At 46.5% G+C, this 143,099-nt stretch overlaps 4 protein-coding genes across 7 annotated transcripts; 3 read left to right on the top strand and 1 right to left on the bottom strand.

The window, feature by feature from the left end:
* The first annotated feature begins 41,231 nt into the window (after positions 1 to 41,231).
* On the top strand, positions 41,232 to 44,608 carry LOC101558072 (nucleoporin p58/p45-like). Its single transcript, XM_012933508.2, is given in 4 exon segments — positions 41,232 to 41,673; positions 41,676 to 42,375; positions 43,671 to 43,831; positions 43,834 to 44,608. Coding segments are annotated over 4 exon segments (1,782 nt in total). The 3' UTR covers positions 44,313 to 44,608.
* Positions 44,609 to 47,858: 3,250 nt separating this feature from the next.
* On the top strand, positions 47,859 to 97,194 carry LOC129403676 (zinc finger protein 260-like). 3 transcript variants are annotated; one of them, XM_055133833.1, is made up of 10 exons: positions 47,868 to 47,921; positions 50,201 to 50,370; positions 53,636 to 53,728; positions 54,497 to 54,668; positions 79,345 to 79,434; positions 81,521 to 81,610; positions 82,872 to 82,930; positions 83,969 to 84,058; positions 86,184 to 86,273; positions 94,096 to 97,194. In XM_055133833.1, exons 6-10 carry the CDS (start codon positions 81,576 to 81,578, stop codon positions 96,231 to 96,233), a joined length of 2,412 nt encoding a protein of 803 aa, XP_054989808.1. In that variant the 5' UTR covers positions 47,868 to 47,921; positions 50,201 to 50,370; positions 53,636 to 53,728; positions 54,497 to 54,668; positions 79,345 to 79,434; positions 81,521 to 81,575; the 3' UTR covers positions 96,234 to 97,194. The 3 variants fall into 3 exon arrangements, with proteins under 3 accessions (XP_054989807.1, XP_054989809.1, XP_054989808.1); XM_055133832.1 differs by lacking the exon at positions 50,201 to 50,370 and having other exon boundaries at positions 47,859 to 47,921; XM_055133834.1 differs by lacking the exons at positions 50,201 to 50,370; positions 79,345 to 79,434 and having other exon boundaries at positions 47,859 to 47,921; positions 81,521 to 84,058.
* Positions 97,195 to 108,101: 10,907 nt separating this feature from the next.
* Positions 108,102 to 113,735, top strand: LOC101542680 (peptidyl-prolyl cis-trans isomerase B-like). The gene is given in 4 exon segments (XM_055133842.1): positions 108,102 to 108,665; positions 110,737 to 110,830; positions 113,093 to 113,277; positions 113,596 to 113,735. Coding segments are annotated over 4 exon segments (681 nt in total). The 5' UTR covers positions 108,102 to 108,386; the 3' UTR covers positions 113,719 to 113,735.
* Positions 113,736 to 114,909: 1,174 nt separating this feature from the next.
* SNX22 (sorting nexin 22) lies at positions 114,910 to 117,332 on the bottom strand. Of its 2 annotated transcripts, XM_004611820.2 has the most exons (6): positions 117,178 to 117,329; positions 116,952 to 117,035; positions 116,648 to 116,752; positions 115,963 to 116,057; positions 115,487 to 115,554; positions 114,910 to 115,049 (listed from the first exon to the last, which is right to left on the bottom strand). In XM_004611820.2, exons 1-6 carry the CDS (start codon positions 117,250 to 117,252, stop codon positions 114,961 to 114,963), a joined length of 516 nt encoding a protein of 171 aa, XP_004611877.2. In that variant the 5' UTR covers positions 117,253 to 117,329; the 3' UTR covers positions 114,910 to 114,960. The 2 variants fall into 2 exon arrangements, with proteins under 2 accessions (XP_004611877.2, XP_054989818.1); XM_055133843.1 differs by lacking the exon at positions 115,487 to 115,554 and having other exon boundaries at positions 117,178 to 117,332.
* Positions 117,333 to 143,099: the final 25,767 nt, after the last annotated feature.

The raw sequence follows: 143,099 nt of genomic DNA, 5'->3' as shown, positions 1-143,099 counted from the left end.
TAAGATCATCCCAACACAGTTTGGTTTTTTTGCCTTTTTCTCCACTGCAGAAATCAGTGTCATTATATTGCTCCCAGGCACTTAAGTCCGAGTTATCTAATTGTATATTCATCCTGCTCTGTCCTGGGCTTCTTTATTGGGACACCACACTCAGGACCATTGCCCTAATGATCTAAAACACTTAACCTGTTTTCATGGCCTCCTTCCACGTCTAATTGATTAGAACTTTTCTTGGCTCTCATCTCTTCAAAATACTTAACTGTCTTTCACTTGTCTTCCATTGTCCGTATCAAACTTAATTTAAATTATTTAGTAAGTAGCCACTGGTTACTGGATTTTTTAAATAAAAGATTCCTCATTAGCCTCCTAAAATATTCAGTAGCTAATACAGGCTCACCCCCTTGAATCCAGCCAGTCAGAGAGTCCAATAATCGTGTAAATTAAAGGAAAAGGGAGCTCAGACAAATACCGCAAGGACAGTAGGTAATATGTAATTAATGAATGGCATCAAGTAAGCAAAGGAAGTGAGGGATGAGAAGCTGACTGGGAGGAACACAGGGATATTGGTGAAGGGCATTGAGCTCTTTGGTGGTTGTGAGGACCTGAAACTGCATCAAAACGGTAAACATTAGCACTATTACAAAATGCTACAGTAACTACACCAACAAGTCATCTAATGAGGAAAGAGAATATGGCATATTTTGGGGGTACTTGAAGTGAAGTAGGATAGTAGTGGACCATCTGGGAACTTTGGTGGTGGTGAATATACAGCAGGTTTGTAGGTTAAAACTACAACATTTAGCACTATTGTCAACATTTCACCTCAACCACCATAAAAATTTAAAAATTATAATGAAAAACTTGTTAAGGGAATGCAATGCCTCATTTAAAGTGTAACTTTCACAATTTATTAAATTTTATTCTATGAGTATCTTTACTATGAATGGAAATTTAAGAAATTCATTATGAATCTGATATTTTTTCATTATTGAAAAAATTTTCAGGAAAACTTGGCAGGGACAGAAATGGTTAATAAGAGTTGAAAATATTAAAGCATGGATTCCAATGTTCCCATGTGGAGGCTGCTCAGGAGCAAGCTTTGGTGGTCTGAGCACATCTCCTTGCTGCCTAGCATCTCCTCAGCTGTTGTCTGCAGGTCAAGAGAGCAGGAGACTCTCGACACACAGACAACTGTTCTTGCAACCACATCCAGTGTGGACATCTGCAGATTTTCCCATGGTCAGATGGCTTTGTTGAATGCTACAGTAGATGGCAGGGGACTGGTATAAAATAAAATTTTGTCACTTATAAGGTCTTTTATGAACCAGTGTATAGTAGAAAATTAGTAATTGCTCCAGATAAGCATTTTCCAATTATTAGGCAGAATTCTCTATATTTTGTAAACCAATTTTTTCAAGTGCTCTATCAAACACCACACACACACACACACACACACACACACCCCACACCTATGGAGCTATGCTCACACCTGTGTAGGAAGATGCTGTTATGTTTCTGAAAACACCCACATCAATGGAATGCAAGGTCCAGCACTAGGCACATAGTACCATGTATCCTTTTAGATATGCACTCTCACTCTTATTCGGGTGTTCAGTTGTTAATCACAGGGTGAAACTGTTACTTTTCTTTGATTTTAGCTTAGAGTTTAGCAAAAGAGGTAGAAAAAGGGGTGACATAATAAATTCTAAGCGTTGAGGAATGACCTGTAATTGGTTATAAACAACTGCAATGTAGGGTTGTTAGAATCCTCAGGTGAGTCAAATGTTAAGTTTTAACATCCCAAAGATGTTTTTAAATATCCCAAAGAAAATAAATTTGACAGTCGAATGAAAATTTGTTTCGCAAGGAACAAAAAATGCTGAGAAATGTATGTAAACACACACACACACATACACACACATACGCTATTTCAGCACAATTCCATGAATATCAATAGCTCTTTTCCCTCTATTGCTTATGTACTGAAAATATTTTCCTTTTTATATAACTGCATACATTATAAAATATGACAATGTTGAGTAAATAAATTAACTCATGACAATAAGTGAGTAAAGTAAGTAAGTATTCTTCTTGGTTTTGGCCACAACCAGTGGTGCACATTCTTCCTCACATCATACATCTTCACCATGTCTTAATCATCCTCTCATCTGGCATTGGACACCTGGTTTAATTCCTTACCTTAGCTATGAGGACCAGACCAGAACCTTTAGTAGAGACAGTTTAGAGAACAGAGCTGGTGTCTAATCAGTGTTGGACATTAGACAGAGTCCAGATCTTTGCAGTAGTTTTATGTTCTCTCCTTTTTTAAATCATTTTGAAAAGTATGAGTATTATATACTTCTCAAGGTAGGATTAACAAATAAAGCAAATTTAATAACAATGTTCCTACTGGAAACACTGAATTGCTTCATCAGAAAAAAAACTACAAATTTGGGGTTATGAGCCATTTCTAAATTCCATATATATATGTGTGTGTAAAGAAGCATTTGCTTTCCCACTTTTTTATCCCAACTTCACTGCCATTTTTTACAACTTGTAATCATAGTAATAAATAATAACGGGGCATTTGAGTGGGCTCAGCTTCACATCTCTTGAACTGACAGGGACTTCAAATTTCACACTGCTCTGTTAGGCTTTCTGCCAGGGTGAAGAGCAAGAAAGGAAAAGATCAATTGCTTAACTGCCTTCTTTGAAAGGCAAAATAAACTTCTTATAATTTAACACTGAGTATAGCATTGATCATGTCACTTAGGTTGCTCTTTTTGGGACTCAGAAAGCTTTAATTTACTCCTGCTTACTAAAGGATGTTAGAATCTTTACTAATGGATATATTCCAATAACAAATTGGCGTTTCATTTATATTAAATGTTGTATATTTGAAAAGGATAATTTGTTTAAATACATAAAGTTCTTTTACAATACCTTACTTTTTGATATACAAATTGAGGTAATATCTACAATATAATATTTTATGGCATAAAGTCAAGGTTTCCTTTATCAGGATGAAGCATGATTTTGTACTTTTTTAGTCCTATTCAGATTTCCTCTGCACATCTTGCTTCATTCTCTTCATTTATATTAAATTTATTAAATTTTGAAATTTCAAAAGATATTTCAAAATTTAATAAATTTGTAATTGTTGAGTATTAAAATGGTTGACCCAGGTTCGATTCCTCTGTCCCTCGTGGAGAGCCCGGCAAACTACTGAGAGTATCCCGCCCACACAGCAGAGCCACGGCAAGCTCCCTGTGGCATATTCGATATGCCAAAAACAGTAACAACAAGTCAAACAATGGAGACGTTACTGGTGCCTGCTCGAGCAAATTGATGAATGACGGGAGGGAGGACAGTACTACAGTGCTATTAAATTTTACATTTGTACAGTTACATTCATGTAAATTTTTAAATATATAAGTACAGATTAGTCATAAAAATAACTTTCAAATATATAACTTGAATATAATTTTTTTGAATTTTTAGTCACTTAAAATTTTTTGGATTACTGAAAATTATCTCCATTTTTAAGAGTGGCGTCTATAAGTTGTTCACTCATGTCATCCTGTAGGATGACATTACTTTGTCCTCTCCCCCCTTGCCACAAGTAGCTTGTCCCGGTTTTCCCCGGAGTTTAGGCTTACCCAGTCTCACCCACCAAGGTGTTCCCAAATCTCTCCCTGCTCTCTTCCCCAAAACAGTTAATCCGCGGCTTTCCCTTAATCTGACTCTGCTAATTTATAAGGTCAGAACTTCCTAGGATACTGAATTTATATTATATAAGTTAATATTGCCTTTCTCCTCTTCTTGTGCCTTTTGAATAATTTACTTTAAAGCAATGTCCTTTTTGTATAGACACAAGAAGACAATATTATGCTTTTGTAACTTGGGACTTAATTGGCCTCGAATATTATTCCCTCCCGGGCATCTGCTTTCTCCACTTAAGCCTCAGTTGCCCTCAGTTCCTAGCACCCCAAAAGCAGGGTCCCGATGAGGGACGGAAAGGATCCAAGGCAAGCGGTGAGTTATGTGCTACCCTGGCATCGAGATGGGCCTGGCCAAAGTGCCTAATTCTTAACTACAAGTTAAGAGCTTGATCATAGACAAATGCTGTCATGATCCAAAAGTAATGATGAGACTAGGACCCTGCCAGGGATAGGAAAGACTGATCTGGACTGAGCACTGTAGTCTGAGATTGAGATGGCCCCAGGAGAGCAATTCCATAAGCTTTAATGCATCTCTTATTGTGTCCATACAAAATGATTAATATTATGAATTCTTATATGTTTGCTGGCTGAGGAGAAGAGAAACACACTCATGGGACTCCGCCCTTGGGTGGATCCTCCTGCTGAAAGAGAATTAAGTCCTAGGAGAAGCATCCCCTGGGGGAAAGGACCTTACCCTATTGATTGTGACCACACCTAGGTGCAGGCCCCAACCCCCTCATGCTGTGGAGATTTAACTAGGCTGTAAGAGTGGGTTGGGGGGCCAGATCCACAGGGGCCAGATCCACAGATCCAGAGAGAGACCGAGAGCCGGGAGAGAAATGGAGAGAGAGAATGAAATAAACTGATCGAGCAACCAGTCTGGCCTTCTTCCTTCCGTCGCCTGCCCTTGACCGACAGCACACACAGCGGTTCCGGGGCAGCGAACGTGGGCGGTGAGACAGAGCCGCCCGGAGAGCATACGAATGCTCGAGCCCTTCAGCGAGCCTTAGTTTTTTACATCATCCTGAATAGAATAGGCAGAACACTAGACGAAGGACAACCATGCGAGCAAGCCGGGTTCCGAAAAGGATTCAGCACAATCGACCATATCCACACAGTGACAAAACTCATTGAAGTTTCGTGAGAGTTCAAGATGCCGCTCTGTCTAACGTTCAGAATGTTAAAGAAGGCCTTAGATTCTGTTGAGACTGAAGTGGTCATCAAAGCCCTAGCCAAACAGGGCGTTCAAATTCAGTACATCAAGATCCTCCGCGAGCTGTATTACGGATTCACCACCAGGATATCACCATTCCACAAGGAAGTGATTATTGACGTAAAGAGAGGGATTCGGCAGGGTGATTCCATTTCACGGAAACTCTTCAGTGCCACCCTCAAGAATGTCATGTGACAACTGGAATGGGAAGGAATGGGGAGGAGATAGACGGTCGCCAATTACACCACCTCCACTTTGCTGATGACATCATTCTCATAATGCCAAACATTAGCTAAGCAGAACAAATGCTGGCCAACTTCGACCTCAAGTGTGGAAAGGTCGACTGAGATTCACCGTCTTGAATCTCAACAAGACGATGCTCATGAAAAACGAACTAGTTCCTGATGCTTCATTTGCTTTCAATGGAACAAACATCTCCGAATGCAGCAGCTATGTGTACCTGGGTCGAGAAATCAACATGAGAAACAACTTGGCGCCAGAACCGCGCAGGAGGAAGAGAGCAGCATGGAACGCCTTCAAGAGCATAGAAGAAGTGTTAAGAGGATGAAGGACCTCCGACTCTGCGCACATATTTTTGATTCCACCGTTCTTCCTGCACTAACATATGTCTCAGACACCCAGGCCCTACGCAAACAGGATGAGAACACTATTAGGGTATCCCAAAGAGGAATCGAAAGAGCTATGCTTGGAGTATCACGCTTCACTCAAGTGAGAGAAGGAACCTGGAGTTCCAACCTCCATCAACAGTCAAGAATCAGGGACTCTGTTTCGTTTGCCAAGGCATCAAAAATCAAATGGGCGATTCAGAGATGACCTCTGGACTAAAGCTGTTACCAACTGGATTCCACGAGATGTCAAAAGACCGCTTGGCTGCCCACCAATGAGATGGTCAGACTTCTTCGTTAAAACCCTGAATAAACGGTTTGAGGCTCTTCCTGTTCCTGGAGCGAGCAGATATCATTGTGCTACACTAGCATATGACAGGGAAAAATGGAGACGTTACTGGCATCCACTTGAGCAAATCAAAGATCAATGGGATGACAAGTGGTACATATTTGTGTATATACTACCACCAAAAAAGAGAAATATCCACCTTCCCCCTAAGAACTATGGAGGCCACCAGCACCCAGAACAAAATGAGAAGTGAAGGTACATGGGTTAGTGACCACAAACTCCAGGTCTTTGAGGAATCGAGGATGGGCTGGTCCTTCTCATCATGACCCTGGAGGCCATGCCCACAAACTGCCTCTGGCTGCTATTTAAGCTCCTTAACGGCCCTGATCCAGAGACACACAAAAGAATCTCAGATGGAACAGCTCAAGGCAGAGATTTCTCCAGACCCTAAATATTTAAAATTTCAGAATTGTGGAGAGTGCGGCCACAACATCTTATGCTATTCATAATAAGCAATACAAAAGAGAGTATGGGGGAGATTGTCTGCCATAGAGGCAGGGGGAGGCGTGGGAAGGGGGGCATACTGGGGACCTTGGTGGTGGAAGATGTGCACTGGTGGAGAGTTGGGTGATCAATTATTGTATGACTGAACTCAAACAGAAAAGCTTTATAACTGTACCTCATGGGGGGGATAATAATAAAAATTAATCACGATCATAATCACGAAATCCCGTTAATCATCGATTTCTCGAGTGGGCTCAGTAACTTCTCCATTCGTCCTTTCCCTGAGATCTTAAAAGTCTCTCTTGACTTGGCCCTCCCAACGATGTCACACTGAAGGCTCTTTCAGGGTCAGGGGAATGAGATCCAGCTTGTTACTGGATTTAGCATATGAATACACCATGGGAAGCTTGCAAGGCTGTCCCATGTGGGCAGGAAACTCTCAGAAGCTTGCCAGTTTCTCCCAGAGGGAGAAGTAGGCTACAAGATATCGCTTCTGGGAGCTTGCTTTTAAGTCTCTGGATGTTGGCTCTTGATGGGATTACACACACCTGGTTCTCCTGCTGGTACCTTCATGTGTGAGACCTGTCCGAAAGTGTGGAGAGGGGCCTCGAGCATGGCTGTAGCTAGGTTCCAGTGGTCTTATGCTGTGGCCTTCGGCTGCCAGGAGCTCTGCTCGGGGTGGGGAGGGAAGCTGGAGCCCATCCCCTCCAAGGGGCCCCAGGGAAGACAGCCAGGTGTGAAGGCAATAAAATTAAATTAAATTAAATTAACATTCTGAATAAAAAAATATAATGTGGAGTTCATGCCCAATTCAACAGCTTAATCACTTAAGTACTGAATAAATAGCAGTACTCCCATATTATAAAATAAAAGCTCTGTAGCATTGTCACTGTCATCCCGTTGTTCATCGATTTGCTCGAACGGGCACCAGTAATGTCTCCATTGTGAGACTTGCTGTTACTGTTTTTGGCATATTGAACACACCATGGGTAGCCTGCCAGGCTCTGCCGTGTGGGTAGGATACTCTCGGTAGCTTGCTGAGCTCTCTAAGAGGAACAGAGGAATTGAACCCAGGTATTGCATGAACGTTCTTGTGGTTGGAGGCTCTGAGACAAGGAATGTGGAAGAAATGTATTTCATGGAGGGTCTAGGTTCTCTCTGACTCTTAGACAAAGGTAGAGAGCCCCATAATCTCCTTTTATTGATCATGGAAACTGTTAAGGGCACAATACAGTCACCAAGGGAGTTATGGGAAGATCATGCAAAGTTCTGCATATGGGAAAACAATGTAGGATCTACATACTGACAATAAACAGGCTTAGTACTTAGGATCTGCATACTGACAACAAACAAGCTAAGTACTTAGGATCTGCATACTGACAACAAACAGGCTTAAGCAGAACCGGGAATCTGTGAGAAAAGGAAGACTGACAATTGTTATAATTTAGGAAATTATTTACTAAGGCAGCCAAGAGAATATGTTCAACCTCATCCAAACCACTGGGCTCCTCCTGGTAGCTCAGTCCAGCCCCAACGTGCAGGCCGGAAGGTAAGGACCAGTACAGAAGAAACCAAGAGAGAAAACGTTGCACTGAGCTTGCATAGCCTCTCAGAGACTTGAAAAAAAGGGTGATGGGCAATGGGCAGTTCCGTAACTTTGCAGAGGGAGGTTTATTTTGATATCTTGAATTCTGACAAAAGCAGCTGGTCTGCCTTTGAAGGAGCAAGTAGTGCGACGCCTCCGTGAGAGGGTACATAAGTATTGTTATTGGTTTGAGCCCAGAAATAGAGATCAGTTAAATTTAGAACTGTGGAAAAGAGGAGAAAAAGAAATGTCTCATGCCCATCAGAAAGGGGACTTGATCCCTGCAGAGGAATTCGACACCTACAGTGTAATCACCATGGCCCTGATTCCTTTCCAGTCTGACTCCTAGTCGGAAGAGGCTCCTCAGACTGAGCCTGGTCCTTTGTTCCCTTAGTGAATGGTGAGTGTGTATGCAAAATGCACGGCCTGCTGGAGGGTAGCAGGTTGGGGAGTATGGGAGACGTCCCCACTGCCCCCAGGACATCCCAGGAATGGGGCACTGTTTGGTAGGACATCTTGCCCTGGCAGGAGTTAGCTGAACTCCTAGTTTTTTACAGGCCTAGTTAAAAACAAGAGCTTTTGTGAAACAGTGCTGAGACAAAATTCTGGTGTTTTCTTATATTGCTATTTAAAAGTTTAGTGTGTCAATGACTGTGTGTGTGTGTGTGTGTGTGTGTGAAAGTATGTTTGTAGTGTGAAATTGTTAGTGTCCAGGTCTGGTTTGAAGATTTTATGATTTGAAGTAATTAAGAACTTTTTTAAGTCAAAGTAAAAAATGGTCAACATTTTACCAACTTTGGTTTACAGTAACTGTCATAATTGCCAGCTTCATAGTAACAAAAGTGCTTTTTGACCCAATTTTAATAAGCAGGAGACAGGCTAGAGAAATGATAGACTGAGAAATGGGGAACAATCCCATAGGCCGATAGGGAATTTTACCCTGGGGACTGCCCTTCCTTTCTCAGTCTATCAGTTTTTTTCCCTACCATTCTTGAAGGGCCAGATCGATCGATCAAGTATATATGTGTGCACATGTACGTGTGATGTTTGTTGTCTTTCTGTCTGTGTTGAGTACTCAAGTGTTGAAGTCAGGTTAAAATCAGAAGTAGCCACTTGCCGCTGAGATGTGATCCTGGGGGCGCACGTGTGCAGCCTCTCCGCAGCTGCACGAGCATGACTCCAGAGCCCAGCTAAACTACTTTTGGTATGGACAGTGGGGAACTCCTAACAATAATAGTGAGGTTTTTGTTGAAATATTGAATGTAACCAAAGTAAAGAGAAAGTAAAGTGAAATTTATCAGTTGGGGGGAGGGGTGGGATGGATGGTATACTGGGTTTTTGGTGGGTTTTTTTTTGGTGGTGGAATATGGGCACTGGTGAAGGGATGGTTGTTTCAGCATTGTATAACTGAGACTTAAACCTGAAAGCATTGTAATTTTCCACATGGTGATTCAATAAAATAAAATTTGAAAATAAGATAAAATAAAATCAGAAGTAGAAATCCTTAAACCATCCAGCAATTCAAAAAGCTTAGGCGTTTTTGGAAATTGTTAGTCAAAGATTTAAACAATGATTACTAATCAGATTGTGGTGTCTACAGAGAAATTGAAATTCTCAATCTAAAATCTCTTATTGGAGAAACATTATGGTTATTAATAGTTGAATTCTTTTTAACTTAAGAATCTAGGAAGAGCTGCAGAATTAGAGCCTGAAACTAAAGTCAAATAAGAATTCAGGGAATCTAAGGCTTTATATTAGAAGTATCAGCCAATTTTAATGAAGAATTTGGGATGTTTTACAAACAATAGAGGTATAGAAGCCATCAAAATAAACCAAGAACATTTTCTTATGTTTCCATAAACATTGGCAGTTCAAGATTTCAGCACGTTTATAAAGCTCATGATTTGAAGTAATTAAAGTATAAGAAGGTATAAGAATAATTAAGCCAAGAGATTTTCCTCATGCTTCGTAAAAATTGGTTCCAAGTTCTTATGGTGGTATGTCTATATGTATGTTTTGTTTGCTTGTTTGCATATGCATTGCATTGGATTGTTAAAATGAGAGTTGAAATAACTGTGTTCTCTAAAAAAAAATGTTTAAAAGTTACTGATTTGACAATCACATGCAAAAAAATGGGCTTAGAACTCGACCTGACACCATGCACAAAAGTCAGATCAAAATGGATTAAAGACCTCAACATCAGACCACAAACCATAAGGTACATTGAAGACAAGGTCGGCAAAACCCTCCAGGATATTGAAGATAAAGGTATCTTCAAAGATGACACGGAACTAAGCAATCTAGTAAAAACAGAGATCAACAAATGGGACTACATTAAACTAAAAAGCTTCTGCACCGCAAAAGATACAGTGACCAGAATACAAAGACTATCTACAGAATGGGAAAGGATATTTACACAATACCCATCAGATAAGGGGTTGATATCAAGGGTATATAAAGCACTGGTTGAACTCTACAAGAAGAAAACATCCAACCCCATCAAAAAATGGGGCGAAGAAATGAACAGAAACTTTACCAAGGAAGAGATACGAATGGCCAAAAGGCACATGAAAAAGTGCTCTACATCACTAGTCGTCAGAGAGATGCAGATCAAAACAACCATGAGATACCACCTCACACCACAGAGACTAGCACACATCCAAAAGAACAAAAGCAACCGCTGTTGGAGAGGATGTGGGGAGAAAGGGACCCTTCTACACTGCTGGTGGGAATGCCGGCTAGTTCAGCCCTTTTGGAAAACAGTATGGACGATTCTCAAAAAACTAGAGGTTGAGCTCCCATTTGACCTAGCAATACCACTGCTGGGAATATATCCCAGAAAAGCCAAAAAGTATAGTCGAAGTGACATCTGCACTTATATGTTCACCGCAGCACTGTTTACAATAGCCAGAATCTGGAAAAAACCCGAGTGCCCTAGAACAGATGACTGGTTGAAGAAACTCTGGTACATCTATACAATGGAATACTATGCAGCTGTTAGAAAAAATGAGGTCATGACGTTTGCATATAAGTGGATCAACATGGAAAGTATCATGCTAAGTGAAATGAGTCAGAAAGAGAGAGACAGACATAGAAAGATTGCACTCATCTGTGGACTATAGAATAATAGACTATAAGACTAACGCCCAAGAATAGTAGAAATAAGTACCAGGAGATAGTTTCCATGGCTTGGAGGCTGGTCTCTCATTCTGGGTAACTCAGGGAAGGGACCACCAAGTAAAATGTGGTTGGAGGTCATGTGGGGGAAGGGTGAGGCGGGCGGAATACAGACTAGAGACTGAACACAATGGCCACTCAACATCTTTATTGCAAACCACAACACCTAATCAGAGAGAGAGAACAAAAGGGAATTCCCTGCTATAGTGGCAGGGTGGGGTGGGGGGAGACGGGACTGGGGAGGGGGGGAGGGATGTTGGGTTTACAGGTGGTGGAGAATGGGCACTGGTGAAGGGATGGGTTATCGAACTTTGTATGGGGGAAGCATGAGCACAAAGATGTATGGATCTGTAACTGTACCCTCACGATGACTCTCTAATTAAAAATAAACTAATAAAAAAAAAAGTTACTGATTTGGTAAAACATAAGTTTCTAGGTTATAAAATTGGTTGCAAAAATTATTCTGCAGTGTTTTATTTGATCTGAGGTTTTTGTTAGCTAAAATTTCTAGAGCTAAATAGCAAAGAGTTAAATTGGATTAATCTCAGATGTCAGCCTGACAGCCTGAAGTGGCTTAGAACAGCCCTTTTTGGGCTTTAGTGATCTTGCAGGGGAAGAGAGGAAGTTGTCTCCTCCCACCTTCTTTTTTTCTTCTGTCCCTCCACCCTTTCTCAGCCTTCTGATTTCAGTTTTGAAGTTAGGAAGTTAATATCTAAAGTGTTAAAAGTTTTGAATGCCTTTCAAGTTGAGCATATCCAGAAAACAAAATAAGCATTTGTGGTAAAAGAGAATTAAAATTTAAAAGTATTCTGGCAGAAGAGTTTCATCTCAAGAATTATGGAAAGAAATAGGAAATAAAAAAGGAATTTGGAAGGAATATTTGGCTTTCATACTAAGATAGATTCCTCCGCCCCTCTCAGAGAGCCTGGCAAGCTACCGAGAGTATCGAGCCCGCGTGGCAGAGCCTGGCAAGCTACCCGTGTGTATTGGATATGCCAAAAACAGTAACAATAAGTCTCTCAATGAGAGACGTTGCTGGTGCCCGCTCCAACAAATCGATGAGCAACGGGATGACAGTGACAGTGACAGTGATACTAAGATAGATATAAACATTCTAAAACTTTGCTCCCATTCTCAATATTATGTGATTTTTCAAGGATTGTTTAAAATACAAGCCTAAACTGCATAAATGATCATTTGCGCTGTATAGTGAGAAGAGAATAAAAATTGAGTTTAAAGTCATTTGATAGAATAAAACATAAAATGCAGTCCTTTGGAGGTGATAAAGTGAACATGTATATGGATTAAAATATGAATCTTTAACCTTCTTTTATCTGTGTTCTACAATCTGGAATTCTTTGATTATGAGCACTGTAATAACCCTTTTGAAGATATATAGGACTAATGTAATGCTTTTGAAAGAGTACTTCAGAGTACAGCTTAGTCGTGGTAAATGAGAATGATTAGCAATCTTAAGAACTCTAAATTATATCTGCAGAATTGTTTTAGTATCAGACTCATTACAGGGCTCCTAGATACCCAATCTAGATACCCTAGATACCCAATAGCCTGGAAAAAGGTTCAGCCTGTTTGAGTCGAGCAGTGGCCCTTGATAAAAGAAAAACTTTGCAAGAATTGGTTACAGAGCAGCTTTATTTGGGACATATCGTTACTATCTCTAGTCCTTGGAATTCACCTACATTTGTTATTAAGAAAAAGACTGGTAAATGGAACCCATGGGTCCTTTACAGCCGGGCCTGCCTAGTTTGGCTATCATTCCAAAGCAGTGGAATATTATTATAATTGATTTAAAAGATTGTTTCTATAACATCTCTTTAAGGGAAGCGGATAGAAAGAAATTTGCTTTTACTGTGCCTTCTTTAAATCTTCTTTAAATGAGCATCCTACTAAAAGATATTAGTGGATTGTTTTGCCAAAAGGTGTAATGAACAGACCAACAATGTGCCAATGTTTTCTTAATTCAACCACTGGATGTAATAAGGACACGGTACCCTGAGATTAAAATTATCCATTATATGGATGATATTCTAATCACTGATGCACCTCAGAAAAATTTGCAGGTTTATGAAACTGCAATTTATAAATTAGAGTCATGGATATAAAAATTGCACAGGATAAAATTCAATGCCAGTTTCCTTGGGAATTTTAGGACAAATAATATGGGAGAGTAAAATTACACATCAAAAGGTCCAAATTTGGAAAGATGAATTAAAAACTTTAAATGATTTTCAAAAACTATTGGGAAATATAAATTGACTATGGCCTTCTCTAGGCATTCCAACCTATGCCTTAAAAAGCTTGTTCCATACATTGGAAGGTGATTCTTCTCTTAAGAGCCCGAGGCAACTCAGCCCTGCAGCTGAATGTGAATTGGAATTAATTGAGGAAATTGTAAATAAGGCTCAACTAGATAGAATTGATTTTTCAGAAAATTTAAATCTGATAGTGTTGCAAATTTAAATCTGATAGTGTTGTGCACTTCACATTCTCCCACTGGGATTCTGATACAAGGAACTGATATTGTGGAACGGAGATTTTTTTAACATAATAAGCCTACTAAAAAATTGGCCACTTATGTGTATAAAATATTTCATATATATATATTTTTTGCTTTTTTGGGTCACACCCGGCGATGCACAGGGGTCACTCTTGGCTCATGCACTCAGGAATTACTCCTGGCGGTGCTCGGGGGACCATATGGGATGCTGGGAATTGAACCCGGGTCGGCTGTGTGCAAGGCAAATGCCCTACCCACTGTGCTATCACTCCAGCCCCCATATAATTCTTGAAGAAAAAGAACTAGACAATTAATAGGGAGTGATCTGCTGAAATTATGTCATTGACCAATGAACAAATCCAAGCACTATGGGAACTTGATGAGGATTAGCAAATTGCCTGCCCTGATGATTTGGGAAAAATTCATAACAGCCTTTCCAAAGCAAAAGATGTTTAAATTTCTTAAATTTACTAATTGAATTTGGCCTAGCATTATAAAAGCTGAACCTATTGAATCAGCAGTTACATTCTTCACAGATGCTAGCGAAGAAGGAAAGGCTACTTATACTGATGCAAAATAATAGTTAAAAAAAAAACTCCATGTAATTACAGGAATTCCTTGTAATAGTACAAGACAAGCTATTATTGGAAGGGCAAATCGCTCACTTAAAGAAATGTTGCTTAAACAAAAAGGGGGAATATGTACAGATTATCCCATATAGCAGTTATCCAGAGCACTGTTTACTTTAAAATTTTTGAAATGCTTTGATAAAATAACACCTGCAGAAAAACATTGGGAAGTTCAAAATGGCTTGGAAGAAACAAGTTCTAATGCAAAGAGAAATAACTCAGAAAAAACTATTCATAAATGTAAAGTTCTTTATAGGGACCCAGTCTCTGGAAATTGGATACTAGGCTGGGCAGAAAGATGGGGGCGAGGTTTTGCTCTTATTTCCACAGACGTTTCTGATGTCCCACCAAAAGACTTAAATTTATCCATGAATCTGATCATTAAGAAACAGATGAAATGGCTATGAAAAAACTCTGGATCAATGATCTGAATCTGGACCAGAATGCACTCCTTCAAGGTAAATCCTATCTCTAATGAAACAATAAATAAGTGCCTCTATTCAAAATCTAACCTACTGGGTTTGCCTTCCTAATTTAACTTTACTAAGGGATGTGTCTTTATAGGACAAAGTGTTACCTATTTAAAATAAGGAAATATTTTGGCTGCAAATATCTATCTGGAGAGTTATATTATTGGATTTGTTGGAAAAATTGTAGAGGATTAGTTGCAAACTTTTAAATTAATGATATTCTTAAAATTATTGATTGGAACCCTAAAAGTTATGTTATTCAAACAGACAACAGATGAATAGAAATAAGCTTGGTATGGCAATTTAAAAATAATCAATATATGGATGCAGTATTGGAAGAATGAGGGGTTTTCCCTTCCTGCATCATTTAAACTTTGATTTTCATAACGAACTTGCTTGCAGAAAACTGGCCCTGCTCTTTATGAAGGCCAAACTAAGAATGGATATGATTGGGTTGACTTTTCCCCCTTGCCACAAGGAGCTTAGGTTTTTCCGGGTCACACCCGTCAAGGAGTTCCCGAGTCACTCCCATTCCTTTGTTGATCTGTAAACTCTTCTCTATGCTCTTTTCCCCAAACAGTTAATTAGCTTTCCCCTACTCAGATTTTGTTAATTTGTAAGGTCAGATCTTTCTAGGACACTGAACTTATATTGTAAGTTAATACTACCTTTTTCTTCTCCTTATGTCTTTTGAATAGTTTACTTTTTGTATGGACAAAGGAAGACAGCTGTTAATATGCTTTTATAATTCTGAATTTAATTGGCTTTGAATATTATTCATTCCCAGGCATCTGCTTTCTCCACTAAAGCCTCAGTTGCCCTCAGTTCCTAGCACCCCAAAATCAGGGTCCCAACGAGGGACGGGATGAATCCAGGGCAAGCAGTGAGTTATGTTCTACCCTGTCATCGAGATGGGCCTGGCCAAAGTGCCTAATTCATAACTATAAGTTAAGAGCTTGATCATGGACAAATTCTGTCATGATCCAAAAGTAATGATGAGACAAGGACCCTGCTAGGGATAGGAAAGACTATATTCTGGCCTGAGAACTGTAGTCTGAGACCGAGATGGCCCCAGGAGATCAATTCTATAAGCTTAATGCATCTCTTACTGTGTTCATACAAAATGATTAATATTATGAATGCTTATATGTTTGCTGGACAAAGAGAGGAGAAACATACTCATGTGATTCTGCCCTTGGGTGGGTTGTCCTGCTGAAAGAGAATCTGTTCTAGAAGCAGCATCCTCTGAGGAAAAGAACTTTACCCCTATTGATTGTAACCACATTTATGTGTAAGCCCAAACCCCCTCATGCTTGGTAGTTAACTAGGCTGTAAGAGTGGGCTGGGAGTTCCAGTGCCGGATCCAGACCCAGATTCAGAGTGAGAAGGAATGATTTCCTGTAGACAGTATCCCATGTATGCTTGTATTAACCCATCTATGAGACGCCTCGAGGGAGGAAGTTTTTATTTTTTCAGAGCCCGGGTAGGTGTTTGAATGCTGGTGACTTGTCACAGAGCATGGGAGGAGAATCCAATGATGGGAGCATTTTGTCAACTGACCATCAAGAGATTCCTTGGCCTGTACATTGCTACTATCAATGGGGGAATCATTGCAATGACATCGACAATGGCCGTGGCAGACATAGTTCCAAAGCAAGGAACATAGACTGTGGAATTCGTCCAGAAATAGCATGAGAACTCTGGAAAGTTATGGACTACTCAAAGACAAATTGACCCTGAACTGCAGTATGAATTGGCTGATGTTCCTTGAACTGTTACTTTGCTTGGTGAATAGTCAGCAAGTCTCCCCTTCAGGTGTTTTTAAAATGTGATTGGAATACTGCATTTTTCTATAACACATGTGCTGTATAATGTGATTGAATTTTCATGGGATAGGGTAAAAACATCTGTAAATACATAAGAAAATAATAGAATATTGACGTTAATACATAAGAAAATAATAGTTAGAATATTGACTTATAAATTCATGGTAACTGCAAGAACTATTTTTCTGGTATTGGATTTTCAGAATTATGGCAAAATATTTCTGATGATTTAACTTTTTTTAATTCTAAGAGACTGCTGGGAAGATCTGTGAGAATAGGTGTTCTGTCCTTGTTATTGGCCATTCTTGTGCCTAGCATTTTACTTTAAGGATAAGGGATTGGAAGTTAAAATCCAAAAAGGAAAGGCAGCCTAAATTGTTACGATGGTTAAAACCCATCATAAACTGTTGGGGATGGGCCTGGACACCCCCCCTCTGTCCATGTAAACAGGGACTGGGTGCAGGGGAGGCCTAGGCACTCCCTACCTTAGTTCCTGTAAACAGGAATGAGTATGGCGTGAGGGCGAGTCATCTCCTGACAGCTGGCCTTAACAGGCGGCCGAAGGGCCACCATGCTCTGGTGGCCAGCCTGGAAAGGGGTTGGAGGGGCCACCATGCTCTGGCGACCTGCCTCAAGATGGATGTGTTCCAGGGGGAGGAAGTGGGTTCTATGGGGGAGGGGCGCCGGCCCGCTGGCCTAGGCCGGGAGTTGTTCCTGCTCTAACAACCTGGCAGCCTGTAATTTTTCAATGGGAAGGGGCCCCTGGTCTACCCACACAGGTTTATTGAACTAGCTGTGCTAGCCGTGCACCACCGTCCAGGACTGAAAATGGGGAGGTTGCTCAACTACTACTCCAATCTGCCCTTGAAAATCAGCATCTACAATCCCGGGGAGTACTTGCACACCCTGAGTGGGCATATTGCCCCATCCAATAATTAGGCCAAAAGTTCCAGGTGGCAAATGGCCACAGGCGTTGACATACACTATCTGGGGACCCTGTTCTTTAACTAATATTGTGCGGGAGGTGGCACAGAGGTCCAATCCGGCTGAGTAGGGGATGGCTTTGCAAAGGGATTGGACGCCGATAGGTTGAAGGGCCCATGATTTTGAGGTGCCCCAGTCACGGGAGAGGGAGTGGATTGGGGGCCCTGGGGCTGGCCCCGAATCAAGTTTCCCAGCTTGGCCTTCTGGCAGCACTCTGACGCCCAGTGGAGACCCTGTTTGCACACAGGGCAAAGAGTTTTAGGTCTGGGCCACGGTTTTTTATTGGGACAGTTTTTTTTAAAATGTCCGGGCTGCCGACTGCCAAAGCACAGCTTGTTCTGGCTGTTCGCTGGTTGATTGGCAATCTGTTTGAAGGCAACCCCTATAGCAAGCCCTATTTTTTGGGTGGTGGGATCGACATCGGAGCATAGCCAGATGTATTCTGAGAGGGTCTTCCCACGCTTATAGGGGCGGGTTACGGCCTGGCAGATGGAATTATCATTCTCATAGACCAAGTGGCAGATCAACTCATTATCCATCTCTTCGCTTCCCATAAGTTTTTCAGCCACCTCTGTGAAGCGCCCTATGAACTCACTATAGGGCTCATTAGCTCCCTGACAAACCTTGACTAAGGATGTTACTACCGACCCTTTAGAAGGAAGTCCCCTCCAGGCCCGGAGGGCAGCCGTTTGTATTTGGGTAAGTAGCCTTAGGGGAAATTGAGCCTGCACCTCATTAGAATTGAATGGTGCATGGCCCTGAAATTTAGCAAAGACCCAGGATGAGGAAGAGCCTCCTGCCGTGACTTTGTGGCATTCCATGTCTTGGCATTGATTAGAATAATCTGTTTTCCACAAGAGATAGTCTCCACTACTCAGGACAGCCTTAGCGACTGAGAACCAGTCATTCGGCATGAGCCATCCCTCACTAAGGGAGTCCAAGAGGCCAAGCATAAAAGGAGTAGTGGGGCCGCAAGAAGAGAGAGCAGTCTTTAAATCTTTCAGGTCCCTGGATTTTAATCTGTGGTAGCTTTGGCGGGTTGGTGCCTGAGGAACTATGTGCTAAGGGGAATTTTCCTCTTCAGGGTGTGCCCCTTCCTCAGGCTGATTGGCCTCCTCAGCTTCTCTGTCTGAGGAATCATCATCAGGTGGAGCTGTGGCAGAGATGGGGTAATTGGGGGCCCAAGAATGGGACCTGGTAACTGGGAAGGCAGTCACGGGTTTTAAAGCTAGAGTGCGGCGGGGTGGAGGAGAGTCCGAGTTTTTCTTACTAGGTCCTTGAGAGACACTAGGTCCTTGAGAGAGGGTAGAAGGCTGCAGGGCACTCACTAGTTCCTTATCCAATTGCCTTATTTGAGTCAAAAGTTGGACATATTCCTGCTTCTGTTGGAGGACTGCGCACAAGGCGGCAGTGTCCTGGGTGAGCTGGCGGACTGCCTCACTGGCGTCATATGGGAAATTGAAAAAGACAGTGGCATGGGACAAATAAGGGGGTGGCTGTTTTCCCAACGGAGGCAAAGGAGCTGAGGGCTGACATCTTGATATCTTCCTGGATAGCCCCTACTCCCGGGGCAGGGGTTCAGGTTCCGGAGGAAAGGGATCGGGGACACCAGAAATCACAGGATAAAGTCTCAGAGGCGTCTCTAAGAGGGAGGGCTCAGGTAGGGGAGCAGGATGGTCAGAGTCTATAGTAGTATATTTTGAGGAGTCAGCCCCCTGCATGGGGGTGGCCTCATCCCCACAGACTGAGGGAGCCTTGGAACTCTTATATTTCTTCCTCAAAAAGGTCTCAAATTCTGAAAAAAGGTGCTGAGTAAATTGCACTAGGTCTTTTTTCTTTACTTTTACTCCACGGTGTTTAAGGGAGTCTTTCAGGCCATTGACAAAGAGCTCCTTTTTAGAAAGTGTTTGTCCCATGATTTTAGGGAGTAAGGGAGTGGAATTTATCTTTATCAGCGGGAAAAGCACCGTTCGAAAATGCAAATAACAAGAAGATAAGGATAAGCAGGCCATAACGCAAGAAGAGAAAGGAAAGGGTCACTGGTAGGCTGTTTCTGCCAACTCGACAGAAATGAAAACACAGGACAAGGGGATTCAAGCCTTCCACCAGTGACTGTCTTCACTGGTAGGCTGCTTCTGCCAACTCGACAGAAATGAAAACACAGGACAAGGGGATTCAAGTCTCACAAGAAGGGGAAGACGGGGGCACTCATGACGGACCACTCAGATGCATGTCTGGCCAGTGAGGAACTTAGCCATAGTGTATCAGCCTGAGAGGTGACTTGTAGCCGGTGTCTAAACCAGCACCACCCTAGACCATATGTTCCTCATGGAATCGCAGACAGCCCAATCGGACTCCGTAACCTTAAAGGGATCTTAAGGATGCCAAGTCGTGGAGCCACAGCCTCAGTACAAGGACGAGGACGTCCAAGACTGCACAATCACTCACACGTACACACAAGACAAAGGAATTCAAGCCTTCCACCAGTGACCGTCTCATCCTTAACACTAGACTGTATTCAAGTCTGGTCCCATACCAGGGTGTGACGAGACTGTATTCGAGCCCGGTCTCATACCAAGGTGTGCGCCAAGAGAGAGGCGACCCTCAGGGTGTGCACCCAGAGAGAGGCGACACTCAGAGATACTCACTTTTCTGTGAATTTGTCAGTCGACATGAACCTGACCGGGCGTTTGGTGGTCCCCTATTGCCCCACGCTGGGCGCCAGGTGTGGGGGTCCCATACTGTCCAGCAGAGAGGACCCTTCTGGGCTAAGGAGGGGACGCAGCCAAATGAACAGACACAGAGTCAGAAGGAGGAGGAGGAGAGAGAGAAAGTTTATTGGCAGTTACAGTATTTATGCCTTTCTGCTGGGAGGAGGTGGTATGGTATGCATGCCCAGACCCCCAATACAAACAGTAGCAAAATGCAGGGTGTGGCATGGGCGTCAGCTAGTGATAAACAAATGGCCATAAGATAAGATCAGTAAGATCAGGAGTGGCAACCTGTTACAGGAATTTAAGTAAGCCTCTGTTTGATCAGAAGATAAGAGCCAAGCTCTGTAAAATGGCTCCCTACAGACTCACATCCGCCTTGGCCATGCTCAAGGCCATATCTGCTTTCCCATCTTTCTCAGGGCTGAGATAAGGAACTGAAATAGTAAGAAGGAACCAAAAACAAAGTAATATTGGCAAAAATAAAGTTGCTTGCAACTCTTGATTAATAATGTTTATGCCACTTATGTAACCTGCTGATTATTGCTAAAGTAAGACTATAAAATCCTGCTTGGATTTTAATATACTTGCTCTATGCTGCATATTGCCTGCTGTCCTCCCTAGCCCACTCAACTCTCATTCCCTCTCTCCAGCTGAGGTTCAACAATAAACAAAAAGGGGGAGATGTTGGGGCTGAACTGAGCTACCAGGATGAGCCCAGTGGTTTAGATGAGGTTGAACATATTCCTTTGGCTGCCTTAGTAAATAATTTCCTAAATTATAATTGTCAGTCTTCCTTTTCTCACAGATTCCCGGTTCTGCTTAAGCCTGTTTGTTGTCAGTATGTAGATCCTAAGTACTAAGCCTGTTTGTTGTCAGTATGCAGATCCTAGGTACTAAGCCTGTTTATCGTCAGTATGTAGATCCTACATTGTTTTCCCATATGCAGAACTTTGCATGATCTTCCCATAACTCCTTTGGTGACTCTACTGTGCCCTTAAGAGTTTCCATGATCAATAAAAGGAGATTATGGGGCTCTCTACCTTTGTCTAAGAGTCAGAGAGAACCTAGACCCTCCATGAAATACATTTCTTCCACATTCCTTGTCTCAGAGCCTCCGACCGCATGAATGGTCACGGTCACACAACACCCAGGTCGGCCACATGCAAGGCAAACTTTCTACCCACTGTGCTAAACAAATAACAATTAAAAAAGAAACATAGTAGCAGCAACAAATGGTCAAAGTCACCAAACCTGAAGAATTTATCTATAGAAATGGGCATATGGGGTGGGGCAAGGTCAGGAGAGTCATATATATGGTTAGGGAAGAGGCTTGCTGATGGTGGGTGTGGCATTGGGATGACAGATACATGAAATGTGTGAATTAACAGTATTGAAAGCACTGGTACCAATAAAATGATTTAAAAAACAAAAATAATGCATGGGGGAATAATAATATTATTATAATTATTATTTTTAGATTTGGGGCCTAGGATTTTTCAGGGCTTAACTCCTGGCAATGCCTGTGGATCTATATATGGTGCTGGAGATCAAACCAAACTCTGTTGCCTTTAGCCTTCAGTCTGCTTCTTCATATCACAAATGGCCAAAGGCAACCAAAGCTGAGAATGGCTGTACAGGACTGAGCCCCCATGATGGGGTACAGTGATGGGACACCATTGGGTTACATGCTGGTGGGGCATTGATATTGCAGTGTTGTTTGCATGAACACTGTTATTAAGAGTATTGTGCATCCTAGTGCCTTAAATTAAAAATCATATTAAAATTGTTATACTTATTCTGATTAATGCTCAGATTTATTATGTCAGCTGCAAGGGAAGCACCTTAATCCCTTTACTAATTCTCTGACGCTTGCCCTCTTAGAAATTAAATTTCACTAGTGACTTGTTTTGTGCACTAATAAATATTTTGTTATTTATTTTTTAAAAGTTTGACTGGAAAAATACAAATGCCTAAAACTTTTATATATTATAGTTTAAAATTTATTTTAATATTATACATGTATCACTGTATCATGAAATTTAGCTTTTGATTCTTGTATTCCTGGAATCAAAATTAATACAATAGAAGATAAATGTTTTATGAATAAAGAAGGGATTCAGGATGCAGTTCCTAAAAATGTGAGTAGTTTGTATACAGAGGTAGTGCTCACAGTGATTGCAAGCACAGGCTTTGGAGACCCAGAGATGGTTCACTGGCAAAATGCCTCCCTTTGCATGAGATTGAAACATCTACGTCTAGGGCCACTCTTCTGTAGGAAGTAGGGTTTATGTATTTTTGTCTCCCTGAGTCCTCAAAATATGCTATGGTCACCTTGACTTGCTGGTCGGTTCCAATCAGAAAAGAGTATTTTTGGACGCAGGCCTCTTTGGTCACGTTGGTGCAGCAGGGGATTCCAACCCCCTCCTGTCCTGCTGCACCTGCACCATCTGCAACCTGTTGGGTCCCCCGATAAGAAACCCCTGTGGCTCGCCTCTCAAACCCAGAACCACGGGTTACAGCTTGATGAAGAATAATGAGTAGGATCAGATCTCAGACATTTGGGGATCTGAAGCTCAAGGCACAACACCCATAAACCTTTAGGAACAATGGTAGCACAAAGGATTTCAACTCCTCTGACAGACAGGGGCAGAAGTCATCAAGCTCAAATAAGCCCTCAAGCCTCATTGATAAGGAGATCAAATCATTCTCCATGCAATGGCCATGAAATAAAGCAATCACTGGAAGAAAAATTCCACCACCTCCAAGACGAACTAATTTAGGGTATCAAAGATTTCATATAAATGAAATTGAAGGAGTTACAAAATACAGTATCTAACCACAGCAACAGAAGTCAACATGTAGGTGATTGTATCAGTGATACTGAAGACAAAATAGTAGCCATCACCAATAGTGAAGTGAAAAAAATGCAAAGTAAACAAATGGAAAATAATATATGATCTGTGATAGGTAATGGCAAAAGGAATAATCTTTAAATCATAGAAATATCAGGAGAGGAAAATGGGAAAGGGCAAGAATGGCTGTTGAAGGAAATCAAAACCAAGATCACAACTTACCTGATCTCAAGAGAGAGGCTCCTCCATAGATTTGGCAGGCCCCAAAAGTATCGAACAAAACACGCTTTAATAAAAGCAGTGCCAAGACACATAGTAATCAACATGGTGAAATCAAAATGCAAAGACAGGCTACTTAAAGCAGCAATATAGAAGAAAACCCTCAAATACAAGAAAAGCAACATAAGTGTCACAACAGACCTTCCACATGACATCTTACATGCCAGGAAAGAGTGGGCAGCAAAATTCTCAGCAACTAACAGAACTAAGGAGAAACATCAAGAGCAACACAAAAGCAGTAGGAAATTTTAACTCCCACTCTCATCACTGGACAGAGCAACTAGAATGAAAATCAATAAGGAAATGAAGAGTTTAAAAGGAAGACCAGGACGAAAATGGGTTTAACAGATATGTAGTCCCCAAAAGCAGAACATATACTTTTCATGGGACATTCTCTAAGAAAGACCTCATGTTGGGTGAGGACAAAATCCGCATGTCCATAAAGCTAAGAAAACAGAAATCATTTCAAGTCTCTTCTTTCATCACAAGACCATAAAGGCAGAAATCAACCATAAAAGGAAAGTCAGAAAAAGTTCAAACAATTGGAAGCTAAATAGTATGCTGTTGGGTCAAAGAAAAAAATCAAAGGAGAAATAAAACATTCCCTTACAATAAGACACACAGTATTAGAAACTTGGGGACACAGCAAGAGCAGTATGAGGGGGAAGTTGATATCAGCACAGGCTCACATCAGGAAACAGGAGAAAGCTCAAATAAATAACCTAATCACACTGCTTGAGATACTAGAGAATGACAACAAATGAAACCCAAAGCTAGGAGAAGAAATGGAGTGGTAAAAATAAATTCAATGATAAAGAAATCAAGAAAGTAATCAGAGTCACTGAAAAGCTGAGTATATATAAATTAAATTTGAGTCATATATGATATAATAAAATTTAGTAGGGTGCATAATAAATCAAAATCATATATCTGGGTTACTGCCAAAAGAACATATTTTGTGGAGAAGTTGCAGGTAAAAACACAGGGCATCCTGAGGGAACATGCCCCTCAGAATTTAAAAGAAAAAAACGAGGGTCAACTCCAGATTTTCCAGAGCATGGAATGGGTATACCTCAGATATGACTGCAAGTAAACTGGGAAATAACATTACTTCCAAGTGAAATTAAGAGGAAATGGCCTTAGGTCTTCCTGGCAGTGAGAGGTCGTGCAAAAGGACAGGGAGGGTTCGGGGGCTGAGGGAGGGGCTGTGACTCTCCACCTCCTCTTCCTGCAGCCACTGTTGCTGGCAGGTGTCCTTTGTGACAAGGTCACAGAGCAGTGACGAGGACCTGAGGCTTAAGTCCCCAAACTGAGTGTCAGAGCTCATTTGCTTACTAACAGCCATGCAATTCAGATGGAGAGTTTTTTCTCTACTCTGAAAAGCCACCTTCTTGCTTGGTTAAACTGGAAGCCCACTAACTGGGTGACCAACACAACCTTTCCCATCTTTTGTGCAGTGAGCATCTTCTTTTTCATATGGCCCTTTATCCAGAAAAATCAATCTGCACCACCACTTGGAACTTCTAGAAACATCCATGAGGTAAGAAACCATAGACAACCCAAGAAAAAAAAGCTTCATTGTCTTTTGCTATGATTTCTGCTTTTCTAAACCAAGTGGAGACATTCTTGGGATGAGAAAGATGAGAACAGCTGTTCTTAGGGAAGAATAAGCTGGATCCTTCTGGGGATAAGCCAGCCTAGGCAGAGTTGGGGAGAGCTCTGGAATTTCTATCCAAAGATACCACAGTGGGTGTCCTGAGACACCCCTGGGAATGACCCCAAATTTAGTCAGCAGCAACCAAAGCTTAGAGTCAGGTTCTCTGTGGCAGGTCAGGCCCCCAAACCCATGGCAGGAGTCACCCCAGAACTTCCCCAGTGGTAGTCAGCAGAGGACATTGGTGAGAGTCCCTGAGCACTGGCACTGAAGTAGGCCTTACCTGACAGGTCTGAGCACCCAGAGGCCTGAGAACATACGTGTTTCTTGAGCAGCTGAGCAGGGAGGGGAGGACTCCATGGGGACCTCATAGAGAGCCTCCCCTGCTGTCTCTTCCCTAGAAATAAGTGAAGGGAAGAAAACCACAGAGCTCCTGAGTTAGTGAAGATCCACGTTGTTCATGAGCACTGAGGGTCTGTAGCGACTCTAGAGAGGGAGCAGTGAGAAATGAGTCCCAGACTCTGTCTTCTCTGCCTTCTCAGGGTCCAAGAAAGTCCTGTAGGAGGAGCAAGACAAAGTCCCACGGAATGGTGAAAATTAAGCTGCTGCCTCAGCTAGCACCTAGAGTCATCCCTCCCCTCCTTCCCCTGGGGTTTGGCCTCCGATCCACACAGGTGGTCAATGGCAGAGTCCTCCTACTGGAAATAGAGCCCTAGAAAGGTTCCTGGGGGAAAAAATGAAACTTGACACATCCCTGATGTCCAGGCTCAGAACCAGGCCCAGAGCAGCCTGGAAGTGGGGCTGCCCAGAGGGACATGTGACTGGAGTGGAACTGCAGTGCCTGGCCATGGACTTGGAACTCAGTCCTAGTGGGAACAAGTTCCTGAGCTTTCCTCATACTCTTTAGGTGGGGGGTTGGTGACGGCAGCCCTGCCCACTGTCCCTGCCTCCCCAGGATAACGCCCTCAGTGAAAATGAATGTGGAAACAGTTCTTACATTACAAGGCAACCTTATGATAAAACCCCACACACCATGAGGCCATGTGGCTGTGGATACTGACACTGGGTCTCGAGTCAGATCCCACAAAATTCTCCCCTGTAGAGACACGTTAGGGGCCTCTTGGGAAGCCCCAGTGCCTCTCTCCCCCTGTGACCCAGTGTCTTGATGTGCAGTTTGCAGGGACTGTCCGAAAGAACTAGAAGAGGTTTGGGACCTGCTTTTAACTATGCGAAAGTAAGGAATCATTCTCCACCCCTGTGTGCTCTCAGAGGTTATGGGGAGGGGTAGGGGTCACATGATCCCGGGACAAAGGCAGCCTGCAGCTGACCTGGAGGGGGGACAGGGGGACTTGGCACTGGGGTGAGGACATCAGGCGCATTGTGAAGTTGTGAGGTCAGTGTGGGCTCTGGAGGGCCGTGGGCTGTAGGCGGGCACCCCCATAGCCTGTCCACACTCCAGGGCCAACTAGGCCCTCTCTGACACTAGTGCCTTCAATCTCCCACAGGCACTTAAGGAAGCACGCAAAAATAAAAAACTTCTCAGGTCATGACCCGCCCTGGCCAGACCCAGACTCTGACGAAGATGCTGCAACTATGGACTCTCCACCGCCTCCCCATCCTCCCCCAGCCCAGTTCCCACCACCTCAGACCTTCACTCCCTGCCCCAGCTCCGCATCCTTCTCTACTCCCGTCCGTGTGCTCCAGAGCAACTCTAGGTCAACCTTTCCCCGGAAATGCCTCTCTCCTTCACCACCACCAGCTCTCTCCTCTCCCTTCTCAGAGCCCGGGGAGCCAGACAGCTTCCCTCCCTCTCCCACAGCCTCCTCTGTCCACTGCACCTGGGTCTCCACCATTACCCAGTGGGAATCTCAGGCCCTCCCACTGGCCAGCACCCCAAATGGCTGCTCCCCCAGCTCTCTGAAGTGCCCTCTGGCCAGATTCTTCCATCAACACCATCTCAGGCTAGGCCCATTCAGAGAGTCCTGGGCCAACTCTGTTCTGGTGGGAGATGAGGACCAAGACCCTGAGCCTCCGGTATTCATCACCTTCCAAGTCCCAGGAGAAGCAGATTTCCTGTACATCAGGAGGATTCCTGATCTGCAGAGAGTCCATGAACCAATAGGTAAAGACAGCCGACCTGTCTTCAATAGGTGGTGAAGATGCTCATCAACAAGAGAGTGGAGTGGAGGGTCTGGAAGAGGGGAAGGAGGGAAGAGTTTCTGATGGCCTTTTGAACGCTTTGGGAAAGGTCTTTGCATTACTGGGTTTTCGAGCAAGACTCTACAGGTCCCCAGTCCTGGAACACGAGATGCAGATCATTCCGACTGTTGGATCCTGAGAAGTCCACACATGCTGATGACTGGAGAGTGTGCTTCTCACAGACATTCAGGCAGCTCTACTGGGGTCTCCCCTTTTTGCACAATGAACCCTTAGTGGCCCCTTTCAAGTTTGCTGACCCTATCATAAGAAGTACATCTACTGTTTTTAACCCTCGCATCCGTGTCACAGAAAAATGGATTCAGAAAGCAGAGCCTTCCCGTGTGGTAGCCCTACATCAGCCTTTGCCTGCTGCTGCAGCCCCACCTCAGCCTGAGAATGCAATCAGGCCACTGTGCCAGAGTCAGAGTCCCATGGACACTGATGTCTGTCACATATTCACACCACCCTCCTCAGCGCCAGGAGAGTTAAACAAATCTTTCTTTACAGCACAGAGTAATACAGGATCTTCTTTGTCAAGTGCCCTACAAAATACAGAATGTCACCTGTCAAAGAAAAAATCAGAAAGTGGGAGGATCTTCCCACCTAAGGTTACATCTCAACAGACCCTTAATAAAGACCCTCCTGACCTCCAGCAGCACTCTGCAGATTCCCAGGTCCACTCGCCAGTGTCTGTCCTTCCTAAGGTTCTGGACAGTCCTGAGGTACAGGAGAAATTGGAAGGAAAATTGGAAGGACAGTTTCAGAAAACTGTCTTGAATCACCACGAAGACAGGAATGGCCACGTAGCCCTAAAACCGAGGCAAACTTCTCGGAGACTCCCAGTGGTGTAGAAGGCACAGGACAGACACAGGCTCTCAAAACCACTTACTCGTATGGGCCAAAGCAACCAATGGGGAAAAAAAATTATGCCTTTAAGTGCCCACAAGAAATTTCATTAGAAAATAAGTTGAGAATAAGTTGAGACAGAATCTAGGGCATGGTTGGGTCAGATCCTAAAGGATGTCTTTACAGCTCAGCCAACTTCCCAGTAGAGATCATGGACTCAAAACCTGTAATATCGAGACGTGTTGGGGATGGATTGAGCTATGGGGGCGAGCCCATATATACAGTACCTTACAACAGGCAGGAACATTTTCTCCCTTCAAGCTGCCTTCAGAAAATAATTTCAGCATATTGAAAGGGGCAGTTTTCCTTTTCTCACAGAAGCCTGGCTGGTCTTTGACATGCAGATCTCAGGTGTTTGCCAGGCCTGATCTCTGACATTGTAAATTACAGGCTCTGCTCCAGCCTAGTCATTGGGATGTAGATTCCATGTGTGGGCCCACTTTTCATTTCAAGTGTAGATTTCAGATGCCAGCCCACCCTTGTCCTTGGGATGTAAATCCAAGTGCTTCAAGCCCAAGAAAGGTTTCATTTTGGTTTTGTATCTTCTTTCCAGAGGCCAAAATTACTGGCCTGCAGATGCAAGGAAACAATGCATGTTCTACTGCCTCAGTGTTTTTCCTGTAACTTCTTTTGATGCCTTTGGTGATGTCACTGTATTGCGCCCTTAAGGGGTACCATGATCAACAAAAGGAGATTACGGGGCTCTCTACCTTTGTCTCAGAGTCAGAGAGAACCTGGACCCTCCATAACATATATTTCTTCTGCGTTCCTTGTCTCAGAACCTCTGACCACACGAATATTCACGCAACAGATAAGGGAGTTTCTGAATCTCCTCACAATGGGCCAACACAAGAGGGATCCAGAAAAATCTTTTTTTTTCTTTTTATTGAATCACCATGTGGAAAGTTACAAACTTCTCAGGCTTATGTCTCAGTTATACAATATTCAAACACCCATCCCTTCACCAGTGCCCATATTCCACCACCAAAAACCCCAGTATACCTCCCGCCCCCGCCCCCCACCCCCAACTGCATAACTGATGAATTTCACTTCATTTTCTCTTTACCTTGATTACATTCCATATTTCAACACAAAACTCCCTATTGTTGTTGGAGTTTCCCCCCAAGAAGGACAGCCTTACTACCAAGGAAGCATTTGATAATAAGTTTTCCATTGCTTAGAATGAAGAGATATGTAGTCCCACTGCTCCAAGTACATAACTCTTTTTTTTTCCTTTTTCCTTTTCCTTTTTTTCCCCCCTCATCCCCCTTCCCGTGCCTCATAGTACGGTGGACTCCATGCCCTGTTTCTCCCCGAAAATTGGAAACAACCGGGAAAGAGGGATATTTATTCTTCTCAGCTGGCGTGATGCTGTTGCTTAGTTCAGTCTAGAGAAATGGCTGCTACTTTGACTACCTTCAATATTTCGACAAAAAAAACTCACTGCTATTACTTGGAGTTTCCCCCCAAAGTCAGACCTGCTAAAAAGGAACCGTTTCACATTGCTGACAATTAAAAGATGTTAAGTCTTTTTTTGGATTTCTGTATAAAGTCCAGGGAAAATTCTGCCAGAAACTGCATAGCCCATCTCACAGTCCCAGTGCATTGCTGTAAGAAGCTGTGCTGGATGCCAAAACGTGTCAGAAGATCTCTGGAATCAAAGTCTTTAGGCGCAGAGGGTCTGTTTCACTCTCAGCAACTCTGGATTTATCTGGGCCTAGGGCGTGCCAGTTACACCCACTTCCCATGATTTCCTAGGAGGCCTAAGTGTAAAAACCGTATACCTCTGGGTTAGGAGTCTTAGAAGATAGCTCTTACCACTTGGATATTGCTGCCGCTGCCATTTTCCGTGCAGAAAATAGGGTGGAGAGGAAAGATCCATCCCTGGGCAGCACGGAGTTGTAGCCCAGCTCACAGTCCCAGTGCATTGCTGTAAGAAGCTGTGCTGGATGCCAAAATGTGTTAGAAGGTCTCCGGAATCAAAGTCTTTAGGCTCAGAGAGTCCCCAGAAAAATCTTGAAAGCAAGTTCAGGCAGGAAATGAGAGGAAATAAAGGCAGGTGAAATCCCTAAAGATGCTCATAGCTGTAAACTTCTTGCCTATAATAGTCAACCAAAAGCTGATTAAAAAAAAAAATGTAAATCTCATCTCCTCCGAGGGCTTGGTGCTCAACATAGACAACAACCAGAGACTATCGGTTTATCCCACACTGTATGAAGGTGCTGGAGGGCCATGTTATAAAGCTTCAGGTGAGACACAGGTGGCTCTTACCCCTCAGACTCCGCAGGTCCACAAATATCTTAAAGATAAAACAGTTTAACCTTCTCCTCAATCGACAGACTGTCTGTGCGCCCACCCAGCCGTGCAGTGGAGCCTGCTTGGGAAAGTGAAGTCAGCCAGAGTCTCTGAGAATCCCCCTCTGGCTGGCCTGGAAGACAGGGCAATCAGAAAAGAATCCGTGTCCACTCCAGTGAGTTCTCTGCCAGTCCCAACAAGGGCTCTTTTTGTGCATAAGGGCCCACAGAATGAGAGGACACAGCACCTGGGACAGAGCCCAGAGCACGATGTCCATAGGCCCTCAGCAGCCACTTAGCCTGGACAGAGGAGCAAGTCCCCTCCTCCGACGTCACAGATAGCTTGGTGAGTCAAATATGGAACCATGAAGTGGCCCTGAATGATGGCCCTGCAGGGAAGAACTGAATGCAGTAACAGCAATTCCCGAGCGAAAGAAGACAAGCAGGGCTCAACCCTCACAAGACTCTTAACAGTGAGCAGGACCACCGGAGGCCACTTTAGGCTCCCAGGTGGTGGGGGTGGTGGGGACGTAAAAATGGTCGAAACTCAGTGGTTCTTGTCTCAAGAAGTCTCTCTGGAATGGGATTCGGTTCCAGACATTCAAATTTATTTTCCAACTTGCTCTTACACATCTTGTCAACGCCTCATAAAACATACAAACCCCATGGCTGCACCAGCAGAAAAGACCTGTCACCGTGTGTTGGCACACCCGAGTGTCCTGAGACTCAGAAGAAGGCTACAGAGCCTGCCAAGGACATCCTACTTCAGGACTGTGAGATGGTGCCCTCCTGCATGACAGTGCTACAGAAGCACTTCTCCACAAGTGCCAGGCAAAGGCATATCTGGCTCAGATATTTTCATGTATGAAGGAGCAAAGGCTGACCTCCACGGTGCCTCCAGAGAGGACTCACCAATCTCCCAGGCACTGCATGATATCATCTCTAGGAGGAGCAGCATCCAGGGCTATCAGGAGTCCCCAAAGTCCGCCAGGAGAATACCTCCATCTCTCATGAGAAAAAGGATTCCAAGCATCCCTAAATTGTAGAAGTAGGAAAACAGTGTTCAGGAAAGTGGATTCATCATGTATGAGCAGGCATGATCCAGATAAGAAAGTGGAGGCCTCCATGACTGAGTCCCGTGATCTGCAAGAGGAACAAGAACCTCCAGAAAATACCTTGAAAAATAAATTCAGAGAGGGGGCTGAAGCGATAGCTCAGCGAGCAGGGTGTTTGCCTTGCACGCGGCCGACCCAGGTTCGATTCCCAGCATCCCATATGGTCCCCAGAGCACCGCCAGGAGTAATTCCCGAGCACACAAGCCAGGAGAAACCCCCCCAAAATAAATAAATAAATAAATAAATAAATAAATAAATAAATAAATAAATTCAGAGAATCTCTGCGGTGGTTTTTCCCCACAAGGACAAAAGACCTGAGGACCTGCTGCCCCAGTGCAAGCTCACATCATCCACTACCCAGAAACATGGGAGACTGGAGAAAAGCAGGTCACTCATTTCTGAAGCAGAGGCACATAAGGCTGCTGCTGGCAACAATTCCCGTGGAAATAATCACCCTTCAGAGACCACAGCCGGCCTCCAGTCAAGCAGGTATAAAGTCAAACACAGAGGTAGTCGCTTCCACTCCAGAGGGCCCCTTGCTGAGACCTCAGGGGTAGGGTGATGGATAGCTACCACACTACAAAGACATCCCCTAAAACCAGCTTTACTTTCCCTCTCAAAAACCTGCGTTCTCACTAGCATTTCTCTCTGTCTTCCTCACATGCTCTCCTCCCTCACATTTCTCCACAGAAATCTTTCTCTTTCTCTTTCTTTCCCTCCTGCAGGGAGTGACCGGGGGTACAAGTGGGGTCCAGGATGTGCCCCTGAGCCTTGTCCCTCCCCTGCCAGGGCCCCTTTGGATTCGGCAGTGACTCCTCCCTCCCCCTCAGACAGCCAGATGCAGCACCACCTGCCAGTGTCTGACATCAGGGACCATGGAGCAAGCTCACTGCAGGCCAGCCAGGGAGAGAGGAACCAGAGACTGTTCGACCATTTGTGGGCTTGTGAACTCCCAGGTGTTCAGCCGTTGTTCATCTACTGTCTCCCCCTTTTCTCTGAAGATTTATAAACCGAAGCCTGATTGCAACTAAGTGAGTCTACACCCTGCGAGACCCCCAGTGCCTAGTCTTTGCTTAAGGCGCCGCATGCTCACTCTCCCTCTAGGGCCTGACTCCTTTCCTGATCGGTGCACAACTGCTGGGGTTGGGTGGACAGCCATAGCCAGCTCTTCCTGTGGACACAGCATGTCAGAGCAACTCTCCTTTTCATCTCTCTCTCTCTCTCTCTCTCTCTCTCTCTCTCTCTCTCTCTCTCTCTCTCTCTCTCTCTCTCTTCTTTGTTTACTTTTGGGGCTACACCTGGCAGTACTCAGGGTTACTCCTGGCTCTGCACTCAGGAATTGCTCCTGGCAGGGCTCAGCGAATCATTTTGGGTGCTGAATATTGAACCTGGGTTGGATGTGTGCATGCAAACACCCTACCCACTGGACTATCACTCTGGTCTATTGCTCTCCCTTTAGATATATGGTTGTCACTTATCTTGCTCTCCTTATATTTCATTAGGGGGGTGGAAAGTTGCTTTGTTTTGATATAGACATCAGTACAAATTGTTGTTAACCTTGCAAGACTTTAATTGACAATTTTGAATGTAGTTTTGGATTATAAATGCAACCTTGGTTTTCGAATCCGTTGTCAAATGGGTTAGAGTTCCAGGATCCATTGCAATCCCTGGGCACATCATGAGAAAACAAACTTATCCTACTCCCCTTGTGTCTCAGCTATTTCACTGTGTTATGATAAACTTGGACAGAACAAGACAATATTTATAAAGAAGACTTAAGTACAAATATATGCAATTGTGTGCATAAACTGTTTCGGGTTGAAAAAAAGAAAAACCAAATAGAAGATGAGGCTGGAAAGATAGCACGGAGGGTGCTATATTCCAAAATTTTTTATACTTGCATTGCATGAGGCTGACCCAGGTCTTATGCCTGGCACTCTATACGGCCTCTGGTGCCCACCAGGAGTGATTCCTGAGTGCAGAGCCAGGAGATATCCTTGAGCTTTGAGGCATAATGCAAAAAAGAAAAAAAAAAGAAAACTAAAAAGTTAACTAAGAACCAGAAGGAAGAAGAGTTAGAATACAAACAGCTAGCAAAATTCTGCATAAGAATAGATGAAAGGGAAAATCGATTTTGTGGTGGGGTGGTTGTTCTGGATCTATTCCAGGCTCCTCAATACTGAAGGTCCGTTCTGGTAGGGACCCTGCAGTGCCAGGGATCGATCTAGCATCCTGCACGAAAAGCATGTTCCAGCCCAAGGGCTCTCCTCTGGCCTCTCACATAAACCCTGAGGCAGATGAACCTGAAATTAAAATGATGAGTACTGAATAGTAATGTCTCTATTCAGAGGAACAGGAGAATGAATTAGAAAAGATGACCCCAAAATGTGCTCAAGACATTTGAAAACCATCCCAAACCAAAAATGCATGAAAACAAGACATGCACACACAACCATGACAGGTTTCTGTGTCCAACACAAGTTCCAGACACAGGTGCAGAGTGAACACAGACAACCAGCACTCAGAAAATGGACAGCGAGAACAGAAAGGAGACTCTTCCTATCCTAATGGGATACAGCTGATGGCCCCTAGATGCTGGTTCACAGCTGTGACACCAGAAGGAATCCAGTCTGTAAGCTAATACAGGACAGAGACTGAGATTAAGAAGTGAAATTCAGTGCCAGAGAGAGAGCACGGAAGGTAGGGCCCTTGCTTTGCATGCAGCCAGCTCAGGTTCTATCCCTGGTATTCGATATGGTCCCCAGTCATCTGCAGGAGTGATCCCTGAGCTCAGAGGAACCCAGACACAAGAGCCAAGGCCTGGATGAAACACAAATCAGGAAGGTTTTCATCAAGAGTAAATGTCTTGATATTCCTGATGATTAGTGATGGAGAGCATGTTTTATGTGCTTTGGGGCCATTCGAATTTCTTCTTTGAGAAATGTTCTGATCATTTCATCACCCCGCTATCTGATGTGATTGGATGTTTGCTTCTTTTAGAGTTCTACCAGTACCTTGTATATCCTTGATATTAACCCCTTATCAGAAGGATGTTGGTTGAATATCCTTTCCCATTCCATAGACTGTCTTTGTATCCTCATCACTGTTTCTTTTGAGGTGTAGAAGTTTCTTAGTTGTAGTCCCATTTGTTTATTCCACTTGCTTAGTCAGTGGTGTTTCATCTTTGAAGATACCTTTACCTTCAATGTTGTGGAGGCTACCTTCAAGTTGCCGACCTTTCCTTCAATGTAACTTAGAATTCTGGTCTGATGTTGAGTCTTTAAACCATTTTGATCTGACTTTTGTGCATGGTGTTAGGTAGAGGTCTGAGCCCATTACTTTTGCATGTAGCTGTCCAGTTTTTCCAGCACCATTCATTAAAGAGGCTTTTTTTGCTCCACTTTATAATTCTTGCTCCCTTATCAAAGATTAGATGATCATATATTTGAGGGTGTGTGTAAGGATATTCAACCCTATTCTATTATTCTCTGGATCTTTTTTCCAATACCATACCGTTTTATTTATTACTGCTTTATAGGATGGGTTGAAGTTGGGGAGGGTGATGCACCCATCATTTTTTTCCCAAGAATTCCTTTAGCAGGGGTGAAGGTGCCACCAGCAGGTCAACCTGTACCTGCGGGGCAAGTGCATCAGCAGCCTGATGGTGCCTTAAGACTTCCAGATACCCTAAAATTTCTGCCATGCCTTTTGCTAGACACCAGCAACTTGGGACCAAGTTTACCAAGAAATTAAATGGCAAAAAGTTATGTATGTGGGAAAGACATCCACAAACTACCTCTGGCTCAGCTCTATTAGCTCAGTTACTTACCTTATTTCAGAGACCCACAAATCTAGGAAGAGAACAAAAGACACAGTTACGGCCTGTAGTGCGGAGGTAGGTGGTAGCCCATGACTGAGATCTCCAGGCAGGCTTGAATCGGGACTGAACCTCCTCCCCCCAGGTCCCCATTTTTCCAGTAACTTGGCAGTTACACCCAAAAACTTCCCCTGGTCACATGTAATTTCATCAACAGCCAAGACACAAGACCCTATAAACTAAAGTTTCCAGAAGAGAGCACCACAGAATGTCCTGATCCTGTGTCAGGCTGTCTTAACCAGGGTACCTCGGAGGGGGGCGTGTTGAGTTTCCCTCCCTGCCCCAAGCAGAACCACAGCAGCTGAAAACCTCCAGAACCCAGAACCCTTCCATGCCCAAGGCCACTTTCCACTAGCTCAGACAAGCATCACCCAAAAGGGGATGAGCCTCACCCAAGATGAACCTCACCCAAGAAAGGACCGGCAGGAAAACCCAGTATGCAGTAGCCCGTGACTAAGATCTCCAAGCCCACTTGGATCTGGAATGGTCCTTCTACTCCCAAGTCCCCAGTTTTCCAGAAGCCTGGCAGTCACCCACAAACTGCTCCCGAGCCATGTAATCTCATCAACAGCCAAGAGACTATAAACTAAAGCTCCTGGAAGAAGATGAACAACACAGAATTTCTGGACGTTATATTCTATAACAAGCAATGTAAAACAAGTCGTCTAGCAATGCCTTTTTGGCAGGTTTGAATGATGGTGGGACTCGTGTTGAAAGATCAAATGTAACCAAAGTAGAGAGAGAGTATGGGGAAAATTGTCTGCCACACAGGCAGGGGAAGGATTGGAACAGGGGTGGGGGTGGAGAATACTGGGGATTTGGGTGGTGGAAAATGTGCACTCGTGAAGGGATGGGTGTTTGATGATTGTATGACCTAAGATCAAACATGGAAGCTTTGGATCTGTACCTCACGGTGAATTAAAAGGGGGAGGTATAACAATTAAATAATAAAATAAAATTAACATTCTGAATAAAGAAAAGTAATGTGGAGTTCATGCCCAATTCAATCAGCTTAATCAATGGCTTAATAAATAGTGGTACTCCTACATTTTATATATATACAGAGAGAGAGAAAAAAAAAAGAACATCTGGGGCTGGAGCAATAGCACAGCGGGTAGGGCGTTTGCCTTACACGCAGCTGACCCGGGTTTGATTCCCAGCCTCCCATATGGTCCCCTGAGCACCGCCAGGGGTGATGCCTGAGTGCAGAGCCAGGAGTAACCCCTGTGCATCTCTGGGTGTGACCCAAAAGAAAGAAAAAAAAAGAATTTCTTTAGCTATCCATGGGGCCTTGTTGTTCCATATGAATTTCAGGAGTGTTTAATCAATTTCTCTGAAGAAAGTCATGGAAATCCTTATAGGAATCACTGAATCTGTAGAATGCTTTGGGGGTGTTTTGCCATATTGACAATGTTAATTCTTACAATTCATGAGCAGGGGATGTGTTTCCATTTTCTTGTGTCCTGTTTTATTTCTTGAAGTAGTGTTTTGAGTTTTCTTTGTATAGGTCCTTTACTTCCTTGGTTAACCTGATACCAAGGTACTTGATTTTCTGAGGCATGACTGGAATGGGATAGATCTTTTCATATCACCTTTTTCTCTCATTATCTGTGTGTAGGAAAGCCATGTACTTTTGTGTATTAATTTATAGCCTGTGACTTTACTATGCAAGTCTATTGTTTCTAGGAGCTTCTTGGTAGAGGCTGTAGGGTTCTCTAACTATGATATCATGTCATCTTCAAATAGGGAGAGCTTGATTTTTCCTTTCCTATCTCGATGTTTTTATTGTCTTTTCCTTGCCTACTGCCAAGTAATTCCAGTACTATATTGAATAGAAGTGGCAAGAGTGGACATCCTTGTCTTGTCCCCGATCATAGAAGGAAGGCAAAACTTGGAAGGAAAAACTGAGAAGTTTTTCCCCATTGAGGATAACACTTGCCGTGGGCTTGTGGTAGATGGTGTCAGGATCCTGGCCAGTCAACCCCAGCACACTGGAGTATGAGCCCCGAAGTCACCAGACTTACTCCCTATGGGAGAGGGAGTGGGGATGGGAGAAGCCTCTGCCCTGGCCCTCTGCTCGCTGCAGGATTCCTACTGCCGAGAAAGAAGCCGACCGAGAAGGTCACCGAGCAGAGCGGGGGAGCCTGATGGCCAAGACTCCATTTATTGATTCTTACACAGGGGGTTTTATACACACAATCTGGGGTGCGGGGACATTCCATGCATGTATCACATTTACCTCGTGGAGTTCAGTACAAATGCCAGTTAATGATTTGTATTCCCCAATCTCAGGGCCATGTTAACTAGCTCAGGTAAATGTTAACTGTCACACCCCCCATCCCATTGTCTCCTCAACCAGAGTGTCTGTGTGTGGAATGCAGGAGTGTATGGAATGCAGGGCCCCTCGGCCTCTGTAAACAGGGTCGGCTCTTGCTTTCAGGGGCAGGGGGTTTAGTCAAAGTCTCAGGCTGGCTACTGAGACCCCAACAGATAGCTTTAACTATATTGAGGAAAGTTTCTTCATTTCCCATTTTGTTGAGAATTTTCATCATAAATTGGTGCTGAATCTTGTCAAATGCCTTTTCTGCATCAATGAGATATCCTCTCACACCAGAGGCTGGCACACATCCACAAGAACAAAAGCAACCAGTTTTAGCGTGGATGTGGGGAGAAAGGGACTCTCCTTCATTGTTAGGTAATGCCAACTGGTCCAGACTTTTTGGATAGTATGGATGTTTCTCAAAAAAAACTAGAAATTGAGCTCCCATTTGACCCAGTAATACCACTTCTGTTACTATATCCAAAGAGTGCCAAAAAGTACAGTAGAAATGAGATCTGCACTGCTACATTCATTGCAGCACTGTTCATAATAGCCAGAATCTGGATACAACCTGAGTGCCCCCAAACAGATGATTGGTTAAAGAATCTTTGGTACATCTACACAATGAAATACTATGTAGCTGTTAGGAAAGATGAAGTCATGAAATTTGTTTATAAGTGGATGATCATGGAGAGTATCATGTAAGTGAAATGAGTCAGAAAGAGAGGGACAGACAGAATGACTGCACTAATTTGTGGAACATAAAAAAATCATAATATGAGACTAACACCCAAGGACATCAGAGACAAGGGCCAGGAAGTTGCTCCTCAGTTGGAAGCCTTCCTTGTGAGTTGAGGGTGAAGGCGGCTGGCACACGGAAAGGATCACTAAGTCAATAATGGTTGGAGGGATTGCTCAGGATGGGAGATGTGTGCTGAAAGTAGATAAAGGACCAAACATGATGGCCTCTCATTATCTGTATTGCAAACCATAATGCTCAAAAGTAGAGAGAGAGTAAGAGAGAAATTGTCTGCCAGAGAAGTAGAGGTGGGTGGGATGGGGTGGGAAGAGGATACTGGGAATATAGGTGGTGGAAAATGTACACTGGAGGAGGTATGGGTGTTTGATCATTGTATGACTGAAACTCAAACATGAAAGTTTTGTAACTGTAGCTCAAGGTGATTCAATTAAAAAAAAATTTTAAAGAGTAATCTCCTGACCCTGTGCCAGGCTTTCTTCACCTCAGTGGGAGGTGGGTTGAGTTTCCCTCCCCGCCCCAAGCAGAGCCCCAGCAGCCCAAACCTCCAGAATTCAGCAACAGCCATGCTCAAAGCCACGCTCCACATGCTCGGACGAGCCTCACCCATGAAGGAAACGACAGAGGAACCCAGGTATGTGGTATCCATGGCTGATATCTCCAAGTCTGCTCAGATCTGGATTAGGCCTTCATCACCCCAAGACCCCATTTTCCAGCAGCTTGGCAGCCATGCCCACAAACTGCCTGGTGTGCCATGTAATCTCATCAATGGACAAGATCCAGAGACTATAAAACAAGCTCCCAGAAAAGAGTGATGCAGAATCTCACACAGCAGAGCCTGGCAAGCTACCCATGACATATTTGATATGTCAAAATCAGTAACAATAATGGGTCTTATTCCCCTGATCCTGAACACGACAGGGAAGTATGAGACATTACTGGTGCCTGCTCAAGCAAATTGATGAGCAACAGGACAAGTGTGACACAGTAAAAGAGTAAATGATCTGCTTTCTTCTTCTTAGCAAGCATCCCATTTCTCTTCTAAATTTTTCTTTTACCTATAATGTTCTTGTGGATTCTTCCAGAAACCCACACACCTGTTCACCAGCCAGCATAAAACATCTGAAAGCTATAGCATCTAACACAAGTAGTAAGTAATTTCATGGTGAAGAATAATTACATCATGAAAAACGTTATCTAAAATTTACAATTAAAAAAAATAAATAAAATAAAATAAAATTTACAATTAAACTTATACCTTAAACATACCTTAATGAACCCAGAAAACAGAAAAAAACTAAAATTTTTATGAAAGGAGACATAAAATAACAGAATAAGTGAGTTATATACTACGAAGGACAGATAAAGAATTCCTGACAGTGTGATATTGGAACTGAACCCAGATTGACTGCACGCAAGGCAAGTGACTTACCAAGTATACTATTTTTCCCAGTTCAGTAATAAAGGACTGTTAAAAAACTATGCACACTGAAGGGCGTGTGCACTCACGGGCTCTCTGGGTGGCTGTCTCACCACCCATATTTGGTGCTCTGGAACCACTGTGTATGGGCTGGATCGGGAAAGCTGTTGGTAAAGGACAGGCAAAAGAAGAACGAGGACCAAGCTGGTTGCTGATTAGTTACCATTTATTCAATCTTCCATCTTTCTCATCTCCTGCACTACTAGCTCTGTCCTCTCTGGATCTACTGCTTCACTCTGGATTCCTGCTGCTCCAAACTCCTTCACTAGTCTCTCCCCCTACTTGTCTCTCCCACCTTGCCCTCTAGGCTACACACAGTCAGCTAGCAAAATCAACGTAAGAAAGCCCTTCCCAAGGGCCAGGCATTCCAAAGTCCTTCCTGACTGCCAGCAGGAAAAATACCTCTTAAGGTTTTTCTCCTTTCCTTAGTCCAAGAACTTATTCACATCTTAATACAAGTTATTTTTGTATGGACACAGTTAAGAAATACACTGAGGCTTGTAGGGCAGCTCTCCTGGCAACATCTTGCAGGCTCAGACTATAGCACTCAGGCCAGATTAATCATTCCTAACCCTAGCAGGGTCCGAATCTAGTTATTACTTTTTGGATCATGACAGCATTTGTCCATGACCAAGCTCTTAACTTATAGTTAAGCATTAGGCGCTTTGGCCAGGCCCATCTCGATGCCAGGGTAGCACAAAACTCACCGCTTGCCCTGGGTCCATCTCGTCCCTTGTCGGGACCCTGCTTTTGGGGGTGCTAGGAAGTAAGGGCAGCTGAGGCTTAGATCTAGGTCGAGAGAACAGATGCCCAGAAGAAAAATATCATGTAGAGTCAAATGACTCCCAGGTTACAAAAGCATAGCATTTGCTATTTCCTGTGTTCATACAAAAGGACATGGCTCTGAATAAAGTATGCAAAGGACTCAAGGAGAAAAGAAAAACAATATTTACAAGTCAACAGAACACAAAGAAAGAAGTTACAAATAAACAGAGAGGAATGGAGCACTGTGAAGGGAGTAACCCAATAAACCTAAGCTACCTGAGGCTTTGTTATCCTACAAAGGACTCTACAAGTAATATAACTTTCCAAATCATAGAGTATTCTAATTAAAATCCGCTGCCAGCTCGCCGCAGCCCCGGGCGACCACGATGCAGCTGGGGCGGCCGGGGCTGTGGGCTGTGAAGCTCGAGGCACGTCCCACCGGATCTCTGCTAGCTGGCGGGGGGCCCAGGGTGGCCATGGCCACGGGCTTCTCCTTCGGCACCAGCTTCGGCTCCGGCACAGTGGCCGCCGGTGGGACTGCTCCTGGTGGCGGTTTCTCGTTCGGCACTGGCGCGTCCAGCACCCCATCTGTGGGGCTCAACTTCGGGAACCTTGGGAGTTCAACCACTCCAGCAACCACATCTGCAACTTCAGGGTTTGGAAATGTGCTCTTTGGGTCTAAGCCTACCACTGGGCTCACTCTCAGAATCAACACAGGAATAGCAACAACTATATCTACAGGATTAACACTGGGAACTCCAGCCACCACCTCTGCCTCTCTGACAGGTTTCAGTCTAGGTTTCAACAAGCCTTCAGCATCTGCAACACCATTTACTCTTCCTACTACTTCTACCTCAGCTGGTGCTCTTAGTCTTTCATCCTCTCTGATATCTACTTCGGCAGCATCCACAGGATTTACTCTAATTTGGGTGGACCAGCAGAGACCACTACAACTGCATCAACAGGCCTTTCTTTAGGGGTGGCCTTACCTGATCTGGGAGGTTCACGTTTCCAGAATACAAACTCGGCAACATCAGGACTTGAACAGAATGAGTTAGAATTGACTTTGGGAACTGCAGCTGCTACTTCATCTGTGGGCAATGAAGGCCTTGGTGGCATAAATTTTAGTAGCTCATCAAATAAAAAGAGTGATAAAATGCGAACAAGACCAGAGGATAGTAAAGCACTGAAGGATGAAAATCTACCTCCTCTGATCTGCCAGGATGTTGAGAATCTCCAGAAATTTGTGAAAGAACAAAAGCAAGTACAAGAAGAAATTAGTAGAATGTCTTCAAAAGCAATGCTTAAAGTACAAGAAGACATTAAAGCTCTGAAGCAGCTTTTGTCATTGGCTGCCAGTGGATTACAGAGAAATACTCTCAATATTGACAAATTAAAAATAGGGACTGCTCAGGAGTTAAAGAATGCTAAAATAGCTTTGAGAACCCAGAAAACACCACCTGGTCTCCAGCATGAAAATACAGCTCCTGCTGACTATTTCAGAATCTTGGTTCAGCAGTTCGAAGTACAGCTTCAGCAGTATAGACAACAAATCGAAGAACTTGAAAGCCATCTGGCCACTCAAGCAAATAACTCACATATAACACCTCAAGATTTGTCAATGGCTGTGTAAAAATACAAAAAAGAAAGAAGAGCGTGGGCACCTCACCAGGGAGGTTGATGGCAATGATGAGGCAGGCAAAGGAAGGAACGGAACCAGGCTGGTTGGTCTCAGTTGCAGTTTATTCCATTCCCATCTCCATTCTCCTCTGATTCTCCTCCTGCTTCTTCCTCCCCCATCCTACTCATTCTCCTTCTCCTCTGGATCTGGATGTGTATCTAGCTTCTCCAGATCTGGCTCTGAGACTCGCACTGGGACTGGCCCTGGGACTGGCCCTGGGACTGACCCTGGAACTCGACCCTGGGACTGACCCCCCCAGCCCACTCACACAGCCTAGTTAAATCCCTAAGAATGAGGGGGTTGGGGCTTACACATAGGTGTGTTTACAATCAATAGGGGGTAAAGTTCTATCCCTTAGGGGATGCTGCTTCTAGGACAGATTCTTTTTCAGCAAGACACCTGCCCAAGAGTGGAATCCCGTGGGTGTGTTTCTCCTCTCCTTGTCCAACTAACATATAAGTATTCATATTATTAATCATTTTGTATGGACATAGCAAGAGATGCATTAAGCTTATAGAATTGCTCTCCTGGGGTCATCTTGATCTCAGACTACAGTGCTCAGGGCAGATTAGTCTTTCCTATCCCTAGAAGGGTCCTTTTGGATCATGACATGACATGTCCATGACTAAGCTCTTAACATATAGTTAAGCATTAGGCACTTTGGCCAGGCCCATCTCGATCCTAGGGTAGCACACAACTCACCGCTTGCCCTGGGTCTGTCCTGTCCCTCGTCAGGACCCTGCTTTTGGGGGTGCTAGGAAGTAAGGGCATCTGAGGCTTAAGTCAAGAAAGCAGATGCCCGGGAGTGAATAATATTTGAAGCCAATTAAATCCCATGTTACCAAAGCATATTAGCAATTGTCTTTCTTCGTCCATACTAAAAGGATATTGTTTTAAAGTAAACTATTCAAAAGACATAAGAGAGGAGAAAGACAACATTAACTTACAATACAAGTTCATTGTCCTAGCAAGGTCTGACCTTACAAATTAACAGAGTCTGATTAGGGGAAGAGCTGAATGAGTAGTTGGGGAAGGGAGCATAGAAGTGATTACGGATAAACAAAGGAATGGGAGTGACTCGGGAGCACTTTGATGGGTGTGACTGATATACCTAAGTTCCTAGTGGCAAGGGGAGCAGGACATACCAATGTAGTCTAGAATTGTTTAGAGATTATTGCCAGATAAACCCAAACTCTGTGGCAAGGGAGAAAGGACAAACCAATGATATCCAACAAATGGCTATGCAGAAAATTCATCAAACCTTTGTAGCTCTAGCTGCACAACTGCGGTCTATTCATGAAAATGTGAAGGTGCTCAAAGAACAGTACCTTGGCTACAGGAAAATGTTTTTTGGAGATGCTGTAGATGTGTTTAAAGCCAGGCGAGCGGAAGCAAAGAGTGGCAGAATGCACCCAGAGTCACCACTGGGCCCACTCCTTTCAGCAACATGTCAAACTCAGAGGCCATTGCCATGGCTGCGATACTGACACAGCAGCAGCAGCCTGCCCCAGGGCCACAGCCATCTCTGGGAGTTAGTTTTGGACCGCCTTTGGGCTCAGGTATTGGCACTGGCTTGCAGTCAAGTGGCTTAGGTTCTTCGGACCTTGGAGGATTTGGAGCTAGCTCTGGTTTTGGATGCAGCACCACAGGGGCCTCTACATTTGGATTTGGAACAACAAATAAGTCCTCAGGAAGTCTTAGTGCAGGCTTTGGCAGCTCAAGTACATCTGAGTTTAACTTCAGAAATCCTGGCATCACGGCATCTGCTGGTTTGACATTTGGGGTGTCCAATCCTGCGTCTGCAGGTTTTGGAACAGGAGGACCGTTCCTTCAGTTGAAGAAAACTCCAGCTGGAAACAAAAGAGGAAAAAGATAGACATATGGGTTGATGTTGAGAAATCTATAGTGCATCGTCATTCTGAGTCTATTTTTCTAAAAGTGATGCAGTGGTTAAATTGCATCCCAGGAGATTTACAAAGTTTTGATATTTTTCTCCTACTTTGGAATTTGAACTTTATTGTTTGCCATGCTAAACATCTTTTTTTGTGTGTGTGAATTTAAAACCCAGTTGTGTACTTGTTATTTTGATTCTCAGTGTAAGAAATGTTACATTACTGATTGGTAAAACTGTTTAATCTAGTGTTAATAATTGTTTCTGTTGATGAAGTTTACATACAGTGAATATATGCACGTTTCATATATTGATGGTGTGAAATCTAGGGCCTATACTAGAATGAGTTTTTTCTTGTAAAGGTCTTTTGAACTACACTTCAGGGCATCTTGTGAATATGTATGTAAATCTATAAAATGTTCTGCACACAATTGTGTGCTTATAGAATATATATTTACAGATCTACAACTTTTGCCTCAAAACTGTTTCCCTTTTCTAAGGGTTTTCCATTTTTCACCTTTTGAGCTTCAAATTCTCAGTGCTTGTAGAATAATAAGCTAGAGGTACTAAATCATTGCAGTTATTTTGCTGCTAGTGTAAATATTTGACCAACTGAACTTCATTGCCACTAGGTTTTCTCTTAATCTTATTTCACCTTAATGCTTGCAACTGCTCTGAATAAGAAATGCTGCAAACTCAATAGATTTATAACAACTTTTTATTTTCCTATATATCCTCATATTGCCTATATGAGATGTTTTTACATATTTGAGATGGACCTTTAAGAGCATATTTGAATTCCAGACTGATGTTCCGGAGGCAAAGAGCTATTAAGCCAAATTGATTCTATACAGGTAAAGGATGTACTATTAATTCAGTGGAAACTTTTCTAGCTATTCTAATACAGAGTTCTTTCTTATAGTGCTATTAATAGTGACACCAAAAGGAATGGCTTATTAGCCTCTTAATGTCTAAGTAAGTGCTTAATTTGGAATAGAGAAAAAATATATTTTAAGAAAAAGAGTATTCTTTGTAGCATCTATAAACTATCCCATTTTCACGCTGAACAGAGCTCCAGATAGTAGCACATAGGCATGCCAGATTGCATCTGTAGTATTTGTCTGTATTACTGCTAGTGACACAGAGTGGGTGGAAGAGTGAGCCCTTGACAGAGAATTGCCTTAGCCGTGGCTTTAGACAGAAACTATTAGGTAGACCTAAGTATCTTTCAAGCACAGTGTTCAGATGGGATTGTGAACATGAAGTTTCATTGAAAATAATTTAAAAAATTATAAGAAATGTTTTGCACATGACATGCATCGAGTGAATATTTTTGGTCATTTTCACCAAGGCACCTTTTCTTCTAAAATAGGCATTGCATATATGTGGGTATATGTGCACACCTTATCTATACACGTGCATACTTTAGTATACTGTTAGTTGGGCTTGATTATAAAAGTATTGTCAAATTTTTTTACTTACTATGATTGGGTTCTTGGATTTGAAATTTTTTCACCTTGATGGAATAACATAAGGAAAATGCTTTGTTTCTGAGCACTAGCCTTTTTTTTATATTTGCACACTTCAATACTGTAATCCTCACATGCAGATTTGGGGGGAGGATAGGCAAATGGGTGATTTTTGTTGCATGTGTGTTTATGTGTTTTCTAATTATTGCCAGAAATAAATACTCAATTACCACAGGCACTTTTTAAAAAGGTAATTGCTTTGTGCTGCAAAAATATGAGTATTTTTATTTTTGTTCTTTATATATTTTACATTCACTATGTTAAACCACTGGAAGTCTGTAACAGATCAGCTTGTGATAGGAGTTTAAATGTTGTCATTGTCTCCGTTGTCATCACTTTGTCCAGGGCATGTCATTATGTAAACAATAAAACTTACTGTGTCCGTTGCATTGGATTGCTAGAGGAGTCAGCTGCTTTGATAAATAATTTTCCAATTATTACTCTTTTAAAAAAACAGCTGCCATATTCATAGCAGATCTATTCACTAGAGTCCAATGGTTTGAACAACCCTATGGTCCTGAACAGGGAATAAAACATTATCTGTACAATCATAAAATAGATCAGTACAATCATTGTACAGATATTATGTCGATGATACTTGTAGACCTCATTCTGGAGTCCTGGCTGGAGAATCCTGAAGCCTGGTTTGGGCTGTGCACAGATCCCCAGCCCAGGCCTCATGTTCGGGTCTTCCCATGACAATCAGACGCACTGCGTGTGCTTTGGGGAAACCTCTTCTGATGCCGCAGTGTGGGCACTGCTGGTGCCGCTGAGAACTTCACCTGCGTGGACACACTGACCTTCTCCCGGAGGAGCTTCCCCGTATGAGAGTCCGAATGTGGCCTCGGAGGAGGGACAGCAGGCAGGAGTCTGGCTCCATGCAGCCCCTTTTCAGGGGATGGCTCAGACACTAGTTATGGAGCAGGGGTCCTGGGGTCACCTTATGGGAACCTCCAACGGGGCCTGAGTATCTCCTGGGAAAGAAGTGGTAAAATCCGGTCCAGAGCGTGGGGGCTGTGGGTGTGGAGTACAGGAACCTTGCAGGGGTGGGAGGCCCTCTGGGCTCATAGCATCACTGCCAGCATCTCCACAGCATCTCACTGGTTTCCACCTTCCTCAAAGGCATCAGGAGTCAGCTTGGAGTCTCTGGAGTCCTTACTTCCCAAAGAAGACAACCCGGGGTCATCAGAAAGGAAACTAAAGCCACCACCTTAAGGACACACACACACACACACACACACACAACTGCAGAATCAAATTAAAACATTCCATTATATACTCATAAAACTGCTTGTCATTTACAATTAAGAATACATATTGATAGGGACACATAATTGAACAAAGTACTAGCAAGTGGATTCGAAGAACATGAAAGAGAATTATAAACCATGAGCAGGAGGAATAATCTCAGGTAAAGTCACATTAACGTCCAGACACGAAATAAATACAATAAAAATTCAAAGCTACCCGATCATTTCACTTCGTGCAGAAAAGACCAGGGGAACATCCAACACAGTATTTTATGATTAATTTGATGGGAGGAGTGTTGAGTCACACTCAGCAGTGCTCAGGGCTCACTCCTGGGCGTGCTCGGGGGACCCTATGGGGCTCCATAATTAAACCAGGTCAACTGCGAGCAAGGCAAGCGCCCTCCCCGCTGTATTATTACTCCAGCCTGACTTTTGATATCATAAATTTTCTTCTCACATTTAAGTTTCTCAGCTCATCCACGTAGTTTTCAGTGAGTAAAATAAGAGTTGCAGTGACCGTCGCCCAATAAATGCACGCCCTTCTTTATCCCCACTCTGTTCTTGTCCCTGCTCTCAGGTTAGCAAAGTACAGCCGCCCTCAACTAGAAAGGGGCCTCCGGACGGGCGCAGAGGCCTGTGGGAAGTGTAGTCCCCCCAAACGACAGTTCCCAGGGGGCTTTGCGACGCGCTCCGCCGACTTCCGCTGGAGGGAACCGCCCCTGGGCTGGTCCTTCCGCTCTGGTCCACGTGGACCGAGACTCCCGGGACCCGAGGAGGATCTCCCGAGCCGGGGACTCTTCTGCAGAGGCCGAGAGGTGCGTGATGGCCCGGGTGCCGCTGCGAGGCTGGGGGACGCCGGGTGCGGACAGATGCAGGAGCTGAGGAGTGGGCGAGCAGGGGGAGGTGGGCAGAGGCGGGAGGGAGCCCCCCTTGGGAGCGCGCGGCCCCTCCTGCCTGGCCGCTGGGTCTCCGCAGCGGCGCGGGCCGGCGGGGCCGCACGGGGAAGGGCCGGGGCAGGCTGGACCCCGAGTGCCCGCGGTTGGCGGCGGGACACGGTCCCCCCTCCCGGCCCGCCGCGGGACCCGCACCCGGGTCGGGGTCCCGTCTCGGCGTGCAGGATGCCGGGTAGACGGGCGGGGGTCACAACAGAAGGTCTGCGGGGGCTGGGAGGGGGAGAGGGGAGGGGGAGGGCTCCCCGCCCTGCTCGGGGTCCTTCCTGCAGGGTCCCGGGACTGGGCGGACCCTGGGCCTTGGATTCCGGGGGCCGCGCGGCCGGAGCTCCGCCCGCTGCCCCGTCCCCCCCCGCCCTGGGCATCTGCTCTCTCGGGGGCGCGGGGGACGGGCTTGGGTGCTTCCGGGGACCCTGAGCCCCAGCCCTGTCGCAGGGTCCGCCCAACTGAGCAGGACTGCCTGGATCCCAGTTTAATTCCCTCCCCACACGCGCTGCCTTCCGTACCGTTCCGCAGTGTGACTCTCTCGGGTGCCCTGTGTCCCGGTGTGTGTCAGAGCTCCTGGCCCTGCAGTGACTTACCGGTGTGTCTGCTTTGTAGTCACTTATCCAGGCACTTCACTGACATGACTTCTCTGTTCTTTTCTCTCATCCTCAACCATTATCAGCAGCGACCCCTGACATTTTCTTTCCGAGTTTTTTGCCATTTGTGGGCTGTAGCACAGCTTTAGTCATCGGTTTCATCCTTCTTTCAGGTGGGCTTTCAGGTAGCAAGCATGTGGTGGACCCTCTCTTGTCTTTCCGTCAGGTGAAATCACATTTAAGTACTGAATAATTGGCTCTTGTTTGTTTGGGGGCCACACCTGGTGGTTCTTAGCGCTTTCCCCTGGCTCAGCACTCAGGGCTCACCCCTGGGGGCTCAGGGGACCGACCTGCTGTGTATCGCTCTGAGCCCTGAAGAATATCTTTGAACGTGGCCTGTTTGCCTTCTGAATATGAGTATCTGCTTTTCACTGGCGTGCAACCGTGGGTTTCCCTTGAGTGTGTGTGCAGTGACATCAGAGCTCTCCTTTCTTTGCTTTAATAACGTTTTTCTATTGTTCTGATGAGAAACTATTCTTCACTCTTATGTACTGGTGCCCTTGTTCTCTCCTTTCCCTGCTGCCTTAAAGATCTCCTTCTTTGCATCTTGTAGTTACTGAGGTATCTGGAGTAACATTCTCACTGCTCACACCTTTCACCAAAGCCATGGTTTTACTCACTGATTTTATGTATTTCCTTCTTTCCACCCTTCCTGCCAGTCTTACTCTTTCCCTCCCTCCCTCCCTCTTTCTCTTTCTCCCTTCCTTCCTCCGTATCCTCCCTTCCTCTCTCCCTTCTTTCCTTCCTTTTGTGTTTGGACATATCCAGCTCTGCTCAAGGATTGCTCCTGATTGTTCTCTCAGAGATCACTCCAGATGATGCTCAGGGGATCATAGGCATTGTCGGGGACTAAATCTGAGTTGGCCGTGTGCAAGGGAGCAGCACCAATCCCTGCCCTATCTCTCAGGTTCATTTTTGTTTTTTGACAACATTCAGCCATGGTCATGGCTTACTATTGCACCATGCTCAGAAATAGTCATTGTTTCTTGTTTTCACTTGTCACTGTCACTGTCATCCCATTGCTCATGGATTTGCTCGAGGGGGCCCAGCAGTAACGTCTCCATTCATCCTAGCCCTGAGATTTTTAGCAGCCTCTCTTTACTCCCAATGGAAGAGCTTCAGTCTCAAAGTAAACAGAATAAAAAATTATCTTTTTTCATTCATTTATTTTTGACTTTGGGTCACAGCTGGCAGCACTCTGAGCTAACTCTGATTCTGTGCTCAGGGATCAGTCCTTGTGATACCCAGGGAATTTTATGTAATGTTGGGGTTCAACCCTACGGGACTGGTGTTTGTAAGATGGGCACCCCACCCATTGTCCTATATATGTGACCCCTAGTCATTTCAAAAAGTGGGCTAGAGAGTCCAGCAGGTGGGGCACTTGCTTGCTCCCAGCCCTCCTGGGTTTGATCCCCAACACTCCGCATGGTCCCTCAAGCCCTACAGCAGTGATCTCTCTCTCTGTCTCTGTCTCTGTCTCTGTCTCTCCCCTCCCCCCTTTAGGAATTACTCCTGGCTATATGGGGTGCTGGAGATGAAACCTGCCTTGTGCAAGACAAAAACTTACCGCTGAGCTACTGCACTGGTTCAGGTGTTGTCTGTGAGCACAGAGGTAGGAGTAGTAAGCCAAGAGCACAGCCATCTGTGGCCCAATCAAAACAAAGAAAAAAAAGGTTCATATTCTGTTTTGTGCTTTCCCTTTCTTTCTGGAACTCTAAGTGTAAGTCATACACACTGTTCTCTCAAGTTCTTATTCTTCTTGTTAGGTTAGGATCGCAGGGGAACATTTATTTTAGGAAAAGAGAACATAGCAAAGGCACTGCTGCAAGAATGGGAATGAGGGACTGGAGTGATAATCTCACAGTGGGGAGGTCGTTTGCCTTGCACGCGGCCGACCTGGGTTTGATCCCAGCATCCCATATGGTCTCCTAGCACTGCCAGGAGTAACCCTTGAGCATCGCAGGGTGTGACCCAAAAAGAAAAAAAAAATGGGAATGAGAGTCAAAGGGAACCCGCTGGCTGCCCCTGCTGTTTCTCTCTATATAATTTACGCTTTTAATTTCCCCAACCCCTTCCCTTTCTATCCCCCAATGGGTGGGGATATCTGGACGCTAAGATTTTAACCATCTTATGTTTCTAGGGGGTGCCATAACAACTGTATGTGGGCATACTGGTGGGTTTACTGAATGCAAGTCAGAGAGAAACACGAAATCAGAAAATAGTCAAGTTTTATATCCAGTTGGGTCTGCACACTGAGCAGTTAACTGGCTTGCAAGGTTGTTCTAAGCGATGCACCGGGTTCATCTGCGCAGGGGATCTGCAAACTCATATTCCCCTGTGTCCTTGCTTGATTTAACCCATCGGGCCGCACTGAACAGACACCCTAAAAGGGAAGATCTTGAAGGGGGCCTCAGATTGGTCACATTTTCTCACAGCCGTTAGTTAGCACCTGTGTAGCCTTATTGCCAGACAGTCTGTTAGTACTGGTTGGTTTCTCCATTTTATTGAGTGTTCTAGAACCTTGTCCAGACTGTTGCTCTGAACTATCTATCACAACTATTTAAACAACTGCTTTGATGATGTTTTAAAAATAGCCTCTTAGCCTTTTCCCAGGATGTGTTTTGTTTGGTTTTATATTCTGTCCCACCCCAGTGCTTGGATTCCAATCAGAGATCCATTATTTTCATACAGTATCTCAATATCACTTGTAGTGACAGTGTAATTTATTTATTTTTCTGTTTTTCTTTGTTTTCCTTATGCCCAGGTAAGTGCCCCAGGATTTCTGACAATCAGACCCAGGGCTCCTATGTGAATCATAAGCACTTGCCATTTCATAGTCTTCGTGGCCCAGGAATCTGTTTCTTCTGAAATCTCCGTTTCGGAGGATTTTTTTAAGTTTAAAAAAAAAACTTTGTAATTTCTTTATTACTGTTTGGGGCCACTCCCGGCAGTGCTCAGGGCTTACTCTGACTCTGTGCTCAGGGATCCATCCTGCAAGGCTGGGAATTGAACCCAGGTCTCTTGCATGCAAGGCAAGCACCCTTCCTGATGTGTGTCACTCTGGTTCTGTTTCACTTTTTATCGAAGCATAGTGGTTCACAACCTTGTATAATCATTATTCCTTATTTTTTTTCCTCAGTTTTTTTCCTCCCCTGTGTGGAGATCTGGGACTGCTGTGCTGTATGTCGCAGCAACCAAAGAATTGGACAAGGTGGACTAGAATAAGTCCCAGAGACAAGCGGGCTTTTCTCACCCTTTTCCCATTACCTGGGAGTAGTATGTCCTGTGGATTCGGTCTTCGTTTCTTAACAGTTGGAAAAGCTGAATGTTTTTCCACATGCCACATTTTTCAGCTTTGGAGTTCTACCCAGCAGTGCTGAGGGCTTACTCCTGGCTTTGCACTTCGGAATCCTTCCTGGCAGTGCTCGGGGACCATATGGGATGGCGGGGATCGAACCTTTGTCGGGCGTGTGAAAGACAAGTGCCGCCCCTGCCGCACTATTTCTCCAGCCCAAGTATTACTCTGTTCAGTAGCGTCCCATAATTGAACTCTGTATTTTAGTATTGGGGTCACAGACAGTGCTCTCAGGGGCTACTCAGGGTATGCTACTAGGCACTGGTCTCACATTGCTAACGACCACTCAGTACAAGTGATAGACCCAGGGTTCATTCCTACAAGGCTTGCACTCGGGCCCGTGAGCCATCTCCATCCATGGCCTTCGCTACCTGGTTGTGTCCATTCCTGCGTGTTAGGTAGTACTTCTATACCTTCGACTGAACTCTGTGGGTTAAACAAATTTTTAACTCTTAAAATTCTACAGACTGGAAAGTCAGTATCAAGTTGCCTTCCAGTTCAGATGTGTTCCTGATTTACAGCTGAATCTTTCCTTCTGAGTTCGTGTGTCGCAAGAGGGAGGAAGATGACATGTCTTTGTCCTTTTACGAGGTCATAGCCAGTTATAGGAGAGGTACCTCAGTTAAGGCTTCTTTGAAAATTGCCTCCTGGGATGGCAAGATCGCTGAGTGGGCTGGACTGCAAGGTCTGAATGCAGGAGTCCAAGGCACCGAGTGACGTCCCGTTATTGCTTTGAATTCATTAAAATATATGGTTCACGTGAAAGAACTAATGGGGTTTGGGTCCTCATCTTTGGGTCTCCGGTGACATGTAATGTGTCAGGACAAATGACTAGTTTCGCATTTTTGTTCCAGATAGAGTAATCCTGTTTCGAGAATTGGTATTCTGGGAGATTCATTCAGTTCTATATTTATACTTAGGTTTCCCAACAATAAGCTTCTTTATGGAGAATTTATTAACACTTTTATTCATGGCAATATGTGTGTTATTAATATGGGATACTGTGGCGCTATTTTTATGAAGTCATAATAAAGAGGTTTGGATGTTTCTTTTTGTTTTTGCTTTGGGGCCATACCTGGCAGTGCCCAGGGCTTGCTCCTGACGTTGCACTCAGGGATTTTTGTTGTCACCGTCCCTCGATGACCTGGGTCCACTGGTGCTTTCGGGGCTGATGACCATGCCCCCAGCCGATGGATGAAGGAAGGGGTTGGGGGCGCATGGCGGCTAGTAATCAGTGGCCCTTTCTTTAAGTCGGCATTATAGAGAAACCGTGAGGGTTGGGGCAGCACTACACACAGGTGTGGTTGAACATGAACATTAACAGTGAACGGATGTAAAGCTGCTTCTTCAGGGGGGGTGCTTCTGCGAGACCCGTCTCAGGACTGAATTTCATCCTGGGGCTCCAGCACTCCAGATTCCTTCTGGGAGATCAGCCCAGGTGCAGAATTCCAAGGCCATAGTGATTTTTTCCTTTCCTTTTTGGTAATCCCCATAAACAATCCTATTCAATGTGCTTCTTACTAATATTTCTAGTCATTTCTAATAAACACAGTAAGAGTCGGGGACTTTTATTTGTACCCTAGATTAAGCTTCGAATCGTCTCTCGAACTCATAGGAAAGGGTATCTTTTCCTGCGGACATCTCCCGATATTTCCAGACTGCAGTCCTCAGGCCAGGTGAGTTTTTCCTCACTTCAGCAGGGTCTTACTCAGTTACTGCTTTTGGGTCTTGTCAGAGTTTGTCCCGTGAATATGCTCTTAACTTATGATATTTCTTATGGCACTGAGGTGTCCCATGTTGAACTAGGGTAGCTTACAGTTTGCCATGGGTCCATCCAAGACCCTTCTGGGACCCGCCTTTTGGGTGTATGGCACTGCGGTCAATCTAAGGGCAACTAAGCCTTAAATCAAGTGAACTGGATGAATGCCCAGGAGTAAATATTATTCAGAGTCAATTAACTCCCATGTTATCCCAAAAGCATAACTGTCTTCCTGTGTCGATACCAAAAGGCCATTGCTCTAGAATCAAAGTATGCAGAGGACATAAAGGAAAGAGAAAAGCTGTATTTCACTGGCATGTACAAAATCCAGAGCCTTCAGAAGGTTTGACTTTACAAGTTATCCTTCTGATGGAGACACTTGTGACTAACAGATAGGGGGAGCAGAGCACAAAGGAGAGAGTAAAGATAAACACAGAGGATTGGGAGTGGCCTGATGAGGGAGGGTGTGCCTCAGGAGCACTGTGGTGGGTGTGGTTCGGTCAACCTAAGCTCTCTTTGGGAGGAGAAGGGAAAACCCAATGTGGAACCTAAAATGCTTGGAACTGTGACCTAGCAAGGGATCACTCCTGTTGGGTTGGGAGACTATCTGGGATGTGGGACTAAACCCGGGTTGGCCACATGCAAGGCACATGACCGGCACACTCTGCTATTGTTCCGGCCCCAGGGTTAGAATAGTCTGCCGCTGACTGAGAGAAATACACCGCTACAGGCCATGGTGCTGTTTGAGGAAGTGGCCTTGGACTTCACCTGGGAAGAGTGGCAGCACCTGGACGGGGAGCAGAGGAGCCTGTACAGGGATGTGATGCTGGAAACCTACAGTCACCTGGAGTCAGTGGGTGAGTGAAGCTCCCAGTCACTGCCTGCTCAGCTTTTCTTAGTAAATGAATATACTACTTCTTAGGGATTTAACCTTGACGGGTTTGTACAAGGTTATTTTAAGGCCCTCTTATAAGTGAGTAAAGAAATGCTATTTTAGAAAAACAAAACAAAAGTCATATGACCATTCACCCTCTAATCAAAGATTTATGTGACCCTCTACCTTTCCCTTGTTTTCAGTATTTGTTTCTTTTTGTTACATGACAATAATTCCCCTGTGTGCTGGAGAGATAGTCCATCCAGTAGGGTTGCACTCTCTGGGTCTCTCCCCAGCGTTCATATGGGTCTGAGCACCTCGAGGAGTAATTCCTGAGTGCAGAGCCAGGAGTAAGTCCTGAGAACAGCTGGGTGTGGCCCCAAACAAACAGAAACAAAATTACTTGGGGTCATAAAGTTACAGTGTTGTTTAGTTTATGGTGTTGAGGTTTTACTACAAATTTATTACATTACTCCATCACTGAAATGCCCATGAAGCTCCACCACTGCCCTTTTTAAAATATTGAATCACCATGAGATACACATTAGTTCTCAAGTTCTGCCCCTCCCCAACCTAACCTCTGTAGCAAACTGTTCCCCTAACCCCAGCTCTCCCTCCCTTCCTCCTGTCTTTTCCAGAGTTATCATTTCCAATTATTCTTGTAGTGGTCCCTTCTCTCCTAACTGTACTCCCCAACCCCACTTATGCCAAACTTCCTACCATGGTCCAGGGTTAGTTGGATTCCTTAGAGTTCGTGCAGGTATTTGGATGCCCCTGTGGCTGAACCATTTATGGGAAGACAGTTTGGCTATCAGCATTCTTTATGTTGGGGGCGCAGATACAAGTAAGGTGTGTGGAATGTTTAAGCATGGAGGGCCGAGCTCTCAGACCATTCGCCACTAATCCATAACTGCAGCTTCCTTTTATTGGGTTAATGATCAAAACATCTAGCATACTCAGAGTAGAGGATCAAACACATGAAGTACATGTTAACTTGTAACCAAATGATGCACAAAGCTCCTGATGAAGTAAGCCAGACCACCTCGTAATCGTTACATCCCACTCCCATACATTCCACATCCTCTTTCTCTGTCTAGATTTAGACAGGCTTACACAGTAACCTATTAGGATTTGTTTAACCTCATCTAAGCGTAGCACAGCACAGGCCGTCTATAACAGAGAGTGGCTGCATTGTGACATGCTGACCCCGGCCCAGTTCACTCAGAGTTCCTAGCTGGTTGCTGCTAGGACCCAGCCTTGCTTGCAGGGCCGAGTCTTTGGAACTTCTTAATGACTTCTGTCAGGCTCCGACATCTCCCCTTTCTGTTCTGCAGCAAGTTTAGCCATCATGGTGATGTTAGCAGCCTGTTGTTGGGCTATTCCACTTTGTTCTCGGAACTTTCTACGGGCTACACAAAGTAAAAGCAACAACGGGATCTTGAGAATAAACATGCCAGTAGAGCTTCCCATAAGACCTCGCATATGATTTACAGGGTTTAATTGAGAAATTCCATCAGACAATCCGGCCCATATGCTATCAGACCCCAAGGTTTGCAAGTGATTCCAAAATGTAGAATGAATGTTATTTTTGCAACTGTATAATTTTGTCGGTCACTTTGTGATGGCTTAAGAAATTCCTTTTAACTTTACCCATGGAAATGCAGATTTGTCACATGTCACAGGAAGAGGTTATTTAGCTAAAGCATGTGGTATTCCAGTCACATTTTAGAGCCAACTGCCTTTTAAGGCTGGTCACCAAGCAGGGTTTGTGTCCCATCGGCCAGTTCTTCCTGTAATTCTGCATCAGTTTGCCTTTGAGCAGTCCACGGTCTTTCAGGGTTCTCGAGGCATTTCTTGATGAATTCAGCAGTCTGACACTTGCCGCTTTGTGATTCGCGTCGTTGCCGTGGTAGCAGCGATGGCAATGAGTCCCACAACAGGTGCAATCAGGAGGCCCGCTAATCTTTTCCTGTGACAGGTGAGCAATCAGCCAACGAAGAATGTTGGTAGCCAGACTGTCTTCCCATAAACGGTTCAGCCGCAGGGCCATCCAAACACCCGCATGAGCTTTAAGGAAATAGATGCTTTCCTCTGCTTTAAGACTCACAGAGTTGGTGATGGAGTGAACATGGAACAGTCAGTGCAGGGCATTACCCCTTTTACTCTATCCCCGTTCATTTTTCCTTTACGCATAACATATGGCAATGGAACGCAAGCCTGTGTATAGCGGGTAAGCTTTCTATCAAACTATCAAGAATGTTTTGCACCAACATGGTTACAGGCGGTCATGAATCCAAGAGCATTCCCTATTTCCATAGATGATTTTGTTCCTGATGCCCAGGGAGGAAGGGTGTAGGAGGCGCAAAGCCACCTCCACGACACACTATACCATTATTCAAGTGAATTATGATTCGGTAAGTGCCGGGGCTTTGTATTAGTCCCCAGCTCAGGGCCTTGTTTGTTCCCTTTTCCCAGGCTGAGTCCGCAGGACTCCAATCAATAATTTTCCCATAAGGGGAATCAATATACACTCTGGCTTTTTTTCCTCTGCAGTATTTCCAACATATCCAGTCTTAGTTCAGTAAATTTAGGGAGTTCACATAGAGGCAAAGACGGTAGGGAGTCATTGCTTCACTTCCCATATCTGAAAATCCATTTGCTGGGAGCAGTAATGATGGCTTTTTATGAGATTCAGTAGAATCTTGATATTCAGCCAACCAATTTTGTATGTGTATTTTCAAACAGTGACTCCCGTTACCCGTGCAGATAGGCATCCCTTCCAGCCCGAAATATATTCAGGAAGGTTGTGCCTTCTTCGGGTTTGATTGGCCTGTGTCATCATGCGGGCCAGGCAGCCAGGACGGTTCATTAGTGTGTGTAGGCACAGGAGCGTCCTGCCGTGATGTTCCCCTTGATAAAGGCAGGTTAGGAATGTAGGCCCAGTATGTCATGTTAATTGTCGATGGACTTACCTGTACTGTGACCAGTGGTGACACAGCCAGGAAGAGTGCCGCTGGTGTTCTCGGGCCTGGGTCGATTCCAGCAGTCCTTCTGCTGGAGATGTCAGTGCCTTCAGTTGTCCCCGAGTGGGGAACTTTGCTTCACGAGTTCGAGGTGTTCTGCCTGTTCATCAAGGCGTAGTCTTTTCATTCCCTTCTCTAAGTGCTCCGTTGGAGTGACATTTATTAATTTGAGCCTTTTTGAGGGGCACCAAAACTTGTCTTTATCTGTGGAAAAAAAAGCAAATCCTCTTCCCCATCGCTTGATATTTATAAGGACCCATGTATTAATTACTGGATCCTTTTATTGTCCCATTTGTCAATTATCAGAGGGGCTTTCTTTCACTTGGGAATTTTCCTCCGTGTGCTGTTTTTGGTCCTTATCCCAATGCATCTCAGCCGTAGTTTGATTGTCAGTTAAATTTTTAAAAATTCAAAGTAAATAAGGCCCTAGTTATTGTTGTCGGGGGTTACCAGTATATATTCCCCTTTTTGTTTGAAAAGCATGTCCGTTAATGTCTTATTAGCTCTTTCAATATTGCTTGCCCCATGCTGTTGTATGGAATGCCAGTGATATGAATGGTATTATATACCTTAAAAAACGATGATGCTTTTGAGGAGGCATGGGTGATGCATTATCAGTTTTAATTGTTTGAGGGACACCCATGTGGCGAAGGCTTCTAGGAGGTGTGTTATTACTGAGTCTGCACGCTCAGAGGCTAGTGCTGTTGCCCATTGATAATGGGGAAAAGTACCTGTGGATTGATGGACATACTTCTGTTTTCCAAATGCCGATACGGTAATTACCCCCATCTGCCATAGTTGATTGAGCTTTAATCCACGTGGGTTAGTCCCGAGTGGCATATGAGGGGTACTGATGGCCTGGCATGTAGGGCATTGTTGCACCATTTCCCTTGTTTTAAGGCTTTAGCATTCTGATGATGTATCTTACGAGAATTTTTAGCCTTGATACCTGTAGCTATTGATTTATCAGCCACATCATTCCCATGGGCCATAGGCCCCAGCAAGTTAGAATGTGCCCGAATCTGGGTAATAGACAGAGGGTGAATTCTAGGACGTAGAAGATCCTGTAATGTTTTGAATAGTCCTGGTAACTCACTCTGCATGAGACAGGGCAGCTGTAGTCACGTTTCACAGTCCCAGCTGTGTGCTCTGAGTCAGTAACGGTATTTAAAGCTTCCTCAAAGTCTTGTAATAGGCAAATTATGCCATGTAATTTATTTTTCTGTACAGATTGATATGGAGTGTCAATTTAACGCGTTCAAGAAAGCTTAGTTGAACAGGCTGCTCTGGGTCACAATACCAGAGATACTTTGTGATCCTCCGTAAATTTTTTCTTTCGGGTGCATATCTCAGTGCCTCAGACCGCCTAACCAAACCTTAGCGCAACATCTTGCCCCAACGTGAGGCTTGATGATAAAGGCCCGGTACAAAAGAAAAAAAAGAAAGAAAGGGAGAAGAAGAAAAAGAGAAAGGGAGAAAGAAATAAAGATATATAGAAAGAGAGGGAAAAGGAGAAAAAGAGAAAAAAAGGAAGAAAGAATAAAGATAAATAAGAAAAGAGAGAGAGAAAGAAAAAGAGAAAGAAAGGGAGAAAGAATAAAGATAAATAAGAAAGGAGAGAGAAAGAAAGAGAAAGAAAGGGAGAAAGAATAAAGAAAGATAAATGAGAAAGGAGAGAGGAAGGAAGGAAGGAAGGAAAGAAAGGAAGCGAGATGAAAAAGAAAGGGAGAAAGAAATACAGAAAGATAGAGGGAAAAGAAGAAAAAGAGAATGAAATAAAGATAGAAAGAGAGAGGGAGAAGATTGGAAAAGACTTTTCTCTCAGAAAGAGGGAGAAAGAAATATAAAGAAAAAGGGAGAAAGAAATAAAATGAGAAAGATAGAAAAGGGGATAAGAAGAAAAGGAAAGGGAGAAAGAAAGAATAATAGATAAATAGAAAGGGAAAAGAATAAAAAGAGATAGAAAGGAAGAAAAAGGAAAAGGGCGATGGGTAATTCTGTAACATCGCAGCAGGATGCCTATATTGACACCCTGAACTCTCTAATAAAAGCAGCTGGTCTGCCTTTGAAGGAACAGATATTGTGATGCCTCCTTGAAAGGGTACAAAGATTTTGTCATTGATTTAAGCCAAAAAATATAGAACAATTTAATTTGGAGCTATGGACAAAAGTAGGGAAAAAATTGAGTCATACACAAAAAAAGGGAGATTTGATCTCAGCAAATAAATGGAGTGCATACAATTGTATTGCTGTTACCCTGAATTTTTCACAGTTTGACTTTGAGTCAGAGGAGCCTTCTCTTTTGTCTTCTCATACCGCTCTGTCCACTGATTCGTCAATTTTTAAAGCAACTTACAGAGACACTCTGTGTTAGAAGAGAAGAGAGGGGAAGAATCTTTGATTCAGCCTAAATTTTCTGCTAAGCCAACAGCATCTATATTATCTGGTGAGTCATATCAAATTGATGGTTCACTTGCCGTGTCTGAGTCTGACAGCTTCGAGTCAGACACAGAGAATTTGGTTTTAAAAGAGGTTATAAATGCCCAAGAGTTAGAAAAGTTAATAAAAAAATTAGATAAATTAGACAGTTGAAGTACCTTGAGGTGCAACGCCCTTCTGAAAGAAGGATAATGCCTGCTGTACAGCGTATCACTGATCCTGACCCTTTGGCAGTTCTTTCCTCACTTATATAAGAATAGGGAAGAGGAATCTCTGTGTTGCCATTCTAAACTTACTTCTGAGTTGTATTCTCTGATGCAAAAATCTGAAACTCCTTTGTATAAGGCAAAATTGAGCCAACAGCCTGCTCAGTTTATAGCTTTTCCTGTCATTTGTAATCCTGATGTGCAAAGAAAAGGACAGGCAGGGGAATATGAGCCTGTTCCTTTTAAGTTTCTTACCTTGCTTAAGCAAGCTGTGACCACCTAGGGTGTTACTTCTAACTATGTGCTAGCCCTTCTCGAAAATTTTGCAGAAGCTAATACTCTAATTTTGCTTGATTGGCAAACACTTGCGAAGGCAGTGTTAGAAAATTCTCAATATGTACAAATTTAAATCTTGGTGGAAAGGAGAGGCTGAGAAATTTGCTAAATTAAAACACCAAAACATGTTTATCACTGTGAACCAAATTTTAGGCACTGACAAGTGGGCTTTATCGGAAGAACAAGTCTGTTTGAAGGCAAACATTTTAGAAGCTGTTAATAAGACCTGTCTGAAGGCGTGGCATTATCTTAAGACCTGTGCAAAATTTATTTGTTTGTTTGTTTATTGCTTTTTGGTTCACACCTGACAGATGCAGAGGGGTTCTTCCTGGCTCTACACTCAGAAATTACTCCTGGCGGTGCTCAGGGGACCATATGGGATGCTGGGAGTCGAACCCGGGTCAGCCGCGTGCTAGGCAAGCACCCTACCCACTGTGCTATCGTTCCAGCCCCACTTACGCTAACTTTAGTGATGGAAAATGCTACAGCAGATTGCCAAAAGGCAGCAATTGCTCAATTAATGGGTAAAAATTCTCTGTATGATTTTATTAATGCGTGTAGGGAAATGGGAACACCAAACCATCAGGTGCAAATAATAGCCGCTTCTTTTAGAAGAGTGAACCAGGTGAAGTGTTACAGCTATGGAGCTTTTGGACATTTCAGACGAGATGGTACTCCTGTTAAATCTGGGATAAGGAAAGAACCAGGCATCTGTAGATGATGTGGGAAGGGGAAGGATTGCACTAATGAATGTCATTACAAAAGAGAAAAATATAGAAAAGTTAATGGGCCATCGGGAAACGGGAGTCTGGGCTCGACCCGGGGCCCCTTCAACAATACGGGAAATTGTTAGTAAAACCTTAAGTTAAATTCAAGAGTTTTTCATCCCCCATGATGATAATAATTAATAAACCCAAGAACATTGGCAAAAAACTGCCTTATATTGACTTTATAAATTTCATTAGGAGTCAGAAACAAATCCTGTAAAACTGAAATATCAGCAGCTACATTTCCTTCCGTTGCTCTCATAAAGTGAAACTCCTGCTAAAAGAGATCACTGGAGGGGCTGGAGTGATAGCATAGCGGGTAGGGCGTTTGCCTTGCATGCGGCCGACACGGGTTCAAATCCCAGCATCCCATATGGTCCCCTGAGCACCGCCAGGAGTAATTCCTGAGTGCAGAGCCAGGAGTAACCCCTGTGCATCGCCAGGTGTGACCCAAAAACCAAAAAAAAAAAAAAGAGAGAGAGAGATCACTGGAGTGTTTTGCCGCAAGGGATGACTTTCAAAATCTATTAGGAAATATAAATTGGCTATGGCCTTCTCTGAGTATTCCAACCTATGCCCTACAAAGTTTGTTTCAAACATTGGAAGGTGATCCCTCTTTAAATAGTCCAAGGCAACTTAGCCCAGCAGCTGAAAAAGAATTAGAAATAATTGAGGAAATTGTTAATACAGCTCAGCTGGATAGAATTGATTCTTCAGAAAGTTTAAATCTGATAGTGTCACGTACTTTACATTCTCCTACCAGCTGAACCTATTGAATCCGCTGCTGGTTTTTCACCGATGCTAGCAAAGAAGGAAAGGCTGCTTATACTGATGTGCAAAATGATAAGGTTTTACAAACTACATATAAGTCAGTTCAGAAGAATGAATTGTTTGCAGTCATTTCTCTTTTACAAAATTATTCTGAACTAGTAAATATTGTAATGGACTCTCAGTATGCAGCTTGGACTGTCAATCATATATATACTGTTGCTTTGCCTTTGAGTGACTCTGAGCTTATTTCTTTTTTTTTTTTTTTTTTGGGTCACACCTGGCAATGCACAGGGATTATTCCTGGCAATGCACTCAGGAATTACCCTTGGCAGTGCTCAGGGGACCATATGGGAGGCTGGGATTCGAACCTGGGTTGGCCACGTGCAAGGCAAACGCTCTACCCGCTGTGCTTTCGCTCCAGCCCCTTGAGCTTATTTCTTTATTTAAAAATTTACAGCAAGTTTTGAGAGACCATAAACATCCTTTATACATTGTTCATATGTGAGCTCATACAGGTCTTCCTGGTCCATTAGTTTAAGGCAATGAACGAGCTGATAAGTTGGTTGCTTTAATAATAACTGCAGAAAATTCTCATGCTTTACATCATCAAAATGCTCGTATGTTGAAAACCAAATATACCCTTACTTGGAGGCAAGCTAAAGACATTATTAGGCAATGTCCTACTTGTCAGGCAATCAATATGCCTCATATGCGTTTGGGAGCTAATCCTCAAGGTATAAAGACAAATGAAATTTGGCAAATGGATGTAACTATTGTCCCAGCTTTTGGTAAACAAAAATGTGTTCATCAATCAATTGATACCTATTCACATTTTCTTTTTTTTTTTTTTCTTTTTGGGTCACACCCTGCGATGCACAGGGGTTAGTTCTGGCTCTTCACTCAGGATGCTGGGATTCGAACCCGGGTCAGCCACGTGCAAGGCAAACGCCCTACCCGCTATGCTATCACTCCAGCCCCCCTATTCACATTTTCAGTGGGCTTCTGTGTTATCTTCAGAAAAGGCAGGAGCTGTGATTACTCATTTGTCAGAAGCATTTGCTGTTATGGGTGTTCCTAAGACAATGAAAACTGATAATGCGCTTGCTTATACCTCTGCAAAAATGCGTGATTTTTTCTCTGCTTATGGAATCAATCATATTACGGGAATCCCTTATAACAGTACAGGACAAGCCATTATTGAATGAACAAATTGTTCGCTTAAAGATATGTTACTTAGACAAAAAAGGGGAATATATACGGATCCTCCCAGACAGCAAATATCCAGAGCACTGTTCACCTGGAATTTTTTTAATTGCTCTGATGAAATGACATCTGTGGAAAAACATTGGGAAATTCAGGATAGCTCAGAAGAAGTAAGTTCTAATAGAATTAAAAATGATTTAGATAGAAAGAGACGAAAAGTCCTTTACAGGGACCCAGTCTCTGGGAATTGGATACCTGGCCAGGTAGAAAGGTGGGGATGAAGTTTTGCTTTCATTTCAACAAACAAAGACCATTTTTGGTGCCCTACCAAAAGACTGAAGCTTCTCAGTGAATAAGGGATGGCAAATGAAAAAACTGCAGTATGGATTCCTTCTTTAAAAAAATTTTGCTGGCTTTGTAAAAACAAAAGCGCTTCTTTTTTGACCCTAATTTTAAGAAGCAGGAGACAAGCTAGTTAGACTGAGAAACGGGGGATAATCTCAATAGGCCCACAGGGAATTTTTACCCTGGGGACTGCCCTTCCTTTCTCTATCCATCAGTTTTTTTCCTGGTTCTTGGAGGGTCAAATCGATCGATCAGGTGTGTATGAATGCACATGTACATGTGATTTTTGTTGTCTTTCTGTATGTCTGTCTGTGTTAAGTGTTTAAATGTTGAAGTCAGGTTGAAATCAGAAGTGGAAATTCTTGTAACTGGGCAAATAGCCCCATCACAGAGTTTAGTAATATGTAATCCAAAAAATTTTAAAAGCTTGGGTGTTTTTGGAGCTTATTAGGCAAAGACTTAAACAAAGATTAGATCGTGGCACTTAAAGAGAAATTGATATTCTCAATCTAAAATATTTTATTGAAATATGCTGCTACAAAGGAAGAATTGTAAAATTAGAGCATGAAACTAAGATGAAAATTGTTAAAGATTGGTGTAGAAAGTTCATGATTTGAAATATCTAAGGTATAAGAACTATTGAAATTAAGTAAAAGGATGTTTTCTTCATGCTTTGTAAAAGTGGTACAAGTTTTTATTATGCTAGTACATTTTTCTCTCCAAATATTTACATTATATTTCTTGTTTGTTTGTATCTGTATTGTATTGAATTGTTAAAAAGAGAATTGAAATAATTGTATATAAAAACAGGTCCAAAAGGTACTGGTTTAGTTCAAAACATAAGTTTTAGGAGATAACAGGTTTATTATATAAGACTGGATAATATTCCATGCATGTTTTATTGGAACATCTATGAACTTTGAGAAGGAGGAAGTTTTTATTTTTACTTATGGATGCCGGTGATTCTTCTCTGTCCATGAGAGAAGAATCTGATAACGGGAGTGCTTCGGCAGTTACTGATTGCGTAAAACCCTGAACTGTGGAATTCATCCAGAAATGGCATGAAAGTATTGTTTTTGTTTAGAGACTACTTGGTCTTCGTTAACAAATGTTTCTGAACCAAGACTGGAACTGGAATATTACTTAATATATGTAAACTCTGTATTGTAAAATGAAAAAGAATTTCTGTAGAAAAAGATTAGATTTTTTTAAAACAGCATTGAATTATTGCTGGAAAGATTTATGAGAATGTTTGTGTTGTTTGTTACTGGTCATTTTAAACAAAAAAGGGGGAAATGTTTGTGTACAACATCTCACATTTCTCAGGCCTAGCTAGGCTTGGATATAAAAATTGTTTTTTTATTTCTGTATCTGACTATGCTTTTCCATTTAGGTAATTGAGTTTGATTATATTTCTGTTGACTAAGTTAATTTGCATATTCTGCCTATGTGGCTGAATATTATTGGTTAGGATGATAAGCTAGTTAATAAAAGGGGTTGAATAGGCTGCTCTGGGTCACAATATCAGAGATAGTTTGTGATCCTCTGTAAATTATTTTTTCGCGTGCATATCTCAGTGCCTCAGACCACCTAACCAAACCTTAGCGCAACAAGCTTTACCTTGATTGTTAGCATCAGCAAAGAAAGTAGGAGCAGAAGGAAGCCGCTCATTTTTAACTTTTGACAATATCCAGTTTGTAAATTTTAAAAATTGAAGCATTTTGTTCTTAGGAAAGGTGTTATGAATTCTTCCCAAGTAATTTGTACGGGCTATCTGCCAATCCTCATCTATTTCCCACAGAGTTTCCTTTTGATCGTTAATGGGACTAATGTTTCTGCAGAGTCCTGTCCCACCAACTGCCTGCAGCGTAAACGGCCTATAGATACGATTTTAGAGATTTTTTGCAGTATATGTTCAGAGAGCTTTATTTACCTCGTTTGGGAGAAAATTCTATTCTACTAATCCGGTAGGGGAGTGTGAGGTATGTAATTCCGTCAGGCTAATTTTAGAAGAAGGCTCAACTCTATTTAACTGAGCTTGTCACACAGTTTGTTCTATTATGCCAAGCTCCTGCTCTGCCTCCTTTGTACGTTCCCCTGGGTTTGTCAAGGCAGGATCGCCTTCCAAAGTGTGAAATAAATTTTGTAAGGCATAAGTTGGAATAACAAGAGATGGTCAAAAGACAATTAATATCCCCTAATAGTTTTTGAAAATCATTTAACGTCTTTAGATTATCTCTCCTGATTTGTATCTTTTGTGGAATAATTTTAGTTTCCCAAACACTTTGTCCTAAGTATTCCCAAGGAGACATTTTCTGGATCTTTTTAGTAGCTATTTGTGAGTCCCAAGATTCCAACTCAAGTATTCAAGGTCTGTTTATACATATTTTCTTCTGGTGGAGTGGCCAGCAGTATGTCATTCATTTAATGAATGAATTTGGCATCCATAAATTTTTTTCTTAGCTTTTCTAAAGGCTGGTTTACAAAATTTGACACACTCTAGTGCTATTCATCATTCCTTGAGGCAGTACAGTCCAGTGGTTTCTTTCATAGGGCTTTTATTATTTAGAGAGGGAATAGTAAGAGCAAATTTTGGCGTATCATCTGGTTTTAAGGGGCCAGTGTAAAAACAATCTTTAAGATCAGTAATCATTATCCTCCACTGTTGAGGAATTAACGCCAGATTAGGGAGGCCAGTTGTAATGGGCCCATTTGGTTTCATACATTCACTTTTCGTAAATGGGTCGACATTGTTCATTTCCTGCTTTTTCTTTTTAATTGCAAAAACCGGGGAATTCCACGGGCTATGACTAGGTGCGATGTGGTCCTGTGTAGTTGTTCCTTACTCAATTAATGCAGGATAACCACTTTTTCCTGTTTTAAGGGCCCCTGCTCAACCCAGACAGGGTCTACTTTTTTCCATGTGATGGGAAGAGGCCTTGGGGTGAAGTTTTTTTTACAAGCAGTAACCCTTATCAAAATGGTTTTTCTCTGGACATTTTAATTTCCCGTTGTTCTAGTAAATCTCTTCCCAATAAGGCGATCGCAATGCATGCAGTATATAGTTGTAAATTAGCCACAGCCTCATTGGGTCAGTACAGGTCAAAACATTAGCACTTTGTTGTACATCAGTTAACACAACTAAACCTGTAAAGGTAGCATTTAGAGCATTTTTTTCCATCTCTACAGCCAACAGTATGAGACACTAGTTGACATATCTGCTCCAGAATCCACCTTCAGTCTACCTTCAATTTCTACTATACTTTTTTTGCATCTCCAGGATACTTTTGTAGAAGTGGTATTGCTGGGTCAAATGGGAGCTCAATTTCTAATTTTTTAGGAAACATCTATACTGTTTTCAACACAGGGCTGAACCAGTCGGCATTCCCACCAGCAGTGAAGGAGAGTCCCTTTCTCCCCGTGTTCATACCAGCACTGGTTGCTTTTCTTTTGGATGTGGGCCAATCTCTGTGGTGTGAGATGATATCTCATTGTTCTTTTGATCTTCGTCTCCCTGATGATTAGTGATGAGAGCATTTTTTCATGTGCTGTTTGGCCATTCAGATTTCTACTTTGAGAAAGTTTCTGTTTCATTCGTCTTCCCATTTTCTGATGGGATTGAATGATTTTTTTTCTTGTAGAGTTCAACCAGTGCCTTTATATCCTTGATATTGATCCCTTGTTGGAGGGGTATTGAGTGAATATCCTTTCCCATTCTGTAGATTGTCTTTGTATTCTGGTCACTGTTTCTTTTGAGGTGCAGAAGCTTCTTAGTTTAAGATAGTCCCGTTTGTTTGTCTCGATTTCCTCTTGCTTGGTCAGTGGCATTTCGTCCTTGATGATACCTTTAGCTTCAGTGTCATAGAGGGTTTTGCTGACCTTTTCTTCAATGTGCCTTATGGATTCTGGTCTGATGTTTAGGTCTTTAATCCATTTTGATCTAACTTTTGTGTGTGGAGTTAGGTATAGGTCTGAGCCCATTGTTTTGCATATAGCTGTCTAGTTTTGCCAACACCATTTGTTAAAGAGACTTCCTTTGCTCCTCTTCACATTTCTTGCTCCTTTGTCAAAGATTAGATGATCATATATTTGAGGGTGTGTAAGGATATTCCACCCTGTTTCATTGGTCTGCAGCTCTACCTTTGTTCCACTACCATGCTGTTTTAGTGATTACCACTTTGTAGTAGAGTTTGAGGTTGTAGACGGTAATGTCTCCCATTTTCTTTTTCCCAAGAATTGCTTTAGCTATTCGTGGGGTTTTCTTGTTCCATATGAATTTCAGGAGTGTTTGATCCATTTCTTTGAAGAATTTCATGGGTACCCTTATAGGGATTGCATTTGATCTGTATAATGTTATGGGGGAGAATTGCCATTTTGACAATGTTAATTCTCCCAATACATGAGCAGGGGATAAGTTTCCATTTCCTCATGTCTTCTTTTATTTAGTGAAGTAGCATTTTGTAATTTTCTTTGTACAGTTCCTTTACCTCCTTAGTTAAGCTGATTCCGGGGTACTTGATTTTCTGAGGCATGATTGTGAACGGGACTGCTTTTTTTTCATGTCACTTTCTTCTCTCTCATTATTTGCATATAGGAAAGCCATGACTTTTGGGTATTGATTTTATAGCCTGCGACTTTACTATACAAGTCTATTGTTTCTAGGAGCTTCGTGGTAGAGGCTTTGGGGTTCTCTAAATATTGTATCATATCATGTGCAGATAGTGAGATCTTGATTTCTTCCTTTCCTATCTGGATGCCCTTAATATCTTTTTTTTTGCCTAACTGCTATTGCAAGTACTTCCAGTACTATATTGAACAGAAGTGGTGAGAGTGGGCATCCTTGTCTTGTCCCTGATCTTAGAGGGAAGGCTCTTAGTTCTTCCCCATTGAGGAGAATGCTTGCCATAGATAGGCTTATGGTAGATGGCTTTGACAATATTGAGGAAAGTTTCTTCGAAACTCATTTTGGTGAGAGTTCTCATCATAAACGGGTGCTGGATCTTGTCAAATGCATTCTCTGCATCTATTGATATGATCATATGGTTTTGATCTTTTTTTTTGTTGATATGATGGATTATGTTGATTGATTTCTGAATGTGAAGCATCCTTGCCTCCTGGGATGAATCCCACTTGGTCAGGGTGTATGATCTTTTTGATGAGTTGTTGGATTCTATTCGCTAATCTTTTGCTGATGATCTTCGCATTCATGTTCATCAGGGATGTCGGCCTGTAGTCTTCTTTTTTTGTGGTGTCTTTTTGTTTTTTGTTGTTATTAGGGAGATATGTGCCTCATAGAAACTGGAAGAGTTTCTGTTTCTTCAATTTCCTGGAAAAGCTTGAGAAGAACTGGCAGTAGGTCCTCTTAAAATGTTTTGAAGAATTCACTAGTGGATAAATCTGGACCTGGGCTTTTGTTTTGGGAAAGACTTTTGATTACAGTTTCAATTTCCTTAATAGTAATAGGTTTATTCAGGTATTCCAGATCTTCTTGGTTCAGTCTTGGCAGATTATAGGAATCCAGGAATTTATCCTTTTCTTTTTGGTTCTCTTGTTTCGTGGCATACAGACTTTCAAAGTTGTCTCTGACAATTTTTTGAATTTCATTGGCTTATGTTGTGATGTCCCCCTATTCATTTCTGATTCGTTTTTATTAGGGTTCTCTCTTTTTATGAGTCTTGCTAGTGGTTTATCAATCTTGTTTATTTTTCAAAGAACCAGCTCTTGGTTTCATTGATCTTTCGGATTGTTTTTTTGTTTGTTTGTTTCTGCCATAAATTTCTGCTCTGACTTTTATTATTTCTTTACTTGGCCAGGTTTGGGGTCCTTATGTTTCCTTTTCTAAGATCTTGAGCTGTGAAGTCAGGTTATTTATGTGGGCCCTTTCTTCCTTCCTGTGAAATGCTTGCAGAGCTATAAATACTCCCCCTAACACGTCTTTAGCTGCATCCCATAGGTTCTGGTAGCTCATGTCTTCATTCTCATTTGTTTCCAGGTATCTTTTGATTTCTTCCTTAATTTCCTTCCTGACATACTCGTTGTTCAACACTGAGTTGTTTAATTTCCAGGTATATGATTTGGTTCTCCATATGTGATTAACTTCTTTCTTCAGTGCATTATGGTCTGAAAGGTTAGTTCATACAATTTTCTAATTTTATTGAGGTATGTTTTGTGACCTAGCATGTGGTCTCTTTTGGAAAATGTTCCGTGTGCACTGGTAAAGAATATGTATTCTTTCCTTTGGGGATGTAAAGCCCTGTATAGTTCTATTAGCCCTCTCTCTTCTGTTACTTCCTTCAAAGCCAGTGTTTGCTTGCTAGTTTTATTCTTGTTGATCTATCTAGAGGCGATAAGGCAGTGTTGAAGACACCAACTACTATTGTGTTGCTATCAATGTCCTTCTTAAAATCTGTTAGCAGTTGTTTTAAGTATCTAGCTGGTCCCTCATTGGGTGCGTATACATTTAGGAGTGTGATTTCTTCTTGCTGTACATATCCCTTGATTAATAAAAAATTGCCTTCGCTGTCCCTTCTATTCTTTTTTAACCTGAAATCTAATGATACTAGTATGGCCACCCCAGCTTTTTAAGGGAGTTTTTTGCTTGCAGGGTTGTTTGACTTTGAGTCTATGTTTGCTCTGACTGTTCAGATGTGTTTCTTGTAGGTAGCAGAATGTTTGTTTCAGTTTCTGAATCCATTTTGCGACTCTGTGTCTCTTAATTATATCGAATATGGAATAATTAATTAATTCGATATGCCAAAGGGCTGGATTGATAGCACACCAGTAGGGCATTCACCTTACTCATGGCCGACCCAGGTTCGATTCCTCTGGCCCTCTTGGAGAGCCCGGCAAGCTACCAAGAATATCTTGCCCGCATGGCAGAGCCTGGCAAGCTACCTGTGGTGTATTCGATATCCGAAAACCAGTAACAACAAGTCTCACAATGGAGACGTCACTGGTGCCTGCTGGTGCATATCAATTAGCCATGAAATGACAGTGATACAGTGATATGCCAAAACCAGTAACAGTAACGGGCCTCATCTGCCTGACACCTAAGGAGCCCACAATATGGTAACATTAAGACGGATGAGCAAGGAGAGCCTGATAAAATCTCAGGGACAAACTAGACTGCCAAAACGAAGGAAGACTAAAATGACTGTCTGTACTTTCAATGCACGAACACTGGCATTTGAAGCATCCATCAAGGATCTGATAGTGCAAGCAAAGAAGATTAAGTACGACATCATTGGTCTGACTGAAACAAGAAGGCATCTATCACATCATGCCATTTTCAACACCGGAAAAGAATTGTTCCTCGGAACATGCAACAACAGAGGTGTCTCTGTTGGCGTCGGTGTCCTCGTCAACACAAACTTGGCCATGAGCATTGATTCATTCGAATGCCTAACAACCCAAATCAGACGAATACGCTTGAATAGATGTGGCTCACTGCCGGCAGTTTCTGTCTTCATCATCTACCCACCAACATCCAACTATGATGAAGAAGAAATTGAGAAATTCTGCATGAAGCTTGAGAAGTTCCATAAAGAAGATCCCACCTTCTACAAGATCATTGTCGGTGACTTTAATTTGAAGATAGGACTGAGAAGGTCGCTCAAAGAACTGCACATTGGGACCCATGGCCTAGAATGGAACGAACAGGATGAGATTCTGTCTGAGTTCATCATGTCAACCAAGGCCATCCATGGTAATTCACAGTTCCAGAAGGCCGAATCTAAACGTTGGACATGGCATTCTCCTGGTGGACAGTCCCACAGTGTAATTGACCACATCATATTCTATCGAAGGTTTTGCCTGACTGATGTCACCATTGTCCCAAAATTCCAAAAAGGATCAGACCACCATCTCCTTCGTGCAAAATTTTACTTCACAGAGCGGGGAGAAAAATTTAAGAAGAGAATTCCCAGAATGACCACCACTGGGAGCTCTTTGACAATATTGTGGCAATGTGGGAAGATGCAACATCGACGAGGAATACGATCAATTGGTTCAGCACCTACATGACTGTGCGAAGAATGCCAAAAGTGGGAAAGCCACAAACTGACACCTGTCTTGGGAAACTCTCGAGCTCATTTGCCAACGTGGTTTGGCACGAGCCTCAGGTAACCACAAGCTAACGTCCAAGCTCACAAAGCTGTGCAGAGAAGCAATAAAGGAAGGCCTCAGAGAGAAGAGCAGCAGTGTTGGCCGATAAGGCAGAAGCCAGCAAAAGTATTCTCAACACTCACCTATTTTTCACCAACTACAAGACCAAGATGATTGCCGTCCAACGTCCTGATGGATCTATCACATCTTTCAGAAGGGCAATGGAAATGATTATTCACGACTTCTACTCGATTTCTTGGACAGCCATGTCTACCTGCCCACATACCAAATTCCGCAGGATGTGTATGTCATTCCCATCGTACCCCCTTCCAAAATCTGACACCTCATTTTGTCGGTAAAGATACGTAGAGCACCCAGTCTAGACTTAGTCAGACCCGAACACCTGAAGAATCTGCCGCCAGCCCTCTTCAATACACAGGCTCAGCTCTTCACACGCTACCTGTATGAATGCAAGGTTCCATCCCAATGAAAAACCAGCAGGACTCTTCTGTTGTACAAGAAGGGAGACATCCATGACACCGGGAACTATTGCCCAATCTGCCTGCTGTCCATCGTCTACAAGTTATTCACTTGAGCCATTCTGAATAGAATAGGCAGAACACTAGATGAAGGACAACCATGAGAGCAAGCTGGGTTCCGAAAAGGATTCAGCACAATCAACCATATCCACACAGTGACCAAGATCATTGAAGTTTCCCGAGAGTTCAAGATGCTGCTCTGTCTAACGTTCATCGATTTGAAGAAGGCCTTCGATTCTGTTGAGACTGAAGCTGTCATCAAAGCCCTAGCCAAAACAGGGCATTCAAACTCAGTACATCAGGATCCTCCGTGAGCTGCATTACGGATTCACCACCAAGATCTCGCCATTCAACAAGGAAGTGATCATTGACATAAAGAGAGGGGTTTAGCAGAGTGATACCATTTCGCCAAAACTCTTCAGTGCCACCCTTGAGAACATCATGTGACGACTGGTATGGGAAGGAATGGGAGTGAAGATAGACAGTCGGCAACTAAACCACCTCTACTTTACTGATAACATCATTCTTATAACACCAAACATTAGCCAAGTGGCACAAATGCTGGCCGACTTCGACCGTGAGTGTGGAAAGGTCGGACTGCAGCTCAGTCTCATCAAAACAATGCTCATGAAAAACGAGCTAGTCCTTGATGGTCCATTTGCTGTCAATGGAACGAACATCTCCGAATGCAGCAGCTATGTGTACCTGGGTCGAGAACTCAACATGAGGAACGACTTGGCACCAGAACTGTGCAGGAGGAAGAGAGCAGCGTGGAACACCTTCAAGAGCATCAAAGAAGAGGTTAATAGGACAAAGAACCTCCGGCTCCAGGCATATCTCTTCAACTCCGTCATTCTTCCTGCACTAACATGCCTCAGACACCTGGGCTGTACGAAAACAGGATGAGAATGCTATTATGGTAGCCCAAAGAGGAATCGAAAGAGCTATACTTGGAGTATCATGTTTCCCTCAAGTGAGAGAAGGAATCTGGAGTTCCAACCTCCATCGAAGGTCAAAAATCAGGGATGCTGTCTCATTTGCCAACGCTTCAAAAATCAGATGGGCCGTACACGTAATGCAATTCAGAGATGACCTCTGGACTAGAGCTGTTACCGACTGGAATCCAAGGGAACGTCAAAAGACCACATGGCTGCCCACCTACAAGATGGTCAGGTTTCTTCGTCAAAACCCTGAATGAACGATTTGAGGCTCTTCCTATTCTTGGAGGAAGTAGATACCATTGGGCTACACTACCACGCAACAGTGACAAATGGAGACATTACTGGCGCCCACTGGAGCAAATCGAAGATCAAGAATGACAAGTGATAAAAGTGATATCTCTTAATTGGTGAATTTAGACCATTGACATTGAGAAAGATTATTGTCATGGGGTGTGCCATCTTTCTGTAAGGTTTTTTTGTGTGTGTGCTTGTAGGGGTTTCTCTTGTCTTAGAGTAGCCCTTTTAGTCCTTAACTTCTAAGTTTGGTTTTGAATATTTGAAGTTCCTGAGTTGTTAATCCATGAAATAGTCTATCATTCCTTCAAGTTTGAGTGAGAGTTTAGGCAGATAAAGTATTCTTGTTGAGGCATTCATTTCATTGAGTTTTTTCACTATATCCCACCACTGTCTTCGGGCTTGGATGGTTTCCTCTGATAGGTCTGCTGTAAATCTAAGAGCTGCTCCTTTACATGTGATTTCCTTCTTTGATCTTGCTGCTTGCAGTATGTGTCTCTATCTATGGCATCCATCATTCTGATTATGATATGTTTTGGAGTCTTTATTAAGGTTTCTTTTAGCTGGCGTCCTAAGTGCTCCTTGGATCTGGATGCCTGCATTCTCCTGCTCTGGGCACTTTTCAGCAATGATTTCTTTAACAGTGGCTTTTTCACTGAGGTTGCCTCCCTGCCCTTCTGGTACTCCGATGATTTTAATGTTGTTCCTCTTGGAATCATCCCCTAGGTCTCTGTTTCACCCTAGAGCTCTTTTGCGGTCTTTTCCCATTGTTTGTTGTTGCCTGGAAGCTTCCTGCAACTCATTTTCAATCTTACTGATTCCGTCTTTGGCTGTAGTCATTCTATTGTTGAGAGCACCCACTCATTTTTTTTATTTCATGTATTGAATCCCTTATTCATAACACTTCTGTTTGTAGCTTTTTTTTTTCTGCTCTCATTTATTCCTGTATTTCGTTGGCGGTTGGTCCCACTGTTTCTCTCTTGTCCTCCTTTAATTTACTGGATATCTGTTCCTCTGTTTCTTTGGTTCATTGAACATCCTCAATATTTCATGTCTGAATTCTTTGTCTTAGAGATTCTATTTGTGGGAATTTCCTGATGCGGCTTCAGGACTCTTCTTCATCTACTCATGAGGGGTATCTGCACTGTTTCTTCATGCTGCTGTGGTAGTATGGAGGTGTGTCCCTTCATTTCACTATCAGTGACTACCTCTTGCTGCAAGTGAGGATTCTAGATGGGCTCAGTCGATGGTGGTCTCTTTTTTCCCCTTTAAGCCTGACCAACCTGTTTCCGGCTTGTTAAAAATGGGTCGAGAAAGCACTTTTGATCATATAAAGCCAGGAGGTGCTCTTTTGAATGTTATAGTTTATAATATATAACGCTTTTGATAATATAAAGCCAGGGAAATTAATTATGATAAAGCTGTTGTAAGCCTAAGGTGGTCAGATGTTACTATTTTTGACTTTCCTCGTTTTGAGGTAGAGATTTAGAATTTCAGAGGCGACCATCCTTGTGGGTTTTGGACTTACAGTCCTTCTTTGGCTTAATTTAAATATTTTTTAATTATCTGAAATCATAAGATTTTTACACCAGACCCTTTAACAACTTCACAGTACAAACATGCTTTCAGACTCAGAAAGCGGCCATTGGTTAGTTAGCCAACAGCACTGCCCTTCCGGGGCGGCTCCACACCCTGTTATTCCTGTCAGTCATGTCAGGACTTGTCTTACAAAACCATGTCCCATCCCTGAGGTTTCCCAGAGTGTAAAAAACATCTGCCAGGGGATGCCCAGGGGAGAGCCTCGGCCACTCTCCCCATTGGCCACCCCCAAGTTTTGGGAGGTCGGTCCTGGGCCGCTCTCCCAGCCCGAGCGGACAGGGCCATGGGGCAGAGAGAGGAGGAAACACGAGCCAACCCAGTTGATTGATCAGTTGCCCTTTATTCCATTCTCTCCTATCTCTCTCTCCGCTTCTCTCTCGGCTCTGGATCTCTCCCCAACCCACTCTTACAGCCTAGTTAAATCCCCCAGCATGAGGGGCTTGGGGCTTACACATAGGCATGGTCAGCATCCCCTGAGGGTTAAGTTCTTCCCCTTAGGGGATGCTGCTTCTAGGACAGATCCTCTTTCAGCAGGAGACAGATCCAAGGGCAGAGTCCCAACAGTATGTTTCTTTTCTCCTCCTCCAGCAAACATATAAACATTCATAATATTAATCATTTTGTATGGACACAGCAAGAGATGCATTAAGCTTATAGAATTATTCTCCTGGGGCCATCTTGATCTAAGACTACAGTGCTCAGGCCAGATTAGTCTTTCCTATCCATAGCAGGGTCCTAGTCTCATTGTTACTTTTGAATCATGATAGTGTTTGTCCATGATCAAGCTTTTTCTTAACTTATAGTTAAGAATTACGCACTTTGGCCAGGCCCATCTCGATGCCAGGGTAGCACATAACTCACCTCTTTCCCTGGGTCCATTCCATCCCTCATCGGGGACCCTGCTTTTGGCATGCTAGGAACTGAGGGCAACTGAGGCTTAAGTTGAGAAAGATTCCTGGGAATGAATAATATTCAAAGCCAATTAAATCCCAAGTTACAAAAGCCTAATATTGTCTTCTTGTGTCTATACCAATAGGACATTGCTTTAAAGTAAACTATTCAAAAGACACAAGAAGAGGAGAAAGGCAATATTAACTTACAAGTTCAGTGTCCTAGAAAGATCTGACCTTACAAATTAACAGTCTGATTTGGGGAAGAAACTGATTAACTGTTTGGGGAAGAGAGCATAGAGAAGTGGTTACAGATAAACAAAGGAATGGGAATGACTCAGGAGCACCATGATGGGTGTGACTGGGATAAACCTAAGCTCCTTTTGGCAAGGGGGGAAGGACACAGCAGTGTCATCGTCATCCTACACCAGAGGCAGTTGGGGCAACTCCCACACTCCCCGAGCAGCGACCCTCTAGCTCGTCCATCTCGGTCTCACTGGAAAAGCTAGGTTTTCTGGTTTTTCATCTGATTTTTTTTTTTTTCTCATCAGCGATAACACGAGGGACAGCAGTAGTGAGACAGTGGTGTCATTCACTCACCACCCTCTTTGGGGGACATTTCAGAATCAGATTGAAACGGTTGGAGAGCAGTAGTGATTATGTGCAAGGCTCCCAATTCTTCCCCTGTTATAAAATCTCCTGTTCCAGTGTGCTCAGTGCAAGTCCTTCCCTACCTGCTTCCACAGTGTCAGGTTAAACTGATCCTTAGACTCAGGCGTACACCTGTAACGATGCTTTTTAATGCATTCTGACAGACGCCTAACAACCTGTTCTTTCAAAGGCATGGAGCAGCTGGAGCTAACACTTCAAGATGGTAATATAATTATCTACAGTGGAAGTACAGTTCCCCATTTTCTCTGACACTGGCTGCTGGGAAATTCTGCAAACCCTTGCAGTCCAAACCTTCCTGGTTCCAACTTACCTTTGGGCCCCACGTTTGGGCACCAGATGTTAGTTCGATTTGTCAATGGATCATTTGGGAGCGCAGAGACAAGCAATGCATGTGGAATGTTTAAGCACAGAGGGCCAAAGGTCGCTCAGGCCATTTGACACTGACCCATAACTGCAACCTCCTTTTATTGGGTTAATGATCAGGACATCTAGCATACCTCAGAATACATCAAAGTGCAGAAGAGCAAACACATCGAAGTACATATTATCTTGTAACCTAATGATGCGCAAAGCTCCTGATGAAGTAAGCCAGACCACAGCGTAATCATTACATCCCACTCCCATACATTCCACATCCTCTTTCTCAATCTATCTAGATTTAGACAGGCTTACACAGTAACCTATTAGGATTTGATTAACCTCATCTAAGCACAGCACAGTCCGTCTGTAACAGAGAGCGGCTGCATTGTGACATGCTGACCCCAGCCCAATTCACTCAGAGTTCCTAGCTGGTTGAAGCTGTGACACGGCTTTGCTTGCAGGGCTACAGCTTTGGAACTTCCTCATAACTCTGGTCAGGCCCCAACAGACCACTGCTCTCGGTCCTCATTTCTACTGTTTTACTTCTGATTTTCTGAGGAATGTTCATATTGTTTTTTAAAACAGTTGGACCAGTTGCATACCCACCAACAATAAATGAGACTCTCTTTCTGTTGAATCCATGGCAGCACTGGTTGTTCTTTTTGATGTGCAACACTATCTTTTAAAAAAAGTTTTTAATCATTGAGATACTGTGGGTTACAATGCTACTAATGATGGTTTCTGATGCACACAGTTGCAGTAGCACACCCATCACAAGTGTACTCAACTTCCTCTCCCAGAGATCCCAACACCCCTCCCTCTCAAACAGCCACCCTCCAATTCAGCTGTGGATCAATTCTCTCATTTGTTGCCCTTAGACCTTTGTTCCTACTTGCTGTCTATCTTTAGGTCCCAGAGATGAGAGAGATCACAAACTATTTTTGTCACTCCGACCTGGTCTACAGTCCCTCCCCTAGGTCCCACTCTTAATAAATTGTATAATCTAAGGCCAAGAGGTTAGAATTCTTCAGAACAGATGATTCCGTTTTTGTCATCTCTGTATTGCAGAGTGAGATCATATATTCTTTTGCTTTTTGCCTCTGGCTTATACACTGAACAGAGGTGTGCATAAGTAATATTTTTCAAAGTAATTTTCTTTGTGTGTGTATACCAAGAGTGGCATGCATCACTGGTTCAGAGAAGAAGTTCTGGTTTTACATGTTGAGGATCATCGTACAGTTTTCCATAAACACTGACCAGAGGACATCACACCAACAATGAATGATAGTTCTATCTTTACATGATCTACTCCAGTATCAGAGTTGTATCAGACTTTAAAATAATAATATACAAGTCTCACTGGTGTGGGTTGATATCTCATGGTTGTTTTTCTTGCATTAACCAAATAATACATATAGTTGACATTCAACACTTTATTTTTCTTTTCTTGAAAGTGAAGCAATTTTTATGGAAACCAAAGGGAGAGGAGAGAGAGTAAGAAAATGTAGCTTTCCATTGACAAAGTTTATTCAGGATGAACAATAATCATATTGAGCAGAAGGAATGCAGTCTGTGTGGAACTTGTAGCACGAGAGGGCAGGTGATAAGGGGGTAAGAGAGGTCAGATTTGTGGCTATGTGGGAAAAAGTGGTACAGAGTCTCTCTCGCCTAAACCTGAAACAAAGCTGTATGTCTTATATATAGCATAGGTGTCAAAAGTCCCACGAGGCAAGCCCCAGCCATCACTCATCAGTCTGTACTAATCTCCAGGGATTGCCAGATCCCTAGTGCCAGTCATTCCCCATAAGCTGGGGTCTGGGACATTGCCCGAGGGTCACAGTAAAATGATTTGGGAGCTGTGGCAGCAAGGACTCCAGCAAGAGACAGGTGCTCAAGGGAGAACACAGACTTCCCAGAGTGGATAAAAGCACAAGTGCGTATCCAAGTGTGGATGTGTGGGTCATTCCCCAGAATGGGGAACCGTAAGGTCAAGTTAGAGAGTACCCATCTCAGGCAGACACAGGCCAAAGAAGCAAATCCAGACGCTTTTTCATATATTTATTGTTCACTCATTACTGTACAACCCTTAAAGATTTCACCAGTATAAATCTTCAAGGACTTTAAATAGTTTGACAAAATGAACAGCATTCCTCCTTCATTTCCTTCAACAGGACATTCAGTCACCAAACCTGAACTCATCATCAAGTTGGAGGAGAGAGAAGAGCCATGGATGGTCAGTCCCCCAGTGCAGAGCCTCTCAGGTCAGTCCGTACGTATTGGCAGGGAAGCTGGAAAAGGGGGAAACTACAGAGTTTGTTGTGCTGAGCAGTTTGCCAGGAGTTTTTCCCCCTGTTCAAACCTTCTAGCCGTTAGCCTTCCTGTGTTATTGGTCTACAGAACTTCCAGGAGTTATAAGCCCTTCTTTCCAAGTGGATAGTTACTTTCAAATGAGATCCTAGCCTATGGTTTTGTAAAATGTTTTTATGGGTTACTGTACTTTTGGACTTTCTCATTGAATGTTCTTTGGGATTTATTCTTTTTAAAACCTCATTGATGTTTTTGAGGAAGCTTTGATAATGTGCAAACGTTTAGCAGTAGTAAAATAAAATATCCTTTGGTGGATATTGTTGGACAGTGTCCGGTGACCTGTGTAGACGGAGTTAGTTGCAGTGCAGTCTATGGCTGACGGTCAGTGCACATGGACGACAGGCTGATGCCCCTGAAGACACTTTTGCTGAGGGCAAGCAGTGATACTGTAGGGGCAGACGGAGTGCAACAGAGACGGGACAAGGGCAGGGGCTAAGTGGGAGGTAAAAGGGTAGATTAATGTTTATGTGGGGAAGATTAGTATTAGCGGAAACAACGTCATTCATCTAGATTCCATAGGGGTCAACATTCGTTATTCCACATTTGCCCATCAGTTTCTTGTCTAGATTCATCGGGGTGAATGTCCCACATTCCATACCTGGACCCCAGGAATTGCCACACATTAATATATACTAGTCTCCAGGAAATGCCGTTTCCCCAGGTGCCACTCCATCAGCCCTGTCCGGGTCCTGGGAACATTCTCACAGCTCAACCGGTCCAGTTGGTTTCAGAACTTTGCCTGCAGGAACTCCATCTCCCCCTTTTTTGTTTTGTAGCTGAAGCAGGCCGGTAGAGTTTTTCAAGTGGGAGTCCTGCACTGTGTGGACTATACATGGTCAAAGAGGCAGAATCCTAAGGATAATAACACAAGTACTAGTATCAGGAACATACTAGTTTGATCTCTGTATTGCAGAGTGAGATCATACTTTTTTTGGTCTTTGTCTCTGACTTATGCACTTAACAGAGGTGTGCATAAGTAATATTTTTCAAAGTAATTTTCTTTGTGTGTGTATACCAAGAGTGGCATCACTGGTTCAGAAAGGAAGTTCTGTTTTTACCTGTTGAGGATCACCGTACCGTACACTGACCAGATGACATTTCAAACCAACAGTGAATGATGGTTCTATCTTTTATGATCTACTCCAGAATCAGAGTTGTATCAGAATTGAAATTAATAATATGCAAGTCTCACTGGTGTGGGTTGATATCTCATGGTTGTTTTTCTTGCATTAACCAAATAATACATATAGTTGTTATTGAACACTTTATTTTTTTTTCTTGGAAGTGAAGCAAGTTATGTGGAAACCAAAGAGAGAGGAGAGAGAGAAAGAGAATGTAGCCTTCCATTGACGAAGTTTATTCAGGATGAACAATGATCATATTGAACAGAAGGAATGCAGTCTGTGTGGAACTTGTAGGAAGAGAGGGCAGGTGATAAGGGGGTAAGAGAGGTCAGATTTGTGGCTATGTGGGAAGGAGTGGTACAGAGTCTCTCTGGCCTAAACCTGAGACAAAGCTGTATGTCTTATATGTAACATAGGTGTCAGAGTCCCACGTTGCAAGCCCCAACCATCAGTCATCAGTCTGTACTAATCTCCAGGGATTGCCAGATCCCTGGTGCCAGTCTTTCCCCATAAGCTGGGGTCTGGGACATTGCCCGAGGGTCACAGTAAAAATGATTTGGGAGCTGTGGCAGCAAGGACTCCAGCAAGAGACAGGTGCTCAAGGGAGAACACAGACTTCCAGAGTGGATAAAAGCACAAGTGCATATCCTAGTGTGGATGTGTGGGTCATTCCCCAGAAAGGGGAACCGTAAGCTCAAGTTAGAGAGTACCCATCTCAGGCAGACACAAACCAAAGAAGCAAATCCAGACGCTTTTTCATATATTTATTGTTCAAAGATTTCACCAGTATAAATCTTCAAGGACTTTAAATAGTTTGACAAAATGAACAGCATTCCTCCTTCATTTCCTTCAACAGGACATTCAGTCACCAAACCTGAACTGATCATCAAGTTGGAGGAGAGAGAAGAGCCATGGATGGTCAGTCCCCCAGTGCAGAGCCTCTCAGGTCAGTCCGTACGTATTGGCAGGGAAGCTGGAAAAGGGGGAAACTACAGAGTTTGTTGTGCTGAGCAGTTTGCCAGGAGTTTTTTCCGCTGTTCAAACCTTATAGCCGTTAGCCTTCCTGTGTTATTGGTCTCCAGAACTTCCTGGAGTTACAAGCCCTTCTTTCCGAGTGGATAGTTATTTTCAAATGAGATCCTAGCCTATGGTTCCGTGAAATGTTTTTATGGGTTACTGTACTTTTGGACATTCTCATTGAATGTTCTTTGGGATTTATTCTTTTTAAAACCTCATTGATGTTTTTGAGGAAGCTTTGATAATGTGCGTTTAGCACTAGTAAAATATCCTTTGGTGGATATTGTTGGACAGTGTCCGGGGACCTGTGTAGACGGAGTTAGTTGCAGTGCAGTCTATGGCTGACGGTCAGTGCACATGGACGACAGGCTGATTCCCCTGAAGACACTTTTGCGTAGTGCAAGCAGAGATTCTGTAGGGGCTGACGGAGTGCAACAGAGACGGGACAAGGGCAGGGGCTAAGTGGGAGGTTAAAGGGTAGATTAATGTTTATGTGGGGAAGATTAGTATTAGTGGAAACAACGTCATTCATCTAGATTCCATAGGGGTCAATATTCCATATTCCACATTTGCCCATCAGTTTTTTGTCTAGATTCATCGGGGTGAATGTCCCACATTCCAAGCCTGGACACCAGGAATTTCCACGCATTAATATATACTAGTCTCCAGGAAATGCCGTTTCCCCAGGTGCCACTCCATCAGCCCCGTCCGGGTCCTGGGAACATTCTCACAGCTCGACCGGTCCAGTTTGTTTCAGAACTTTGCCCGCAGGAACTCTACCTCCCCCTTTTTTGTTTTGTAGCTTAAGCAGGCCGGTAGAGTTTTTCAAGTGGGATTCCTGCGCTGAGTGGACTATACGTGGTCAAAGAGGCAGAATCCTAAGGATAATAGCACAAGTACTTGTATCAGGGACACTCCAGTGCTTTCTTGGACTTGAGTGATGCGTTGTATTACTCAGGTGACAAAAAGGGGGCCCAATTTCAGTCAGGGAAGACTGTCTTTATTCTAACCAATAATCCCTCCCTGCATCTAAAGTAAGCCTGCAGTCAGTTGCGTGCAAGGCAGACGCCCTACCCACTGTGCTATGGTGCCAGCCCCACCACTCTTTCTTAGTAAATTGTATAATCCAAGGCTGAGGGGTTGTAATTGTTCAGCACAGATGATTCTGATGTTTGATTTCTGTGTTGCAGAGTGAGATCATACTTTTCTTGGTCTTTGGCTCTGTCTTATGCACTTAACAGAGGTGTGCGTAAGTAATATTTTTCAAAGTAATTTTCTTTGTGTGTGTATACCAAGAGTGGCATCACTGGTTCAGAAAGGAAGTTCTGTTTTTACCTGTTGAGGATCACCGTACCATTTTCCATAGACACTGAACAGATGACATTCACACCAATAGTGAATGATGGTTCTATCTTTTATGATCTACTCCAGAATCAGAGTTGTATCACAATTGAAATTAATAATATACAAGTCTCACTGGTGTGGGTTGATACCTCACGGTTGTTTTTCTTGCATTAACCAAATAATACATATAGTTGTTATTGTACACTTTATTTTTTTTTTCTTGGAAGTGAAGCAAGTTATGTGGTAACCAAAGGGAGAGGAGAGAGAGAAAGAGAATGTAGCCTTCCATTGACGAAGTTTATTCAAGATGAACAATGATCATATTGAACAGAAGGAATGCAGTCTGTGTGGAACTTGTAGGAAGAGAGGGCAGGTGATAAGGGGGTAAGAGAGGTCAGATTTGTGGCTATGTGGGAAGGAGTGGTACAGAGTCTCTCTGGCCTAAACCTGAGACAAAGCTGAATGTCTTATATGTAACATAGGTGTCAGAGTCCCACGTTGCAAGCCCCAACCATCACTCATCAGTCTGTACTAATCTCCAGGGATTGCCAGATCCCTGGTGCCAGTCTGTCCCCATAAACTGGGGTCTGGGACATTGCCTGAGGGTCACAGTAAAAATGATTTGGGAGCTGTGGCAGCAAGGACTCAAGCAAGAGACAGGTGCTCAAGGGAGAACACAGACTTCCAGAGTGGATAAAAGCACAAGTGCGTATCCAAGTGTGGATGTGTGGGTCATTCCCCAGAAAGGGGAACCGTAAGCTCAAGTTAGAGAGTACCCATCTCAGGCAGACACAGGCCAAAGAAGCAAATCCAGACGCTTTTTCATATATTTATTGTTCACTCATTACTGTACAACCCTTGAAGATTTCACCAGTATAAATCTTCAAGGACTTTAAGTAGTTTGACAAAATGAACAGCATTCCTCCTTCATTTCCTTCAACAGGACATTCAGTCACCGAACCTGAACTGATCATCAAGTTGGAGGAGAGAGAAGAGCCATGGATGGTCAGTCCCCCAGTGCAGAGCCTCTCAGGTCAGTCCGTACGTATTGGCAGGGAAGCTGGAAAAGGGGGAAACTACAGAGTTTGTTGTGCTGAGCAGTTTGCCAGGAGTTTTTCCCCCTGTTCAAACCTTCTAGCCGTTAGCCTTCCTGTGTTATTGGTCTACAGAACTTCCAGGAGTTATAAGCCCTTCTTTCCAAGTGGATAGTTACTTTCAAATGAGATCCTAGCCTATGGTTTTGTAAAATGTTTTTATGGGTTACTGTACTTTTGGACTTTCTCATTGAATGTTCTTTGGGATTTATTCTTTTTAAAACCTCATTGATGTTTTTGAGGAAGCTTTGATAATGTGCAAACGTTTAGCAGTAGTAAAATAAAATATCCTTTGGTGGATATTGTTGGACAGTGTCCGGTGACCTGTGTAGACGGAGTTAGTTGCAGTGCAGTCTATGGCTGACGGTCAGTACACATGGACGACAGGCTGATGCCCCTGAAGACACTTTTGCTGAGGGCAAGCAGTGATTCTGTAGGGGCAGACGGAGTGCAACAGAGACGGGACAAGGGCAGGGGCTAAGTGGGTGGTAAAAGGGTAGATTAATGTTTATGTGGGGAAGATTAGTATTAGTGGAAACAACGTCATTCATCTAGATTCCATAGGGGTCAACATTTCATATTCCACATTTGCCCATCAGTTACTTGTCTAGATTCATCGGGGTGAATGTCCCACATTCCAAACCAGGACACCAGGATTTGCCACACAATAATATATACTAGTCTCCAGGAAATGCCGTTTCTCTAGGTGCCACTCCATCAGCCCTGTCCGGGTCCTGGGAACATTCTCACAGCTCGACCGCTCCAGTTGGTTTCAGAACTTTGCCTGCAGGAACTCCACCTCCCCCTTTTTTGTTTTGTGGCTGAAGCAGGCCGGTAGAGTTTTTCAAATGGGAGTCCTGCACTGTGTGGACTATACGTGGTCAAAGAGGCAGAATCCTAAGGATAATAACACAAGTACTAGTATCAGGAACATACTAGTTTGATCTCTGTATTGCAGAGTGAGATCATACTTTTTTTGGTCTTTGCCTCTGGCTTATGCACTTAACAGAGGTGTGCATAAGTAATATTTTCAGAGTAACTTTTTTGTGTGTGTGTGTGTTTGTGTGTGTGAGTGTATACCAAGGTTGGCAGCACTGATTCAGAAAGGAAGTTCTGTTTTTACCTGTTGAGGATCACCGTACGATTTTCCATAGACACTGACCAGATGACATTCACACCAACAGTGAATGATGGTTCTATCTTTACATGATCTACTCCAGTATCAGAGTTGTATCAGAATTAAAAATAATAATATGCAAGTCTCACTGGTGTGGGTTGATATCTCATGGTTGTTTTCTTGCATTTCCCAAATAATACATATAGTTGACTATTTTTCTTTTCTTGGAATTGAAGCAATTTATATGGAAACCAAAGAGAGAGGAGAGAGAGAAAGAGAATGTAGCCTTCCATTGACAAAGTTTATTCAGGATGAACAATGATCATATTGAGCAGACGGAATGCAGTATGTGCAGAACTTGTAGGAAGAGAGGGCAGGTGATAAGGGGTAAGAGAGGTCAGATTTGTGGCTATGTGGGAAGGAGTGGTACAGAGTCTCTCTGGCCTAAACCTGAGACAAAGCTGAATGTCTTATATGTAACATAGGTGTCAGAGTCCCACGTTGCAAGCCCCAACCATCAGTCATCAGTCTGTACTAATCTCCAGGGATTGCCAGATCCCTGGTGCCAGTCTTTCCCCATAAGCTGGGGTCTGGGACATTGCCCGAGGGTCACAGTAAAAATGATTTGGGAGCTGTGGCAGCAAGGACTCCAGCAAGAGACAGGTGCTCAAGGGAGAACACAGACTTCCCAGAGTGGATAAAAGCACAAGTGCATATCCAAGTGTGGATGTGTGGGTCATTCCCCAGAATGGGGAACCGTAAGGTCAAGTTAGAGAGTACCCATCTCAGGCAGACACAGGCCAAAGAAGCAAATCCAGACGCTTTTTCATATATTTATTGTTCACTCATTACTGTACAACCCTTAAAGATTTCACCAGTATAAATCTTCAAGGACTTTAAGTAGTTTGACAAAATGAACAGCATTCCTCCTTCATTTCCTTCAACAGGACATTCAGTCACCAAACCTGAACTCATCATCAAGTTGGAGGAGAGAGAAGAGCCATGGATGGTCAGTCCCCCAGTGCAGAGCCTCTCAGGTCAGTTCATACGTATTGGCAGGGAAGCTGGAAAAGGGGGAAACTACAGAGTTTGTTGTGCTGAGCAGTTTGCCAGGAGTTTATCCCCCTGTTCAAACCTTCTAGCCGTTAGTCTTCCTGTGTTATTGGTCTCCAGAACTTCCTGGAGTTACAAGCCCAAGTGGATAGTTACTTTCAAATGAGATCCTAGCCTATGGTTCTGTAAAATGTTTTTATGTTTTTATGTAAAATGTTTTACTGTACTTTTGGACATTCTCATTGAATGTTCTTTGGGATTTATTCTTTTTAAAACCTCATAGATGCTTTTGAGGAAGCTTTGATAATGTGCAAACGTTTAGCAGTAGTAAAATAAAATATCCTTTGGTGGATATTGTTGGACAGTGTCCGGTGACCTGTGTAGACGGTGTTAGTTGCAGTGCAGTCTATGGCTGACGGTCAGTGCACATGGACGACAGGCTGATGCCCCTGAAGACACTTTTGCTGAGGGCAAGCAGTGATACTGTAGGGGCAGACGGAGTGCAACAGAGACGGGACAAGGGCAGGGGCTAAGTGGGTGGTAAAAGGGTAGATTAATGTTTATGTGGGGAAGATTAGTATTAGCGGAAACAACGTCATTCATCTAGATTCCATAGGGGTCAACATTCGTTATTCCACATTTGCCCATCAGTTTCTTGTCTAGATTCATCGGGGTGAATGTCCCACATTCCATACCTGGACCCCAGGAATTGCCACACATTAATATATACTAGTCTCCAGGAAATGCCGTTTCCCCAGGTGCCACTCCATCAGCCCCGTCCGGGTCCTGGGAACATTCTCACAGCTCAACCGGTCCAGTTGGTTTCAGAACTTTGCCCGCAGGAACTGTACCTCCCCCTTTTTTGTTTTGTTGCTGAAGCAGGCCGGTAGAGTTTTTCAAGTGGGAGTCCTGCGCTGTGTGGACTATACGTGGTCAAAGAGGCAGAATCCTAAGGATAACAACACAAGTACTAGTATCAGGAACACTCCAGTGCTTTCTTGGACTCGAGTGATGCGTTGTATTACTCAGGTTATACAAATAGTTGAGCAGTTCTAATCACAGGGAAGACTGGCTTTATTCTAGTTAGAATTCCTCCCTGCACCTAAGGTAAGCCTGCCGTGTTTAGTCCCTTGTTGTACATCTTGGTTGCTGGCAGATTGGAGGTTCCTGAGGTGGTGAGAATCTTCTGCCTGAGCTCAACAAAATTGTTCATCTGTATGGATGTTTGCTGTGCTGGTCCGGTAACTGCTGCTGGGGCTTTTATTGAAATAAGTCCAATAATGGCAGTAATCAAAAAATCATCAATATGCGATGGCATCTATAAGTTTGAAGAAGACATCTCCAAAGGGTCCTCTTTCATGGGAACATTGTGATTCCTTTTCAGTTTTGCAGGCAACCAACCACACATGGGATTGCACAGTGCAATACTGTGGTCATTGAGTACAGAGTACAGAGAGAAATATATGCATATACATATATATTTGCTCCGTATGTACATATATAATTTTTATATGTATATATATCACAATTATATTTTATGATACTCAGTTTTTCATTAGTACTAGTAGGTCCATGAGCAGAAAACATAGGGAGTTTTCACAGAAGCTCTGATTGAAAATGTTTATTAAGATTAATTCCTAGAGGGATGGACCATATTAGTTTCCAGAAAAATATCCTAGCCAGAAGTACCCAGGGCACAAAGTTGCATCTGTCTTTTATAAATCCTTCTGCTCAGTTTATAGGTATTTTTGTTGATGTTGTTGTTATTGTTTAGCTTTTTGGGTCACACCCGGCTATGCCCAGGGGTTACTCCCGGTTCTGCACTCAGGAATTACATTTGGCGATGTTCTGGTGGGATACTGAGAATCAATCCTGGGTCGGTTGCGTGCAAGGCAAACGCCCTACCCGATGTGCTATAGCTCCAGCCCTTGTAGGGTTTTATTTTTAACAGCCCTGAGCTGTGGTGGATCCTCCATCTTCCCTCATCACGAATCACGAAATCCTCGTTAATCATCGATTTCTCGAGCTGGCTCAGTAACCCTCCATTCATCCTTTCCCTGAGATCTTAGAAGTCTCTCGACTTGGCTCTCCCAAAGATGTCACACTGGAGGCGCTTTCAGGGTCAGGGGAATGAAATCCAGCTTATTACTAGATTTAGCATATGAATACACTAGGGGAAGTTTGCAAGGCTGTCCCATGTGGGCAGGAAACTCAGAAGCTTGCCAGTTTCTCCCAATGGGAGAAGTAGGCTACAAGATATCGCTTCTGGGAGCTTGCTTTTAAGTCTCTAGATATTGGCCGTTGATTGAATTACACACACCTGGGTTCCTCTGCTGGTACCTTCATGTGTGAGGCCTGTCCGAATGTGTGGAGAGGGGCCTCGAGCATGGCTGTAGCTACGTTCCGGTGGTCTTTGGCCACCGGGAGCTCTGCTTGGGGTGGGGAGGGAAGCTGGAGCCCATCTCCGAGGGGCCCCGGGGAAGACAACCAGGCATGCGGGCAAGAGACTCTCTGCCATAATGCCACTCCATAATTCCATCTGCCTAATGAAAACATGACTCGGAGAGGTTAAATTCCAGCAAGGATCAGGAAGAGTATGACAGTAAAAGTATCATCATCAGAGCAACCGAGAACAAATCTCCCATGGGGCCCCCAATCAATGTACCAAAATCAGATCTAGGCAGAGCTTTCCTAGGGGGAAATAATATTCCTTTCAGTAGGGAGAGGTGGGTGTCCAGCGCGTAGTGGATATGATATCACAGACAGAAACATCAGGACTCCTTATACCTGTAACACTAAAAAAAGAATTGTCAGTGGAACACATTTTAAGCAGAGCGAAGACATGTTGGAAGAAAGACGGAGTGCAGATGGGAGAGGAGTGTAAAGCCATCCTGTTCAACGAGGCTAAGACAAGGCTAAGACCTATCCCTATGCAGATAGGTCCAAGGGAATATCCTAGAGTGAAGTTAAAAGAGGTCCCTTCATCAGGAAACTGAGGTGATTTACAATCCCATGGAAGTGTAGGTGAGTCAGGTCATTGATCCAGATTTGAGTCCTGCCGTGGTCCAATCAACTTACTAATAAAGGTGAGTGAGGAATATAGATGTGCTGTGTCAGACATACTTTCATCAGTCGACATTTCCCCACCACCCGTGTCCCCAGTTTCCCTCCTGCCCACTCTCCAGCTGCCACTATGGCAGTTTCTCCCCCTTTCCCCCTCCTCTTCCTCCCTCCCTCCTTTCAGCACTCAGTGCTTATCCAGAATGGCCATGTCCAGTTATTGTCATAGTGCTCCCTTCTCTGTCCTGATTGAACTTCTGCACACCGCCGTCACGCCCCCTTGCACTCATGCACATGCACATGCACTGAAGGCAAGCTTATATCTTTGTATCTGAGCTATAGAACTGCGAATCTAGTCACAAAAAGATTTTCAACAGTGACATGGTTGTGGGTTTATGTGGAAATTGCTTCCCCTCTGGCTATAGTCCTTTCACCCTCCCCAGGTGGGTGTTGGTGTTGAGGAAGGTTTACCTTGGTGGCTTCAAGCCAAGTCCTCACCCCCAACCCCCCTTTAACAGTTAGAGAGGCAGTAAGTTCTAAATTGGGGACTGAAGGGAGGGGTTGCTTATTATGGAGATAATCCACTTTCACTGGCCAAGAATTATGCCAGAGTGCCATTGTGGGAAAGTTATGTGTGAAGTTGTGTGTGTGTGCACATATCAAAAGCAATAGCTGTTCCAAGCATTTTGGAGTTGGTCCATAAAGAACTCTAACTCTTCAGATGTCTTGGGGCTGAGAGATTGAGGACTCGCTCGAGCCTGGTCTCCCTCCCGTAGGTTAAAGAAGAGTTAGGAATTCCTAAGTCAGGCTAAGTATATCTCCCATCAGCTTTTGAAAATCATTTAAAGAAGCCAGAATATCCATTAGGACCCTAAACTTTTGGGGCACACAGCACTGCAATCCAATATCTATTCTAAACATTCAAAAGGAGATGAAATCTGGACTTTTTCTAAAGCCACTTGTAATCAGGCGGCAGTAAAAGAAGTCACAACCTCTTTGCAAGGTTTCTGGAGATCACACATCGGATAAAGAAGCCAATATTATATCATCCGTGTAATTTTTAACATAGGCCTGAGGAAAAACTTGGCGAATTGTATGCTAGGATCAAAGCAAAAAGACCTGGCACATGGTTGACAATTAATCACCCCTGGGTCAGTACAGTCCATTGGTATCAGTGCACTGGAGCGTGATTGATAAGGGAGAGAATAAGAAAGCAAAGCATTTATAAGCATCAGGGTGAATAGGCCTAGTTTAAAAACAGCGTTTTAAATCAGTAGCTATACAGAGCCATTTTGGGACTAGCAACTGGGGCCAGAATTCCTGGTTGGCGTGCCCTCATGGGCATCATGCTGTCTTCAACATTGCGTAAATCAATTGTTTTCCTAATTTGTTTTGAATAACTGTAGCACTGTTGTCCTGTTGTTTATCAATTTGCTCTAATGGGCACCAGTAACGTCTCCATTATTGTTGCTATTGTTACTAACTTGTTATTACTGTTTTTGGCATATCGAATACACCACGGGTAGCTTGCCAGGCTCTGCTGTGCAGGTAGGATACTCTTGGTAGCTTGCCAGGCTGTCTGAGAGAAACAGAGGAATCAAACCCGTGTCGGCCGTTTACAAGGCAAACACCCTACCCGCTGTGCTATCGCTCCAAAACAACAAAAAAATATATGTGATTTTTCTTCAGGGAAAGAAATTTCTACGTGTACTACTGTAGGGTATTACTGTAGCTGTAACAACCAAAGTCTCTAATGTGTATAATTTCATTTACCACATTTGTAAAAACCACTTTTCCATTCTTAGAAGAAGCAGCTCTTTGTAGCAAGCACCGAGTTTTAAAAGCTTTTTTTTAGTTTTCTCTTCCCCCATACTGGGAGCTTCTATCAGGAGGAGTAAAAAGTAAAGCTCTGGCCTTTGAAACCGCCAATTTGTTTAAACATACCTTTTTCTAAGTCACTTTACAAATTTAAATTAAGCAGGTCTGGAGTGATAGTACAGCGTGTAGGACATTTGTCTTGCACGCAGCCAACCCAGGTAAAATTCCCAGCATCCTTTATGGTCCCCCACATACCGCTAGGAGTAATTACTGAGTGAAGAAGCCAGGAATAACCCCTGTGCATCGCTGGGTGTTAACTCAAAGCAAAAAAAAAAAAAAAAAAAAGTTAAAATTACCAAAGTTTCAGTGATCAGATAATTTATTCTACAGATGTTAATTTTTGGTTTATTCGTGATTGCCTACCAGAAAAGGTAACCGAATTTACAAGTAATTTGCACAAATACCTTTATTTTATCTTTGCACTAGTCAACAATCTTGAAAGAGTTAAAAAAAAAAATCTTGAAAGAGTAAATCAGTTTTCTTTTTAGATTGCTAGAAGTAATTCTGAACCGAAAGCATTGGTAAGATTAGAGTTTTTCATCTAATTTCATAACCTCAGAAATCTATATCTTAAACTAAATTCTTTTTTTTTTTTTTGGTCTCAATTGCAGTTTATTCCAATCTCCTCTCTATACACTTCCGTCTCTCTCTCTGCTTCTTCCCCGAACCCCCACATACAGCCACCCTAAATCCCCCAGCATCAGGGATCAGGGCTTACACAACATAGATGTGGTCACAATCAATAGGGCAATAGGGGTAAAGTCTTAAACTAAATTCTTACCCTTTGAACCAGTTTTTATTTTACCACAACTATTTCAAATCATAAATTTTCTAGATCTAATATTCTAACAACTTCACACAGAAACAAAACATAAATATACATTGAGACACAGAAAGAAGCCCTTGGTTTTTACTAAACTGTTAGATACCAGCATAAGAAAGCATTTAACTGACAATGCTACAGAGCCCTTACCTTAGTTTTACTTTTGGCTCCAGCTCCGAGGCCCTTTCTGAATAAAACAGGTTCTGAAGCTTCAGAAACTCTCAGGTGTAAGGTGTCATTTAATCTTTTTCCAGTAAGAAATTTAGACTGAGAATTTCGGTCTCTCTGTAGCCTGGATGTCCACTGTTCCACACTCAGACAGAGGAATTGACTACAAACATAGACATGGTCACCGCACATGCCTGAGCCATCAGTTTTCTGTTTTTCTGACCCCCATCTCTAAGGGTGATAGGATGGCAGCAGAGGTGGGTCAAGGAGACAGGGTGTGTCCAGGGCGAGATAAACCCTGTCAGCGATTGAGACCACCCGGTGTTCACTGACCCTCAGACACCACTGCTCCTGGTCTGTTTCTCAGGGAAGGAGATCAAGAGCTCTGCTGGGATTACGCTGGCAAGAAAAATCAGGGCCAAGGCACTGGAAATCTAAGACAGTGAGATGTTACCATTTTAAGTTTTGGTTTTGGGGGCTTTTTTGGGTCACACCAGCGATGTTCAAGGGTTTTCCTGGCTCTGCACTCAGGAGTTTACTTCTGGCGGTGCTTGGGCGACCATATGAGATGCTGGAGAGCAACGGGTCCGCCGTGTGCAAGGCAAACACCTACCCACTGTTACCATCACTCTGGCCCCTAGAACTAACATTTTTGAATCAAACCACGGGCCCTAACAGGCAGGCAGCCCTTTTATCCTGAGTAGGAGATGTGATCAGTGGCCCGGCCTGGTGACAGCCCCTGGGATACAGCAGGAGAGGGCACTGACAGGCCCGAAAGGGACGCAGCTGCATTTTCCTAGTAGGAGTTTCCTTGGCCGTCAGAAGCTCCTATGAGGGAGAGTCAGAATCTGAGTCTGATGTGAGTTCATGTGTCTCAGCAGGACGTCACATGTATCTGCCAGATCAGGTGGCAGAGAGGACTTGTGACGACCTGAGGCAGGTTTTCTCAGGCTCTAAGCCAGTTGTGAGCATCACTTTTTCTTCTTCCCCATCAGACTTTGCACAAGACTTAGTTATGACTGGGAGACATCTCTTTGAAGTTTCTTAGGAACTCAGAGGAGGCACAGTCGCTTCTAAGTCCTCAGCTGCAAAAATCTTTTCTTTTTCTATTTTCCCTCTCCAGGCTTTCCTGGTCTAGGTCATACTCACATAGAGAGGACTCAGTTTTCTTTCTTATTTTCTTTCAAAGCTCTTCTTTCCAGGGCCCATTTTGTAGCTCTCCCGCAGCTACAGATTGGGATTTCAATTCCATGTTGCCGTCTGGCAGCTAAGAAAGACTCTCTCAAGGTCTCTGATTTTCTTGCTCTACTTCAGAGTCTTAAATATAATATCCCTTGTCCTGTTCCATCAAACCTTGTTAATAAAGGGGTTAGTTCTGCACTGACTTCAGGGTTTAGCTCTGCACTAAGTTTTTAGCAGCCTCTCTTTACTCATTCTTCCCAACGGTGCTGCATTGGAAGCTATTTCAGGGTCAGGGGAATGTTACTGTTACCGTTTTTGGAGAGGTTGCCAGGCTCTGCTGTCCGGGAATTTTATATTAGACTATGAAATACTTTGGAGCCAGAGCAAGAGCAGGTAGGGCTCTTGCCTTGCACATGATTGACTTGGGTGCAATTCTCAGTATCCCGAGCATCAACTGGAGTTATTGCTGAGTGCAGAGCCAAGCATAACCCCTGGCATTGATGGGTTGTAGCGCCCCCAGCCTTCCTCATTAACTGTTAAGCATTTTGATTCCTGAGAAATTAAAACCATGTTTTAAAAATGAATACTCTTCTAAACATGTTTTGATATTGGAAGTAACTTCTTTATAACTACTCTATCAATCCAGAATATATGCTTAGATAGTCTTTATAATAAGAACATTTCTCTACTTTTAGATATTCATCCAGAGGATGACTTGATTGAACATAATTGGAAAGATGAGAGTAGATATTACTGGCAAGGGTTAACGACCAAGAACAGAGAAACAACAAAGCAGAGAATGGACGTCAAAAACACTTCTAGTATCAGCAGTGCCTCCGTCTCAAAGGCAATGATGATTAAGGGAATCTATTCTACCTTGGTGCCTGAGAAGATTCATGGTAATAAGAATATATCTCTGCCTGTTGAACACGATGAGATATACCCTGTACGGATACTTGAGAACCACAAAAATCTCTTTAAAATAACTAATATCACTAAACATCCAGAAATGCATGCCAGTGATAAACATGAATTTCAAGCAGGGCAGCTTTCAGAGTTCCATAAATATGAAAGTACACACCTTTTAGCAAACAATTATGCCTGTATGGATTATGGCAAAAGTTTATTCAAACAACAAATACTCATTGAACATCAGAGAGTTTCCACAGGAGAGGAATCCTATGAATGTCCAGAATATCAAAAACCTTTTTCAGGAAATCTAAGCCTCATTCAGCACCAAAGACTTTGCAAAGGAGAAAAATCCTATAACTGTAAAGAGTACGGGACAGCTTTCTCACAGGCGTCACACTTCACTCACCATACGACAATTCACGCAAGGAAGAAAGTCTTTGAATGTAAAGAATGTACGAAAAGTTTCTCAATGAAAGCATACCTCACTAGACATAAGAGATTTCACACAGGAGTCAAACCCTATGAATGTAAAGAATGTAGGAAAAGGTTCATTAAAAAGGCTTATCTCGTAGAACATGAGAGAATTCACACAGGAGTCAAACCCTATGAATGTAAAGAATGTGGGAAAGCTTTCTCATCGAAGACAAACCTCACGACACATGAGAGAATTCACACAGGAGAGAAACCCTATGAATGTAAAGAATGTACAAAAAGTTTCTCAACAAAGTCATATCTCATAGCACATGAGAGAATTCACACAGGACTGAAACCCTATGAATGTAAAGAATGTAGGAAAACTTTCTCAATGAAGGCATACCTCACTAGACATGAGAGATTTCACACAGGAGTCAAACCCTATGAATGTAAAGAATGTAGGAAAAGTTTCATTACAAAGGCATATCTCGTAGAACATGAGAGAATTCACACAGGAATCAAACCCTATGAATGTAAAGAATGTAGGAAAACTTTCTCAATGAAGGCAGTCCTTACTAGACACGAGAGAATCCACACGGGACTGAAACTCTTTGAATGTAAAGAATGTAGGAAAACTTTCTCAATGAAGAGAAGTCTCACTATACATGAGAGACTTCACACAGGAGTCAAACTCTATGAATGTAAAGAATGTATGAAAAGTTTCACAACAAAGACAAACCTCACTACACATGAGAGAATTCACACAGGAGTCAAACCCTATGAATGTAAAGAATGTATGAAAGCTTTCTCGTCGAAGTCAGGCCTCACTAGACATGAGAGACTTCACACAGGAGTCAAACCTTATGAATGTAAAGAATGTAGGAAAACTTTCTCAGCAAAGACAAACCTCATTACGCATGAGAGAATTCACACAGGAGTCAAACCCTATGTATGTAAAGAATGTATGAAAAGTTTTGCAACAAAGTCATATCTCATAGCACATGAGAGAATTCACACAGGATTGAAACCCTATGAATGTAAGGAATGTAGGAAAACTTTCTCAATGAAGACAGGTCTCACTATACATGAGAGACTTCACACAGGAGTCAAGCCTTATGAATGTAAAGAATGTAGGAAAACTTTCTCAACAAAGACGAACCTCACTACACATGAGAGAATTCACACAGGAATCAAACCCTATGAATGTAAAGAATGTACGAAAAGTTTCTCAACGAAGACAGGCCTCACTACACATGAGAGAATTCATACAGGAGTTAAACCCTATGAATGTAAAGAATGTAGAAAAACTTTCTCAAGAAAGACAAACCTCACTGCACATGAGAGAATTCACACAGGAGTCAAGCCCTATGAATGTAAAGAATGTACAAAAGGTTTCTCAACAAAGTCACAACTCATAGCACATGAGAGAATTCACACAGAACTGAGACCGTATGAATATGAACAAAAGGAAAATTTTCTCAATGAAGACAAACCTCACTACACATGAAGAGAATTCACACAGGATTGAAACACTATGAATGTAAAGAATGAAAGAAAGCTTTGTCGATGAAGGCAATCCTCACTAATCATGAGAGAATATAAACAGCAGTGAAACCCTGTGAATGGAAATGAAAGAAAAATTTCTCGAGAATGTCAGAACTCACACAGCATATGAGAAACTTCGCCGAAGTCAAACCCTTTTTTTTTCCTTGTTTTTTAGGTCGCACCCTGAGATGTTCTGGGGCTACTCCTGGTTCTGCACTCAGGAATTACTCCTGGCAGTGCTCAGGGGACCATATAGATCCTGGGAATTGAACCTGGGTCGGATCTGTGCAAGGCAAACACCCTGCCGGCTGTGTTAACTCTCCATTTCCTTTTTCTTTTTTTTTATTTCGCTTTTTGAACACAGGTGTCAATCCCTATGAATGTAAAGAATGTACAAAAGGTTTCCTAATAGAGTCACAACTGACTGGACTTGAGAGAATTCACACAGGAGTGAAACCCTTTGAATGTAAAAAATGTAAAACTTTCTCAATGTAGAAGGCTTCAGAAGACATGAGAGATTTCACACAGGAATCAAACCTTATAAATGTAAAGAATGTACAAAATCTTTCTCTAGCATTTGTCTCACAATCAATATGAGAGACTTCACACAGGAGTGAAACCCTATGAATGTCAAGAATGAAGGAAAAATTTCTCGGTAAAGTCACACGTCACCAGACATGAGAGAATTCACTCAGAAGACAATCCCTCTGAATATTAAGAATGTAGGGAAAATATTTAGAAGTCTTACAAACCTGAGAGAATTCACACAGAAAAGAAGCTTTATGAATATAAAGAACATACAAAAGTTGTCTAGAATAGAATATCAAAATATTTAATAACACATGGGTACTCAAACATTGTATGGTTGAAATGTAATCATGCAAATTTGTAAATCTGTAATTATCTCAGTGATTCATTAAAATAAAAATATTTTTTAATGAACGACTCTTTTTTTTTTTTTTTTTTTTTTTGCTTTTTGGGTCACACCTCGCGATGCACAGGGGTTACTCCTGGCTCTTCACTCAGGAATTACTCCTGGTGGTGCTCAGGGGACCATATTGGATGCTGGGAATCGAACCTGGGTCAGCCTCGTGCAAGGCAAACGCCTACCCGCTGTGCTATTGCTCCAGCCCCGGCTGTTACTTTCTTAAATGTCCACTGAAATAAAGGTGATGTTGCTTCCCCCTATTTTTTTGTGTGCAGTGGTCCTAGAGAGTAGTAGAGCCCCAGATTTACCTGTAATTCATAAGATGACAGCATGCATTTAGACTGGTATAATTAATTGGGGTTACTTTTTTTAAATTTCACCTCAATATTATAATTCAGAAAAAAGTTTATTATTGAGCAGTTTTAGGGGTAATCTACCTAAAACATTACCATTCCATTGTTATCAGACCATTTGTTCAGTTTGGCATAGAATTTTCATTTCACCTATTTATGTAAAAAAATTATACAGGAATATGTATATAGTAACTTCTGGACAGAGACAGCTAGCTAAAAGTAAAATTTAAAAATGTAAATATGTCAACACTTCAGCAGAACTTCCATCATCAGAGTTGGAGGTATGGCTTACCGAATTGGAGTGGGGCCATTTGGGAGGTGGGGTGGGAAGGCTGAACACAACTGGAAAGGAACTGGCTTACTGATTCTGGAAGCACAAACTCGGGCTACAGATTGTGGTGTATCTTGCCCACCTAGTCTCACAGGGCTGGTCACAGAATGAGATAAACAAATTCACACACAAGCACTGTCCTTGTTTTAGTGTTCCTGAGCAACCGTCAGTGGGTTCACGGGCTCTTGTATATTGTTTATTTGATTCAGTATCGTCCCAACATGTGAGCTATTGTTTAAGTTGGCAGAGACACGAAGGACATGGAGTGAGCATGTGAACATTTAAGAGGCATACGGAAGACCAGAGGTTGGCGTATTTCACACAGCCAGTCAATCACTCATACAGGAGAGTCACGTGACAACTTCCTTTTCTATGTATTGCCTGTGTTGCCCTCTGCATCTAAGAGACCATAAACTATTCTCTTTCCCCTGGATGCACGTTTACAGCCCTCATGTGTTCATCATCTGTACCTTCCTAGTTTCAAATCCTATCTGTGTGCAGGTCTGCAGCCCAATATATTCTAGGACCTAAGCTCTTTGCCCAATCTTGGGGCTTTTAATGAGACTTATTGCCCACATCTCGACCTGTTCCCCCACACCGCTTTTAAAGTATAAAAAGGAGCATTGGCGTGGGTGCTCTCCCTCTCTGGGTGAGATTTCCCCAGGTTTCAGATGATGTTGGTACTGAGAGTGCTTCCGTCTGGTTGTGGTGGTGTTGCCATCTCCAGACCTGTACAGGACTGATGCTGTGACAGATTATCAATAAGAGGAGTTCCGGTTCCTACAGGAATTCATATTGTCATGATATTCCAAGCTTTCCAGCTTTATGGGAGTGAGGTTTTTTGATCAATTTGAAGGACTTTCCCGCTCCTTTCTGTCGTGATCATTTGCTGACGTAACGAAACAAGAGCGCTAGTTTTGTACAGTGTGGGTGGGATGCTGAGCCTGAGTGTTCTGAGGATGAGTGCGGAATAGCTCACGGCAGGCAGGACACAGGCATTCCTCGGCCCTGCAGACTTGGCCTCTGTGGGGCTCTTCGTGCAGTTTCACTCCGAGTTCAGTTCCAGGAGGCACCGAGTTCTGCCCTTCCTGGCCAGGCGGCACAGTGCAGACCGACGGCCCAGCCGCAGGAGCAGATGCCCTCGCAGGTGCCCTTGTGCAGGCGGGCGGGAGCAGCGCCCGGGCTCCTCCCCGCCCCCACCCCACAGAAGCCCCCACCCGCGGCCCAGAACAAGCCCAGAACTGCCCTGGCCAGAGACTGCCGCCTCAGGGGCGCCCAGCACCCCTGGGGGCCGAGTCCGCAGGAAAGGGCACAGGAGAAAAGGGGACAGGAGGCCAGCAGGGACGGCCAGGGGAGGCCACGACGGACTTGGCCAGACGAGTCCCGCGGCCTCCACCCTCGCCTGTCCCGCCGGAGAAACGGTTTCGGGGCTGGGGGCGTCTGCAGCAGAGCCCAGGGCGGGCGGCTCCAGGACAGACCAGGACACGGAGAGCCGCGGCCAGGCGGGGTCCGCACCCCCGGGGCCCCTCTGGGCTGCGCCCCAGGCGCCCCGACGCCTTTGCCCCTGCGGCTTTCCCTCCCGGTGGGTCGCACAGAGGAGACCCCACAGGAACTCCCCACAGCCCCGCCAGCTCGCCTCGGTCGGGCCGCGGGAGGCGCTGCAGAAAGGCGGCGGCGGCTTCAGCACTGAAGGGTTCCTCCTGGCTCTGCACTCGGGAATCTCCCGTGGCCGTGCCAGGGGACCGTGCGGGATGCCGGGGATCGAACCCTGGGAGCCAGCGCCCTCCCCTCCCTCCCGCTCCGGGCTCTGCATCACTCACATCCTCACCGAGTTTGGTCCTTTCCTGACCCGCGCGCCCCCTGCAGACGGCCGCCAGGGGGCGCCCGCGCGGAGGCTCAGGTCCTGCTTCTCTTCAGTTCCAAGGGTCTGTTCATCCAGGGACTTTCTTCCTTCTCCACTGGGTTTAGGTCTGTTCCACATGTCCATACAAAGGCCATTGATTGGTTTTATTTTTCCTGACAGTCAGTTCTCATGTTGTATATAACATACATGTTTAGGTTCTGTGTGTGTGTTGTGGGTGTGTGTGTGTGTCTGTGTGTCTATGTGTGTTGTCTGAACCCTTTGAAACATGCTGACTTTGACTCTCTTGGTCACTTCTGGTCCATCGAGTCTTTTTCCTTTCATCTATACACGAATTCTGATATCCTATTGTACAGCAATATAAATTATAATATTCTAATAATAATCCACAATATTAATTTATTAACATATCTCTATAACTATAAATTTATGCTAAATATAAACATAAAGTTATAGATGTATATATGAATCTACTATAAACATACACTATATATGAGTTTTATTAGATGTGAAATGATTCAGCTGTATCTCTGGGTCTGTTGCTCTTTTTCACGTGCTGGCCTGGCAGCCTTTGGACCCAGGCTCCGTCAGTCCCTGGGTGGTCAGGAGTACAAGTCTGGAGTGAATTCCCCAGTGCCCCAGAGACTCACTGCCTTTTTCCCCTTTTTCTTCACTTATGTGTCTTGGTGTGTGTGTGTGTGTGTGTGTGTTTGTGTGTGTGTTCTTTTGCATTTTGGGTCACACTCCACAACAGTCAGGGGTTACTCCTGGCTCTGCACTTGGGAATCACTCCTGGCTGTGCTCTGGGGACCATATGGGATGCCGGGGATCCAACCCAGGTCAACCAGCCTCATGCAGGGCTAATGCTCTACCACCATGCTGTTGCTCCCGGACCTCGGCCTTGTGTCTTTTATGAGAGGTCCGTGCCAACTCCAAGTTTTCTTAAGGGGCTGTGCAAAATGCAGTGTTAAGAAACACTTTATTTCAATAATTTTCTTTTTATTTTTTAACCATTTTAATCCATTTGAGTGTGCTGACTTGGATGTCTCCATCACTTCTCTTACATCAAACCGGTATTTTTTGGTTCCTGTTCTTACTATACATCATATTTGTGATAGATCTATTATATATGAATATAAATTTATATTATAGAAATTTAATACTGTGTTTATAGAAATACAAATTCAATCAAATAAAATATAAACAAATGCAGGTTTACAAATACAAAGTATTATTTTATAATTTATTGTAAATTTATGTCTGGAAGATAGACAATTTTTACTACTTTTGTATTTCTCTTAAATTCTTGTTTTTCTTAGTTTTAAAGTTTACTGGATGAGTTAGGAAGGGGTCTCAGCAAAAGCTCTGAGGATCCACTCAGTCCACAAAAGAAAGGAGACTTTCTTTTTTTAAAAAAAAAGTTTGATTTTTCAGGAACAACCTTCAACTCATCTCTCGTACATCAAACATTAGGCTCAAAACTCTGCCCTTCTGGGAATGGGAGCAGCCTGAGTTCCCCTCCCTGGGGGTGGGACCAGCAGCCTCCACCCACCCCCAGTATCCTCCAGCCCAGCTCCACAATTCCTAGAACTAGAGACCACCAGTGTAGTGATGATGACACAGTACTGACAGCCTGGCAGGAACACAGCAACTTTGATGGGAAATTTGCATAGAGCATACTAAGCTCCATGTGCAAAAACAACAACACAATAAGTCTTCTCCACTGCACCCGTTTGTACCAAGACTTTATTTTTATCAGTTTGCTAGGGGGAGGAGCTCCCATCGGAGCCCCTGCAGGGGTCCGCTCTCCCCGACCTCCACCCAAGCTCTGTAGAACCAAAGGTTTTCTTCTCGCCCCGCGCAGCCCTGAGCTCTTCCTTCAGTGCTGGGGGCACAGGGCCATGTGTGGCACTGCTGAGACCGAGGGCCTCCCCAGCAATGCAGAAAGGAGACGCGGGTCAAGCTGAACCTGGAATGGGACTTGGGTCTCTTGCCTGCCCTCGAAGCTCTCTCCCTGGTGTGTGACAAAGTTCACAAATGATTTAAAATTCAAACATAAACTAAGTATTTGCATGAATCTAAGCTGTTAATTCCTTATTTGTGGCAGTTGAGTTAACAGAGATTAAAGCTGCCCATCCGAATCTTTTTCTTTGTTTTTTGTTTGTTTGTGTGAGCCACATGGTGCAGTGTTCAGGGGTTACTCCTGGATTGTATTTTTGGAAAGAAAGGGTATGGTCAGACAGGATTGTCATAAGGAGATCTTTAAATTATATCTGCAATTGTTCTAACAATTTTTTATAAGTGTGAATAAAGGCTCTTAGATAGTTCAGCATATAAACTCATCATGGAACCATATTGTCGTGCTCTTAGAAAAAGTCAGCACAATATGGATAGACAGAGCCAGACAGATAATACAGCAGGCGAATCGCTTGCCTTGCACAGGGTTTAGCATCCTCTCTGTATCCCAAAATTTCCAGGAGTTATTCCTGAACAAAAAACCAGTAGTAAACCTGAGCACTGCTGGGTGTGCCCCCCAAAAAAAAAAAACAAAATAAGACATTTTCTATGTGAAATTAAATAAAGCATTAAGTTCCTAATACTAGAACTTCGGTTATGTTTTACATATTTTAATAATTAGCCCTCTGATCTATGGTCCATAACCAATGAGTAAATTGCATCTTTGCTAAACATAGTGAGAATGAAGTGCTAGCTTTTCTTGAAAGCTTTTGGTTTTGGGGTTACACCCAGAAGTGCTTAGGGCTTACTTCTGACTCTACACCCTGAAACCCCACCTGGAAGACCTTTGGGTCAATTCGTGGTGCCAGGATTGGTAAGCACTAAATCCTCTTTATTAGCACTCTGGCCAATTGCTTTTTAACTTGTTTAATACTTTATTTATTTATTCTTTGGCTTGGATATACAGACAAAAAATGGCAGATGTTTCTAAAGCTTTGCAAAATGTTTCATTCTGTCAACAAGGTAACAAAATAGCCAGTTGTTTTTTATTTTTCATTTTTTGAAACCTCAGTTAGACTGTGATAACCCTCCAAATATAAATGCTGCCAGTGAGCCTTATGGAACCCTGGGCATATCTCTGTTATTTTCATTTGGTTTTGTTTTGAGATCAGACCCTGAGATGCTCAGGGTCATTCCTGGGCCTGCACTCGGGAATGACTCCTGGCAGTGCTCAGGGATGGGGTGCCAGGGATGGAACCAGGGTTGGGTACATGCAAGGCAAGTGGCTTACCTGCTGTAATATGGCTCTGACCCTGGACATATCTCTTGTTGGCTAAACCTAAGCTTCAGTTGCCCTGAGATTGGTCTTAATTCCTAGAGTGCCCAAGTATAGGTCCTACTGAGGTGTTGAGATGGACCTGGAGCAGTCCAGCTGTTTATAACATGGGAGAGCCCAAGGGCTCAAAAAGAATATTGCTACTAGGGCACTGTCTTAAGGAGACCGCCTCCCTGGTTACCATGCCAACAAGATTTCCTTCTGGAAAGCTTTCCTCCCAAAATGTGGCCCTTTTTGCCTAGCGTTCTCCGGGAACCCAAAACCAGTTCAACGACGTACTCTAACAAGGCATAGCTCCAAATGCTGCCACACCAGATCTGCCTGCACCTGCAGGGACCCTAGCAGGACCCTGGAGCATGAGCGCCTGCTTCAGAAAATGTGACAATGGGCCCGATGCCAGAACGGCAGGCAGCGCACTTGCCTTGCACCAGACTCACCTGGGTTTCATCCCGGCATCCTGTGTGGTTCTCTGTGCACTGCCAGGGGTGATTCCTGAGTCCAGAGCCTGGAGTAATCCCTGAGCATTGCCAGCTGTGACCCCCAAGCAGACAAACCGGAAGAATCCACATCCTAAGGGCATTTTCTCCAGGTGCTGGCACCCCTCTAAGGCCCTCGGTGGAACCCTGAGGCATCTGTGCCGATCACTGTGTTTTATTTACTGAGTGTCAGTTTGTTTGCTTTCGGTTTGGGGGCCACACTGCCGGTAGTGTGTGCTTATTTTATCGCTGCTTATTTTATTGTTATTTTTTCAGGTGTTTCCAACCAGCTGTGCTCAGGGTTTGCTCTCACTGAGCAGTAAGTCTTTATTATATTGTCAGTTTTCTCTTTGCATTTCTCAGGAGATTAGTAAGCTTCAAAAAATCCTTTACTTATTCACCATTTCTATACTTTATTTTTTCATTAAAATCCACTCACAATTTATGGGGTTGGGGGGAGTTGGACCATACCCAAGGATTTTTAGGGGCTGTTCCTGGCTCTGCACGCCCGAATGAACCCTGGTGGTGTCAGAGACCCATGGGGAATGCCAGTGACTGAAATCAGGTCAGCTGCATGCAAGCACCCTATCTGCGGTACTCTCTCCAGTTCAAAAAATACACTGCCAGTTTTGTTATTTTTTGCTTGCTATTAAAGGATATGAATGAGGGGGCTGCAGCGATAGCACAGCAGGTAGGGCATTTGCTTTGCACATGGCCAACTCAAGTTCAAATCCCAGCATCCCATATGGGACCCCAAGCACCGCCAGGGGTAATTCCTGAGTGCAGAGCCAGGCATAACCCCTGTGCATCACTGTGTATGACCCAAATAGCAAAAAGAATTAAAAAAGAATTTATCTATTGGATGCTAATCCTTATCAGATCAGTTAACTTAAAATCACTTGTCACTTTTCATCCCATTGCTCATCGATTTGTTCAAGCAGGCACTAGTAACATCTCTCATTGAGAGACTAATTGTTACTATTTTTGGCATATCCAATACGCACGGGTAGCTTGCCAGGCTCTGCCACGCGGGCTCGATACTCTCTGTGGCTTGTCGGGCTTTCCGAGAGGGGCGGAGGAATCGAACTCGAGTTGGCCACGTGAAAGGCGAATGCCCAACAGCTGTGCTATCGCTCCAATTCTTTCTTAATTTGTCTTCTCATTAGTAGAGGGATGCTCATTGTATACACCTGGTTTCAAGTTTGAGGTAGTTACATTTGAGTCAGTTTGTTTTTTACCTCTGTTTTGGGGTCAAATACAAAATACACTTTAAAAATAATTCTAGTTTATATAGACAATAGTCCACTTACTCCTTAACCCATTTATTGCTGTTTACTGTATTGGGGCTACACCTGGCTGTCCTCCCAGCTTACTCATATCTCTGTACTCGGCTTCCTTCCTGGTGGGGATTGGAGCATCACACATGGGGTGCTTGGGATAGAATCCAGGTTCACTGACACCACAAGGCACGCACTTAACCACCGTAAATCTCTCTGTCCCTACCCACAAGTGTTTATATCCTGACACCCACATGTCAGGTAACGTTAAGATTCAGAGGACATCATACCCAAAAGGACTGTGTTCTTATCAAAGAGGAAATTGGGTAAGCATAGGGTCCTCAGAGTCCCATCAGGAGTGCTCCCTGAGCACAGGCCAGGAATAATCCCTGAGGACTGCCAAGCGTGGCCCCAAAACAAAAGAAAACAACAAATAAAAGAAAGCTGTTAACAACAAATAAAAATGGGATTAAGAAACTGTCATTTAATTTGAATCTAATAATGCACTGTAGGGCTGTAGGACTGTTATCCCGTTGTTCATGCATTTGCTCGAGCGGGCACCAGTAACATCTCCATTGTGACACTTGTTACTGTTTTTGGCATATCAAATATGCCACAGGCTCTGCCGTGAAATCTAATAATAGATGAGTAATCAGTAGGAGAGAACATTATCCTTCTAGTGGTGTGACAAAAACTAATAAGCAGTTAGAAAGTGGGACTAGAGAAATGGTCGACAGATTACAGCACAAGCCTTGCTTATGGCCAACCCAGGTTCAGTCCTGGAATCAGACCCCCAAGCCCTGCCAGGAGTGATCCCTGAGTGCAGAGCGAGGAGAGACCCCAAAACAAAAAGCGATTTAAATGGGGGGGGGGGGCTTTTTCTTTCTCTTAACTTGGCACCATGATTTACAATCTGTTGATATCACTATTTCGGGAATGTATAGTTGCCACCCCACACCCACCCCCCGAGTATCAGCCTCCCTACCCAAAGGTCTCCAACTCCCCTCTCTCACCCACCTGCCCCCGCTGCCCGTAGTCAACTCAGTGCTGCTCAGACGCTCTGTGCTGTAAGCAGTCTTGTGGTTGGTTGCCCAATACTCCACATAGGAGCGATCATTCGTCTTAGTTCTTTCTTTGAGTCACTTTGCTTACCATGATAACATGCAGTTCCATCTAAGTTGCCGTGAAGTGCAAGATTGCCTCTTGCCCAATAGATAAATAGAATTCCATTGTGTATATGTATATGTATATGTGTGTATATATATGTATATATATGTATGTATATGTATGTGCCACAGTTTCTTTATTCAGTCACCTGTTCTTCGACAGTCGGGTGTTTCCAGATTGTGACTATTCTGAACACTGCTGCAGAAGAACTCACGTCCAAATGTCTTTTCACATTAGTGTTTTTGGGCTTTGCGGGTAGATGCCAAGGAATGAAAGAGCTGGGTCATGTTTCAGCCACTCTTTTCGTTTGGGGCCATATTCTGGTGCGGGGCTGCTCGTCTCTCAGACTGTCTGGCAGTTGTGCACAGGAGACCACGTTGTGCTCCTTTAAACTGCGTGTCCAGCCCTGAAAGTCTAATTTTAACCTTTGAGAAAGGCTCTGCTGTAGTGTCTCCCACTGGGGCAGAGTCAGATGATGCCCACCTCTCTGGGTGGTTCCTGTCTCACCACCTCCCTCTAGCACTGGTTGGTTCCGTTCTTGGATGTGCCCATTCTCACTGGTGTGAGGTACCAGCTCTCCTTTGGATTTGCATTTCTCTGATAAGTGGTGGAAAGTGCTTTTGTTTTTTATTGTTAAGACTTGGGTGCTACTCCTGGCTCTGTGGTCAGGGTCCTCTTCTGACAGTGCTTGGGGGATCATAAGTGCTGAGGATGCAAACTAGGGTTAGTCATATGCCAGGTAAGTGCCTTAATTCTTGTACCATCTCTCCAGAACACTTTGCGAAGGGGTTGTGGGGTTGTTCAGACCTGGCAATGCTCGGGGTCTACTCCTGGCTCTGTGCTCAGGGGATCAAATCAAGGGTATAATCACCTTAACCTTGGTGACTTCTCTCGGCCCCAAATGAGCACTTTGTAATATAACACCTGTATGTCTGATTTGAGGAAGTGTCTATTTAGCTCTACAAGGTGTTTTTTGGTCACTTTTTCAAATTCTTTTGCTTTTTAATTTTTTTTTTTTTTTGCTTTTTTCTTTCTTGAATTTTTTTGAGGGGTTGCCACACACAACATGCTCAAGAGTTAGTCCTGGCTCTGCTCTCCAGAATTACTCTTGCTGGGCTCAGGGATCATATGAGATGTGGGGGAACCAAACTGGGTCGGCCACATGCAAGGTAAATGCCGACCCACTGTACTGTCACTCTGGCTTCTAAGTTTTGCAAATTCATTAAAAATTCTGACATTAGTGCTTTGTCTAACAGGTGAGCAAATATTTTCTTACAGAGTTGGTGGATGTGGGGGTGGGGGTGGGGAATGGCGGCATGGTTTCTAAGTGCAGAATCTTTTTCATATGGAAAATATGTTCCTTCAGAGCATATTTCAAGTCCCCATGTCCTCAAGCACCATCTCTCAGTTTTCACCACACATTGAGAGATGTCAATCTGTTGTAAAAACGAGGGAAGAAAATATGGAAGATTAAATAATTGCTTCAAGTTCTCATGTCTATCAGAGTCCAGGTTTAATTCCAGGCTGCTTGATCCTGGTACCCAAGCAGTCATTTGTGTATGACCTACAAGCTTTATTATAAACTGTTCTATAGTTGGCCGAGTAAAAGCATAAGAAAATGGGGCTGAGCAGTAGTACACGGGGCACAATGCTTGTCTTGCACGTGGCCGACCCCGCTTTGGATCCCAGGTATTCCATATGGTTCCCCGAGCCCCGCCAGGAGTGTTCCCTGAATGCAGAGTCAGGTGTAAGCCCTGAGCACAGATGAGTGTGGCCAAAAACTAGGAAGAGAAAGTTGTAAAGACGTTTAATACTACCATGGCTCCATAGTGTAGAAGGCATGTGTAGCCTCCTGCAACAAAGCACCACCAGCTGTGGGTGTGAACCTGTGAAGTCGTGCTGTGACATAAGAAAACTAGTCCTGACCTTCCTGAGGGTTTCTGTACAAACGAGATAACTGGCCCATCCTGCACCCCAAAGTCCTGCTGCTGGGGGAGTGACCCCGAGGCGGAGTAGGGCAGCCCCTGAACACTGCAGGTCACGGCCCAACCCACTCTCTGTGCACATATTATAAAATGCACGTACTTAACCTGCGTGCATCTGTATACAACACACACATGGCGGCAAGCTGCAGACATCACAGTCAGGTCCATGGAAAACAGGTCTAAGAGACCGGCCTTGCAGGGTGGGGACCGGGACTGACTTGGGATGTGGGTGCCAGTAAGTTTGCACGACCTGCAGGAGTTGTGTAACATCCTATTTGGGGTAAACACACACGTGTCCCGACGTTTTGGAAGCTGCAACGCCCAAAGCCCACTTCAGTGGTGATCTATTCTTGAGTTGCTCCATACTAGCTAGTTCAACCAAAAATGCTGGCTTTTTTGTTTAGTTTTTGGGTTCATTTTTTAGAGCAACTTGAGTACTGTGCCCATGAAGAGGGTCACCACCTTTCCATTCAGGAGGGCTGAGCTGCCTGACCTCCCCAGAGCCATCCAGCCCTCCCTGCCCCAACCTGCCCATTTTCCCTCTTCCCCTCCCCCTTCTCAGGCCCCTTCTAGCAAGACCCCTGCTCGTGCCAGGCACCCCTGTCCCCAGGTGTACTTTGACCTGCGCGTGGGCGATGAAGACATTGGCCTGGTGGCCATCGGTCTCTTCGGGAAGACTGTGCCCAAGACAGTGGATAATGTCGGGGCTTTAGCCACAGAAGAGGTAAGTGGCCGTCAGAGATGAGCGGCAACAGCTCAGGTGGGGGAAGCTCTTGGACCAAGGCCTGGACCATCCTTGTGAAGAGCCCACAGAGCTGTTTTCCTGGATGCCTTCCTCTCCCCTCCCCTACCCCCCTACCCTTCTTTCCTCTTCTCTCCTCTCCTCTCCCCTCCCCTCCCCTTCCCCTTCTGGTCCTCTCTCTTCCCTTCCCCTCCCCTCTCCTCCTCTCCTCACCCCTCCACCTTGCTCTGCTCTTCTGTCCTCTCTCCCCTCTCCCTTTCTCTCCCCTCCCCTCCCTCCTTTTATCTCCTCTCTCCTCTTCTTTTTGCTTTCCCAATCCCTGTTCAGCCAAGTGCAAGTCTAACGCCTACCACTGAGCTCTCTCTTCGGCTTCCACCTTTCATCTTTAAGAGAATGTACTGACCAAAGGAAAGATATCTGTGGAGGGCTCGAGAGATGGTACAGGGCTCTGTCGCTCGCCTGGCATACAGCATGCTGGGCATCACATCGCTGCAGGGTTCCTCGAGCACCAAACGATGTGGGTCCTCTCTCCCCCATAAACACTCCCGTAAGAAAACACTTGGGGCTGGAGCTCAGCAGAGAGGAGAGGGCATTTGCCTTCCATCCAGCCAACCCAGACTCAGTCTCTGGCTCAATTCCATATGGTCCCCAGAGCCCATCAGGAGTGACTCCTGAGCACAGAACCAGGAGTAAACCCTGGTCACTGCCAGTGTGGCCCCAGAACCAGGAAAAGAAAATACAGGGGCTGGAGCCTGTGGGTGGGGCAGCTCGTTATTACAGCAGGCAGGGCACTGCCTTGCATGTGGCCAACCCCATTCAATTCCCAGAAACCCGTATGGTTTTCCAAGCCCCACAGTCAGCCCTGGGCATGGCCAGATGTGCGCATCACCTCCGCCCCCTCAGATACATGTCTGCACACCTTGGTGTGAGCTCACTTTCATTTTTTAGGGCACAGGTTCCCCGGGTGATTGAGGGCCAGGGCCCTCCTTGCCTGCCTGAGGATTGTACCCAGAGATAAGGTGCCGGGTCACACTTGCACATGTAATTCACGTGCTACAGCCTTTTGCCCCATTGCTGTCTTCCTCTGCACACACGCCACAGCTTATTCCTTTTGGTTTTCGGTTTTGTGCCTCACTCAGTGGGCTCAGGTATCACCCACCTGGCTCTGAGCTCAGGGCTCACTCCTGGCAGAGCTCAGGGAACCACATGTGGGGCCAGGGATTGAACCCAGGTCAGCCCCATGCAAGACAAGCACCTTCCCCACTGCACTAGCTCTCTGCCCAAGAAATTATTCTTATGGGGGCTGAGATGGGGGTGGGGTGGGTGCTTGAGCCAACCTGCCAGTTCTCAGGAGCACTTCTGTTGGGTCTTAGGGGACCATATGGGAGTGCCTGGGTCAAGCTCGAGCAAGGCAAGTCCTCTGCCTGCTGAACTGTATCAGTCTGGCCTCCACAAACCCATCCTGCCTGGTGTGGCTCGGGGGACCCTATGAGGTGCTGAGGATTTGATCCTGAGTCAGCCACCTGAAGCGCTAGTGCCCTGCTCACGGGCTAGTCCCACAACCTGACTCTTAGGGAGCCAGAGGCCCAGAGCCTCCTAGGCTCATCTTGGCTCTGTGTCCAGAAATGACCCGTATGGCTTGGGGGACCCCTGTGATACTGGAGAGTGAACCAGGGTCGGCCCTGAGAGACAGGCGCCTTACTCATGTTCTGTCTCTCTGGCCTGTTTCCAGCCCCATTGGGGGTGGGGTTCACTTTTTGTTCCTTGGGGCCATTCTTGGCAGTGCTCAGAACTTACTCATGGCTCTGCATTCAGGGATCACTGCTGGCGGGCTCTGGGACCAGGTGGGTGTGGGGATCAAACCTGGGTGTGCTGCCTGCACGGCCCGCACCCTGCCCTCTGCGCTGGGTGAAGGGGGAGGATGGGGCCTTGGCTTAGCTGACAGCCACCAGGGTCTCCAGGACCCCAACAGCTCTGGTGTGTGTGTGTGTGCCTGTCCCCCAGCCCGTGCTGCCTCCTCACCTGCCCTTTGTTCCCCCTTTTTTCTTTCTAGAAAGGATTTGGCTACAAAAACAGCAAGTTCCACCATGTGATCAAGGGCTTCAGGATCCAGGGTGGAGACTTCACCCGGGGCGACGGCACTGGAGGTAATGCTGGCAGAGGGCAGGCGTGTGGAGGGGTGAGACGCCCCCGGCCCGCAGCAGCAGCAGTCAGGAGGGGCAGGCGGCCAGCGTTGGCGACTCTGGCCTTACCCGCCTAACCACAGACTGCTGGACCGGTCTGCACCCAGGGTGGCCTGTCTCGGATGCTCCAGGGACGGGGCCGACTGAGGGTCAGAGCGCCAGAGGGGACCGCTTTCCCCAGCTGTACTCTCTCTGCCCTAGAACTTACTTTCGGGGTGGGGTGACAGGGAAGGGGTGTGGGTCCACACCCAGCGGTACTCAGGGATCACTCCTGGCGGTGTTTTGGAGACCATATATGGGGTGCTGGTATCATACCTGAGTCAGACTTGTGCAAATCACATGCCCTGCGGGCTGTGCTCTCACTCTGGCACCACAAACCCATGGCTCCTGGTGGGGCCCAGGGGACCGTATGTGGAGCTGGGGATGCGAACCCGAGTCGGCCACATGCAGTACAAGGGCCCCGCCCACTGGACTCTCCTCCTGGGCCCGGTCCCAGCACCCCATCTCACTCCACGGCCCTGGCACCCTCGGGACAGGGGTGCGGGGACGCAGAGTTACGCTCCACCAAGAGCTTGAGGACTCCCAGCTGCCCTCTCCCCGTCTGGACATGGCGGGCCGACTCAGGTGCCTGCTGAGGGCACAGCGGCCCTGGCACAGCAGATCCGTTTCCTCCCAGCCCCAGAGACTCAGATGGGCCCCAAGGAGATATTTAAGGTTCAGACTCATAATTTGTTTGGTTTAGGGCCCCACCTGGTGGGGTTACTTCTGTCTCTGCACTTGGAGATCAGTCCGGGGACCATGTGGGGTGCTAGGTCTGAACCCGGATTAACCGAGCCCAAGGCAAGCACCCTCCCCGCTCTGTCCCTCCAGCCTGTTTGCTGGTTTTTCATCCTCCTTGGAAGCCCCGGGGGTCTCTGGACGGTCGCACTTAGGCCAGTGCAGAGGGTGGACAAGTCCCGTATCTAAGGAGCTTGAGGACTGGACCCAGCGCCTCTGAGGCAAGTCCTCTGAGCTCACTCACTGTCCAGGACAGTGCTCGGAGCTGTGGGGTGGGGGAGTAGGTCAGGTGCCTGCAGGGCACGCCTCAGGCCGAGGCAGGGAGAGGGATGAGCCGGCCTGGCTGGGGACTTGTGGGCAAAGGTGAGGCAAGGTCAAGGTGTGAGCTCGGGTGGAGCCCAATGGACTGTCACCCACGGGAGGCCCTGGGATTGCCCCCCACCACCACCCGATCCTCTGAGTTCCCACCATCCCCCAAACGAAGAGCCAGACTTGGGGGCCTGGAAATGGAGCACCCGGGAACAGGACCAGGGGCTTGTCCTGAGTGACATTCCAAAGCCCTGGTGGGTGTCCGGGGTGATGGAGGGGCTGGACCAGTTTGTGAGGAGCCCAGAGAGGGTCTCGTGGGGAGAAGCCGAGATCCCAGAGCCGGGTCCCAGGGTGTGGAGTCCCTGCTGTGCCGTTTCCCGGCTCCCGGGGTTGGTGTGTGACACTTGCTGCAGATCCAGGCCACCGTCTGTGCCAGGGACAACAGTGCCTCAGCTGCACGCAAGGAAGCGCCTTCCCCGCTGGACTGTCTCTTCTGCCCTCCACTTTTCCTTTCTGTTCACTCTTAGGAAAGAGGCACTTGGCTTTCTGGGGCCCACGTACCAGCCCCTAACCTGCCCCCTGTCCCCCTCCAGTGCTCTCCTGCTTAGGGGAGGGACAGTGTGTTGTGCTGGGGATTCAGACTGGGCTCAGCAGGTGCAAGTACCCACGTGAGCCTTCCGTAGAAGCCATCACAGTTCTGCCATCAGAGAGGCTGTTCATAAACTCTGGCTTCCAGAATGAATTTATGATTTATGGTCAGGAGAGATTTCATTTTTTTAAACTGTTATTTCGCGCCGTGATTTACAGTACTGCTCTTGGGGGAGTCTTGCACGAGCATCGAGCACCGGGCCCTCCCCTACTACCGCTTCCCTCCACCAGGGTCCCGGGAATGTTTGACTTGTGTCTTTACGCACTGGGCTGTGTGAGAGCTTCCAGGGCACCGAGGGATGGCCGGAGGCGAAGTTCAAGCAGCCCTTGCCCAGGGCCGCGTCCATCAGCGCTTTGATGTCCAGACCAGAGGGAGGAGGGGACAGAGGTGTGTGTGAGCCTCATGCTCCGCCTGGCTGGCTGAGGACGGCACAGACCGAGGACCCGGCTGTTGCTCGTCCGGGAACCAAGCTCCCCGATCTCTCTTCCCAGGTAAGAGCATCTATGGCGAACGCTCCCCTGATGAGAACTTCAAGCTGAAGCACTGAGGGCCGGGCTGGGTGAGCATGGCCCACGCGGGCACAGACACCAACGGCTCCCAGTTCTTCATCACAACGGTCAAGACCGCCTGGCTCGATGGCAAGCACGTGGTGTTCGGGAAGGTTATCGAGGGCATGGTGAGTTGAGGTGGGGGTGGCACTCGGGGCACTGTGGCCCCGGCAGCGCCAGAGTTGACCCCGCACAGCCAGCCCCGCACTCAGACCCATGCAGGGCGGCAGAGCTGAGGGGTCGGGAAGAAGGAGCCAGCCTCTCGGTGCACCCCAACTTCTGAGTAACCCCGGGGCCTGTGTCCATCCCTGTGAAGCCCAGCCTGGCCTGCGCCTCGGGGACCCTCCCGAAGGCTGAGGCCCCCAGTGGCGCTGGGCCCAGGGGCCTCCAGCTCCCTGTGCTCGGGGTCTCCGGAGCCCTTCCTCAGCTTCCGCTTCCCCTTCCAGGAGGTCGTGTGCAAGGTGGAGAGCACCAAGACAGACGGGCGGGACCGGCCCCTGAAGGATGTGACCATCGCTAACTGTGGCAAGATCGAGGTGGAGAAGCCATTTGCCATCGCCAAGGAATAGAGGTGCAGGGAGCACTTCCTGCGAGCACGTGTCTGCAGCCAGCAGGGTCCTTCCGAGGGCAGAGACTGCCTCTGCGCCATGTTTCACTAGGTGTTGCTGGTATCCAGGGAGCAGACCCCACCCACATCCCCACGCCCGGTCACCCACCCACCAGGCGCGGTTTTATAACAAACTCCAACCCACCTGCCCAATATAAATAAAAGGTGGGTTAGAAACAACAACAACATCAATAGTGCAGCTGTTAGGAAAGATGAAGTCATGACACTTGCATATAGGGGGGTCAACATGGAAAGTATCATGTTAAGTGAAATGAGTCAGAAAGAGAGGGAGAGACATAGAAAGATTGCATCATTTGTGGAATATACAGTATCAGAATGGGAGACTAACACCCAAGAATAGTAGAGATAAGTACCAGGAGGATTACTCCACAGCTTAGAAGCCAGCCTCACATGCTGGGGAAAAAGGCAGCTCAGATAGAGAAGGGACCACTAAGTAAAGGGTGCTAGGAGGGCCCACTCGGGATGGGAGAGGCAGGTTGAAAATAAACTATAGACTGAACATGATGGCCACTTAATACCTCTATTGCAAATCACAACACCCAAAAGGAGAGAGAGCAAAATAAATGAGAGGCAGGAATGCCCTGCCACAGAGGTTGGGCGGGGTGGATGGGTTGGGGTGGGGGGTTGGGAGGGATGCTGCGATCCTTGGTTGTGGAAGATGGGCACTGGTGGAGGGATGGGTACTCAATCATTGTATGACTGAAACAGAAGTTTCTAAGTCTATAACTGTACCTCACAGTGATTCAGTAATAATAATAATTAAAAAAAATAAAAGACAACAAAAACCAAGAAACCCTGTGTGGGGGCCGGGTTCCTGGACCTGCAGTGCCCCTGCACTCCGACCCAGCCTGTCCCTGGGGGTTCAGCCTCCACTCTCCCCAGGGACCACCCCAGGCTGTCCCCCAGGAACACTGTTGGCTCCTCACGTCTAAATTGCCTCCAGCTGCACCTCACCCAGCTGCTCGGGGTGAAGGAGTAACCCCCACTCGAAGCAGTCGGACCCCCTCGAAGCAACCCTGTCCCCTCACCCTGTCCCCAGTCCTGCACAGGACCTGGGCTGCTGCTGATCTTGGGCCTTGGGGGCTAAACCCCAGGCCCAGACCTAGAGGACAGTGGCCCTGCCCTTGTCTGGGCTGCTAGGACAGGGGCATGTGACGGTGCTGACGGTGGCCTGTTTCCGGGGTCAGTGGCCTCGAGCCTCTGGCTGGCTGTCGGGCAGGCTGTCGTAGAGGCCCTGGAGAACGCCTCGGACCACCACGCTGGGCAGTGGCTCTGTGGGAGGGAACGACCGTGAGGGGCCCAGAGGCTGAGCCCCATGGGGTGAGGGCAGCTGGCCACCCTGGACAAAGCCTTGGCACTCAGCTCAGCTCGTACTGCTGGGCTGCTGGGACCCAGAGACGGGGAAGCTGCGCCCATTCCCCACACATGCTCTCCGGGGGACCCTCAAGCGGGCTCGGGACGCAGGAGCAGGGACCTGACACCCAGGGGAGCAGCGGGAGCTGATGGGAAGGCGGGCCGGAGCCATAGGACAGCAGGGAGGGTACCTGCCTTGCATGCATTGTCCTGCACCACGTATGGTCCCCCGACCCTGCCAGGAGTGATTCCTGAGCACTGCCGAGTGTGGTGCCAACCCCTCCACAATGTAAGGCTCCCCCTCCTCTGTGCACCTGGACCCTAAAACACGACTCCTAAGGCAGGTACCTACTCACCTGGAGTGGGGCCGCGGACATAGGGATCCAGGCCAAAGCCTAGCACAGGCGGATGGCACGGCTGTGCGCTAGGAAGGCAAGAGCCCATGAGTCATGGAGCGGAGGGTGGGGTCGGGCCTCCTGTTGCTGGACTCAGGGATCACCTAACCAGGGACCCACCCAGGAAAGGGGGACAGGAAAGTTGTGGCCAGCAGGACATGCCGTCTCCCCGGATGGCCACCAGGGGGCAGCAGCAGACAGGCGCAGGTCACAGTGCCAGCTGTCACCAGGCAGAAACTTCCCCAGAGCCAAAAGGAGAAGCAATCAGCTCCTGGGGGTGGGTGTCAAGAAAGGGGCAAGACTAAGTGGTGGAACCACCTCTAAGGGCTGCTGATTTATCGGGGACAGATCAGGTCAGGGGAGCAGATAACAGCCCCTAGCCTGCCACCCCCAACACCTGGCCCTTCTGCCAAGCCACGGACCTAGAAGGCACTCACCCCCAGCTGCTGGTCTCGGGGTCTGCGGGGGACTGCAGAAGACCCAGGAATTGCAGAAGCTCCTTGGGCACTTCCCGGTTCAAGTAGAGGATGCCCTGGAGGACAGTGAGCAGCCAGCTGGGCCATTTCACACAGGGGCCTTCCAGAGCCCCTCAGAGCAGGAGGGGGTCCGTACCCAGCACAGGGCCAGGAGTAGCCCCTGGGCACAGCTGGGTGTGACCCCACACCCTAAAGGATCGGGGTTTCCAGGACAAGAGCACTGAATCCGTCCCAGGGACTTTGCACATCCTCCTCCGAGACTCTCTGACATGGGGACAGTCAAGCCTGTCCCATCCTGCCAAAGCAGTGCACGGGGCACCCAGACTGGAGAGAGGCAGCTGCCCCTGCCCCGCACCTGCCTGCCCCTCAGTCTCAGCAACTCGGGATTTTCAGGCCCATGTCACTCCAGCAAAGACGCTGGGGGCAGTGAGTGACTTGCCCCTCCCCATCCCCACGCCCTGCCCAGTGTCCCCCCTGCAGTGGCATCCCCCACAATACCTGGATGTGGGCCCCCAGGTACCCCACACAACTAGGCTCCCAGGTGCCTTCCAACGTCCCCACACACACACACACACACAGCCCTGCATATAGGCCCCCCGGGAACCCCACACGCACCAGGCTATCAGCCCCCAGGCACCCCCCTCACCTGCACGTAGGCCTCCAGGCCCAGCCGCTGCTGCTCCAGCCCTCTGCTTCTCCAGCCAGGCAGGCGTTTGGAGGGAAAGTCAGGCACTTGGTACAGTTTCTTGATCTGCCAAGAGGTCCCCATCAGACACCCGTGCAGATGCTAGGGGGTGGGGCGGGGGCAGGCGGCCAGCTTCGGGGGCCAAGGGCAGGGCGGGCTGGGACGCGCCCCCTCCCTCCCCAAGCCTCAGGACCGCGGGAGGGTGGGGGCCAGGCTGTCCCAGGGCTTCGGGGCAGGAGCCAGTCGGGGTCCTAGGGCACCTCACCCGCCGGTGCAGCGCGTGGAAGTCGCTGTAGCGCCTCAATAGCGTGTGTCTGCGCCCGCCGCACCGCACCTGTACCCGGAACACCTGCGGGAGCGCGTGAGGCCGGCCCGGCAACGCCAAGCCTCCCCGGGACCCTCCCGCCTCCCCACACCGCAGGCGGGGCTCAGCCGAGACCCCGACCCGCCGCCCCCGGGGCAGGTCCAAGGCGGCTCCGCGCCCCGCTCACCAGGTGGCCTTTGTCTGGACTCTGCCTGGACCCCGCGGCCTCAGGGCCCGCAGACAGGATGTGAACCAACAGCATCAGGGTCCAGGCCCGCTAGCGCGGCGCTAGGAATGAAGTCTCAGCTCAGAGGTCTCGGCTGGCCCTTGCCGGATGGCCCCGCCCCGGCCCCGCCCCCGAAAAGTGGCCCCGCCCACTCCCCCAAGCCCCATCCCCAATCTCCGCCCGCCCCTGGGCGCTGTGCCACGCGGAGTCTGGCCTCGGCCCGCTCTTATCCCCGCCCCTCGACACGTAGCCACGCCCAGTTCTCTCCGGCCCCGCCCCTAGCGTCGGCCCCGCCCAGACTTCGCCCCCTCGGCCCTTCCCACCACGCCCTGTCATTTCGCTGTCCTGGTCCCGAGTCCCGCCTCCGACCCCTGGGCGCGCCCCCGACTCCGCCCGACCCTGCTCCCTCCAGGCAAGCCCCGGTCCCGCCCAGTCCCAAGGCCCCGCCCGGCCCCCCCCACCCCCCCCCCCCCGGCCCAGTCCGGGTGTTCCCCAGCGTCCCCTGCTCCTGCCAAGGGCAGATTAGGACTGGGCTGGGTGTGGACTCTGCCTCCTAGGCACAGCACCCTCAACCCCGCACAATTCTGAACCATCACCCAGCCCTACTCCTAATTACAAGCCCCGATATATTCTAATCTTGACCTTTACGGATGTCAAACCCAACAACTTTCCTAAATTTCAAGATCACTGCATACTGAACATCCACGGTCTTTTTTGGTTTGGTTTTGGTTTGGGGGCCACACCCGGGTGTGCTCCTTCCTTCCTTCCTTCCTTCCTTCCTTCCTTCCTTCCTTCCTTCCTTCCTTCCTTCCTTCCTTCCTTCCTTCCTTCCTTCCTTCCCTCCTTCCTTCCCTCCTTCCTTCCTTTCTTCCTTCCCTCCTTCCTTCCCTCCTTCCTTCCTTCCTTCCCTCCTTCCTTCCCTCCTTCCTTCCCTTCTTCCTTCCCTCCTTCCTTCCCTCCTTCCTTCCTTCCTTCCTTCCTTCCCTCCTTCCCTCCTTCCTTCCCTCCTTCCTTCCCTCCTTCCCTCCTTCCTTCCTTCCCTCCTTCCTTCCCTCCTTCCTTCCCTCCTTCCTTCCCTCCTTCCCTCCTTCCTTCCCTCCTTCCTTCCCTCCTTCCCACCTTCCTTCCTTCCTTCCTTCCTTCCTTCCCTCCTTCCTTCCCTCCTTCCCTCCTTCCTTCCCTCCTTCCCTCCTTCCTTCCCTCCTTCCTTCCCTCCTTCCCTCCTTCCTTCCCTCCTTCCCTCCTTCCTTCCCTCCTTCCCTCCTTCCCTCCTTCCTTCCCTCCTTCCTTCCCTCCTTCCCTCCCTCCTTCCTTCCTTCCTTCCTTCCTTCCTTCCTTCCTTCCTCCCTCCCTTCCTCCCTCCCTCACTCCCTTCCTCCCTCCCTCCTTCCTTTAACTTTTTTTCTTCTTGTAGTTGAGATGATGTGTTGCAGAGTTCTCAACTTTCTGGTATTGATGCACCACGTTACTGCCCCCCATGTCCAAGGTGCCCCCCAACCCCCATCTCTGTGTCACTTCCAGCCCGTGCTCCTTCACTCCCAGCCCTGGCCTGCCGTCTGGTGATTGATAATTTTGGTGCAGACTGTTCCCTCCTTAGCACCACCCATATGCTCAGTCAGGCTTATGTTCCTGTGATACTTCCTGGCAGCCTCTTTATTCCTCTGCCCCCCACCCCCACCCCCAATAACAAACCCAGGCATACTCAGGTACATATTTGAGTATCTAAGGTTTCTTTCAATACAGCAGATGCTATTATTCGCCCCTGGGGTGGGAGGAGACCTATTAGTCTGGATCCCGCCCTACACCTGGGGCCTGGGGCCAGGCTGCCACACATTGTATCATTGGGGTGGGGGGGGGGGCAGAAAATCTGGGCCAAGGCCATCAGTGCTCGGGGATCATTCCTGGAAGTGCTTAATGGAGCATATGCAGTGCAAGCAACAGAACCCAGGTGGGCCCCATGCAGACCTCTGTTCTCTGTCTGTCTGTCTGTCTGTCTGTGTCTCTCTCTCTCTCTCTCTCTCTCTCTCTCTCTCTCTCTCTCTCTCTGCTCAGGTACTCTATCATTCTTGAAGCATTTTTTTAAGGGGATAGAGAGATAGTGCAGTGAGGAAAGTGCTTGCCTCTCAGATGCCCAACCAGGGTTCGAGCCTCAGCATCCCATAGGGTCCCCAAGCACTGCCAGGAGTAAGTCCTAAGTGCAGAGCCAGGAGAGACAACCCCTGAGCATCTCTGGCTGTGCCCCCTCATAAAAAAGAATTTAAAAAAAATTTTTTTTAATGTTGTTGTATTTTAGACCATTTCTAGCGGTGCTCAGGGATTTCTCCTGGCTCTGTGCTCTTGGATCCCTCCTGACGGGCCTGGAGGGATCATATGAAATGCTGGGAATTGAATCACGGTTGGGTGTCTCAAAGCAAGCATCTTACCCCTGTACCATCTCTCTGGCGCCTCTGCACCCAGCATTTTCCGCCATAGGGCCTGTGGTCTGGCTGCTGTCACTCAGAATGGAAGAGGAAGCGAGAGGCCCCGAGTTAGAGGGACAGTCATCTGGAAAGGCTTGTCACAGCCCCTGAGAGAAGGGGTCTGGCTCAGCTCGGACGGGGTTTTTCTCTGTGGGTTTTTCTGTGCCCATATGCACCTATGTGATCTCTAAGTTTCGTGGTTTTAGTTCTTCCTTCTGTTCTTTGTCACTTCAACAGCATTTAGGATATAAGACCGCTCTGCAAAGATCAATTGTATTCTATTGACTAACAACAAACAATAAAGAATTTAAACAAAATTTAAAGAAACTTGAAGTGGTTGAGAGTAAGTTTAGGAAAATTGGGACAAGCTCTAGCCACTGAAAACCATGAAGCATTTCTAAGAAATAGTTCTCTTTTGTTTCTTTTACTTGGAGTTCATTAAATTTCTTGGATATATGGGCTTAAAGGTTCAATCAAATCTGGACAAATTTCAACCATTTCTGTTTTGTTTGGGGCCACACCCAGCGATGCTCAGGGCTTACTCCTGAGTCTGTGTTCAGGGATCACTCCTCGTAGTGCTCAGGGAACCATCTGGGATGTCCAGGGAACAAACCCGTGTCTGCTGAGAGCAAAGCAAGCACCCTACCTGCTGTACTGCTGCTCTGGCCCAGCCATTACTTCTATTTCTTTCTTTCTCCCTGGAAATTAAATTTCACAGAAAATGGCTGTTTGGTATTATTCCACAGGCCACTGACTTTGTTCTTTGTTCTTCCCTCTGATTCTGTGCTTCAATGCTAATAGTTTGAATTGCTGTGTTTTTAAGTGTCCTGATTTGGAGGGCAGAAATGCATTATTATCATCTAAATCAAGATTCCAGCAGTTGTTTGATATTGAAAAGCTGATTCTAAAATTTATATTGGGGCTGGAGCGATAGCACAGCGGGTAGGGCGTTTGCCTTGCACACGGCCGACCCGGGTTCGAATCCCAGCATCCCATATGGTCCCCTGAGCACCGCCAGGGGTGATTCCTGAGTGAAGAGCCAGGAGTGACCCCAGTGCATTGCCGGGTGAGACCCAAAAACCAAAAATAAAATAAAATAAAATAAAAATATATAAATGAATAAATAAATATAAAATTTATATTGAGGGACTGGGAGATAGGGCAGAGGTTAAGGTACTTCCTTCCTGTGACCCACAAACTAAACAAAACAAAAGAGAAATTAAGAAAAGAAAGAAACGGGCTAAAAACAACATACAATTCAAATTGAAGGCCCGAGGCGGATAAACAGGTAGGCGCTGGCCTTGCATGCAGCTGCCTAAGGTTCCATCCTCAGCACCCTCAGAGCCCCCTGAGCCCCGCAGAGTGATGCCTAAATGCAAAGCAAAGAGTAAGCCCTGAGCGCCACTGGGTGTGGTTCAAGTGCCAAAATAGAAGTAAGAATCATATTGAAAATCAAAGGACCCAGAATTGCTGTTACCCTTATCCAGTGTATTTTAAAATTACTGTTCCTGTGTTTTCCTTCTCTGATTGTTTGTTTCCTTTTTCTCCCCAGCACTCCCCTTTAGTTTTTACATTGCTAAGCACATTTACGGCTTGTTGAAACCCGTCTAAGTTCATCCTCTCTGGCCTTCCTGGGTCAGCATCTAGTGATGACCTTTCTCCCAGGTAGGACTCCCAGGGCCAGGCTTCTCGGGGGGCCTGGTCACTGCTTACTGGAAGCCAGGCGTGGTGGGTCACACGTTCTTCTGTTCTGGATTTCAGTGGCTTTCCTTGAAGCTGCACCGCATTACCGTGTGCAATGAAATGATCTGGAATCATTTCGATTTCTTTGAGACTTTCATTTCGCTTTCTTTGGGGGAAGCAGAGTGTGGGGTGAGGGTTGCTCTACCTGTTCTCAGGCGCTGACTCTGGGAACGTTACCGCAGAGTCTCTTGTCCTTTCTGGTAAATAAGGATGAGAGTAAATATTTATAGAACATTGGCTTTGTGCTAAGTGACTTTATGTATTATGAATTCATTAGAAATTCAGTTTTATGATGACAAATATAGGAGGGGAGAAATTAGATTTCACTTACATTTTCGAGTATAGAGATACTTGCTATTTGCCTCTTGTTAACCCTGGTAAAGAAAGGGTGACAGGCACGTGGCGAGCCCCAACTTCTAAGACTCCCAACCCAGAGGTATGAGTTTGCAGTGACGTGGCTCGCAGGCAATCAGGGGATGGGGGTTTACTGGCACGCTCTGTGCGCAGATGAGATCCGGAGCTGCCGCGCGCGAAACAGACCCTCTGCTCCTTAAAGACTATGATCCGAGAGGTCTTCTAACCCATTTTGGCACCCAGAGCTGCTTCTTACAGAAATGCATCTAGACTGTGAACTGAGCTAAAATACCAGCAATCCAAAACCGAGAGGCCACGAGCATATAGAGTCTTCATTCTCAGCAATGGAAAAGAAATCATTAAATGATGCCTTTTCAGCAGGCTTGACTGTGAGGGGGAAATTCCAAATAATAATTGTGAGTTCTCTATTGAAATATTGAATGTATTCGAAGTATAGAGAGAATAAAGTGAAAATCATTAGCCACTCAGGTTGGGGGGCAGGAGGGGGTAGATTGGGGTTCTTGGTGATGGAACATGTGCACTGGTGAAGGGATGGGGGTTTAATCATTATGTGACTGAGACTTAAACCTGAAAGCTTCGCATTTTTCTCACGGTGATTCAATAAAATAAAATAAATTTAAAAAAGGGTGACAGCCACGCCTGTGCTTCCCATTCTCAGAGTCGGAGTCTCTGTCGGGTTCTCACAAACTCAGCTCAAACGTGGGGCTTCTAATTTGAAACTAGCATTGTTTAGTCTGACTCTCCTTTGGAGGGAGAAGGGGTCTGTGCCATACGCAGTGGTGCTCAGGCTTACTCCTCGCTCTGTGCTCAGAGCTCTTTCCTGGAGGGGCTTCGGGGGCATGTGTGGTGCCGGGGATAGAGTCCAGGCTGGCTCTGTGCAAGGCCAGCGCTTTCACCCCTGTGCTCTCTCCAGCCCCGCAACCCTCGCCCGGCCACTTCCTGAGCTGCACCTGGCCATTCTTTATGCAGGACGGCCTTTGGCCTCCAGGCCAGGGAGGAGAAGGTCTGTCATGGGTCAGGCATGCACATAGCCCGGGCAGCTGATAGGGACCAGGATAAGGCCCTCAGGAGCCTGCAGCCTGCAGGGACCAGGGGCTGTGCCTGGGAGCCCAAAAGGGCGCTGGGGAGGTCAGAGTGCAGCACCCGAGTCCATGCCGGATGGGGGGACAGAGTGACCATCAGAGCACCTGATGTGCTGCTGCCTGGCTTTGTTCATCACAGCCTCAGTTTCCCCACCTGCTCGAGGAGGAAGTTAGGCTCCGTGAGCCCCAAGGCCTCTCCCAGCCTGGCAGCCTGTGAATCGGAGGTTCTGGGGAAGAATCAGTTCTTCCCCGTCCTCCTGTAAGTACTGTCGGGGGCGGTTTGCTGTCTCTGCCCGGCTGGAGTCTGCCTTTACACGTCTCTCCTTCCCGGACACTCTGGGCCAGGCAGTCGAACCGCTTGTCCGGGCCTGGGGCTGCTGACCCTCAAAGCACAGAGAACCCCAGTGACAGGCCGGCCGCTGAGGGGCGAGGGGCAGGGTCCGGGTGGGAAAGATTCTTCTGGGGGTCTGGGAGCCCGATGTCAGGAAAGTGATATATTTAGACAGGTACATGGCAAGCCCCAGGCCGGCATGAAGTTGAGGTGTCAGGGCCCAGAGTGCCCCCGGCCCCCCAAGATGCAGCAGGGCACCCCCACTCTGCTGCTGGCTGCGGGAGCTTGCAGCCTGGCTTCCTCCTTCTGGGTCCGGGTGGGGCTTGCTGCAGGAAGCCAAGGGCTGGCCCTGGGTCCCCTGCTCTGGGGTTCCTATCTCAGGATTCAGGAGCCATCTGGCGTCAGCTCCGGGTGGGGGCGCCTGGGGCAGTTCCCCCTCCTCTCCAACTCCTGGGCACTGCAGGTCCCTGGCTTTGGTCAAGGTACCCCAGGGCCGCTGTGAGCAGGTCAACTTCCAGGTCTCCCACGGGTTCTCCTAGGGCCGCTCCTGCTGGCCCTACCCAGCCCAGCCTCTGCCAGCTCACTGGACCTGCCCCAGCACACCAACCTAGCCCTCTGCATGGAGGGAGACACGGTCCCCCAAGGGCCCGGGATGTGGACGGCAACTCAGAGTGCGGTGCTGGGAGCCTGGACTTGCCAGTAGACAGCTGCTGTGTTGGCAGAGAGTTGGTCTCTTCCCTCTCTCAGTTCCAGGGACACCCCTGATGCCACAGCTCTGCCATCTGGGGACCAGGTTGGGGGCAGCCACTCCCAGATCCCGCTACCTGGGCCCCCAACAGCAGAGGTTCTGGACCTGTCAACCCAGCACAGACTTTCTAGCGCTTTCCCTGACCCAACATGTCCTGTGAAAACTGCCAAGCAATTGGAAGGGCCAAGACGTGTCCCACGAGCAGTGCCGGCTGCCCCTGCGCTGTCTTTGCTTTGTCTTTGCTCACGGCCCTCCCTCTGGCCAGCCATCAAGTTGCCTTCTTTCTCTCTGTCTCTCTGGGGAGGGTCTGTGAGTGCAGATTCCCGGGTTCCACTCCCGGAAACCCTGATTCTGATGACGGGGAATGTGACCTGGGCCTGGTGTCTGCTCCCAAACCTACTCCTGGAGCCAGAGATAGTGCAGCGGGTAGAGGCTTTCCAGGCTCCGGCCTGTTTGGATTCCTGGTTCCCCCATCGCTCCCCAGAGCCCCATCAGGAGTGATCCCTGAGCCCAGGGCCAGGAGTAAGCCCCGAGCACAGCCAGGTGTGCCCCCTCCCCGGAATAAAAGCTCAACCTGCTCCCCAAGGGAGAGAACAGCCTGTCCTAGCGGAACTCAGGGAGACAGACAGGGCTGGCCGCACCCCTCAGAGCCAGCTGAGAGTTTCCCACCTGCCTCCCACAGGCCCGGGGGCCCCTCACGTCTCCTCTCACTCTCTCCCGGGTAGCTCAGGAGGTTGTTGGGCCAGGTGGCTCTCAGATGCCCCTAAGTCCGGGGTGTCAATACCCCTGTAAGTGCATGGGGCCCTGTGGGGGGCATCTGGCCCAGAGACATGGGGCAATGCACAGGGAGGAGCAGGAGAACCTCACAGATGACAAGAAACAAGTTGGTGGGGCCCTGTCTTCCAAGTCCAGCAGTGAGGAGAGGGGATGGTGACTGGGGAAGTTGGGGCGCCCTCGTGAGAGGATAGATCTCACCCCAGGACTGGATAGCACCCTCAGAGAAGGGCCTCGGCTTCCAGATTCGGGAGGACCAGGAGGCCGGGGGCCAGCTGTGGTCTCGCTGGCCCCACGCAGGCCAGTGGGCAGGACAGAGGGTGATGGTGCCTTGCAAAGCCTCTTCTGGGGTTGGAAGCGACACATTTGGGAAGTTTGACTTAGGGGGTGGGGGGACCCCAGGCATGACTGTGTTTCATTGCTGGCCAGCCATGCTGGCACCACGGCCTGGAGAGACCTGAGCTCAGTGGTGTGGAGTAACCAGATTGAGGGCACACGGCCTCGAACCCAGCCTTTCCCTGGAATCTGTCTTGCTCTCCATCAGACTTGGGGAGGGGTTTGGGGAAGCATGGTCCCTATCCGGGGCAGAGGAGCTCAGGGCTGTTCTAATTTGTAGTGTGTTGCACACACTACATGCACACACATGCATGCATAAACAATGTACATTGCACATGCATACATATCTCATGCATGTGTACACATGTGCATATAGCACGCACAAGAACGCCGTGCACAAATGAAAAAAATGCATATATTTGTTTCATATAAATGAAATAAATACATATTTTCATGTTTCATATAATGCATATATAAAACAAGTATTTACATGTATACACTGCATACAGTGTACACGTATGTTGTACACATATGTGTACATAGCACACACACGAGCTCCCCACGCTGCCCTAAAGCTGAGGTGACCTAGCCTGGGTTCTTTGCTGTCTCGTACTTTCCCTTTGTCCCACTCAGTCCTGGAAGATTGAGTTTGTCTGGTGACCTGGCATGGACAGGCGTTCCCGACCCTCATGCTCCGTCTGGCCACAAGAGGGCGCTGCAGAACCAGGGATCTCGGAGGGTCCTTTGCTGGGAATCGCCCATTTCCTGTGGAGGCAAAGGCTGCCAAGTTCTTCAAGCCGCTTCTGTGAGGTCCACTGTGTCCATTTGCAAGCTCAGAGGCTCTGGAGCTACTCGTGCTTTTCCTCAACGCCCAAGCACACACACTGCTGCCTGCCCCAGCACACACGCACAGGCACACTCGCACGTGTACACGTGTACACACACACACACACACACACATACACACACACTTGTGCACACACATGCAAACACGCGCACACACACACACACATGCACAGGCATACTTGCACTTCTGACCACACACGCACATGCAAACACACACTCATGTGTGCACGCGTGCACATGCAATACACACATGCACACACAGAAACATGCACAGGCATTCTCAATGTGTGCACATGCACACACATGCATACACACAGTCATACAAGTGTCACACACAAACACACACACATGCACACACGCACATGACACACATGTTCGGGCTCTGGGTCTCCCTTTTCCTTGGCAAAGTCAGAGCAGGCCAGGCCATCTGTGCCCAGGGCTCAGGCTCCAGTGCTCACACCATGGAGGCGGCAGGGCAGAACACGCTAGTGCTCAGGCCCCTCAGTCTGTGTCTGCGTGCTCCCTGCATGTGCAGATGGGGCTCCCCGCCATCAGCAAGGAGCACGCACAGCTGGATGGCAGCTGACGGCTCCTCCCACCCAGAGGCTGGCTTTGCTGTGGGTGTGGCTGGGCCCACCCCGGGGAGAGGGACAGCTGGAGAGTGCGCAGTGGATACTCAGGCCAGCTGCAAACGGGGGTGGGAGGTGTGGCAAGCACTGTCCTCCGAGCTCTCAGTCCCCGCACAGCCAGCCTGTGGCCTCAGAACCAAGTAGGTGGAGAGGCACTAAAGCCCGGTGGGCGTCAGAACACCAAGGCAAGCGGTGACTCCGGTGGCCTGACCCTCTGAAGGGCCCTCTGCTCGTCATTGTCATTTGGAACCTGGACACAGAGGCTCACCAGGGGCCCACCCAATGACTCGCTCTGCCACACTCCTTCTGCCACCCTCAGCTCACAGCATGACGTGACACAGACACGAGCGTCAGTGAGACGAGCCAGCAGACAGACAGACAGACAGACGGACACGCAGTCTGGGACATGGTGACGGTGCTCCTGGAGGGAGGGAGGCTCACTAGCTGCAAAGTGCCAGAGGAGGGTGAGAGCACTGTGCGTTCAGGGTCAGCATGGGGCCAGCACGGGGCAGGGCTCTGTGCTGACAGGCCTTTGCACTCTGGCCACTGGGCTCTCCCTGTGCCTGGTTACCTGGACGGTGTGACCTTGCAGTGCCCGTGGACCTCTCTGACCCACATGTCCTTAGCCATGAAACGGGCTGAGCACAGGAGTGTTTACACAGCACTCAGACATATGCAAACATATGTCTGTTTGCACATAGGGATAGAAGGGGAAGGTTTGCTGTGGTTGTGCTTTTTGTTCCCTACTCCTCTGTACAGCTCTAATGCACGTGGATAGGTTAGTTTGTTTGTTGGCTTGTTTTTGTTTGTGAGCCACAGCCGGCTGTGCTTAAGGCTTCCTCCTGGCATTGTGCTCAGGGGGGCAGTGCCTGACCACTATGATTTGCTTGGGGAGCCAACTGGGTGGGCCGTGTGTGAAGCCTTAGCCTCTGCACTATCTTTCCACCCCTGGGTAATATTTTTAGACTTTTGAGGGGAGAATGGATTAGACCACAGCCAGTGGTACTCAAGGCTAACTCCTGGCTCTCTGCTCAGGGATCACTCTTGGCAGTACAAGGGGGACGATATGTGGTGCTGGGGATTGAACCCAGGTCAGCTGTATGCAAGGCTACTACTCACTGTCCAGTCGCTCTGGCCCCTATAGTCACATTCCCAGACATCTGTGGATTAAGGCTGCCACGCTCAGTCATCTCGCGGTGAAACAGCCCTGGAGACAGTGAGAATCAGTGTGTTGCTGCTATGTTTGTGGGTTGGAATAGCGGCCACCCTGGAGGTGCTTGCCAGGTTTCACAGAGAGTTTCCACTGCTCAGTGGTTCCAGCCCTGGTGACCCGAGCTCCGCACCAGACTCCTTCGCCCTGCCCACACTTTCCTCAGAGCTCTCAGCCCAGGCCTCTCTCCTCTGGCCCAGCCTGGCTCAGCCTGAACCCAAGATGGGCTGGAACGACTTCAGGCGACTCCAACCTAATCCTCCTCTGCCCAGACTCTGGGCTCTGGCCTGCGTGGTCCTCACTGAGTCAGCCACCCTCCACCCACCTTCCTCCCCCACCCCCTGCTGCCTGCCTTGATGCCTGGGAAGCTCACCACCTCCCCTCCTGGCTCCAGGTCCTCCATTACAGTGCTCCATCCCCTCTCCTGTTCCCAAAGTCCATCTGGTGAAAAATACCTAGGGTTCCCCCAGGACCCCACAAGGCCTCCCTTCTTCCCTGAGATGCTTTCTCCAAGCCGCTTTGGAGCACAGGTCCCCACCTCAATTGAGATTGAGAGCATTTGGTCCCCATCTGTCACTTTCTTCCTCTCTGCACAGCACAGCTGCCTCTGAGTGACTGCAGCACCCTGCTGCTTAGGGCCAACTTACCAGCTTCCCTGCCCTGAACTCCTCGAGGCAGGAGCAGTGTCTGCTCAGCACATAGTAGGTGTTCAGCTGAAGACTCAGTGTGCTCACTTGACCACAGCTCTCTCCTTATACATCCTCTGCTGAGCCTTCCGGGGGAGAGTAGGGGTGCAGGTGAAACTCCAGGCACCGGCACCCATTTACAGAGTGAGCAGGTAGCTAGCTGCCTCTGCGCATTCAGGGGTCCTGAAAGGGGGTCTGGATCCCCCCACACACAACTCATGGAGCAGTGGGTGCTCTTGTGTTCACTTGTGGCTTCTGGTCCCTTCTCCTCCTCCTGTTCTGTTCTTTACTCCTCTCACTCCAAAGAGATGGATGGCTGAGAAAGAGCAAATGAATCAGAACTGGGTGTTCTCTGGGGGGAGAATTGGTCAAGTCATCGCTCAGCGGCGCTCCCCAGACCATGCATCAGCCTCCAGAGCTTTGGGGGAGGCAACAGGCACTAAGAGGTGGCTGTGTGGGGCCTCTGCCAGAGGTCTGGAGGGAGGCACAGGGGCCTTGGTGGGGACAGTTCGAGGCCCAGGACAAGGCTTGCTGACTCACCTTTCTTGACAGGCTGAGCCCTGGGGGCTTCCTAGTGAGCAAGGCCAGCTGCAGGGAGAGAAACAGTGGGGCAGAGCATGGGGGAGGGACTGGAGACTGCTTTCTTCAGCCGCTCTTCAGAGCTCACCAGAAGGGGGCGCCATGGAACACACTTCACCGCCCACTCAGGAATGACTCAGGAGTGATGTCCTGTAGTTGACTTCTCTTGTGCATGCTGGTGGGTTGGTTTTGGTGCATGGGGCTCTGTGCTCACAGCGTTAGGGTCTTCTCGGGGCAGGAAGGGAATGTGGGTTCCCTCTGCACCGGATCTGCATCCTAGGAGACCTGGAGAACATGCAGAGGAGAGAGAATGGCCAAGGTTGCTTGCTACAAGGCGCTCAGAGAACCAGGGGCCGTGCAGTTCACCCACCGTGTCTCCCTGGGCCAAATGGGCGCTCTGGGTGCCACAGGAGCATGTGCCCTGGTGTCCCCAAGTCAAATGGCCCCATGCACTCCCACTGCTGCTCTGAAGCGTGATTGGACAGTGGTCAGAGGTCGGTGCTGCAACCCAGTCATCTGTAAGCTGCTGTGATGGTCCCCCGAAGAAGGGGAAGGTGGAGGTGGGGGGTGAGGAATTGGATCCCCCTCGTCTACATTTTTTCTTTCAGTGATTTCAGTTGCCTGTGTTCAACTATGGTCAGAGAATATTCCATACAATGAGATATGGAGATGGGGGAGAGGGATAGAGAGAGCGAGACAGAGAGACAGAGAAAGAACGCACATCATCCACCACAGTCCATAAAGCAGGAGCATCACTGTTCAGCCCTGGGAGTGTGCACTGCTCCTTTCCCACTGTGCCTCTGCTGGGTAAGCGGGACCCCAGGTCTGTGAGTGTGGGAGGACACCAGGTGTCAGTCCTATCAAGGGCTTCCCCTGCAAATAACCGTGCAACACCGCTAAGTTTTCAGAAACTGGAACTTTGGTGCTTCTTTTTTTCCCAGTCGGTTTGGACTTGATAACAAAAACGCCACAGAGTAGGTGGTGTACAAAGCAGAACACTCATCCTGGCAGATCCGGTCTGGTTGGGTTCTGTCCCTCAAGGACGGAGACTGGGGAAAAAAAAAAAAAAGTGCTGCCCTGCCAGGACAACCTCCAGGCTCTCTGGATCAGGAACAAGCCCTGCCCCACTCCGGGGCCCTGCTGCCGGCCTTGTAGACCAGGACACCCCTCCCCGCTTCCTCCCCGAGCCTGCCCGGCAGCGCTGGCTGCAGCTCCTTAGCGCAGTGCATTCAGGGGGTGATGCCTGTCCTTCTGGCTCCTGCCTGCTGACCAGATCTGGCCGCACTCCCCGCCCTGCTCTTGGCTCTGCCTTCCTCCTCCTCCTCCTCCTGCTCCCCTTCCTCCCTCTCCTCCGCAGGCAGAAGACTGCTCTCGGCTGTGAACCAGAGACCCAGTTCCTAGAAGAGATGAGGTGGAACATCAGGGGCTGGAGGTGCGGGACCCTCCCCCAGAAGGAAAGCTCCTTCCTCACACCCCCAGGGCTCACACAAGGCCTCACATGTCAGCTGGAGCGCCTCAGCCATAGAGAATCCCTCAGTCATCCCTCGCTCGCCCCCTAGGCACTGCTGAGTGGTCCTCAGCCTCTGCAGCAGGTCTTCCTCGCCCTGCGCCAGACAGGCCGGGGGTCGCGCCCTGATGCCTCCAAGAGAAGTGCCAGGTGGGGCTGAAGCGATAGCACAGCGGGTTCGATCCCTGACATCCCATAGGGTCCCCTGAGCACATCCAGGAGTAATTCCTGAGCGCAGACCCGGGAGTAACCCCTGAGCATCGCCGGGTGTGACCCAAAAAGCAAAAAAAGAAGAGAGAGAGAGAGAGAGAGAGGGAGGAGAGAGAGAGGAGAGAGAGAGAGAGGAGAGAGAGAGAAAGAGAGAGAGGAGAGAGAGGAGAGAGAGAGGAGAGAGAGAGGAGAGGGAGAGAGGAGAGAGAGAGAGAGAGGAGAGAGAGAGGAGAGAGAGAGAGAAGGAGAGAGAGAGGAGAGAGAGAGGAGAGAGAGAGGAGAGGGAGAGAGGAGAGAGAGAGAGAGAGAGAGAGAGAGAGAGGAGAGAGAGAGAGAAGGAGAGAGAGAGGAGAGAGAGGAGAGAGAGAGGAGAGAGAGAGCGGGGAGAGAGAGAGAGAGAGAGAGAGAGAGAGAGAGAGAGAGAGGAGAGAGAGGAGAGAGAGAGGAGAGAGAGAGAGAGAGAGAGAGAGAAGTGCCAGGAACTTGCCAGGGACGTGGGCGCGGCGCAGGGCTCATTGGGAGACCGGCCTAGGGAGAAGCACCGAGACCCAAGCACAGGGGTGCTGTGGTGGGCCTGAACGAGGGGGTCTGGGGCAGGGTGGGTGCGCAGACCCCGCCTCGGTCCCGAAGCAGGAGAGGGAAGCGGGAGGGGCCGTGGAGTCTGCACAGGGCACCGTCTGGGCCGCGGGGGTTGGGCTCGGAGAACCCCGGGAAGGGCCTGGGCAGTGCGGACACAGCCGCACGGGGCACCGTCCAGGAAGGACGCCCCCCGACCCGGAGCCGGCCGGGCCCCCGGGGAGCGTCTGCGCCTGCGGGCTCCCCCTGCCGGCAGGGCCGCGCACCGCAGTGCCCTTCCCTCCGTCCTCTCGGTTCCCTCCAGGCTGCCGTTAGCGCAGGCCCTGGGGTCCCGTCAGCCACAGCGAGGGACAAGGTAGGAGCAGGGAGCTGGGTGTGCCCTCAGGAAGGGTGCGGGCATGGGGCGTGAGAGCACCCAGGACCCCAACAGCCTTCACGGCCTGCTGGGTCTCCCTGCCCGGCTCTCTGCACCGCTGCCCTGCTGGGCGCGGCTCCTCCCTCCCCTACTACTTCCCCCTTTCCCTTCCTTCCTCCCTTCCTCCCTTATTCCTCTTCCTCCTTCTCCCGCTTCCTCCCTCCCTCCCTGCTCCTTCTTTCTTTCCTCCCCCTCCCTCCCTCCCTCCCTCCCTCCCTCCCTCCATTCCTCCCTCCCTCCATTCCTTCCTCCATCCCTTCCCTTCTCCTCTCTTCCCTCCTTCCTTCCCTTCCTCCTTCCTTCCTTTCCTCTTTCCCCTCGCTCCCTTCTCTCAGCAACTTTGAGCAACTTTCAGCAACACCCGCCAATGCTCAGGGCCCGCAGTGCCGGGGAATGGCCCTGGGACTCCTGAGGCCCTTTGTGCTGTGGCTCCCTTTCCCCGGTCATCTCCCGTGTTCACTGGCACCTTCCCACAGAGCCCTTGATGGTGAGCTCAGGGCGGACTCGGCTGATGCCCGAGTGCGCCTAGTGTCCTTGCCTAACCCACTGTTAACGCTCTGGGCCCACCAGTCTCCTGTCCACTTGGGCCTCAGCCCTGCACGGTGCAGGAGCAGGGCACCCCAACCCAGCCTCCCTGGGCCTTCTTGCAAACTGCACACTTTGCTCTGGGCTCTGCGGAGAGAAGCAGCGGCCGGGTTGGCTGCTACAAGGGCTTGGTTGTCACCTAAGCCCCTCTTCCCCAGGGACCGGGAGCACTTGCCAGGGGTTCTGGGAAACTTCAGTTCCCGAGCAAGGGAATAGGAGGTCTGGGGGCACCTTTCTCCTTCTTCCTGTCTTGGCCCAGATTCCCACATACTCAGAGAAATCCCACACATGTGAGGCAGAAGCCGAACCTTGGGGTGAAAGCCCCTTCCTCACCTGGGCCGCCTTCTTGCTCTGGGAGGTAGGTAAGCGAGCACTGGAGATCCCATCTGGGGCTGGAGCAACAGCATGGTGGGAGGGCGCATGCTTTGCACAAGGTCCGCCTTCTTTGATCACCAGCGCCACCTGTGGTCCCTCTGAGGCCAGCAGGAGTGACCCCTGAGTGTAGAGCCAGGAGAAAGCCCTGAGCACGGCCAGAGAGTGCCTCTTACTCTCATCGTTTCTCTCCCTCTTGGGTCTTGTTGTTCTGTCCTTGCATCCTAAGAAACTGTTCTCATCTCTGTGTGCTTGATGTTGAACCAGATCCAGCTACAGCTGGGGCCTGGGCACCGGGAGCTCTGGGGGCCCCGTGGGGCTCAGCCTGGGCCCTGGCTCCCCTGGGAAAGAGTCAAGCACTGCACTGCAGCTGTTCTTTCGGGGCCACACCCAATGGCACTCCTTCCTTCCTTCCTTCCTCCCTCCCTCCCTCCCTCCCTCTCTCCCTCCCTCCCCCTTCCTCCCTCCCTTCCTTCCTTCCCTCCCTCCTTCCTTCCTTCCTTCCTTCCTTCCTTCCTTCCTTCCTTCCTTCCTTTCTTCCTTCCATTCTTACTTCCCCCTTCCTTCCTCCCTTCCTCCCTCCCTTCCTCCTTCTTTCCTTCCCTCCTTCTTCCCTCTCTTCCTCCTTCCTTCCTTTCTTCCTTCCCTCATTCCTTCTTCCTTCCTCCCTTCCCTCCTTCCTCCCTTCCCTCCTTCCTTTCTTCCCTCTCTTCCTTCCCTCCTTCCTTTCTTCCTTCCTTTCTTTCTTTCTTTCTTTCTTTCTTTCTTTCTTTCTTTCTTTCTTTCTTTCTTTCTTTCTTTCTTCTTTTTTTTTTTTTGCTTTTTGGGTCACACCCGGCAATGCACAAGGGTCACTCCTGGCTCATGCACTCAGGAATCACCCCTGGCAGTGCTCAGGGGACCATATGGGATGCTGGGATTTGAACCCGGGTCGGCCGAGTGCAAGGCAAACGCCCTACCCGCTGTGCTATCTCTCCAGCCCCTCTTTTCTTTCTTTCTTTCTTTCTTTCTTTCTTTCTTTCTTTCTTTCTTTCTTTCTTTCTTTCTTTCTTTCTTTCTTTCTTTCTTTCTTTCTTTCTTTCTTTCTTTCTTTCTTTCTTTCTTTCTTTCTTTCATACTTGTCACACCCAGTAGTACTCAGGGCTTACTCCTGCCTCTGCACTCAGAGATCACTCCTGGTGGGCTCAGGGGACCATATGTTGTGTCAGGGATTGAACCTGGGTCTGCCATGTGCAACACAATCACCCCACTTGCCGTACTATTTCTCAGCCCCACTTACAACGATTCCCAACTGATTAATTCAGTGAAACACAAGATTAAAGTGATGGGGCTGGAGTGATAGCTCTGTAGGTAGGGTGCTTACCTTTTACATGGAGACCCAGCTTTGATCCCCGGCATCTCATACGGTCCTTCAAGCTTGCCAGAAGTAATTCCCGAGCACTGCTGAGTGTGGCCCCAAAACAAAACAAAACAAAAAGATTATAGAGAGTGAACTAGGTGGCCTCACAAACTCAGGTGCCACCCTCAAATCTGAAGCGAGGAGCTCTGAGGAGCACCTTGCTCCATCCTGAGCCTTTCTCCCTCGCGCTGGGAATGAACACCCCTCTCCCTTCCAGCAGCAGCACCTGCTCTGAGCCCCTTGGGGAAGCTGAGACTCTTCGCTTTCATTGCACCCACACTGAGACCTCCCCTAGCCAGGAGGGGAGGGAAGCAGGGAGACTTCGGAGTCATTTCAGGCCATAAGGCTCCAGCCCCACCTCACCCTGTCAGTGCCTGAGCCATTAACCTGCTAATTACTAACCAATTAGCTCTGCTCAGGTTCAGCTTCCTTCCCTAAGTCTCTGCTCCTCAGCTCAGCAGAGGGACCCTGACAACTTCCCTTCCCCCAGCTCCACAAGCTGTTCTCAGGGGAGACCAAACTGCAAACAGCGCCCCCTCCTGTTCTAGGGAGCATCCACAATTCCATATAGAAGTGTTGCCTATGACAAGTGTGTATATATGGATGGGTATGGGGGTGTGGCTTCCAAGCAGTGCTCAGGGGGCATCGGCAGTCACTTTCAGTGATGCTCGGTCAGCCTGGCTGGACTGGCTGAACCCGGTTTGATCCTCAGCGTGGTGATGCGCCTTCTCAGAGTCAGCGGTGATAAGAGCTAGTGCTGGGGACAAAGTCAGGTCCCTGCGCAAGCAAGGCTTGCCTCTCTGACTCCTCGCACTATCTCTCTCGCAAACAAGATGGAGAAAGAAAGTTAAGACCTTGAAATAATTCACCTTCCTGAGCTCCCCAACTGCAGGTCTGGATTCTACAGGGCGAAGCCCCCTTGGAGCCCCATAACTTTTATATCCCACTAAATCAAACTTTTGTTTTGTTTTTCGACCACACCAGCAGTGCTTACTCCTGTGCTCAGGGATGATTCCTGGTAGATTTGGGGGACCATATGGGGATCTGGGGAAACCCGGGCTGGCCACCACTGTACTATCTCTCCAACCCCAGCTAAATCAAACTTCTAAGTTTCTCAACACCTCCCGATGCTCCAAATTTTCCGTCTGTCCCCACCCCCCACCCTATTCTCTGAAGCTCTTCTCCCCTTTCTTTCAGACTCCTTTGCTCTCAAAAGTATTTCCTGCCTCATCCCCCCCCCCATCCTGTCACTAGGCAGTGTGTGCCCCCTCTTCAAGCTCACACTTGAGGTGATGTCTCAGATCTGCAGAGCAGTGACCTTCCGGCTCCTGGTGCAGACTAGACTCCCGAGGGCCGCTCCCTCACGGTTTGCTCATGGCTTGGTAGACACATGATTGGAAAACTCAGAATGAGCCGTATCTCCCTCCCTGTGGCGGGCTGCTCTGAAGTTAGTGGCTTAGATTGGGCAACTGCTGTGTTACCTACTGAGTGCATAGGCAGGTTGGGATTTATGGAAATCCCATGGGGCAGCCGGTGCTTGACCAGGAGGCTGGATTGACTGAAGAGGTAGGGACAGGTCACTCACTCTCTTGGGCTGAGAGTCTGGACTCATTTGGGACACTGGGACCCCCCTCCCTCTTTCTCCTGCTAGTCTATTTCTGGGGGGTTTCCCCCTCCACACACAATTTATTTATTTATTTATTTGTTTGTTTGTTTATTTATTTTAAGATCTCTGAGAGGCTGAAATTGTATGGGAGTTTTTGTTGCTGTTGTGGTTTGGTTTGGTTTTGGGCCAACAAGGTATTCTTCTTGGTGGTGCTCAGGGCTTCCTCTTGGCTTGTGCTCAGGAATCACTCCTGGTGGGCTTGAGGGACCTTATGGGGGTACCAGGGATAGAATCCAGAAAGAGTGTGTGCAAGGCAAACACTCTACCCACTGTGCTATCACTCCACTGTGTATGTTTGGAAGGAGAGATTCTATACCCTCATAAAATGTCTAGCATATGTCATCTCACCTGCCCTGATCTCCAGCCCAATTTAGAGATGAAGAAACAGATACAAAGACATAAAGTCATCTGCTCACAATGGTGGACCTAAGGCGAGTCTTACCCTAAGACTTGCCTGTCACCCCAAAAGGAGTTAGGAGAGAATAAGATAGTGACTCAGGTCTAAAATAAGGAGTTACCTGCAATGTGGAATTGTCAGGGGCTTTAGCCAGGCTTCTGATGCCCTTAGATAGGAACAGAGGCAGAAGAGAGACAGCCCTGTCCCCTTCCCCACCGTCTAGCATGGGTCTGAGCAAGTAGCTTGGCCCGGGCTGGAGGTAGCGCTGGTCTGAGTGATTTCTCTGACCAGTCCAGAACAGCTTCATTCCATGCCTCACACTCTCTCTCCACTCGCATTTCACCCAGACGTCTTTTGATTTCGAGCAGTCTGTTCCTGGAAAGCAGGAGAAAGTAACAGATTGAAGCATCGACTGTGTGGCCAAGTGATTTATTTTTAATGTGACTAAACAAGACACACACCTGCCTATGGAAACAACATCACTTTGACTCATCGGGGACTCCGCTGGCCTCTTAGGCAGAGAGATGGAGAGAAGGAAGGTTGGGGAGAAGTGGAGGAAAGTGGCCCAGCTCCCTGCAAACATGGTTTCAACTGTTTCAGTGAAGCCACTTCAGTGTGCCAAAGTGGCCTCATTTCACTTTGCTGATGCCTGAAATTTCATCATTAAAACTTTCATTCCTGACGCCAAAGCATAAATGTAGCAGGAGAAATAGCGCAGAAAACCACAACAGTCAGCTTCCGTGCAGGGAGAAAGAATTTACAAGTTCTTTCACCAAAGCAAGACTTGGTTCTGGGGTGTGGACACTAAAGCAAAATGTGTGGGACTCATCGATAAGGGGTCCGAGGGCACAGAGGAAGCTTGGGGGACCTGGGTACTCTCTCTCTCTCTCTCTCTCTCTCTCTCTCTCTCTCTCTCTCTCTCTCTCTCTCTTCTCCTCGATTGTGACAGCTGCCTCCTGAACCTTGACTTTCTCTGTCCACTGTGACATGCCCAGCAGCAACTGTCACAGAAACCCTGGGCCTTCCCAGCTGGGATTGTCACCATTTCTCCAGGCCAGGAAACGGCTGCCCAGCCTGGTGGGTCCCCTTGGCCCTCGGAAGGTTCCCCAGGGATGCTGTAGCACTGCAAACAGGGCCTGGTGTAAAGGAGTCACTTTCCCAAAATGGGTGACACTGGTTCCAGGTGGGGGTGCCAGAAAGATGCAGGGGACTCAAGTTGCTTTGAATGCAGTTTGAGGAGCACTTCCTGTTTGTTCACTATAAGAAGGTCGATAGCTAAGCGGGCTCTTTTTTTTTGGGGGGGGTCACACCTGACTATGTTCAGGGGTTACTCCTGGCTCTGCACTCAGGAATTACCTGGCGGTGTTCAGGAGACCATATGGGATGCCAGGGATCAAACCTGTGTCAGCCGTGTGCAAGACAAATGCCCTACCCACTGTACTATTGTTCTGGTGCCCCAAGGGGGTTCTTAGTTAACCCCTTTCTTCTGAAAAATGGTGCCAGAAACTAGCTAAATTGGGGCACCCCTCCGGAGTCTACAGAGAGGGACATGGAGGGACACGGTGTGGCAATCCAGCCCTAGAGAGCAACTCTGTCTGTATCATTAGCCACTGCTGTCTGCATGTCCACCACATAGCTTGTGGGGGAGCACAGAGACTTCAAGAACCTTTGGAGGCTGGGACATGGGTGAGGTGGGGGTCCTTCACTGCACTGGTGGCTGCACAAAAGATGCTGCCCTGGGCACTGCTGTCTCTGATTCGTGGGTGCTGGGAGGGCTTCTTTGGACATGAATTAGCCATTTTCAGAGCTAGAGAAACATCTTTTCCCAAAACATCTGCATTTTAGTTTGGTGTTTTCTATTAACCCAGACTGTAGTCATTTCCTCCCTTGAATCTCTTGTCAATAGTGTGTGTGTGTGTGTGTGTGTGTGTGTGTGTGTGTGTGTGAGAGAGAGAGAGAGAGAGAGAGAGAGAGAGAGAGAGAGAGAGAGAGATGCCAGAAACTAGACCCAAGACCTTGTAACTGCCGCTGAGCCACGTCCCAGGATCTCGATCTCTGTGTCTTGCTGCTGACATTAGGTGTGGTGCATGAGGAAACAAGGAAGTTATCAGTGCCGGGAGCCCATTGGTAGGATTAAAAGAGTAACAGTGTCTAGGGTGGGTGTGGGGGGGTGTAGATTCATGCATTGTTGGAGGGACTTTCTTAGAACTTAAGTCAGAAGTGATTAACAGGTTGTCCCAGCAGTCCAGCAGGTAGGGTGCTTGCCTTGAGGGTGATCAACCCAGGTTGGACCCCCAGCAACTCATAGGGTCCCCAGAGCCCTCCCTGAGCACTGCTAGGCATGGCCCACAAAATACCAAAGAGAAGTGAATAATATTGATTTTTTTCTCTCTCACAAATCTCTAAACTGGGAGGATGATGTGGGACTATGACAATTTAACTCCCGGAGCGTATCTGGGGACCGAAGTCTTTCCTAGTCTTCACCCTGTGAGGGTGAAACTGATGCTCGGACAGGCTGCAGCTAACATTAAGTCTCAGCTAGGCCTCAGTTTCTGTTTCCCTGGAGCAAGACTTACAGTTTCTGGTAAACTCCCAGTTGAGTAATTTGCCAAGATAAAATTGGGCAGTTGGGTCTGACCAGTCATGAGGCATCACTGTACCCTCCTTAGAAACTGTTGCTAACCATTGCCTAACTGCTGACCACCATTGTATTAGGGACAATGCTAAAAATAGACCAGGATATAAATTGCCTCTTAACTCTGAACCCTGTATAAACTGCTTGTGACTTGGAGTCGGGGTCCTTGTCAAGACTCCACTGTGTTGGATGAGACTTGGACCTTGGCTCGAGCTAGTACTGGCTCGGGCTAATAATAAAGTTCCTTTGCTTTTGCATTATCGTGTGTGGAACTGGGTCTCTCTGCAGTTGGGGATCTGAAACTTGGGCACAACAACCCCGTCCCCTTCTGAGCTTTGTCTTCACAGATCAGGGCCTCAGAGGAAGAGGGTCAAGTTCTTTATCTAAGAGTGAGACCCAGAGGTTTTGTCCATTTTTTGTTGTTTCTGGTCCATGCCCAGCGATGCTCAGGGCTTACTCCTGGCTCTGCATTCAGGAAGTGCCCGGGGCACCATGCGGGATGCTGTGGATTGAACCCAGGTCAGCTGCATGCACGGCGAGTGCCCTCCCTGCTTATGGCTCCAGCCTTGACAGACAGAAGCACTAGGCAGTGCTTCTCATCAGTCCATTTCTAGAGCCATCAACAGCTGAAAGGAGATCCAGTGTTAGAAGGAACAAGAGACGCTGTAGAAATGTTGACTTGAACGTTTTGTTACGAAGTGAAATGTGCCAATCTAGCTACCTCTTGCCTTTAATACATGGGGCGCTGCACACCTTTTGTAGCTCCTCTATTCAGGGGCCATGTTAATCTCTGTACTGTACTGGAGTTGCACCTGTGCTGCCTAGGCGAGCATGACACAGATCCCGCTCGGGACCTAGAATAGATTGATTCTAGTTCTAGAACTCCTGTGGCCACAGAGGTCTGTTCCAGTGACACTGCAGGCAGTCAGCAGAGACAGGAGCCAGAGAAAAAAGAGCCTTATTAGCAACAAGGCTTCAGGTGGGCAAACACTGGACTCACCTGTTGCTATACAAGCACAAGAAGCATTTATCTCAGAAAAGAACAGGAAAACCTGTTTTAGGAAGGGACAGTGCAGAGCAAGTGTGCCCCAGGGCACTCAATACTTCCCTCCATGAGCTGGTCGACTTAGGCTTCTGCAAACCGAGACAAAGATTCCGGATGGAGGCGTCAGCCTGCTTGTCATTTCTCCTATAACTGGTCTTGGAAGGGTTGGGGAAGGACCAGGGAAGGAGATACTGCTTTCATTCTCAACAATCTTTGTCCAGAAGATGGTAATGGGTTTTTTTATTCTATAATCAGCTGCATTTCTTTGGGGCTGGTTTCTATCCATTCTAAGAAAATATTGAGGCAAGTACAGAAGGAGGGGGCTGGAGATAGCATGGTGGGTATTGCACGCAGCTGACCTGGGTTGGATCTCCAGCACCTCAGATGGTCCCCTGAGCCTCCCAGGAGTGATCCTGAATGCAGGAGTAAATCCTGAGTAGTGCCAGGTGTGGCCCAAAACCAAATACAGAAGAATTATGTATAGGATGTCAAGATTTTATAGATGTAATCACACATTCGTTGGTACTCCTCCCTCCTGAAGGGGTTTTGGTACCTGGCTGAATCTCACCTGGGATGAGAAAGGTGTGGTAGAGGCAACAGTGAGTGGCTCCCGAGGCTGGGTGGGGAAAGGTGCGGCTGCTGCAGAGGGGACTCAGCCACCATTGTCTGAAGATGCTCCGTCAACCCAGGGGAGGCCCCCAGGGGAGGAAGGAGGGGCCTCTCCATCAACCAACAATGACTGGGAGAGCGTGTGAATGTCTTGATTCTCCAGAGCTCGGCAAACCTCAGTGACTATAGCCCCAGACAACCTTGTGAGACACCTGAGCCAGAGGGACCCTGCTAAGCCAGTCTCCTAGTCCTGACTGGCCCACACTGAGTGACAGTGACCACCTAACAGAGTTTTAAGCCACCCAGTTGGGGAAATGTACTAGTCAACTGTGACAACAGTCATTGTTTCCTTATTTCTAAGAGTTAAAAAAAAAGAAAGCTAGAAACTCCAGAAATGTCCATGATGAGGGGCTGTAGTGATAGCACAGCGGGTAGGACACTTGCCTTGCACGTGGTCAACTGGGGTTCTATCCCCAGCACTGCACATGAGCCCCACCAGAGTGATCCCTGAGTGCAGCTGTCTGTGGCCCCAAAACTAAGATAAAGGGAAATATCCTTGATGAGAAATGACGTTGGTCAGTGTGGAACTGCTCTGTGGAGGGCACCCTTAGGCTCTGTATTATGGCGCTCCCACGCACGCCACGTGAGAGGGCAACTTGCAGAAGAGGAAGGAAATGGCTCCACGTGTGTGAAAACTGCAGAAGCTGATGCCCTTGTAGGTTTACATGTGCTGATTTGTCCTAGAGCTGTGCATGCAAGTGTGTTAGTGAGGATGTGTGCATGAAAATGCATTGGCATATGTGTGTACTTGTGTGTGCATGTGAGAGTGTGTGTCTGAGTGTGTCCGTGTGTGTGACTGTGTGTGAGTACGTGTGTGTGTACTTGTATGAAATGCAGGGACTGTCCCTGGGGCCGCAGAGGGTACGGTGCCCATTAGGCTGTTGGCAATGTTTCCACTTGTGAGGAGGAAATGGGGTTGGGGTGGCAAGAGCATGACACTGTATCAGGTGATCGCCTGTGTGTGCTGTTTCTCCACTAGAATGAAAGTGCCGCTGGGATTGCCCGATCAAACAAGGAAAATCATAAAAAGAGACAGAGGCAGGCCGACAGAAGGACAGAAGGGCCGGAGGGATCACAGGCACCGACTCCAAACCAAGAACAACCCAAAGGCTGCAGGTGAGGCTCCGAAGTTAGTGGGGCGCCCCACCCATTGGATCCTGCTGGTTCCCGGCCATCCTGCATACGCCTCGTGGGGCTTGTGGTAGAAAGTACCTGGGGAGGGTATCTGGAAGCTAAAGGCAGGGAGGCTGGAGGAGGGGCACATGTGGACTCAGGTGGGAAGAGGTCTGGAGCTGGACAGAACTTTGGGGTGCTCTGGATTCCTTTCATGCTGTTGCTTCTGCTACGAAGACAGTGAGCAGGGCAGGACCAGCTCCCTGAAGCCTCTGGTGAGACCCTTATATTCTGGATTAGTTGTTGTACATGCCTCCCATGAGGGGCAGTCAATCAGAGGTCAGAGGGGCTGGGTGGGGTCTCCCAGGCTATGTTGCGGTCACGGTGCAGTGTGGTGCAGTGGCTGAGGTTGCCCCGGATAGAGGGGATGCTGGTGGGTGGTGTTGCTCCACGAGCTGTCAAATAAAGATAATGCCATGGTGGAAAGAGGGCAGAGAGGACACGGGGTGCAGGATGCAGGGAGTCCACAGCCCTGCAAGGGCCATCTTGCTGCACAGGGGGAGGAAACAGACCACAGTCCCTTCCCCTGCAACATCACCACTCCCTCCCCCTCCCCATGATTCATGATTCATGACATCAAAACACACTTTCCCCCTTTTCCTTGAGACGCAGGAGAGCAGAGCAATAGCCACCTTTTGCTTCCCCCTCCCTTACCAAGGGTGAAGGAAGGATCCATCCTTGTTCAGAGACACCAACTCCTGCCCCAAAAACACGCAGAGAAGGAGATGGCCAACGCTTCCCTCCTCCTGGCGGTTTTTCTTTCCCACCTTGGTTTATTTTTGTTTCCCCTCTCCCCTACCTCTGAAGCCATTTTATGGAATGTCACGTGCCTCCTGAGCCTCCAGTAAAAACAAACACAGGCTTTATTGCTGAAAAACAAGAACAAAAACAAAAACAAAACACCACTGCCTGGGTCTCCATAAGAACGGCTTGGACAGGGGTGGGGAAGGCGAAGCCCCAGGAGAAACCAACTATTGATTCTTCCACCTCACCACACCCCCACCCCCCAGCCTGGGATGGGCCCCCTGTCCACAGTCACACGGGTTCCACGTCCTGGTCCAGCGTGGTTGGCACCTTCGTGGAACAGAGCAGTAGACACACTGCCCAGGGTCCTGGACTCACAGTCACTCCTGACGGGGATTAGCAGACGGAGCTGTTGTAGTGGCATTGTGGATGCCTTTTCAGACCTCGGCACCGGCACCGCTCAGGTGAGCTTCCCCAACCCGCTCCCCGCCCCCACCAAGGCATGCGTCAGTCACACACTTTGCCTTGTAGCACTCAGGCCAGCCTGTCAGACCACAGCAGACCTGCCAGCGGCTGGGGTCTCTCCACCCCACAGTGCCTCTTCTCTCCTCCCCACCTCATCCTCTCAGATGTCCCTGTTCCTGCGAGCTCAGTCTCTCTTCTCTGCCTCCAGATGTCTCCAGGACATCCGC

Source organism: Sorex araneus, chromosome 3, assembly GCF_027595985.1.
Source record: "Sorex araneus isolate mSorAra2 chromosome 3, mSorAra2.pri, whole genome shotgun sequence".
Taxonomy (NCBI): domain Eukaryota; kingdom Metazoa; phylum Chordata; class Mammalia; order Eulipotyphla; family Soricidae; genus Sorex; species Sorex araneus.
The sequence above is the reverse complement of the archived record's forward strand: the minus strand, read 5'-3'. Positions and strand labels throughout refer to the sequence as shown.

What these genes read in the sequence shown, in the direction of transcription:
- LOC129403676 (XM_055133832.1), top strand. Translation starts at nt 81,576, where the DNA reads ATGGATGGTCAGTCCCCCAGTGCAGAGCCTCTCAG. An exon ending in TGCACTTAACAGAGGTGTGC is followed by an intron (nt 82,931 to 83,968) that starts GTAAGTAATATT and finishes TTCCTTCAACAG; the next exon opens with GACATTCAGTCACCGAACCT. An exon ending in CCCAGTGCAGAGCCTCTCAG is followed by an intron (nt 86,274 to 94,095) that starts GTCAGTTCATAC and finishes CTCTACTTTTAG; the next exon opens with ATATTCATCCAGAGGATGAC.
- SNX22 (XM_004611820.2), bottom strand. Translation starts at nt 117,252, where the DNA reads ATGCTGTTGGTTCACATCCTGTCTGCGGGCCCTGAGGCCGCGGGGTCC. An exon ending in GTCCAGACAAAGGCCACCTG is followed by an intron (nt 117,036 to 117,177) that starts GTGAGCGGGGCG and finishes GCGCTCCCGCAG; the next exon opens with GTGTTCCGGGTACAGGTGCG. An exon ending in TCCACGCGCTGCACCGGCGG is followed by an intron (nt 116,753 to 116,951) that starts GTGAGGTGCCCT and finishes ACCTCTTGGCAG; the next exon opens with ATCAAGAAACTGTACCAAGT.